The following is a 101,367-nucleotide window of genomic DNA, read 5'->3' on the forward strand; positions in this document are numbered from 1 at the left end:
TTAAAAATACAAAAAAAAAAACATCCAATCAAAAGCTATGATTTACTTCCAGCTTGGCTGTTTTAGTGAACAAACCAGCAAATCAGACATAGGTTGAGCCGACTAACCTGATTTCGTTGGAAGCAGAAGTTACATGCCCACAGCTTAGCTCTGTAGTCGATTTGGCTGTAGAAAGGAGAATAGAGTTAGGTAAATGATAGAGCACTGGTTTGTACCAAGGTTCTGTTATGTATTTGGATTTAACATTGAAGACATCCCCTTCTTTTGTTCGGGTTTACACCTTAAACATTTTCTAAAGTAAAAGGATTTCTCATTTTACAAGCATCAGCATTACTGTATATAATTGATTGTGAGCAGCTGTCTGAGGCTTGGCAAATATGTTTCTGCTGAAGTCAATAGTGACACACTGAACAGTATAGGGTTCTTGCTTTATGAGCTGACCAAGGGGTTATGAATTACCAGTTTAGTGCTATAGCAACATATTCCATATATATTGAACAAACGCCAAAGTGTATATAGTACTTATGGACATATTGTTGGACAAAATTAGAGTTGGGTCAAAAGAACAGAACTCCAATAGAGTTAACAGTTCATTTAAGTGTTATTTTAATTATTAAAGGAGTTGGAACTTTGACATAAAAACAAATATTACAGATAAAAGACAACGTTAAGTTATATGTACACACTCCTTGTGTAGTGGCTGCATTCTACAGTTGTTATTAAATTAGTAACGGTCACAATTCCTTGACATGCATATATATTATTGCATACAAAGTACCATAACCACTACATTGCACTGTAGTGCTTATGGTGCCAGGAGGTCTATGATGCTGTCTACTGTTAAAGGGACCAGTAAAAAGCACCCAGACAATTCCATCTCAATGAAGTGGCCCGAGTGCAGTGGTTCGGTCAGTTTAACCCTTCTATGTAAAACATTGCCTTTTGTACAAACGGCAATGCTTACATTGAAGGGTAAATACACCGTAAGTGGCTGTCTCCAGTGGCTGCTCATAACAGAAATTGATTGGAGGAGCAGGGCATTTGTTATCACCAATGCTTTTCTATGACAAGCATTGGATTGGATACGATCGCGGAAGAATCACCAACCATGACGTAGCAGGTGGCTGAAGTAGAGGGAACGAGGTAAGTAATGTTTATCAAGCTAAATTTTTAAAACACCAAATGGGCCGGACAAAAAAAACAGCAACAGAAGGAACTCCCTCACCCCCACCCACCACATAGCAACTGTTATTTTTGGAAACACTGGATCCCGTTAAGGTTGTTTTGAAAACAGTTGGACAATTACCCTGATCCCCTGGGTTTCAACGGTCTGGCTCCTCATTGAAGAAAATTACTTAAGCGTATGCTCCTCTACTGCATTAGCAAGATCAATCCCATCTGTGTTTGAACAGAATTCTCTCCAGACACTCTTCAGTTAATGAATTAAGTCCAAAGTCTAGATTGAGGTTGCCTGGAACCCAGGTAAGTGTCAAACTGTTAAAAAATGGATTGACCCTGAACAGCAAATGGTGTCAGCAGACTCCTGGCACCATAAGCACTACAGTGCGCTGTAGCAGTTGGAACTTACAGTTCACCATTAAACATTTGCAACTAATCTGAAATATCACAGTGGGTTGCATAAATGATTGTTTAAGAAAATCCAAACATGTTTAGAAACAAGCAAATCTTGGCAGAAGCCAATTAAAATACATCTTACCATAATGGATTAAGGACTGCTTTGCACGTTGGCCTTGTGCACAACACTGGCTCATACTGCACAGGAGGTAGGTCAGGGCGTTCTTTCAGAGGTGTAAAAAGGCAGCCTAAAGGGACAACCATTCGTGTAGCTTCCAGCCGGCTGGAAGGCCACACGTTCCAACTGAAACGCACCCCATCTCGCTCTTCATTCTGCTGTATAAATTCCAAGTAGGTAGCCATGGAAACACAGGAATGCTGGAGAGTGCAAAAAGAACAATAAAGAAATCATTAGAAATGTTAACCAATTAAACTGTTTACATAGAAGGAATACAATTGCAGAACAGCTTTATTGCTAATACTGAATGCAACGCATTACAAGCAGACATGAGATACTGTCCAATTTCTCAGAATTATTCTAAACCTATCCACGGTTTAGCAATATAAAATTGTAACGGAAGGACACCTCAACATAAAGTGTTCATAAAACTGAACGTAACATACCACTTTTAGCATGCTAGGACATGGGCCAACCTGGTAGCCAGCAAACAAATATTACAAATGCAGCCATAACAATGGGCATTCAACACAGAACACTCTAAATAAATCCCATAACTGTAACTCTGCAAGTTTGTCTCACTCTAGGTTAGGACTTGTGCTATGGAATCACTAACTCCAGGATTTATTTAAAGTGTTTTTCAAGTATGTCCCGGGACACGTAAAACCGGAACTAGAGTCCACAAAAACCAGCAGTGCCAAGACTAGCAAACTTTTGGTACTACATCTCCCATAATGCTGCCAAAATATCAAGTGAGTCCACAACATCCAGAAAGCTGAACGTTGTCTACCTCTATTCGAGAAAGTAGCATAAATCTGGCAAGGTTTTTATAATTATATTATATATACACACATATATATATATATATATATATATACATACATATACATATATACATATACATACATACATACATACACACACTATGATTTAAAGCATGGAATTATATGAATTAATGGTAATGTGCCACTTTAAAAATAAGTTTCTCTGGCTAGTCACTGTTCATTCTAGTGATAATGGAAAACCTATGAGAGTCATATCATGATGTGTGCACGGTGTCAAATATCAAAGTTCATATACACATACAAGCCTGTTTCAATACCTTCATTCAGGGAGCCTTTCAAATTTGGCAGCCCTGTAGAGGTTAACATTGACCAAGCATGGCCAAATCCTGGTAACCTGTACAAATATTTTGGCCACATAATGAGGAAGTTTTACTTGATCATTACCTTGTTGGTGGCAAAAGGATGTACTGGGGAGAGCACTAGTTTTAATCAAACCACTTGGGAAAAAAAATAAAAGCTGTAGTGGTTATGGTGCTTGGTATGAACCTTCAACCATTTCTTTCTTTCTAAGCAGTGTTTTCTAGGTCAGAGAGCCTGGAGGATTCAAGTTCTGCTTTTCAATCCAGTATAGCTGAATACCAATGTATCAATTACACTAACGAGACATTTCACATTCTAATTACATTTCCCATTTCTGAGCAATCGTGGAATGTAGGCCACAGCAACTGGAATACAAAAAAAAAAAATGTAAAAGACCAAGATAGCATCACCAGCAAACCAAGAAAAATGCGAACAAGCACATACAATCATTTTTAGTTTTCTAGCCCGGATTTTTGTAAGTAATAACCTGCAACTTTGTACATGGTGTCTTTGTTACAGTATACAGATCAGTTTTTTTTAAAGGTACTATGCATAGTTGAGCACAGCCATTTCAACCTCTTGGTGCTCAGCAACACAGTCTTACTGGCTTGATGCTATCAGAGATTTTCAACTATGGGAGCCCAACTCCATTTTCTTTTTCTCTCGGTGTGAAAAAAGATCTAGTACATAGCACAGCAAAGTGTTGCATACATTGTACGTTAGTCAACTAGCTAACATACCATTTATCATCCACAACATTCCACATGAACTGTTACTCAATTTTAAGCATCAGAATGTCTCTTGAGTTTACCTACACCAAAATACAATATTGCTGCTGGGAAAAAGGAGTGGGTACACAAGCACAGCAGAAACAGTGTTAACATGCCTAGATTAATATCGAAGCTGTAAATCCTGTACCTAAAAACCACCAATGTGCAATCATCGGGGGGGGGCTGATGCATTACATCAATATATTTATTCATTCAGATAGATAAATTGCCAATGACTGAGTCATAAACTGACAGTGACATTTTTTTTAATGTACAATATATTAACCTTTACATATATACACACACACATTTATTTTGATACTATATAAAAAATCTAAAACTATTTATATATATATATATATATATATATATATATATATATATATATATATAGTACATACATCATTTTGTGATATAGTGATAGACAAAAACAAACAAGAGAAACACTAGTCATAGGGTTTTTAAATAAAAATAAATGGTCAAATATTTGGAAACACATTTCTCCAGAGTCAGAGAGGTTTCCCAGTGACATCATTTTTGGTCTAAAATGTGAAAGCTGAATTTCCATTGGTGCCAGCTGGTACTTTACTGAATATCCCAGTGACCCTGCTCAGCTCACAGCACAGAGAGCACGGGTGGGTAACCCTGGCTAGTTCCCAGTGATGTGGACTACATTTCCCATGATGCTCAGACAAGCCAGGAGAAACCCAGCCCAGGACAGCACTATCACTAAAGCCCTGCGACCACCAGCACCCCCATTAGTATAGTGTGTATGGGCTGTGTATAGGCTGTGGGTGTTGTAATATGGCAGCTTACCCCGATCTCCTCTCTGCCAGTCTCTCTCACTCTGTGGATGCACAGGTCGATTAGCTCTGGATCCGGGTGCAGCCAAGTTCCGGTCCAGCCAAGTACAGCTCAGCAATAGGCCGAGCAGACCGGCGTACGTCAGCAAAGGGGGGCGGGCCCACGCAACCCAGCCACGTCAGGTCTCCGGGAACCAATCGGAAAACGAGTCTCTCTCGATGACGTCTACATCCGCTTAGCTCCACGCAGAGAGCCCGCCCCCTGGCAGAGGCCCTGGCTTTGGGGGACAGAAACTGGCCTGTCCTGTTTGCTCTGACGTCACCAACCCGCGTACACAGCGCTGGGCTGGGAGAGTCAACAATGTGTTGCCAATGTATACAGAGTAAAAATAAAACGGTTACCGTGAAGCAGGATAGCATGAGGGGATCCCCAGACTGTCTCCCATGGCAGGGTTATTCACCATAGTGTGAGCTGCTGGGAATTCAATATCAACTATTCACCAGTGGGACAGTGAATTGAGCAGTGAAATTGCAGGGGAATGATTTATACACTAAAACTGCTTTATTTAGCTAAAGTAATTTAGGTGACTATAGTGTTCCTTTAAAGTAATTATGTTTTATCCTGAACCAAATAAACAGGTATATTGGGTAGAATCTTCCTTTCCTGAAAGATATTTGCACAAAGTAATTAATTTAATTAAATACTTCCATTCCATCTCCATTAGTCTTATTACAAATGTAGCAAGTATGCAGATTGACACAAAGAGTGAGAACAGTCTCTGCAGGTCATTCATTGTTAAATAGTAAATAAACACTACTTGGGATTCAGTGATAAGATGACCACATTTTTCCTTTTGAAGACACAATTATAAAAAAAAAAAAAATAAAAAAAAAAAAGGAAACCGGTAGGACAGATACTTTTTAATTATTTCTAGACAAAGCTTTCTTTATACTTAAAAAGATTTTAGTATTCGTACTATGGGGCGTATGCACTTAAAGGAACACTATAGTGTCAAGAACACAACGTATTCCTGACAATAAAGGGAAGGGTATTCATGTTCTTTCCTTGGACATAGGGGGTCTTTTGAAACCCCAAATAATGGGGTTGAAGAAGGGCACATTGTATGTTGGGCACAGGGCTGGACTGGGAAAAAAAATTCAGCCTGGGCATTTTCGAATCACAGCGGCCCCCTGAGAAGGGGGCGGGGCCAGAGAGTGTGTGTTTTGAAATCACTAATGACAAGCATGTCCCCTCTCAAAGTGAGCATGTTGGTTCAATGCACAGAGCCCCGCTGAAGAGCTCTAGCATGAGAAAAAAGCCCTGGTTTTGTTCTGCGCAGCGCAAGCAAATGTAATAGCATGCTTGTGCTGTGTTTGCTTGTGACTTGTCTTTGGTGTCTCCATAAGTGGGATACCAGAGGACAAAAGGGCCAGGAAAGCATATCGTGCATGTGTTTGGAGCCTGCTTGTGGGATTGCGTGCGAGTAGAGTGAGCCGATTGTGGTGTGGTATTATGTAAATAGGTCAATTTCATTTGTGTTGTAATATGTGTGACTAGGTGCTGTAGAGTGGGTATAGGGGATGTAACGAGTGTGTGTGTATCGGTGATGTAGTGTGTTGGGGTTGTAGAGAGTGTGTGTTTAGAAAATGTAGTATGTGTTTAGGAATGTAGTGTGTGCATAAGGGATTCAGAGTTTGTATGTCAGGAATGTAGTGTGTGTAGGTGGTGCAGTGTGTGTAGGGGATCTAGTGTGTACAGGACTCAGAGTGTGTATAGGATATTGTGTGTGTGTGTGTGTGTGTGTATAGAGGATTCAGAGTGTATATAGGGATATAGTGTGTGTATGTGTGTGTGTAGATAAGATGATCCAGAGTTGGGTAAGGGATCCAGCGTGTATCTGGAGCGTAATGTGTGTAGTGGTGCAGTGTGAGGGGTGCTGTAGTATATATCAGGGCTTGACAAATTTGCTTTTAATCAAGGAGCCAGCTAAAAAAAATGTGAGCCAGTTTTTTTCAGCGTAAAAAATACAATTCTTAAGGGGACCTTCTAGTCACCAGAAACACTACAGCTTAGTTTAGTGACTCTGGTGTCTATAACCTGTCCCTGTAGGTTTTTCTATGTAAGCTCTGCTTTTTCAGAGAAAAGTCAGTGTTTACCTTGCTGCCTAGTAACACCTCTAGTGGCAGTCATTCCAACAGCCACTACAGTGTCTCTTATCTCAGTACTGCACAATATGCAGCACCTACATTCAGCATGGAGGTGGCGCTGAATGTTCCCCATAGAGAGGCATTGCTTTAATGCTTCACTATGAGGAGATGTTGATTGTTAATTGATAATCTCAGTTATAGAGGCTGGCCAGCTGCGGTGAGACTGGCACGGTGTTGGAAAACAGGTGAGTAAAAACACTATTCCCATGTGATCGGAGGGGGGCTGGTGACCTAAAAATACGCATTTACTGACAGACTAACAGACACACAGACATGCGCACACACACACACACTGATAGAGATAGACAGACACACACACACACACAGACAGACACACACACACACAGATAGAGACAGATAGGCAGGCAGGCACACACACACACACACAGATAGAGACAGACAGACAGGCACACACACACACACACACACACACAGATAGACAGACACACACACAGAGCCAGACAGACAGACAGGCACATATCCTCTCACACACCATCACAAGATAATTATTATTTGATACACACACAAAGAATCATAGATGCACACAGACAAATATACACTCACACAGACGTACATGCATGACAGATATACACACACACACACAAAAAAAAAAGTGAATGCATATTTTAGCCACTCTCCTGTTTCCTACCTTTTGGGCGCAGGACAGTGGCTTCCCTGGGGTCCAGTGGGACTGGGCACAGCAGGAGGCAGATTGGTAGGGCTGGCTGCGCCTAATGGGAGTGGGCTGCCGCTGTTCAAGACTTCTCTCCTCCACCTGTTTCGATATCATGTGCAGCTCACTGTGCACCGGGAGGAAGTAAAGGGATCTGCAATTACTACCTCCAGGCACTAAAGCCGCGCAGGGGAACGATTGTGCAGGCGGTCGGGGCTGAGAAATGTAGGTGGGCTGTCGGTCGGGTCTGTGAAATAGGGGCAGGTGGTGAACAGAGTCGATTTTGTCAGGTGTCCTGCTAGCTTTGCCAGGTGTCCTGCTAGCTTTGCCAGGTGTCCTGCTGTGCAGCCTCAGCGCCGGGAGAAAGTAATTACAGTTCACTTCTTCCCGGTACAGCACCGCACAGAGCGCTACACAGGGATTGAGATAGGAGGAAGAGGAGGGAACGAGCTGACCAATCCCAGGAGCCAGGGGAAAATTCATAGTCGCTATGGCGCCTGGGATTTGTCGAGCCCTGGTATATATATATGTTTCGAAGTATTGTATGTGTGAGGGGTGCAGTGTTTTGGGTGTTCTGTGTGTGTGAGGGGTGCTGTGTGTGTGAGGGTGTTGTGTGTGTGTGGTGTTTGTATGTGTGAAGGGTGCAGTATGTGTGTGTGTAAGAGGGGTTTTGTGTGTGTGTGTGTGTGTGTGTGTGTGCGCTGTGTAATGGTGCTGTGTGTATGTGAGGGTACTGTGTGTTTGAGGGTGTTGTGTGTGTCTGTGGGTGCTTGGTGTGTGTGTGAGGGTGCTGGGTGTGTGAGGGTGCTGTGTGTGTGAATATGTTTGGAGGGACTGTGTGTATGTTAGGGTGCTGTGTGTGAATGTTTGGAGGGCTTGTGTGTGCGTGAGGGGGGGCAAATATAGTAAATATGTATTTTTTTTTTAATAGAAAAAAACCCAACCAACTTTATTACCCCCCCCCCCCCACCTTTAGCCTGGGAGGGGGGCCGTGCTGCAGTCCCTGGTAGTCCTAGTGGTGAGTAACCGCGGCAACGCTCCGACCTTGCAAGAGGAAATTGGCGGAGCTGCAAGTAAGAGCCCCCTGTGTCCTCCTCTCCCACAGGCTGCATATCAGTGACTTTGGGTCGGTGAGGGAGATCTTTCATCTCCCCACAGGCCAATGAAGGCACACAGCAGGGCCGGCGCTCGGGTAGCGCTGGCTCAGCATGGGCCGACGGGAGATCCCGTGATCTCCCCTGCCGGAATTGGCTCATGGCCATCGCGGCCCACCAGGCATTTGCCTGGTATGCCTGATGTCCAGTCCGGGCCTGGTTGGACAATATGCATGCCTCTCAACCATCCCTATCGTCTTCCAAATTTTGTTCCCCGGTGTCCCACTTTTAGGGACATCAGGGGACTGTCCTTAAAAACTGTAGGGCATCATTAGACGCTCTTGCGCTGCACTTAAGACACTAGGACCCTGGAGAACAGTAACACAGTGCTCCCTGCAAATCCTGCCTTCACTGGGCTGGCCTGCCTGATTGGCAGGCAGCCTGGTGATCGTTCATGCCAGGCTAACCTGCCAGTAATTTTATGGCAAGACAGGAGGCTTCATATTTGCTTATCTTTCTTTACTGTAACTCCCAGCAGCAAAGAAATGGTTAACAGTTGTAAATAAAAATTCAACCAATCATAGCATATCACATAACAATATAGTGCCATCAGACTCCTCCCACTTCCTCTTTCTTTGCTGCTTGCCTCCCAGGTGAGTCTATTCCAATAACACTGCTTACTCTAATTCATTGTTTTATTATATTGTCATTTCTTTTTGACTCTAAACAAAGATTTTGTATATTAATACTTTTTCTTTTATAATGCTTGTTGCTTTAAGGGCACCTTGCTTCACCTAATTCGTTTATTTCAGATGTTTATTTTTTTTTTTTCGTCTATTTATTGTTATCTTATTGGGTTTGATAACCCTTGTATTTTATTTTAGTCTACTTTCGATCCTACACCTTTTATTTTCCGCCGGGCCGTTCTCTGTTAATTACAGGAACGGCCCGCCGGATTATTGCCTCCCCCTCTGTCTATCAGTGACGGACTCCATTTCCCAAAGGAATCCGTTAACTTGCGCCGCATTTTCGCGCCCTTTTTTCCCGCCCTTTCGGCCGGCAACACCTTCCCTCACAACGCGGCGGCCATCTTGGATCGCGGTATCGCTTTCCTTCAGACGGACCCCGCGGCTCTGACAGGGAACACGCTCTGATCGCCGGTCTCAAGGTAAGTCACAGCCACTGAGATTTAACCCTTTCCCTAAGGGTTTTTAATAATCTTGGTATCCCGGTTTGTACAGCCGATTGATTTTTTGTTTCCTTATCTAAATTGCAGGTACCTTGCTTCAAGGATTAACCTGCTCATTCCTGGGTGACCCCCTCTCTGTTTTTTTCAAAATAAATAACTTATCTCAATATAAATTTTAATATTATTATTATACTTACTCTGTTGTGGCTGACACCACACTGTTACTGTGGGTGACCCCCACCTTTATATTGTATACTTCTCTATACACACTACTGTATTTCCTTGTGGGTGACCCCCACTTTGGTCCTGTGGGTGACCCCCACTCCTTCTCACCATAACCTATTTTTTTTTCTGAAGCTGCTCAATAATAGTGGGTGACCCCATCTTTTTTACTGTATGTATACATTTATACCTGCCTCTTAAGGTCAGTGGTAGAACACCACTTATTGACTGGGTAACACCCATATATATGTTTATCACTTTTCACTTTGGTGATTAGATCCACTTAGTGGGTGAACCCCACCTTTTCTCTATATATACATAAATTTATACCCTAGCTGAGTTGCCTCATCTGCTTGTCTTCAAGACTATAAATCAATTATCATAATTAAGTCAATCTGCCAGCCCTGTAATTATTACCCATTACTATAATAACTATGTCTGACCGCCAGGACCCCGCTATCTCTGCGGAGCTTCGGGAATGGCTTTTCTCCACCATTGCGGAGTCCATTCCCAAAGCCTTAGCAGCCTATCAAGAACAGACTGCTCCAGAGGTTCGCCCCTCTACGCATCTACCCTCTGATTCAGAGGATTCCCATTTTTCCGACCAGGAAAGCGCCCCGCGCAAAAGACCCTGGAAAGGGAATAGCGCTACGGCGGGCAAAGGCAAAGCCCCTGCCAAAGTTTTAAAATATTCTCTGCCTCACACTGTGCAGGACCCTACCGATCCCCTTGAGGGCTCCACTTCACGTCTCGCTGGCCGTATTTTAAATGATTACGACCTGACGTACTCTGATGAAGACTCCATGGCGAATGTGCCCCAGGAGTCCTCAACTTCGGAGTTCGTTAAGGAGACCTTCCTTAATCCAGATATAAAAGGTGGCCCCTCATCTAAGGAGTCTGTTTCAGACGTTCTTTTGGACGCTTCAGGCCTTCCCTTGTTTGACCCAAGGACAATTCGTCATCCACGATCTGCAGAATGGGCCCCTCCTGATCATATTGCCAATTTTTGCAAAATGTGGCTTCGCAAGCCACTGGATAAAGAAATTAGGAACAAACTAAGGGCGGAATGCCCAAGACCCACTATACCAGGCAAAGTTGCCTCTACCCCTGAATTTGACCCTATGCTGGTCACTTATCTGAACAAGTCTGGCAAAGACCCTCGTAAGGGTATCGAACAAGGGTTAAAAACAACCCAAGACAAGCTGTTGGACGTGTCCGGTCCTATAGTCCAAATTTTTATTCTGGCAGATGAGGCGCTCACTAGCGGAAAACTTGACCCGCACACAGTCAGGGAGTGGGCTCAACGAGCTCTGTGCCTGTTGGGTAACGCCAATGTGGCAATGTCCGTAGAGAGACGGAAAGCAGCGCTTTATAAGATTGATGCCAAATTGGCAGATTTAAGTTCGAAAGAATTGGGGCCAGAAGCCGATGGTCTTTTGTTCGGCGACAAATTTATGCGAGACCTCTCTAAGCATGTCTCAGTTTTTACAACCCTGAATAAGGCCCAATCCTCATTACGGAGGGTTTTTAGGTCCCAATCTAGTCGTTTTTATGGGAGAGCTGGTCGCTTTCGGGGTCGAGCTACCAGTAGGGCAGCCTTCCAAGGCTACAGACCCCGCCCCACAGACTATTGGTCCTCAGGACCCACCCGACCATACCACAGACAACTCTTCAATGCAAGAGGCTCCTTCCGAGGACGTGGTTCTGCATCCCTGCGCGGACGCACTGCTTCAGGTAATGGACCTTACTTATTTCAAAAATGTACCAATTGCTGGTCGACTAACCCTTTTTTTCCAACAGTGGAAACTGCTCTCTCAGGATCACTGGATCCTTCATACAGTCAGGGGTTTCAAGTTAGATTTCCTTACACACCCCATTCAACACGGTTATCCGACACCTCTCGAGATGTCGAGAGTAGACAAACAGATTTTGACTTCAGAGTTACACAAACTTCTAGAAAAAAAGGCGATCGAGCCTTCGCCCTTCCCACAAACATTCATCAGCAATATTTTCCTAGTACAAAAAAAGACGGGAGAACACCGTCCTATTATCAACCTAAAACAATTGAACCAATTTATCGTATACCGTCATTTCAAGATGGAGGGTATCCATCTCCTCAGAGACCTACTCTGCGTGGGAGATTGGTTCTCCCGATTCGACCTCAGGGACGCTTATCTCACGGTCCCTATCGCACCGAGTCATCGTGCCTTTCTTCAATTTCTCTGGCAAGACGAAATATGGCAGTTCACCTGCCTTCCCTTCGGTCTTTGCTCGGCTCCTTGGTGTTTCACCAAGTTAATGAAACCGGTCATAGCTCTACTTCGTTCCCAAGGAGTACGCTCCATCATATATCTAGACGATATCCTGATTATGGCCCAAGACCAACATTTGCTTCGCAAACACACAGACATGACCTCTGCTCTCCTTCAAAACCTCGGTTTTGTCATAAATTTCCAGAAATCAGATCTGGAACCCTCTCAGCTGATCCAATTTCTGGGGTTTCAAATAGACTCGGTTCAGGCAACTTTGCAGCTGCCTTACCAAAAAATCAAAAACATAAAGAGAGAAATACGGAAGTTACTCTCTTCGCAATGGCCTCGGCTCCGAGACCTTGCTCACATTCTTGGACTTCTGTCCGCATCAATTCAGGCTATATTTCCCGGTCCTTTACACTACAGAGCGATGCAACGGTTGAAAACCTCCTACTTGCATCGCTCAACCTCTTACGACCAAGTCATATCCCTGACAGACGAAGTTCTCATCGAACTCCAATGGTGGCTCCGCAACATGGAAGCCTGGAATGGGAAAGCAATCTTCGGATCTCAACCATATTTTATCCTGGAATCCGATGCAAGCCTTCTGGGTTGGGGTGCCACATGCGCCCAAACCTCTACAGGGGGTCTCTGGTCCCCTTCGGAACAAGCACTCCATATAAATTGTCTCGAGCTCATTGCTGGATCCTTCGCGATCCCCAGTTTTGCCAAGAACGTGTCCAACTGTTCCCTAGTGCTTCGGATGGACAACGTCTCGGCACTGCGGTATGTGAACCGCCTCGGAGGCTCCAAATCCAAACTATTGTCCGATCTCACCAAAGATCTATACCAATTTTGCCTGGACAGGAATCTGTCCATCCGAGCGGAATATCTCCCAGGACCCAACAACCTAGTCGCAGACTGGTTTTCGCGTCACTGGAGAGATGCCAGCGATTGGCAATTGGACACTTCCCTGTTCCACCATATCCAGCTCTTACGGGGACCCCTCACACTCGATTTGTTTGCATCCCGTCTGAACCGTCAGACAGTCGATTTCTTCAGCTGGCTACCAGACCCTCTGTCTCAAACTGTCGACGCGTTTCTACAACCCTGGCCACGGAGGGGAGCCTACGCTTTCCCTCCTTTCTCGATGATCCAGCGGACCCTTCACCGGGTCAAAGCGCAAATGGCCAAGATAGTGGTAATCACTCCACTATGGAGGGCTCAGACTTGGTTCCCGACCCTCCTGGAATTATCGGCAGACTATCCAATCCTACTACCTCGCTCTTTTCGGGTTCTCAGGAACCCAACGGGCGACTACCACCCGCTCGCCCTACAGGGCCACCTCCAATTGGTAGCTTGGACAGTTTCAGGGGAGCCTGGCATGTCGCAGGACTTTCACGCACTGCTCAGACGCTCCTGTGGGATTCGTGGGCTCCAGGAACCAGACGGACATATCTCGCCGCATGGCGAGTTTGGGTCAGCTGGTGTCTGGAGAGGGACCTCGATCCCATTTCAGCACCTCTTTCACCGATTTTAAACTTTTTATCATCCCTTTTCGACCAGGGTAAATCATACCGGACGATTAATATTTTTCGTTCCGCCATTTCGGCGGCCCACGACACTGTTGATCAGTCCCTGGTTGGGAAACACCCATCCGTATGCAGACTCCTTCGGGGCATACGATTGACAAGGCCACCTGCGGCTAAATACTCCAACTTCTGGGATATTTCTAAAGTTTTCCAGCTGTTGGATTCCTGGCCGTCTAACGAGGCTCTATCCCTGCGCCAACTCTCTGCGAAATTGGCACTGCTCCTGTGCCTGGTGTCCTTCCGCAGAGTTTCGGACGTTCGGGCCTTTGACTTTCACGCTGTGACCTTCGCACCGGACGGTGTAAAATTTACGATTACTAGACGTACTAAGACTAATTCCTCCTCAGTCTTTTATCCCTACTTCCCAGACAGACCATCCCTCTGTATAGCACGGTGTACCCGCTGTTACATGGAGAGCACGGCCTCACTGCGTGCCCCTACCGGACCTCTGTTTGTCTCCTACGTAAGACCCCACAAACCGGTCTCTTCACCCACGATCGCACGCTGGATAAGATGGATACTTACCCAGGCTGGGATCGACCAAACGTTTGGTGCTCACTCCGTTAGAGGAGCAGCCGCATCCTCTGCCTTTCAGTCGGGCAGCTCGTTAGCGGATATTCTATCCGCCGCAGATTGGTCAAGAGAATCAACTTTTCGAACTTTTTATTTTAAACCTACACCACACGCGGCCTCTGCTTTCATTCAAGAGCGTTAAAACAGCAAATATGAAGCCTCCTGTCTTGCCATAAAATTAGGGATTATTCTAGCTTACAGTGAACGAATAATCTAAATTTTATTAAAGACAGGAGGCGAATATTTTCCCTCCCTTCGTTCATTATGGAACCCATCCCAGGGTAAGTTTCTTTGGGTAAGTCTTTCCTCTTACTATTACACGTATATACTCTAACTATGGTTCTTGTAAGTATAGCCTTCATGTTACTCTGGTTTGGTAATACTATACCTCACTTAATTTTGATGTTACTCTGACTGTTGTAACACTGTATCACACTTGTCATTAAGGTTTAATTTATCAAGTAACCGGAACTGCCACCTAAGTGCGTGTTTATGTTTTTCTCTATACAAGAGACCATACTTTCACGAACTTCTCTTCTTCTCTCCTAGTGTGAAGTTCACATTTGTACCCGTTGGCTAATCGTTTACATGGTTGATTACTCGTACACCAGGATTCAGGTTCCACAAGCTCAAGTTTACACGGTTGACTACTTCTATCGCTGATCGGCACCATCAAGAAAGAGGAAGTGGGAGGAGTCTGATGGCACTATATTGTTATGTGATATGCTATGATTGGTTGAATTTTTATTTACAACTGTTAACCATTTCTTTGCTGCTGGGAGTTACAGTAAAGAAAGATAAGCAAATATTCGCCTCCTGTCTTTAATAAAATTTAGATTATTCGTTCACTGTAAGCTAGAATAATCCCTAATTCGGGTAGACCTGCCCCCTTTCTGGGTAGAGGCAGTGACACAATCATTGGCCTGCTCCATTTACCGTCCTCCAACTGGCATCCCGCTTCTCAGGACACCATTTTGGGGAATAGGAGAATGTTGTCGTCTATTAGTGCAGTTTGCCAGTGCAAGTTCAGCAGAAAGAATACTCCAAGCACCAAAACAACTACTGCACTACTAGCACCCCAACCTCCATCTTCTCTCTACCCAGCTGATTGCTCTCCGTCAATGCACAAAGCCCTTTACTGCCAGGCTTAGCAATAAAGCTGTCTGCCAGCAGAGAGCCTCAGGCAAGGTAATCTATTTACAATGGAGAGGTGCCAGTGCACTCAAGGCACCTAACAACTAAACAATAATGCAGTGGTTATGGTGCTTTGAGTGCTCTTTTAAAGATATTTTTAATGCATAGCTTTTAAGGCATTAATACTTTGGGGGTGGGAGGGTTAATTTTCTAGCAGAGTACTTGTGAAAAGATACACACCCAAAGTTTTTTTTAAAATGCATTTATTTTTTTTCAATCCACAATCTTTTTGCAATGCATAGATTTTTAAGTCCCTTTAAAATGAAAATTGATCCCCCCCTAAAATTCTGTTTGGAATACTAAACGTTTGTAAAATTATATTAGTTTTCCATACTTACACATTAAAAGAAAAACAGCAAAATGAGCTCTGCTGTCTGTGGCTTAAGAACTACAAATCCCATGATGCCTCACTGAAAAGACTGCTCGTTGTCTGCAGGGGAAGCTAGAAACATGTCTGATACTACAGGAGAACCATCTCCTTTGAAGGCAGTTATAGTCCCTGGGAATGGTGGCGGAGGAAATATTGAGTCGTGTATCTGGTATGGATGGACTAAGAAAAAGCTGGACAAGGTAAACACACGGTCTATGATAAACGCGTTTCGGTAAGACAGGAAGGAGGTCAGCTTTACACTGACTGTAGCCATGACCTGTTTCCTGGAGAGAATACATGATCTCTTAAAACAGGGATAACAAAAAAACAGATCCCTGGCCATGCAGAATTAGAAATGATATGCTACTCTGAAGCCGGCAAAGATTCATGGGAGTTGTAGTTCAACAGTAGGTAATGGGATTTTATCTATTGGCGACCCCTGAGCTAATTATAGGTATTTTAGAACATGATTAATTATTACAAATCTAAAAACCCAAAGACAAACAAAGAAGATGTATAAATGATGTCATGCTTTTCAACAAGTTGCATATTTCCATTTGGGTTCTTAGGGGTATATACTAAGCAGTGAATTGTGATAATTAAAAAAAATCTTCAAAATAAGTGCAAACTAATTTGATATAATATGCTCACAGCAATCCTCTACTTGTGGGGAAAAATGTGTAGAAACTTCAAAGAATCTGTAGAAAGTAAATTGTCAAATCTTTTTTTTTTTTTTCAATCTCCTAAAGGATTTTGTCTGTACTGGAAAAGTATCTGGGCTTTGAAATTTTCTTGAAGTTGTTTTGTTTTGCTTTTTACATTTCTTTTTGTATTTATTTATTATCATTTGATTAAATGCATTATCTTTATATTATTCATTAAAATGTTGTCTCTTCACTAACAGAGTAAGTCACAAATTTAACCCCTTAAGGACACGTGACATGTCATGATTCCCTTTTATTCCAGAAGTTTGGTCCTTAAGGGGTTTAAGGGACAATATAGTTATCAGAACCATTACAGCTTGATGTAGTGGTTATGGTGTCTATAGCCATCCCTGCAAGCTTTTCAATGTAAACGCTGCCTTTTCATTGCTGTCTAGGAACACTTTTTGGGTTCACTCACTCAGACAGCCATTAAAGGTACCTACTAGAGTAGTACTGCACTGGTGTTCAGCTTCTCCACACTCGCAATGGAGGCGCTAAAAACTGTCCCCATAGAGATGCATTCAATGCATCTGTATGAAGATATGCTGATTGGCGCAGCGTTTTGCGCAATAGACTCCCAGTGCTTTCCTATAATTTTCCATCATTACACATGTTCTGATTTTTAAAAAAACGTTTTTTTTTAATTAATTCTTTAGTTTTGCGGGTGGTACATGTCACATAACGAAAACAACATGACATAGTATTTTTTGACATATGATACAGGAAGAGACTATATATCTCGATTAGTCACTCATTTTATATGTATAGTAGCTAGACTTAAAAAGACTACAACAGGGGGCGGAGCCGACTGAGCAACTGAGAGGACGCATTTCTCGGAGCTCCGTCTCTGACTTATATAAAATCAGAGATTTATGGTGGAAATCGAGCCCAAAACCTCCCCACACACAACCCAAACACGGGCTGAAAGAACATGGGCAGGAAATCTAAGAAGGCAAAAGCCGAAAAAAGCCCCCACGGGAGGGACATTGGCGAGATGCTTCGGCTCTCGCAACAGGCTGCGTGGCCCAAAATGGCGCAGCAAGATGACCTCTCCTCCTACTCATCGGAGGATTTCACCTCCGAAATCCTGGAAGGTGCATCCTACAGGCCACCACCGGACAACAGACAGGTACCCCCAAAACCCGGGGACCCAGTCACAAGATTTGGCGGCTGACATGGCCCACTATAGAAAGGCCATTGAAGGCGCCACGACAAAAATCACACAGCTAGAGGCCAGCTCAAGCACCCAAGACACGAGGCTTCATGGGCTCGAACAGACAGTCACAGACCTGGTCAAATGGCAAACCGCTACCAATGACAGGCTTGATGCCATAGAGGACCAAAGGAGACGATACAATTTAAAGCTGAGGGGGATACCGGAGTCGGTAGGCCTGGATGACTTACCCCACTACATCAGGCGCCTACTCGAAGTCCTACTACCGCCGAAGCGGGTCAAAACCATAAAAATCGATGGCATGTTTAGGCTGCCGAAATCACCCCGAGCACCGCCAGCGGCAACGCCGGACCTCATACTGCGGTTCCAAACCCTGGCTGACAAGAACTCGCTCGCGACGGCACTGCGGGGTAAAACCCCCCTTATGTTTGAAGGGGCATCTCTGACAGCATTCCCAGATCTGACCAGGAACACAATAGCCTGGCGAAAAGCCCTACAACCCCTCTTGCACCAGCTTCGGGCCAAGGACATCCCATACAGATGGGGCACTCCTCGTGCCGTATCATTCACCCTCAACGGGACCACATATAAGGCGCAAGACAAACAGGAGCTGGAAACTCACCTAAAAGCCACAGGTATTCTTCAAGCAGCACCTGCGTCCAGACGGAGCATAGCCCAACTGAACCCAGATACCATCCGGGACTTTACCCCACGGAACCCCGCCAGGGCCTCCCCAGGAGGATCCCCCACTTGATGAAACACCAACGAGCCAACCAATAGTGACTTTCCTTTGCTTTACATTCCACCATCCATGCAGACGGAACGTCTCATACAGTCAGAGACTCAATACCAGCAGAACCACCAAAACCTCTTTATAATGTTGTCTATTAATGTTTTTTTTTTTTTAATGGTTTCTTTGATAATTTCTTTAGCATTCTCTTCTGTGTTTTCTATAATGCTCACACATAGTGAACCCAATAATGCTACCTCCGTACAACCCGCAACACCTAGTGGCTGACACAATTAGACTGAGCAAACCGCCATGACATACCACGAATACTCACACAGGGCGGCAGAAGCCCGTCTAGCAACGCCATCACCAGCCCGCATTACACTACGACATCCTCACCCCCCCCCCCCTGCCGACACACTGCGGACCACTTAGAGAGCGACTATCTCGAACAAAAGCAAAGGGGGTAGCCCTCAAGGGCAGACACATAGAGGGCAACACCGCGCACACTTCACCCTCACAAAGGGCACTAATGATACCAACACAGATTTTTCTTCGTTAGAGTTAACCTTACATTATAAAACTGTGCAATGTTATAACAGCCATATATGTTATAAATGTCACTTGACACGATGAATATGGACCGTTGTGGCCAAGAATGCATCATTGTTACCTTATGCACGCAAAAAATAAAGAATTGAAAAAAAAAAAAAAAAAAGACTACAACAAATAAGCTGTGATTCCAATGGCTACTCAAACAAAATATTGATTGTGGAGACAGAAAAATCGTGGGCACTCCGCACTGTCTCGGAGTCGGCACATTTAAGCTTGGTACAGCAGCTAAAGGTTAAAGGGACACTATAGTCACCTGAACAACTTTAGCTTAATGAAGCAGTTTTGGTGTATAGAACATGCCCCTGCAGCCTCACTGCTCAATCCGCTGCCATTTGGGAGTTAAATCCCTTTGTTTATGAACCCTAGTCACACCTCCCTCCATGTGTCTTGCACAGCCTTCCATAAACACTTCCTGTAAAGAGAGCCCTATTTAGGCTTTCTTTATTGCAAGTTCTGTTTAATTAAGATGTTCTTATCCCCTGCTATGTTAATAGCTTGCTAGACCCTGCAAGAGCCTCCTGTATGTGATTAAAGTTCAATTTAGAGATTGAGACACACTTATTTAAGGTAAATTACATCTGTTTGAAAGTGAAACCAGTTTTTTATTCATGCAGGCTCTGTCAATCATAGCCAGGGGAGGTGTGGCTAGGGCTGCAAAAACAGAAACACAGTGATTTAACTCCTAAATGACAGTGAATTGAGCAGGGAAATTGCAGGGGAATGATCTATACACTAAAACGGCTTTATTTAGCTAAAGTAATTTAGGTGACTATAGTGTTCCTTTAAGTTCCCCAGCGTGGGACCGGATATCTCCCAACAGTCCAAAAGGAGGGGGGTGGGTAACTGGGCTGCACTTTGAGGTGCGATACCACAGGAGAGAGATTGGCTGCTTCCCCCATCTGGACGGTAGATTTGTGGATTGGAGTAGTTTTTGTCAGGACCATCAAAGGCCTCTTCGCCAGACTACCAGTCTGCTGCGTGATCTGGTCCACTTCTAGCTTTATAATAAGCGATGAAAGCAGATTTGTAGCTTAAATTAGCAGGAGCATCTAGCGAATACGTCCGGCCATCTTGGCAGTCATGCCCCGTCTCCCAACTGTTTACCACTTTATGGAGAAACCATTATTCTAAAAGTACAATGACTCTTTTTCCAGATCCCAAAGTTCCAGTGCCTGCTTCGAAACATGCCTGATCCATGTAAGTTGAAACATTCACTGCCAAGCAAATGGTAAAAAGCCACATACTCGTATGGTGTCTAGATTGTACAGAAAAACACTTTTAATACCTAAACAGTACTTCAACCATTATGTAAACATGAAATATATACCTTCATAAAACTGTTTGTTTACCAAATAGCTGTAGTTAAGGGCAATGTTCTTTTGTCAAAAGTACCAGCTTGTAATAATTTTAAACCAATATTTCATTATTTTTGGAATGCAGATAGAGCAAGAGAAACAATATGGCTGCCGTTCATGGAGACAGAGTTGCAGTGCGACGCACACACTATAATCATAGGACACAGCTCCGGCGCAGCTGCAGCCATGAGGTATGAATAACCTTGGCAATGTAAAAAGAAACCTTTAGTATCTCTTGATGAATATTACGTAACTTATTTTTTTCATAGCTACCCCCAATGGGGGTAGGGAATCCAGTGCATTCATTCCTTACTTAAAACAAAATTCACATGAATAAATGCTATTGCAGCGTTTTAATGGGGTGAAAAATGTTATTTACTACCTCTGCTGCACTTTCACATTTTGGGTAACGGTTGTCCCATGATGCCTTGGGCACACTAATGCATCCTTGGGTATCTGTAGAGAAATCAGAGAAATGTTGAGTGCTTGGCACTGCAGTGGTTAGACTCATTTATACATACCAGACCATGAAATTTAAAGAAAAACAAAACCAAAAACTAGTAAGAATTAAAAGGAAAGAAAAATAGGAAACCATTGGTCAAGTAAAAATATTTCTAGTGAAAGTGCCACTTCAAATGGATGCTCCATAACCACTAAGATTATTGTAGTGGATATGGTGCGAGGACTCCAAATTGACACAGGTCTCTGCTCTGTCAAACTGGCTTTTCTGAAAATGTTATCAAGAGATTCAGCAATGCCAAAAGTAAATACATAATGAAGAATGTAAAATGTCGCCCTATGATACAAGTTGAGGGTTGGCTTTGGGTGTTGGGGAATACTCTTCCTTTTCGGCTGGCTTTACCTAAAATGTAAAATTAACTTAGAATTCCAGAAAATGCACACTTTAGCGAATAATTTAGCTTAAACTGACCTCTTAAAGTCAGTGATGAGATACAAATGAATCTTGTGTGGACTAAATCCTCATGGTCAGACCTGGAAATGGGCCAATCAAAATCAATAAGCCAGGCAATTCTGAGTAGGAGCACTCATCAAAATCCTCCAATAGCTCAATCTTCTTTGATCTGGAATGGCTTTTGTAACACAGGTTTGTTTTCAGGTCCCTGTATAGTCCATTGCCCTTAGCCAGCATTTACACATGGCTGGAATCTTAAGCCAACCAATTACAAAGTCCAACTACTTGATAACAAGTTAGATATGCAGGAGTTCTGATCTCCTCTGTGTAACAACATTACTACAGCAAAACCATCCAAGCGGCTTCATGTTAGCAGATGGCCATACAACAAATAAAGGTTTCAAATTATGGAAAAGTGATGTTGTTTATTTTCTTGTTCTCATCCCTGCTAGTGTAATAACAAGCTTTCCCTGTAGGTTTGCTGAAAAGCATCAAGTTTACGCCATAGTTTTAGTCTCTGCGTACACAACTGACCTGGGAGATGAAAACGAGAAAGAAAGTGGTATGTCATTTTTTTTATTTTTGGAAACTAAAAGTTAACCTGTTATGGCAGATCGCTATAGCCTAAAACAGCTCTCAAGGCAGTAAATATAGCATCATGTATTTTGTGATCTGTTAGAACGTTTCTTACCTGCTGCCCTTCTCTCCACTGCTAGCACTTTGGCTTCAGTGTCCAATGCTCCACCTGATGGTGATAAAAAGCCTGCTGGGAGATGGCACAGTGACAATGAGCTGGAGAATCTTTGAGAGGGGGCGCTTGCTTTTCCTGTTATACAAACCTTTGCTTAGACCTGTATGCTGCTGGAACAGTTCCACAATATATATCTAATCGTGCCTGTAGCAAGAACAAAGTTGGTTAAGTCCATTGGACTTGCAATGTAGAAGAATGAGGAGAGAGGTACCAATTGGAAAAGAACTTGACGGCAAATACTAAAACCGGGGAAGAGATAAAGCAATAAGTGAAATCTTTTCTCCCACAGTTAAAGCTATAATGAGATGGAGTATTTTAAGTCCCATAGGCAAATGTAATGTGAGAGTAGGGCCCGGTCTACTTTTATTACTTATAAGATGAACAGTACGAGCACAGAATTACTGTTCTAAACTGAAATGGTTTTAAAATGTGGTATCCTGTAAGTTTGATACTAGACACCACACCATTTACATAAAATATGATATTTACCCAGGTGCATGGTGACACTTTCTATGTAACCATTTTACCACTAGTTTCTGCCGTGGCTTCTGGTTATTCTAATTTTTTAATTTAGTTTTGTGGTTTTCACGTACAGCATTGTGTTCCCATGTTTATATTGTAATCCTGTTTTGATCTAATGCAGTAAAAGGAGAAAATAATTTATCTCCTGAAGAGAGAGATTAGCCGATTATTTTGGAAGTTCCAGGACCAAAAATGTTTTACATGTTGGAGATCATTACTCTAGTGTATTCAAAATGGGGGGGGGACCCTCAATGCATCATATCTACTACAGCTCATTGCTCTGACAGGCTGCAAGTATCGGGCTACCCTTCACACTACGCTTGTAGTCCATCTTTGCTGTATAAAGGTGGATAGATAATATGGACATTTATAGTTTTCCAAAATTACAGCAGATATTCGATAAGTCATGGAGGACGTCTATAGCAGCAGGTGCCGACAAAGCCCTACGGCCAAATCATGGTCTTCATAAATTAGATAATTTTTTTAACCCCTTAATGACACATGACATGTGTGACATGTCATGATTCAATTTTATTCCAGAAGTTTGGTCCTTAAGGGGTTAAAGCAACCATGAAACACTAAATTTTAAAGGCTTAAATTACATATCAGACCATCAGTTACACACGACAGATATCCACATCATAAGATGACTGTGGGTATAGTAATCTATTACAAATAAATAATGGTGAATACCAGACAAGTTGAAGTAAATGCACAATCTAACTGCTTAAATATATTTCTTTATTTTACCAAATCTCCCCATTCTCAGGTTATTTTAGCCGTCCATGGCAGTGGGATAATATAAAATCTAACTGCCGGAATATCATTCAGTTTGGATCTACCGATGATCCTTTTTTACCGTGGAGTGAGCAGCAAGAAGTGGCAGATAACTTGGGGGCTGAACTACACAAATACACGGATCGAGGACACTTTCAGAACACAGCATTCCATGAGCTGGTGAATGCTGTGAAGGGGCTTATTACTCCAAAATAAACATTGGTCTGTACATTACTAGTGAAACTATGGGAAGATGACAAAACGTTAAGCCAAAAACAATCTCTAATTTGGTTGAGTTGGGGAAAACCCATTTCCAATTCATCTTTTCGAGCTAGATTTTTGGAACTTACCTGTGCGCATCAGCTCAGTTTTAATAAATTAACATTTCAGTTAGTTGTATTATTGTGAATTCAGCTTTTGTTATTATGCAAATTAGTCAAACATTTAAATGGAGCCTATCTACTACAAATCATAGAAATATATATTTTAACATTTGAGAAGTTGTGTAAACATTTAAATGGGAAAAAAATAAAAATATATAAAGACTTTTTCATCACCATCAAATGTTTTTGCTACATTCTCTTTGGAAATAAAAACTGCCTTTTAACAACATTGTTAATGATTTATATAGGGTAATTGGTCCACAAACAACGGTCTCTGTACCATTTGACTCCAGAAAGAGTAAACAGAAAATGGCTGCCATTTATTAGATGGATGTTTGGTTTCGTTCCTAATCGGGATAGCAAATGTTTGGCTTAGAAGCACCTGCAGCCCATATGAATGGCTAAATAATTCTTCAAAGTTTAAACCAGGGACCCTGGCGTGTGTGTGTGTGTGTGTGTGAGTGAGTATAATTCCACTCTGATAGAAATGGGCTTCTGACATGTTATGTTCCTTTGCAAACAGGAAGAGACTCTCCAATCCATAATAAGAAATTGCCCACGAAAGGACTATAGGCACTCTTATCAAATGTCATCACATCTAGCAATTTGTGTTGTTTAGGCTATTACAGGTAAAGCCATCAGTCAAATTAATAGGTTGTTTGTAATTGCCTTTCTTGTGATGTTGGTTCTAAAGAGTGTTAACACCAAATAGATGAAACATCAGTTGCATAAAACATTTGTACACCTGACAACGTTATAGGATTATGTCCAAAATAAACTAAAAAAATCTCATCAAATCAGGTTACTTCTGTATTTTAAATGTTCAATTGGGAAAAACTTTTTTCTGGAGCATGTTCTTAATATTATAGCCTCACACATTACAGTTGCATAAGAAATGTATTGTAAACTCGTTTTAATCACACAGTCATAGTCCTATAGTAAACCAATACAATCCCCAAAAGTTTGGGTAAAAATAAATAAAAGGCAAACTCCTGTTACATAAACTTTTAAAAAGTTGTCAATTTCACGCACATTACAGAAATAAAGTCCATAATATGCTAAAATAACCGCAATAAATATATTTAGTACATCTTATACAGTCTGTCATGCCGGGGCGTCCAGTGCAATTTCAGCAATTATTTATATTTCTAATCGTTCATGTTCTGAAACATGCCTAGATTTCGAAGAGCAAAAAACATGGATGTAGAATATTTGTCTTTGGTCCCACTCCTCCGATGCTTTGAGTTTGATTTCAATCTACAGATGGTCAGCGCAGGTAGGTCATTCAGTGCATCTTCCTGCTCATAGTTGGAAATGCTGACTTTTATTGCAGAATTCGGCAGAAGATTGGAGTAAAGCAGAAACTACCACTTAGAATTCCAGCCATTCAGTCATATAGACACAATTGGATGGAGAAATTTCGCCACCTTCATGACAGTCATCAAACACCTGTAAAAATAAAGATGAGATACTAAGATGAATAGTTAGATATAAAAAAAGAAAAAAAAAATGTTAATTTCTTGTGTGTAGAACACTTTCCACCACATATTTACCAGTATCTACCAGACCTCTTCTATTGATCAGCTAAAGAACAATAGAATGTTTTTTTTACCTAGTGCTACACTGTAGAGTCAATTCATTGCATGAGGCAGGTAGCTATACATGAAAATGTTAACACCATGTAGTTCTTTCCTTTATTGTACTTTGTTTCTCATGAGAGAAAGATACCAATATTCTGAAATGTATAAGGAACTCAAAAAAAAATAAAAATAAGTCCTGGTTTATTTTCTGATCACCAGACAGGTACATGATCAAATCTGTGGCTACAGGGCTTCTAAATAAAGACTTCCATGACTGGATATGGAATATGGATGAACATTTTAGACAATGGCCACATTGCTACAATACTATGAGAAGACTGTACCTCAGTGAAAACTCTGAAATCAAACACTAACCACAAAGGTGTGCTATAAAAAGCACAATTAACTTCTCTTTTACTGAGCACTTTGCAAACGAAAGAAAAAACACGAAAAGAACATTTAAAAAGTTTCCGCACATGCACAATACCAGAAGAGAAGCATCATGGAAAGTGATGTGTAAAATCTGAAATATTTTAAATATGGGATTCCTAGCTGGCACGTGAAACAAAAGGGTCACAGGCAGACTGCTGTTCAAGGACACAAGACTATTAAATCACGTGTATTTACAGTAAAATGACAATGTTATTCCATTCATTTAATGCATAATGAGAAATGTAATCTCAATGCATCGCATGGAACCAAACCTGTTCCATTTAGTATATAGAGAATTTTTGTCAGTGTAAAATCTGTAGAAGTCATCAAATACACTGCCACAAGTATTTGTAATGAATTCCACTAGCTTTGGAAGTGAAGATGCCCAATCTGTTACAACAAGGAGTATGGCAAGTATAATATGCTGATGGTACACTTAATAAATCAGTAAGGGCCGCAGACTTCTGAAATAATATATGGGGTTGCTAGTGAAAGAGTTAAAACAGATCTAACTGACATGTATATAATTAAAATCTATGCATTGATTAGGCACCGGAAAGCAGAGTTCAAGGAATACTACAGTATTAGGAATGCAAACTTATTCCTAACACGATACGGCTGGACTACATGTCTAGGTGCCAGTAAATCAGAGTGACAGCCACTAGAGATGCTACAAGGCAGCAATACAAGTACTGCCTTTTCCCTGAAAAGATAGCATTTACATTGCTGAACTTGCAGGGACAGGCTATATACATCAGAACCACTGCATTAAGTTGTACTGGTTCTGGTGAATATAGGGTCTATTTAAAGGTACACTCTAAGCACACAAAAAAAAAAAAGTGTTCAAATCCCAGCTTCTGTACAACAAGCTTAACCCCTTAAGGACACATGACATGTGTGACATGTCATGATTCCCTTTTATTCCAGAGGTTTGGTCCTTAAGGGGTTAAAGAGAAATTATGGTTTAAAAAAAAAAAATGACTCCTACATTTTTATGTACTTTATAACTAATGTATTAAAAGAGTGAGAAAAATCAAAAATCCATGACCTTCCAAATTTGTGAAGTTGCAGAGCCTACAGATGTTAAAGGAACACTATAGGGTCATATACACAAATATCTATTCCTGACCCTATAAAGTTAAAAAGACTATCTAGCACCCCCATGGCCCCTAAATATAAGAGCTTACCTTTAGTGATGTCTGCTGCTGTAGGCTCCGATTTGCTTGCCTGGCTGACATCATCAGAAGTGGTGATCTGGGCCAATCACCATGCTTTACCAAAGGATTGCCTGAGACTGTCGATAAGGCAGACGAGAGCAGAGCCAGCACAAATCTAACACAAACCTGGCCAATACAGCATCTCCTCACAGCGATGCATTGAATCAATGCATCTCTATGTGTAAAGTTCAGTGTCTGCATGCAATGGTGGAGACATTGTGCAGCCCTGCCCCAGGAAGCCCCTTTCTGTAGCCATCTGAGGAGTGGCCACTGGAGGTATCCCTAGGCCAGTGATGGCGAACCTGTGGCACGCCGTGCCCTCTCTGTGGGCATGCGGACATAGGTTCGCCATCAATGCAGAGTAGGCACCTGCCTGCCCGAAACGGCAGGCGCCTACTCTGCTTCTGTGTCGGGAGGCAGGGGGAGGGATCTGTGAAGCAGCTCCCCTGTCCTCCCGCGAGCAAGCTGTGTGGAGCGTTGCCACGCGTTACCATGGCAATGCTCCACACAGCATCGTATGTAGCATACTTTTTATTTTTAAACACCTTTACCCCCCACACAGTACCCCTAACCCCCCCCCCCCACACAGCACCCCCCCCCCCACAACACCCCTCCCCCCACAACACCCCTACAGGACCCCTACCCCCACAACAAAACAGCACCCCTACCCCCATACACACACAGCACCCTTCACACACACAGCAACCCTCAGACAGACACATACACTGCACCCCTTAATGCAGTGTGTGTGTGTATTCAGCGGACTGTGTGTGTGTGTATTCAGCAGACTGTGTGTGTGTATTCAGCAGACTGTGTGTGTGTATTCAGCAGACTGTGTGTGTGTATTCAGCAGACTGTGTGTGTGTATTCAGCAGACTGTGTGTGTGTATTCAGCAGACTGTGTGTGTGTATTCAGCAGACTGTGTGTGTGTATTCAGCAGACTGTGTGTGTGTATTCAGCAGACTGTGTGTGTGTATTCAGCAGACTGTGTGTGTGTATTCAGCAGACTGTGTGTGTGTATTCAGCAGACTGTGTGTGTGTATTCAGCAGACTGTGTGTGTGTATTCAGCAGACTGTGTGTGTGTATTCAGCAGACTGTGTGTGTGTATTCAGCAGACTGCGTGTGTGTATTCAGCAGACTGCGTGTGTGTATTCAGCAGACTGCGTGTGTGTATTCAGCAGACTGCGTGTGTGTATTCAGCAGACTGCGTGTGTGTATTCAGCAGACTGCGTGTGTGTATTCAGCAGACTGCGTGTGTGTATTCAGCAGACTGCGTGTGTGTATTCAGCAGACTGTGTGTGTGTATTCAGCAGACTGTGTGTGTGTATTCAGCAGACTGTGTGTGTGTATTCAGCAGACTGTGTGTGTGTGTATTCAGCAGACTGTGTGTGTGTGTATTCATCAGTCTCTGTATTCAGCAGTATTGTGTGTATGTATTCAGCAGTTCTTTTAAAACAAAAGTTGTTAATTAGTTCGGACAACTGTACAAGTTGTTTTTTCTAAACTTAAACCTCAGTATTCAGGTTTAATTGCCGTGTTGGCACTTTGAGGGAAAAAAAGTTGGCATGTATTGCGGTTTGAGCACTCAGTCTCAAAAAGGTTCGCCATCACTGCCCTAGGCTGTAATGTAAACACCGCATTTTCTCTGAAAAAAAACAAACACTGCAAAAAGCCTGAAGGGAATGATTATACTCACCTGAATAATTAAGTGTTCTTGCATAGCAAGACCACTTAATGTTATCTCACATATATATTATTATTATAGCCAAATTTGCCACCCTAACTCCTCCCACAGTTTTTACACTACATAGACCATGATATACCGAAACGTGCGGATTGTTCCCGATCGGATTGCTATTACTTTGTGGAACGTTTCTCCGAATGGTTCACGGAATATCGTCGTTCTTGCGGCGAAATTTGTCCCATAGGAATGAATTGCAAAATGTTCAAAGCTAGAGTGGGAGCTGGCAAAAGCTGAAAAATCAGGACATGATTTCTAAACTGCCACCACTCCCTCATTTTCAAGCCCACTTACACAAATCTTATATCAAAACGTTCAGCTATCCCTGCTGCCACTAGAAATGTCCACGGCTAAGCCATAGTCCTGATAGTTTTCACAATATGACCATTTGTTTGCAACTCACGCCGTCCATTGACATTCATTGAAACTTCACCCTATCCAGCTCAAACTTGAAGGGCAATTTCTAAACTGCGACTGTGCCTTCAATAATAATATTTCAGAGACATACTATGCATCAAAATGTAGGTCTGGGTCTTGTGATTCTCACAATATAAAGCCCTTCGCTGTAGGATTTATAGTTTTTAAAATATGACCGTTTAACGATGGCAACCGCCAAAATACTCTGACCTGTGCCAGGCTGCAGCAGCAAGTGATGTCATAGACAGGGCGTTTTGTACACCTGCTAATGTTTTTATGAATGTATGTTTTACTGTAACTGTGAAGCACTTTGGGCAACAACGTTCCAATTAAATGTGCTATAAAAATAAATAACAGTTACTCCGCCCACTCCAGTTGTAGACTACTGGTGGAGGCAAGAACACTTCACACAATTTCCCCAGAAATTTTAGCTTTTCTAGTTACATTAAGCTGCAGTTGTTCTGGTGACTATAGTGTCCCTTTAACTGTAGACAAAAACAGGCTCCACCAATCACAAGACATACATTTAGGTATATGGGTCTCATCTTATCTCATAAACCTCTGTTGAAGAAAGAGAGAGAGATCCTTCCCACTTACGTGTTTGGCATCCAGATTCTACATGCATAAGTTGGATAAAACAAGCACAGCAAAGGAGTATAAATCTCACTGTTGTTGTAAGCCACTCCTAGAGCAGAGTGAGTGTAAGGTATTATCTGCACCATAAACTATATGTAGTAATCCCAACATATTTATAAGGAGATATTGTAAACATTTTGGGGGGCGCTGGTGCCTTGTTGAGGTGTGACAGGGACACAGAATGTAGTTCCAGCTGAACCAGCTAATGTTTTAGTGATTTCAGGTAAACCCATCATGCACATAACATGCAGACAATAAGTTCACATTAGAGAAGTATTAACAAGCATCAGCAAATGTATACTTACAATGCATGCTTAGTAGGTGAGGGTTCCCTTCACCTCTTAGCACCAAGAAATGGACAGCAAGAATTGTGGGATGCCATAAGTGTACCGTTATCACAAACAAAGTGACACCAAATCATTTTGAACAACAGCACTTGTTAAGATTTATCAAGGATTAGACTTGATGGGCCCAACAGCTTCTTATAAAACGAGTATTCTAGATAGGGTTATCCAAATAACCATGTAACTGTCATTTTGTGTTATGGTGTCTAGAGTTCTTTTGTTACATAATATTTACACGGATCATACATATTTTAATTACCATCTCCACTGCCCCTTCTAATAACATAGTTTAGTGCAATCAATGACTTACCGGGCACAAGCCACAAGGTGTGCGCACTAAGCCTGCTGGCTGTATAACAGGGTTTATTCCTCTATAAAGCTTCATCTGTCCATCCACACTCCCAACCGTTCCTTCCTTTGCTGCAATTATGGTCATTTCTACTTTCCCATCATAAATTAAAGTGTTTAAGATGGTTTCAATATCCTCCATAGACAATTCAACCTTTAAAAAAGACAAAATAAAACTGAAAATGAATCTACAAATAATTCAATGTGAAACTAATAATACAAATAAAATAAAATGACTTGGAGTAAGGCACATGGTACATATGGAACAAATATTAAATTGATACTGCATGCACCAACAACCTTATCATAGAAGCCACCAAAACCACTTAATTGTATATCCACCAGAAGGTGACCTTGACAAAGACATTTTGTGGATGACTGTGCCATTTGAAAGAAACCTCCTACAAGGTCTGTTAAACCTTGCTCACCCTTTATTGTCTTACCTTACTAATTCCCAACTCACAGATGTATTTCCAAACTTCATGGGACGAAGCAAATGAACTGTTTCTCTGTATCATTGGGTTTTGTTTGCCATCCCGTGCAGCCTCTGCCTGTTGTATTTAATGAGGAAATGTTAGCCTTTAAACACAACGCATCTGGTTAATTATAAAGTTCAACTGAATAATTAAATATTAAGCATTCATTTCTCATGAATACAGTACCATGGTTTTTAGTCTGTAAGTATGGACACATCTATGTACTTGTACTACTTTAAAACTAGGAGGATAAGTCTAATGAAGTGGATTTGCACAATTTATTTTAGTATGAATTAAATGAGATCATAAAAATGGGTCATTGATATAAGTAGAAAAACGAAGAATGGATCACTAACCTAAAGTCTTCATTTACTGTGTATATATATATATATATATATATAAATAAAAATAAAAAATCCTTCAAAAACAACTGCTCTAGATTTTCAGGATATTTTAGCAATGGACATTTTTAGCCATCTAAGATAAGCTTGTGTCCACTAATTGATTTGCAAGTTTCCACTAAAGTGGGAATTGCTGGGAGTTCCAAATGAATTTCCAATATTTCCAAAATAGCCAAACCGAAACAGAATCGAATTGGAAAATGTTTCGGATTTGTCTATTTTGCTCTACATTTTGAAATCTCTTTGATGAATTTCTGGGTGTGTTACTCACATCTGTCTAGTTTTCATAAAGTATCTTACCTCTCCTGCTGTTAGGATTTAATGTATGTCTGCAGTATACAGAGAACTGCTATTCGGTTACCCGAGTTAAAGCTGCACTCTTAAACTCGGGTTTCATTGAAAACGCTAACACAATAAAAATAGGGATCACTCGGTCTCATTTTCAAATCGAATATTTTGCAAAAAAAAAAAAAAGGGCAATGTATAGGAATTCTGCTGCTCTATCCTGCCCTTTTCCATCAGCTGATGGGATCAGACACTTTCCGTTCATGAGAGAGAACTAGGGCAGGAACCATACACTCCTGTTATGTACTCTGGCATATGATCAGCATTACATGCAGCGTTAAAGTTTCTCTCTCGTGGGCACTGGAGAGCCCAACACGGCTGCTCAGCCAGATTTAAAAAAGTGAAACTTTCAAAAATAAATAAATCAATACGTATCATTTAAAAAAAAAAATAAAAAAAACCCAATTAATAATTAAATGTGTCAAAACCTTTAATTATTAAAAAAAAAAAAAAATGAGAAGTCAAAATTTAATGACAAGTGACCTTTTATGTGGTGCAGACATACCAAAGATGGTTGTAGTGCAGATGAAAATAAATATATCCAGAATTACTCTTTACAACCTGCTGCATGCACAGCAAAGCTATAAGAAATATGGATTATGCATGCAGAACACTTTCAAATGTTTTACTTGGGCTTCTTGATCACTTGTCTTTCTTTCCTATTTTAGCCAACTACTGCATGACCCAAATAGTTGAAATACCAACACAGACTGACTTTACGTACATAAATAGTGCTTTGAGCAATAAACATCAAATTCTTTGTTTGGTTTCAAGGTCAGGAATTTTTAAACACGTGAGAAGAACAGAGAATCACATAAGTTAAACTAAGATATTTTGCCTGCGTCAAAGTTCATCAAAGCAACCCCATAATTTGATTTTCTGACATAATTCTGGTGGGGAGAGGTTGAGGGGTGTGTGCGGCAACAAACACCCTTTTGTCATTTCCCCTATTGTGTCAAATTTCTTAAACAAAAAAAACATTACTTTTATTTTTAATATAATGGTTGTTAACAAACATGCTCCTAATAACAAAAGAAGCAGAACATATCAAACTAACAATTTATGATGTAAATTTTTTTTTTATGATTAAAGTTTGTCAATCCAACTTTATTTGATTTCAATCTGCAAGCTTATATATTTATAGCAACTGTTGCAAAATAGTGAGCACTGCCTGGGATAAGGGACAGTCTCACGCAGGGTGCATAAAGGTGGCCATCACAAAGGAAGAGTGGGACAGGTGGGCCAGTGATTTTCTCAAAGATCTCAATCTCATGAATAAAAATAAACATAAATGGTAAAATATCACTTAAAAATTACATTGCAATTTCTTTATGACAGTTATACTTTAAATTAAGTATAACAAAATGGGCTGTGCAGCTGTTACCTTGGTTTGTAAGAATTTAAAACATTGCTGATTTAGCACTTCTACAAATTCAGATTCAAAATCTTGGTCACTGTACCAGGCTCCCCCTGTCACAGATCGATCAGGTTGTATGTTATACAGCATGTAAACTTTCTTTTTAGAAGCCTAGAACAAGAAAAAAAAAGATCACTCATTAACATTAAAGTTACTAAACATTACTTCAGGTCAGCTCTTGCTCATATTTGTGGGATTTGATCCTCTCCGTTATTTTACTTCTATACTTTCGATAGACGCAGGTACTGTACTGTGATTACTTACATGTATATAGAGATAGTAAGATAGTTATGTAGCTACAAATTTGCATAAAAGTCACATGATAATACACGAGGCCTAAGTCACATGATAAAACCTAACATGTCCAAAAAATGCTTATCTATAATGAGCAATTCCAAGCCAAAGCTCTAAAAGTACAGCAATCTGCAAAAACATTAGTTTAGTTAGTGACAGCTCCCACTTTTAGAACTTTGTTTTACAATTCCCTTTCTAACAAAACAATACAAAAATAGGAAGTATCTTCCCCTCCGCCCATAGTAAGTCTTGCTTTGTTTGGAGAAATATATGGAAATGGTACAAACCAAACTTACCGCTACTGACTTGACAGCCTTAATTAGTTTCTTACTTTCCAGGTTCTTTAGAATTTTGTTGATCTCAGTCAGTGGTAAATTACTTTTGTATCTTATATCTCTGGTCCATATACCTAAATCAAATCATCCTGTTAGCCAGCAGCATATATACATCACACATTCACATCCACCTCTCTCACACAAATACGTGAACAAATAAACATTTTAAGAGAGAACTAGGCAAATCAAGTCTCTGTACTGACATGGAAAAGGGATCTAATAATTAGCAAGAATTTGTTCCAGTTCTGATCTTTTCTTTCCCCTAGACTGGCTCTCATAGTTTGCAAGGTTGCAAGTTCATTTGAGCACTGCCTTCTTCAAGTCTTCCACTGTCCATAATTGTACAGCGCTGTGGAATATGTTGGCGCTATGTAAATGATAATAATAATAATATCACTTGAATAGCTTACCCCAAAAATACTAAATCAAGGCCTACGTATGTTGAGATGCCTAATTAAAATGAGTCACTTCAACAAAGACGCACCCAATATATTATTTTTACAATATATTGACACTTCTAGTTGTCAAATGGTTAATTACATTTTTTGCCTGGTTCTGAAATTTTGAGTAAATTTGCCAAACCCTGTTTTAAGACATACCTTTATTGCTAGCATCTTCTATAATCTGGTAGACCAATTTCTCCTGATTGTCAGAACCCTTCATTTTACTGGGAAAGAACAAACAATAATTACTTAACATTGCTCTTCGGTAAAACATTCCTCTGAATAAAGCTCCTTAACTGAGCTCCTGGAGCAGATCACTAACTGAGGTGTGCAGGGCTAGAATGCAGAAAATCCCAAGTAAGCAGGAACTTCTTATGGAATAAATTATTAACAAAGCTTTCCCTCATTCAAGGTGGACCAGAAAAAAACTTCAGCTTACAGAACAGAACCTTTTTTGTTTTTGAAATTGTGATGTTCTGCATACATGACTGTCAACAAGTATGTAACAAAAGACTCACCCAGCTGTCTGAGTATCCTTCATTCTGTACAGAAGACCTGTGCCACTTCTCAGCAGGTCCAGTTGGCCCTTAATTTGATGAGAAAGAGAGGGTACAATAATATCTAAATGCATAGTGTAAAAACAAGGTAAATATAGTCAACATTTCCTATATAGACTTTAAAAAAGGCACTCCAAGGATGTAGACAATACAGGGAGTTAAAATGGTTATGATAACAAGATAAGCCCAAATTTATATTTAGGGGTGCGAAAAACCTCAAACAAATGGTAACATCTAGTTTCATTAAAACAGAAGCACCGAGAAACTTTTTAAGTGACTGGACACAAGAACAAAAGGGTTTTTTCTACTGTGGATCTTGTAGAGCCTGCTGTAATACCTTAAGACCAAATAATAAGAAAGTAGAAAACTTCCATTCATCAGTTACTAAAAAAGAGTATCATATTAAAACTCTAATTACTTGCCATTCTACCTATGTAATTTATCTCTTACAATGTAGTTGCGGATACCAATATGTGGGGAAAACGTCCCGCCAACTCAAAATAAGGATTAGCGAACACCTTAGAAATATTCAGAAAGGTTTTCAGAACCATAGTGTATCCAGACATTTTTCACAACACCATGGTTCGGATCCCAAGTGTCTAAGTTTTTTTGCCATTGAAAAAGTGGTAGGACACTGGAGAGGTGGGGATATATCCAAAGCTCTCAGCTTAAAAGAATCCAAGTGGATTTTCAAATTACGTTCCCTGGCCCCAAGAGGATTAAATATTGATTTTGAGATCAATAAGCTGCTATAACAGATGCTATTTGAGTTAGTCCGCACATGAGAGTATTATCATTTTTTTAATATTTTTTTTTTTTAATATTTTTTTATGATTCTTATTGCCCCTTTTTAGCCTATTTTATAGGTTTTATTTATTTATTAAACATATTTATTAATATACCTCCGATATGGAGAAGTTTTGATTCTTTGGTTTTAGCGATTGGGACAAGAAATTGCTGGACAGCTAGTTTTGTATATATAGGATTTTTAGTATTTTTGTACAGTGACCCTATATTGGGTCCATCTAGCACTTTAATTTCATGCACTTTAAAGATAATGTAGTTCACTTATTATTTATTTCAGTGATCTACATAAGAAATACATTTATTTAATTTATGATGGATGATGTAATTAGTATGTATAATTATACTTTTTTTCTTTCTATTTTGTATGCAATATTTGCTTTGCGGTATGAGTATTCATATATGGGGACTGCTCGCCCACTCTAAAGATGGCCACCTTGCCCTCAAGTTGATAATGGACACTCTTATATTCCTAGAAGAGGGAAGATCTTTCTGCCGTCTGACTTCCAGCGAAACCGGAAGTAACGTGACGGACGGACTTTGCGGTTACACACGTCACCGGAAGTGACGCGACGGACGGACGCCATTGCTGTACGCGTCACCGGAAGTGACGTGACAGAATACCGGAACGGACTTGAAACTCCCCCATCTCTATAGTCACACACGATCTTACCATATCGTGTATGTTGACTATGATGGGAGGAGGATATGAACTATCAATATTGTTGTTTTATGTTTCCTGTCATTTGGGTATTATTCTGTCTATTTTTGTATATCTCCGAACCGGATGTGCAGCCATATTGGAGGTGGCAGACCACATCCGGTCCAGACCATATAAGGTAATTTACCTGTACAAGTGTTGCAAATTGAGTAATTAAGCCTTGCAATATCACCCCCTATATAAGCTGTGGTATATTCATTGTAATTTAGAAGAGCACCTGAGGAAGACCACTAACAGTTGGTTGAAACGCGTTGTGCAATATTGCTTATCATTATTTTTTTTAAAATAAATCACTTATCCTGGTACTCCTGGCTCCTGGCTCCTGACTCCAAACTTGACGATTATTAAGACTTAAGGGGAACCTGCCTGAAGATTCAAAGAAATGTACATGTCCCATTTAAGTGACATGAAAGCTGCATAAGTCCTGAGCCTACTTCTAAACGGCTCATTAAAGTGTGAGTGATTCCATCTCAGAATTTCCCGTTGTATTGTATATAATATACAGGTTGCACTATGTCCTTCTCTGTGTTTATATTTTTTGTATAGGGATTTTCTATAAGTGAATCCATTCATTGTGTATAAGGAGGAGATACCTATTATTTGTCATATTTCAGGTAATCACTCCTCTTGGTGTGTGTGTGCGCTTTTACCTTTTTTGGTTGTTCAGTATTCTCTTTAAGTATATATAGTGGTGATATACTTGGTTTTGGCTGCACCATTCACCTATTTGACCCTTTAGCGCCACCTCTATACTGTTTTTTGTTATATGATAACAAGAGTACCTTGATGATCTTTCTTGGTAAGGGGACAAACTGGTTTACAAAGTCCCACTCTGTATCCAAGTCAAAATGAATTGCAGCTTAATGGCATCCAACTTCTGCAACGATGCAGACGCCAGATGTTGACACTTTCCTTCATTAACAGGCTGAGAGAGTTAGCCCTCTCAACCAATGTACAGAATAGGTATAGAAGTAATATTAGCAAGCCCGGAATTCTTGTCCCAGGCAGGCTAATCAAAACTGAACCAAAGTGAGCTTAGTACAATCTGGATAGAACGCCCAGACTCTACTAATCAAATGAGTGGAGCACTAAAAGGTATAAACTTACCCTAAAATGGGGTTAAATCTCAGATGAATATCAGTACATATAAAGGAAACAAAAAATAAAACACCATATAGTGTAAATCCACAGGTGATAATGTATTTTGGTGATAATTCAAGTAGTCAAACTCACATTGATCAGAGCCTTAAAGGGACAGGCTCAAATCACTTGCACAGTAGGATCGTATGGAGACACTGCACCCTTTTGCCTGGAATGGATTTCCCCCATAGTGTGGGAGAAACGCGTCTCGGGACTGGAGCTAATTACTGGGACATTCTTTATCTTATATAGAAGCAACTGGATATTTTTTATTTAATTCTATGTTTTTGTTTTTATATTTAAAGTTGCAATAAATGTATGTATTTTAAACCAAGTCCCATCAGCTTCTAACTTCATCTTGCTGCTAAAGAAGGGCAGGTGCGCAGGTCCATCATCCAGAGCCAGGTTCTCATTGGCTCAGGAAAAGGTTTTTTTACTTTGGTTGAAACGTAATACACTACGAAGTCTCCCTTTCTCTTTCCTTTGAGGAAATCCATCCCAGGCAAAAGGGTGCAGTGTCTCCATACGATACTACTGTGCAAGAGATTTGAGCCTGTCCCTTTAAGGCTCTGATCAATGTGAGTTTGACTACTTGAATTATCACCTGTGGATTTACACTATATTGTGTTTTATTTTATGTTTCCTTTATATGTACTGATATTCATCTGAGATTTAACCCCATTTTAGGGTAAGTGTATACCTTTAGCGCTCCACTCATTTGATTAGTAGAGTCTGGACGTTATATCCAGATTGTAATAAGCTCACTTTGGTTCATTACTATAATTAGTGGGGATAAGAGTATCCACGAGAGTGTGTAGCTGCTTATTTCTAACTCAATTACATTTGTAAGCGCACTATACACAGTAATCACCAATCTGTGTGTTAGGCTAATCAAAACTGTCAGTGGTGGAGTTACGTGACAGGGGCATTGCACCATGACCACTTAAAAACACTGAGGTAGTAATGGTGCTTGGAGTAACCCTTTAAACTATTTTAGCAGAAAATACATAAGGAAAACATGCAACAGCAAGACTGTTTTGTTTTGCTTTTTATATCTTCAATCAAAGTTTCAAAAGTTCAAAAATCTCTTTACAAGATCTTGTAAACATCTTTGAAAAATGATGATAAAGCAGCAAAGTAATCGTGACTGTGTGTGAATCCTTCAGTACTCCAAGGTCATTTTGCATTCTGTGCCAGTAGTAACACAGTAACATACCGTTGACAGTAGTCTGTTGATAGCCATGGCCCTCTGCTTGGGTTCAATGTGAGGCATCTCATTCTGAATAACTTGATCTGTGATTCCATGAGGAAACTGCTGACACAGCTCTATGATCCTAAACAAGAACAAAGAAATAAAATAAAAAAAAAGTATAAGTGAAATAATCCACATAAACAATGTTACTATAAAGATGACACATGCTAGTAAGTTAAAGGGGGGTCGGGGAGATGTCCATGCCCTGAGCATCAAGCCTGGCGTTTCCTTCCATCCCCCCCCCCCACCCCCTTGGTGCATGACCCTCTAACTCTCTCTCATCTCTTACTCTTCTCTTACTACCCTATCTTTCTAAAAGGACCTTTACGTCCACAGCTTGCACACTAGCGAATCTCGCATCAATAGGCACTCAACGGGCAACACTAACCCAAGACAGGGACTCTGAAACATTCCTCAGGCAAAGTATACACTAACAGCACCCCACACACTCCACATACAGCCTGTACAACCGGTAGTTGATATTTAGGTCCCATCGCAGCTTACCCCAGTATCAGATTCAACCGCGACACATCCGAATCTATAGACCCTGGGGTCCCGACAGGGAGGTCACAATTAAAACAAGATAACTGTTATAACATTACAAGAAGGAAGTTATGTATGTTACACGTCAATAGCAAAGTTACAATAATCTGTACCCACTATACTGGACGTTTGTCACGTTACTATAACGCTATAAAAAAGAAAAAACCTTGACAGACTGAGCAAGCCAGTTACCATTCTTTGATGTAAGACATGTTTTAATGGTATTTAGCTTTCTTTCTGTATCATTTATACAATACTATATATATTGTGCACAAGCCTTATATTGATGTACTGCACTCTTTGTCAATGCAAAAATAAAAAAATATATGACACATGCTACTCATCACACAAGTGGACATTACGTATATAAATCAATTCTGTGACATAATTCTAAAAATCACAGTTAGCAAGGACATTTCATAGAATTCCCAGAATTGACAAAGTCCGATTAAATAATCTAGATTAGCAAACTTCATACACGGGGCACATTGAACAAAGAAAATAATAAGCAGACATTTACTGTGATAAAACCAAACTGCTAATAGTAAATTTTGGTGTCCCAGTTGCATCTTTACAATAATATAAAAAAAAAATGTATTCATACATATTTACATTTTTTTGAGTAGAGTAGAGCTCACACAGAAGTGACGCTGCCATGGTTAGTCAGGAAAGCTATGTGTAGACAAACGTGGGTGTTTGCATCTGGTAATGTTGCCATGTTTTTTGTGAAATAGGCAGGATGTGTACTTAAACTTCCTTTAATAAATGGTCACTTTAAACGCCATAACATTGTATGCTCCTCCCCTTTTTTTGTACGTAAAAGTAAAATCTTAGAGTCACGAGACTGACCCAAATATGGAGATGTATAACGGATAGTACCGTTCTAAGTAAGTTCTTGTATTCAAAGACGTGGTATTGATTATTTGTCAGAAGAATGCACATTTGTTGTATTTAAATATATATAAATGACGGGGGCGGGGCCGGACCGCCATGCTAACCGGTCGCATGGAGGAGAGGCTCCGGAGAAACCGGGCCCTTTAAGCTACCTACAGCGGGATTTTGCACACAAAACGGGCCTACACGACACCCCATAGATGTGGGAGCGGTGGCAGACCCCGAGATCGGGAGTTCTGGTCCTCTGAAGGGGGCGCGGAGCTTCGAGGGCTGCGGCCTACCCGGAATGGGAGCGCGGTGGACGGCCGCTGCTGCGTCTTCCTCCCCGGCTGCCACAGACTGTCAGATTTGCTTGCCGGCCCTGCTTCCCCCCCCTTTGGACCGGGGGGGTCATCCCGGTCCCCGCTGAGGGGAGCCTGAGACGGGTGGGGGCTGAGGCGCACGGGACCATCGACCGGCCCCTCAAAATGGCGACGGCAGACAGCTCTTCATTATCTTCCCCTGCACCATGGAGCCCCCTTGAACCGCGGGCACAGCATCTGCCCTGCCAGAGAGCTTCAAGAAAACCGTGGAAATACTCACCGCGGTCTGGGAGAGTGAGAGACCCCCGGCCCGCACTGGTTGTTCCTTGGTGGGGCCGAGTGCAGAAGGCGCGGAATGAAAGTGTGCTGCAGCGTGTAACAGCCAAGCAGACCTACACGACTTCCAGCGCTGCACCCCCTGGACCTCAAAGCCTGACATGGGGTGACTTACCACACACAGATGAGCACCTGCAAAGCTGAACTGCCATGGTGATGGATCAGTACCCGAGTGGAGGAAGTTATACATGCCAGCATAGAGACTCTCACAACACCACAGGACACTGACTAAACAAGAGGAGCTGTAGGTTTACATCAGCTACCTAAGAGCAGCTACCTATCTACCTCTTGCCACCTAAACGGCGCCTAACATCCACCGTAGCCATACTATTACATTATTATGTCTACTGTTAATACCTAATAATACAGGAATGCACTCAGCCCCGGTGGCCGCCCGACTACCTACGACTGGCAGCGGTAATATCGAAGTTCAACTGTGTAGTACTCTTGAAAGCCCACATTTACTTAAGTTAAAAATATATATTTTATGCCGTAAGCTAGTAGACCTCATCGTGACCCATTGCATTTGATATGATAACTCAGCCTGCGCTAAACTGGACATCTGTAACCTGCATTACGCTAGTTTCTGGAGGAGCATGTAACCTAAGGCGATTAAGCTATAACTGCGTGACTGTACAATGCCCTAGCCTGTTATATTAATTTTCTGTTCTCTTGCTTACACCCACCGTAGCACATTCACAACTATGCTCATGACATAACCTTGTGTAGTCAGACTCTGGGATAGGTATGATTAGCCCAACTCTGTAATGTATAGTCCTAGCCTGACAGTTCCTATCAATGTGACTACTAGGTGGAGCCCATCTGCGAGCCAAGCTATTGTTTCTCTTTGCTTTCTATGAAACTTAAGATATAATCCTGTTCATTTTCCTGTTTCAAAAAAAATAGTGCAATGTTTTTCTATAATGCCATGTGATTAAATGTGAATACAAACTTGGTTGCACCGGCTGTTGTGGCAGTGCAAACCCACATGTTTAAACTATGCACAACAAAAATAAAGAATTTAAAAAATATATATATATATATAAATGATGAGATACTATATGACTCTTGTTTTATTTTAAAAAATACAAGTATTAATAAGGACTTCTTTTGTTCATCAAAATTGTAAGCAATTCGGTCTACATGTACTGTAAAATAAAGAATAAAAATAAATAAATAAATGAAGAGTAACTGCTCTTCGTTCCTCACCCCAGTAAACACTATTTAACATATATGTAAAAAGAAACTATAGTGCCATTAAAACAAACTTGTTTTCCTGGCACTACAGTTCCCCCCCTCCCTCGTGGTGTGGAAGGGGTTAAAAACACCTGTCACTTACCTCGGGTCCGCCTTCACTCCTCACCCACTGACATCAGCTGGCAGGGTAACCCACTGCGCACGTGTGAAAATGGCCGCACTGGCATTATACAATGCTTTCCTATGACGCTGGACGATTTCAACACTTACTGAGGTGAATAACGCAGTGTAGGTAATAAACAAAAAAAAAAAAAAACTGAAAATCATTCTTACCTCCGCTACACTTCCGTGTTGAGGCAGCTTTGCTGTACCACAATGTCTTGGGCATGTGCATGAGCACTTGGACATCTAACAGAAATGCCATAGGTGTGCATGTACATTTGACATTTTCTTCAGTAGCAGTGTATGTGTGCATGCACTGCAAGAGTTAGCCCATTTACACACCTGCATTGCATGAAAATTTAAATAAAAGGGAACTAGAAATACCTGTACTTTTTTTTTTAGCATTATCAATAGTTAACTTTCTACTAGGAAAGTTAGATTATAGGTAGAAGGCAAACATGATAGATAAAGTACTGCCAACTATGGCCTACCGTCTAAACCAGACCTGCAAAACATACGGCCAGCCAAAGGATTGGTGCAGCCCGCACACTAAGGTGGCCCGTCAGTTGGCCCATGCACATAGGGCTACCCAGAGGGCATGTGTCAGCAGGGGCCCGGACTGGCACTGTGTCCATTTTACAACGCTTCTGGGCCCTTTGCTTATTGGCAGCAAGGGAGGAAGTGAGAGCCGGCAGTGAGGAGGTTGCCAGGCCAGGAGAACAGAACAGAAGGCAGGAGAGGAGGGGGTGCAGGCTGCAAGAGCCAGACCCTAACTTCCTTCAGCCACAGCTTGAACACCAGGGTAACCACCGTCCAGCACACAAAACTTATGTCTGTCAGTGTGTGTGTCATGTATCTGTATGCCTGTCAGTGTGTGTGTGTGTGTGTGTGTGTGTATGTGTCTGTATGCCTGTCAATGTGTATGTGTCTGTATGCCTGTCAATGTGTGTGTGTGTGTGTGTGTCTGTATGCCTGTCAATGTGTGTGTGTGTGTGTCTGTATCTGTATGCCTGTCAATGTGTATGTGTCTGTATGCCTGTCAATGTGTGTGTGTCTGTATGCCTGTCAATGTGTGTGTGTGTGTGTCTGTATGCCTGTCAATGTGTGTGTGTGTGTGTCTGTATGCCTGTCAATGTGTGTGTGTGTGTGTCTGTATGCCTGTCAATGTGTGTGTGTGTGTGTGTGTCTGTATCTGTATGCCTGTCAATGTGTGTGTGTGTGTCTGTATGCCTGTCAATGTGTGTGTGTGTGTGTGTCTGTATGCCTGTCAATGTGTGTGTGTGTGTGTCTGTATGCCTGTCAATGTGTGTGTGTGTGTCTGTATGCCTGTCAATGTGTGTGTGTGTGTGTGTCTGTATGCCTGTCAATGTGTGTGTGTGTCTGTATGCCTGTCAATGTGTGTGTGTGTGTGTATGCCTGTCAATGTGTGTGTGTGTGTGTGTATGCCTGTCAATGTGTGTGTGTGTGTGTATGCCTGTCAATGTGTGTGTGTGTGTGTGTATGCCTGTCAATGTGTGTGTGTGTGTGTATGCTTGTCAATGTGTGTGTGTGTGTGTGTGTGTGTGTATGCCTGTCAATGTGTGTGTGTGTCTGTATGCCTGTCAATGTGTGTGTGTGTGTGTATGCCTGTCAATGTGTGTGTGTGTGTGTGTGTGTGTGTGTATGCCTGTCAATGTGTGTGTGTGTGTGTGTGTATGCCTGTCAATGTGTGTGTGTGTGTGTGTGTGTATGCCTGTCAATGTGTGTGTGTGTGTGTGTATCTGTATGCCTGTCAATGTGTGTGTGTGTGTATCTGTATGCCTGTCAATGTGTGTGTGTGTGTGTGTGTGTGTGTGTGTGTGTGTGTATCTGTATGCCTGTCAATGTGTGTGTGTGTGTGTGTATATCTGTATGCCTGTCAATGTGTGTGTGTGTGTGTGTGTGTGTGTATGCCTGTCAATGTGTGTGTGTGTGTGTATGCCTGTCAATGTGTGTGTGTGTGTATGCCTGTCAATGTGTGTGTGTGTGTGTGTGTGTGTGTGTATCTGTATGCCTGTCAATGTGTGTGTGTGTGTATCTGTATGCCTGTCAATGTGTGTGTGTGTGTGTGTGTGTGTGTGTGTATCTGTATGCCTGTCAATGTGTGTGTGTGTGTATCTGTATGCCTGTCAATGTGTGTGTGTGTGTGTATCTGTATGCCTGTCAATGTGTGTGTGTGTGTGTGTGTGTATCTGTATGCCTGTCAATGTGTGTGTGTATGCCTGTCAATGTGTGTGTGTATCTGTATGCCTGTCAATGTGTGTTTGTATCTGTATGCCTGTCAATGTGTGTTTGTGTGTGTGTGTGTGTATCTGTATGCCTGTCAATGTGTGTTTGTGTGTGTGTGTATGCCTGTCAATGTGTGTTTGTGTGTGTGTGTGTGTGTATCTGTATGCCTGTCAATGTGTGTGTGTGTGTGTGTATCTGTATGCCTGTCAATGTGTGTGTGTGTGTGTGTGTGTGTGTGTATCTGTATGCCTGTCAATGTGTGTGTGTGTGTGTGTATCTGTATGCCTGTCAATGTGTGTGTGTGTGTGTGTGTGTGTGTGTATCTGTATGCCTGTCAATGTGTGTGTGTGTGTATCTGTATGCCTGTCAATGTGTGTGTGTGTATCTGTATGCCTGTCAATGTGTGTGTGTGTGTATCTGTATGCCTGTCAATGTGTGTGTGTGTGTGTGTGTGTATATCTGTATGCCTGTCAATGTGTGTGTGTGTGTGTATGCCTGTCAATGTGTGTGTGTGTGTGTATGCCTGTCAATGTGTGTGTGTGTGTGTATGCCTGTCAATGTGTGTGTGTGTGTGTGTGTGTGTGTATCTGTATGCCTGTCAATGTGTGTATCTGTATGCCTGTCAATGTGTGTGTGTGTGTGTGTGTGTGTATCTGTATGCCTGTCAATGTGTGTGTGTGTGTATCTGTATGCCTGTCAATGTGTGTGTGTGTGTGTGTATCTGTATGCCTGTCAATGTGTGTGTGTGTGTATCTGTATGCCTGTCAATGTGTGTGTGTGTGTGTGTGTATCTGTATGCCTGTCAATGTGTGTGTGTGTGTGTGTGTGTATCTGTATGCCTGTCAATGTGTGTGTGTATGCCTGTCAATGTGTGTGTGTATCTGTATGCCTGTCAATGTGTGTTTGTGTGTGTGTATCTGTATGCCTGTCAATGTGTGTTTGTGTGTGTGTGTGTGTATCTGTATGCCTGTCAATGTGTGTTTGTGTGTGTGTGTGTGTATGCCTGTCAATGTGTGTTTGTGTGTGTGTGTGTGTGTATCTGTATGCCTGTCAATGTGTGTGTGTGTGTGTGTGTGTGTATCTGTATGCCTGTCAATGTGTGTGTGTGTGTGTGTGTGTGTATCTGTATGCCTGTCAATGTGTGTGTGTGTGTGTGTGTGTATCTGTATGCCTGTCAATGTGTGTGTGTGTGTATCTGTATATCTGTATGCCTGTCAATGTGTGTGTGTGTGTATCTGTATGCCTGTCAATGTGTGTGTGTGTATCTGTATGCCTGTCAATGTGTGTGTGTGTGTATCTGTATGCCTGTCAATGTGTGTGTGTGTGTGTGTGTATCTGTATGCCTGTCAATGTGTGTGTGTGTGTGTGTGTATCTGTATGCCTGTCAATGTGTGTGTGTCTGTATGCCTGTCAATGTGTGTGTGTCTGTATGCCTGTCAATGTGTGTGTGTCTGTATCTGTATGCCTGTCAATGTGTGTGTGTGTGTGTCTGTATCTGTATGCCTGTCAATGTGTGTGTGTGTGTGTGTGTCTGTATCTATATGCCTGTCAATGTGTGTGTGTGTGTGTATCTGTATGCCTGTCAATGTGTGTGTGTGTGTGTATCTGTATGCCTGTCAATGTGTGTGTGTGTGTGTGTATCTGTATGCCTGTCAATGTGTGTGTGTGTGTGTATCTGTATGCCTGTCAATGTGTGTGTGTGTGTGTGTGTGTGTATCTGTATGCCTGTCAATGTGTGTGTGTGTCTGTATCTGTATGCCCGTCAGTGTGTGTGTGTCTGTATGCCCGTCAGTGTGTGTGTGTGTGTGTGTGTGTATCTGTATGCCTGTCAATGTGTGTGTGTGTGTGTGTGTGTATCTGTATGCCTGTCAATGTGTGTGTGTGTGTGTGTGTGTGTATCTGTATGCCTGTCAATGTGTGTGTGTGTGTGTGTGTGTGTATCTGTATGCCTGTCAATGTGTGTGTGTGTGTGTGTGTGTGTATCTGTATGCCTGTCAATGTGTGTGTGTGTGTGTGTATCTGTATGCCTGTCAATGTGTGTGTGTGTGTGTGTATCTGTATGCCTGTCAATGTGTGTGTGTGTGTGTGTGTGTGTATCTGTATGCATGTCAATGTGTGTGTGTGTGTGTGTATCTGTATGCCTGTCAATGTGTGTGTGTGTATCTGTATGCCTGTCAATGTGTGTGTGTGTGTGTGTGTGTGTGTGTATCTGTATGCCTGTCAATGTGTGTGTGTGTATCTATATGCCTGTCAATGTGTGTGTGTGTGTGTGTGTGTATCTGTATGCCTGTCAATGTGTGTGTGTGTGTATCTGTATGCCTGTCAATGTGTGTGTGTGTGTGTATCTGTATGCCTGTCAATGTGTGTGTGTGTGTGTGTGTATCTGTATGCCTGTCAATGTGTGTGTGTGTGTGTGTGTATCTGTATGCCTGTCAATGTGTGTGTGTGTGTGTGTATCTGTATGCCTGTCAATGTGTGTGTGTGTGTGTGTGTGTGTATCTGTATGCCTGTCAATGTGTGTGTGTGTGTGTATCTGTATGCCTGTCAATGTGTGTGTGTGTATCTGTATGCCTGTCAATGTGTGTGTGTGTATCTGTATGCCTGTCAATGTGTGTTTGTGTGTGTGTGTGTGTGTATCTGTATGCCTGTCAATGTGTGTGTGTGTGTGTATCTGTATGCCTGTCAATGTGTGTGTGTGTGTGTGTGTATCTGTATGCCTGTCAATGTGTGTGTGTGTGTGTGTGTATCTGTATGCCTGTCAATGTGTGTGTGTGTGTGTGTATCTGTATGCCTGTCAATGTGTGTGTGTGTGTGTGTGTGTGTATCTGTATGCCTGTCAATGTGTGTGTGTGTGTGTGTGTGTGTGTGTGTGTGTGTGTATCTGTATGCCTGTCAATGTGTGTGTGTGTATCTGTATGCCTGTCAATGTGTGTGTGTGTATCTGTATGCCTGTCAATGTGTGTGTGTGTATCTGTATGCCTGTCAATGTGTGTGTGTGTGTGTGTATCTGTATGCCTGTCAATGTGTGTGTGTGTGTGTATCTGTATGCCTGTCAATGTGTGTGTGTGTATCTGTATGCCTGTCAATGTGTGTGTCTGTATCTGTATGCCTGTCAATGTGTGTGTGTGTGTGTCTGTATCTGTATGCCCGTCAGTGTGTGTGTGTGTCTGTATGCCCGTCAGTGTGTGTGTGTGTCTGTATGCCCGTCAGTGTGTGTGTCTGTATCTCTGTCAGTGTGTGTCTGTGTCTGTATGCCTGCCAATGTGTGTGTGTCTGTATCTCTGTCAGTGTGTGTCTGTGTCTGTATGCCTGCCAATGTGTGTGTGTCTGTATCTGTATGCCTGCCAATGTGTGTGTGTCTGTATCTGTATGCCTGCCAATGTGTGTGTGTCTGTATCTGTATGCCTGCCAATGTGTGTGTCTGTCAGTGTGTATGTCTGTATCTGTTTGCACGTGTGTGTGTGTGTGTGTGTGTGTGTGTGTGTGTGTGTGTGTGTGTGTGTGTGTGTGTGTGTGTGTGTGTGTGTGTGTGTGTGTGTGTGTGTGTATATTTACACGTAATTTTATACCTTTACTTGGAGAGTGAGGCACTAAAAACCTGGAGCCAGAAGAAATGTAGCCTGTTTTAATTTTGGCCCCTACCTACTGCCAAGTTGTGCAGGTCTGATCTAAACCATGATAGTAGAGATAAACACATATAGAGTTATTCACTAAAGTGTGAATTGTCATGAATTCAAAGTGAATTTCACATTTTAGGCCTGGTTAAGCAAACGGGGAAAAAACATAATAAAGTTGTATGTTTGGCAATATTGGCCTAAAAATGTAAATTGGTTTTAATTCCCGACTATTCTCATATTAGTGAAAAAGCCTGTTTGGTTGATGCTGAACCAACCTGTTCTCTATTTCCCCAGCCTCCACGTTCTCCTGCTTTACTTTCACCTCCGCCATCTCTCCTCTCTCTCCTCTCTCCCCACTCCAGCAGGGCATGCATGCAGTCAGTATACATCAGGCACTAGACGCCATTTTTGATATGGGCAAAATCCATTATCGCTAATTACGAGCTATATTCTTCCTACCGTAAAACACCGAAATAACTTTAAACCAGATATTTGGGATAGTGTGACTAATATATTCTTTTGCTTCTCTACACTTTTTATTTTTAAGAGTGTTATGCCCAAATTAAAAATGGCCACCAATGCAAAGGCGGTACGCGTTACATCATACGTCATCACGCATGCAGAGCGCGCACGCCGAGCTGAATGGGCAAGGACTGGGCGGGAACGTTTGGGGCTTGTTCGTTGCTAGGCAACCAAGCTGTAGCCATCCGCTGGTTGCGTTGCTTTGAGGGGCTGACCAGGGAAAGCGTCTGTAGTAACGTAGAGCAGGAGACAGAGGAGAGCGATCCATCCTGGGGTACCTGTCCGCGGAGCCATACTGCACTCAGGTAATGCAGAATCCCAGCACTGCTAGGGATAGCAAGCCAACACTATACCCTGGGTAAGCAACCTGGGGACTACATCTCCCATGATGCTTTGCCAGCATTATGGCTGTAAGAGCATTATGGGAGATGTAGTCCTGCTGAATGTTGCCTACCCCTGCGCTATTCTAAGGGGTGCCAAGAAGTACAGCTGTTGTAGAAGTGCAATTCCATTTCTTCTTCACTTTGATTATTTGTTCTGTAAGATTGCCTTTTACACACCCCAGGCATTATTGTGTATTATTACGTCCTCTTTCCACTAGATAGCCATTGCAGGTGTGTAAAGCCTATTCTGTAAAGGTGCCTTATCTCACATTACACCAAGCCTCCCACAATCCATATCATATACATGGCATAGGCAACCTTCGGCATTCCAGATGTTTTGGACTACATCTTCCATGAAGCTTTCCCAGCATTATGGGGGATGTAGTCCACAACATCTGCAGTGCCGAAGGTGGCCTACCACTGACATATACTATTGTTCTGGCGTGGAGGATTGTAAACTTAAAGCGGCACATTGCCGAATTCATGAAGACCCCCGACAATGACATTGCTTCTTAAGGTCCGGTGGCCGGGGAGCAGGTAAAGGTGAGATTTACTTACCTTAACCAGTCCCTCACGGGTGCGGCCATCTTGCTCAGTCTGCTCTGTTGTCACTGATGTTCTCTTTTGACTCTGACCTCTCCCTCCCCCCGTCATGTCCAGTCGATCTCCAAATCCCACACTAAGTCTTCATTGAATACTATTCTACCAATCTACTTCCCTAATAGTATTCTTCCCTTTGTGTCACTATTCCCCACTCCCTCTAGCATGTAAGCTCATTGAGCAGGGCCCTCAACCCCTCTGTTTCTGTGCGTCAAACTTGTCTGGTTACAATTACGTGTCTGTTAGTCCACCCATTGTAAAGCGCTATATAATTTGTTGGCCCTATATAAATATAATAATAATAATAATGTACTCTCACACATGCACCAGAATAGAGCATTGAGGTCTATGGAGGATCTCACAATATCCTCCACAGACACAGCCAGTTCCCTGCAGCCACCACTGGTGACAGCTGTCAGGATTGACACACTCCGCTCTGAGTCTAAAAATGTCATGCGGAGGAGAAAAACAGAGACTGAGTAGTCCATACTTCTGTATATTTCTTGACTGGGTTGGAATTTCAGTGAAATACAGCTAAGTAAATATGTAGCCTTTTTACACAGGGTTATTCACTAAAGTGAGAATTGTTCGAAATTTAAAGTGAATACCAAGTGAATTTCTAATTTAAGGCTAAAATAGCTCAATTGGAAAAAAATCTCCAAGTTACCTATGCCTCCATTTCAGCTATTTTAGTTTTAAACCTTAAATTTACACTAATTTGTACTTGCGCCAAACTTTGCTATATCTGCATCTTATTTCTGAATAACCAGGACTACTCACAAGACCACTATCCTGAGCTTTCTTCCCTCTTTGAAAGCTGTTTTAGAAGCTGGTTCTTGCTGGGGGACCTGAAGATCTAGGATTTAACCCATTAAGTTAATAGATCGCCCGGGGGCCCACTGGCACCAAAACAACTTCATTTAGATAAAATTGTTACGGTAAACAGTGTTCCTGTAAAAATAACCAATATGTCTACATCTCACATAATCAAAAAGTGAATACATTGATAGTTTAAATTATTTTTTTTTACCTGGGATGATGAGCGGGTCCAAAGTCTGCCTGTCAGGTACCAAAGCCTCAGCCCAGTGTCCAAGATGAAGTGGAGGGATGATCACTTGTCATCCATTCAAAGTGCTTTTAAAAAAAAAATTTTTTTTACCACAATAGCCAAGAGAAAATTTTAGTGGAGTATCAGAATTTGTCGAAGCCAGCTATTTTGGCCCAACATTTTAAATTTCCTTTGAATTCTTGTCAATTAACACTTTAGCAAATAATCTTTTTGCTGTCCTCTGCAGAGATTCACATTTGTCTTCCCGGTCTTCATCCTTTTACTCTGCATCTCACAAAAAATTATGCTTCATGTTTCATCATGTTTAAGTGCTTTTGAGGCCTGAATCTTTTAAGGTGGATAAGTGTTCTCGGCTGTGTGTCTTCACCATGTCTTTCTAGCCTTGGTTGTGTAGTTTGTTCATTTGAATTAAGTCATGTACTGCAGGAATCTTTATTGGAGCATGCTTATCAGTGATCAGGCAAAATTACTTTCTTTTCTTCAAACTTCATGGCTGCTTTCTAGCAACCAAGGAGAACACGGACCGAATGGAGGGCAATTGGTGGTTCTTTGTTGGCTGCAAACCAGTTGTTTGATGTAACTGTACATACTTTGTGAGTATTAAACTCTCATACAGACATTATTTATATTCTGGTGGAAATTTTGAGAATCTGCATTCCTCACAAATACCTATAAGGAGGCTATTTGGTCGTTTTTAACTCTTATTGTGTGTGACAAAAATTGCTATTTTTACCACCATGCTGAAATTTCCGACCGTGATCTGAGCTCATATCTGATATATTGCAATTAGGCCAAACCCTTCAAAGCTCAAAAACATTTTTATTCCTCCTCAGTGATTCTGAAAGGATGAATTCATGAATTAAAATGTTGTAAATATATGCATGTCCTATGTTAATGTGATTGCTATAAGCTCAATTTTTCCAATAAATGTTATGCTAATGTTTTTTACAACAAGATATGGAGTGCCTGTGACACAGTTAGCGTCACTAATGTCAAGGTGGCGTGTAATCCTGTTGCGCATGCACGCCAGGATGACAGTCTGCCTGCCAGTGAAGTCAGTCAGGCCCCACAATTCATTCCGAATTGTGCCCTATGACATCCAACACAGTGTGTTTGTAAAGTGAGTATGGGGTAGGAAAATTGGAAAAAATGGTATTGAGATCAAGTTAGCAATTAGGGATTCACACCCTGTCAAACTTACTTATTACAAAGTACTTATGATTCCAAATACTTTTTAATAATGCATGCATAATTTAGAAATATAGGATTGATGGATTAACTGTGTGATGGTGTGTGCACACTATTTTCATATTCATTGGGTAACCTTTTTTTTTTTTAATAACATGTCACTCAAAGCCACATGAGAAAGTCCAGTTAAAATGTAAACTTTATTCCAAAAATATATAATGGCAAAATGTAACTGGAGATGGCAAAAATAAAAATTTTGAAAAGTGGTGTTTTTAAATGTGGACATTATCCACCGTTATCTGGTCAATGCCAGTCAGCTGGTGCTTTGTGGCTTGTGTTCTGTGTCTCCGAACCCTTTCTTTGCACTGTTACACACTAGGTTTTGGGACAGTGTGTTGTAAATCCTACGGCTTATCCTTGGTAACCATTTCAGGACCAACAACATATTAAAATAACGAGGAGTGAAAGGATTGTGGTGTATTAGTGGCCAAGATCATATTTATCACAGAGCAATCTCTGCCTCAATATTTTAAAGATGCAGCTCTCTTTTAACTCGAATAGTATTGTTTGAGATTAATAGATTACTACTAAGGTTTATTTGTGACAGCCACAAAATTTCAGAGGCTTGTTGCACTGGATGAGTAGCGTTCTGGGAAGATTATTGGTGTAGTTGGTGTAGTCAAGGCTAGCCATGGATCCATTAGCAACAAGCATTAGCCTTGCCTGTAGAAGCAATCCTACTGTTTTTTAGGAGTAAATATTTGCTAATGCTTCCTACACATTAAGCTGTTTACTCAGTTCTCCATGGAGATTCTTATTGTTCTTCTTTTCTTTAACTCCACTGTTGCCAAAATTATGTCTGATGCTGTCCAGGACGTGGAAGTCAAAACACCAATGCCATGGGACAAGAAATGGTCTTGTCTTGTGCTGAGGACGCTGCTGCACCCCAGAGCATCGGATACCCATTAATCCAACCTCTGGGCTGTTAATGGATAGGACAAAGAAAGGCAAATCCAATCCTGATCAAACTTCAATGGGGTGAAATAGCAATAACAAGTATTCTAAACTAATAGGTTCGTCTAGATCAGCGCTTCCCAGTTGGTGTTCCGTGAGAACACAAATGGGGTTCGTCAAAAATTTTGTGAAACAAAATGGCCGCGAGCGGCGAGGGAGTTCCCCAGCCCAGCTCCCTTGCGCGTACTGCAGTGATTCCGGTGCCGGAATATGACTTCCACGATGTTGATACACACACAGATACACACTGACACACACTGGCACATACAAACAGATACACACACACCTTGACACACACCAGCACATACACATACAAACACAGATACACACACTTTGACACATAGATATATACAATGGCACAATTTTTTTTTCTTTACGGGGTGAGGGTGAGGGGAGGCACGATGTTGATACATACACTGACACACACACACTGACACACACACACACTGACACACACTGGCACAAACAAACCGAAAAACACACACACATACACACTGTGTGCCAGTGTGTGTGTATCTGTGTGTCAGATATATACATACATACACACACTGGCACATTAATTTTTCCCATGCAACCCTTTGAAAGTGTATCAACATCGTGGACCCCTCGGTACAAACATTGCGCCGATATTTGTATGTGCCGGTGTGTGTACACACCGCAATGTTTTTGGGCTCAAAAAGGTTCGCCATCACTGATCTAGACCAAGGGTTCCCTATTAATTTTTCCCATGCAACCCTTTGAAAGTGTATCAACATCGTGGACCCCTCGGTACAAACATTGCGCCGATATTTGTATGTGCCGGTGTGTGTACACACCGCAATGTTTTTGGGCTCAAAAAGGTTCGCCATCACTGATCTAGACCAAGGGTTCCCTATTAATTTTTCCCATGCAACCCTTTGAAAGTGTATCAACATCGTGGACCCCTCGGTACAAACATTGCGCCGATATTTGTATGTGCCGGTGTGTGTACACACCGGCACATACAAAAATCGGCGCAATGTTTTTACCGGGGGTCCACGATGTTGATACACTTTCAAAGGGTTGCATGGGAAAAATTAATAGGGAACCCTTGGTCTAGATCAGTGATGGCGAACCTTTTTGAGCCCAAGTGCCCAAACCGCAATACATGGCAACTTTTTTTTATTTATTTATTTATTTATTTATTAAAAATTCTTAAGAAACGCAGTCTTATTACCCATAGGGTCTCGATGCGCATACCAGCAATAAAAAACAGACAAAACAATATCCAGCAAACAACAGCATTATAATCACATGCATTTGGACCAGGTTAAAAATTTTCATGTCATCCCGTAAGCCTGAGCAAATAAAGCTGTTTTTAAGCTCCGGCGGAACTTCAGTAGATCATTCTCAAGTCTTAATGTCAGAGGCAGGGAGTTCCAAAATTGCGCTCCCTGAACTTCACTCGTTCTCCCTCCGCACTTTTTCTTTTTAAAATTTGGAATCTTCAATAAGGCTAAATCAGCCGATCTCAAGGATCGACTGGGAGCATAGCGTGTGAATTTATCCTTCAGATAGTCTGGTCCCATACCATGGACTGCCTTAAATACCAAACAACCATTTTTAAACAGAACCCGTTCACGAACGGGCAGCCAATGCAAGGCTCTTAATGATGGAGTGATATGGTCATTGCGGGCCACACCCGTAAGTAGCCTTGCAGCTGCGTTCTGTATCAACTGTAGCTTGTGTATGATGTTCTGAGGCAGTCCAAGGTACAGAGCATTGCAGTAGTCCAATCGGCTACCGATGATGGCGTTGACCACCGAGATTTGATCAGAGGAGGCAATGAATCTAAAAATAGACCTCAGAAGCCTCAGGTGGTAGTGGCAAGAGCTTACCACCTGATTAATCTGGGGCTTCATTGTCAACCTGGAGTCGAAAATGACTCCCAGATCTCTGACCTTGGTGGCAGGACTGGGAGGTGGAGAAAACGAGTCCGGCCATGAGGGAAAGATACTATTCACCTCCTGGTTACTGAAGATGATGCATTCAGTTTTGGAGCCATTAAGTTTTAGATAATTGGCTCCCATCCATGACTGGATATCCTGTAGGCAGGAAGAAAGATTGATTTGATCCTCCTTTTTCTTGGCCAGGCGAAAATACAACTGGGTATCGTCGGCATAGATATGATAGGGAAGCGTGTGGCGGCGGATGATATGGGTCAGTGGCCTCATATAGATGTTAAACAGGATTGGAGATAAGGCCGAACCCTGGGGGACTCCACATGTCAGGGAGATGTTAGAGGAGTAAAATGTCCCCAATTTTACCCTTTGAACCCTGTCGTGGAGAAACGAGGTCACCCAAGCCAGCGCCCTGTCATCCACACCAGCCACAGTAAATAGCCTCTCTGTCAATCTATCATGATCGATAGTATCGAAGGCCGCCGATAAATCCAGGAGTACCAGGGCAATTTCCTCCCCTCTGTCCAAGGCCCACAGGAGATCGTCGTGGACTTTAACCAGGGCAGTTTCTGTCCCTCTGCCAGGTCGAAATCCCGATTCGAAGTCATCCAGAATGTGATTAGACTCCAGGTGAGGCTGAATTTGCCATACCGCCGCTCTCTCGATGATCTTGGCCAGAAAAGGCAAGGTGGAAATAGGTCGATTGTTGCTCAACTCGGAGCGTGGCACAGTTGGTGTCTTCAGCAGAGGGATAACCACAGCCTGCTTCAGAATGCCAGGCACAACTCCGGTGGCAAATGACATACTAACAATGTCTGCAATATAAGGGGCCAGAACATCAGCGGCATCCTTCACCAGCTGAGCAGTGCAGGGATCCAGCGATGAGGACGATGCCCTGAGAGACTTGAGGATGATCAAAATCTCGGGTGTACTAACGGGTTTAAAATTCGAGAACATCGAGCCATCATAGGGTGTAAAAGTTTCTGCATCAGGTTCCACCACTATGTTGCTCCTAATTAGATCTATTTTTTGTTTAAAAAAGTGAGAAAGGGATTCGCAAAACTTTTTCCTTAAAGTGCCACGGCAATTGCGTGTGTGTGTGTGTGTGTGTGTGTGTGTGTGTGTGTGTGTGTGTGTGTGTGTGTGTGTGTGTGTGTGTGTGTGAAAGGGGTGCTGTATGTGTGTGTGTATGAGGAGTAATGTGTGTGTGTGTGAGAGGGTTGCTGTGTGGGGGGTAGGGGTACTGCTGTGGGGGGGGGGGGTAGGGGTGCATGTTGGTGGGTAGGGGTACTGCTGGAGGGGTAGGGGTACTGTGTGTGGGGGGTAGGGGTACTGCTGGGGGGGTAGGGGTACTGCTGGGGGGGTAGGGGTACTGCTGGGGGGGTAGGGGTACTTCTGGGGGTGGTAGGGGTACTGCTGTGGGGGAGTAGGGGTACTGTTGTGGGGGGTAGGGGTACTGCTGGGGGGAAGGGGTACTGCTGGGGGGTAGGGGTACTGTGTGTGGGGGGTAGGGGTACTGCTGTGGGGGGTAGGGGTACTGCTGTGGGGGGTAGGAGTACTGTGTGTGTGTGTGTGGGGGGAAGGGGTACTGCTGGGGGTGGTAGGGGTACTGCTGGGGGGTAGGGGTACTGCTGTGGGGGAGTAGGGGTACTGTTGTGGGGGGTAGGGGTACTGCTGGGGGGAAGGGGTACTGCTGGGGGGTAGGGGTACTGTGTGTGGGGGGTAGGGGTACTGTTGTGGGGGGAAGGGGTACTGCTGGGGGGGTAGGAGTACTGTGTGTGTGGGGGGAAGGGGTACTGCCTCGGGTGGTAGGGGTACTGGTGGGGGAGTAGGGGTACTGCTGGGGCAAGGGGTACTGCTGGGGGTGGTAGGGGTACTGCTGGGTGGATAGGGGTGCTGGGGCGGTAGGGGTACTGCTGGGAGCAAGGGGTACTGCTGGGGGTGGTAGGGGTACTGCTGGGGGTGGTAGGGGTACTGCTGGGGGGTAGGGGTACTGCTGGGGGGGATAGGGGTGCTGGGGGGGTAGGGGTACTGTTGTGGGGGAGTAGGGGTACTGCTGGGGGGATAGGGGTGTTTGGGGGGGTAGGGGTACTGTTGTGGGTGGTAGGGGTGCTGTGTGTCAGTAACCCCCCTCCTTCTTACCTTTAATTAAGTAGGGGGGAGTGGGGGGGGGGGGCGGCGGCGGCACAGCCATCCCTGGTGGTCCGGTGGTGGTAAGCACTGCAGTGGGAGGGATCTGTGAATCAGCTCCCCTGTCGTCCCGCGTGATGCTGTGTGGAGCGTGGCCATGGTAACGCTCGGCAACGCTCCACACAGCATCGCGCGGGAGGACAGGGGAGCTGCATCACAGATCCCTCCCCCTGCCTCCCGACCCGGAAGCAGAGTAGGTGCCTGCCCTTTCAGGCAGGCAGGTGCTTTCTCTGCACTGATGGTGAACCTATGGCCGCGTGCCCACAGAGAGGGCCCGGCGTGCCATAGGTTCGCCATCACTGGTCTAGATTTTAATAGGTCGGGACATGAACTATACACCAAAACTGCTACATGAAGCCTTTAGAAACCTTTAGTGTCCATTTAATGACAGTATAAGAGTTTTGTAAAACATTTTTTATTTAATCTTTATTTTATTTTTGTTTATCACATAAATAAAAAACAGTATAAGAGTAATATACATAGTTATAGAGCGTTGTATTTACAGCATTTTAATAGATAGTAACCATTTTTTTCCTCCCTAAACAGGTAGAATCTTTCCCCCAATACCAATAATTGCCTTTTTTTTTTTCTACAGACTCATACGAATAAAGAATGACAGCTGGCTCAATATCGGTTCCACAGATTATACCGCTTCGTGTTCCACCCCCTGGTAGAAGCAAATATGAGATTGACACCAACACATCAATCGAAATTAAATCAGGTATCGAATAGTAAAACTGTTGCTAACATAGCTTATTTCGGGTCTACTGTATTGCTATGGCAACATCTTACAGAGGGGATGGGGTGCATCATACAAAGATAAACAAAAGTTACCCATATTACAGTATTATATCTGGTAACAGAATACAGTATTTTACAGTATATTATAACCACAGGGTTATTAAAATGACTACTCCTGATGAAGTTCCTAAAATTTAGTAGCTAGGACGAGAAGGTATTCAAAGATGGGCTGATTTACTCGGCCCTGTGAAAGTGAAGATATTATTAGCTCTATGTAAGTAAGTTGACATACACCTTAATGGGCTGAATTAGCAGCCATATGCCTTCTTTCTATCTGTAATGAAGTAAGTCATATTTCCTACATTAAATCCCTTTTGCCTCTTTTACTGTGGCCAAGCGTCATTCCATTCTCCTTCTAAATGTCACTCGTTCCTTATTCCAGTCCACATACTTTGACACATAATTCTGAATCACGTTTTGTCATTCGTATGACTATGCATTCATCCAAAACACACTACAAGGTACTAAGAGCAATGTAAGATGCCGTGAGACCTACAGGTGAGCTGAAAAGACTTGGTAAGGCTTAGTTGCACTAATAGTTCAGTTGCATGTGTAATATGTACAGACCCTGATCTCTCCCTCGTAATAACCCTTTAGAGCACTTCACACAATGCTCATTTGTGTTCAGCCAATCCTCCATGAAACTTGGCTTTTTCTGTTACCTTTGATCTCCCCTTCCTTTTTTGTATCATGTCTCGTGTTTCTGCTCCCCTGTTAGATCACTTATTGTTTATCTGCATTTGATATTTGCTGCCTTTTCTGACCCATGAACAATATTCTTAATCTCTTTTTGATGTTCTGTTTCAATCGTCTTACCAAGACCAGAAGTTCTCTTAAAACGTTACTATATAATGTCATCCTATCCCAGGCTCTATGATGAGCTGCATCCTGCCCGGGGTCTGCTACAGGGCTTACACTCTGACAGATATTTAAAGAGACACTGCAAGCTAGAAGTGAACACCATAATGCTTTTCTAAATATTCTAAAAATAAAGAACAAATCTAATAAAAATATGTTGTAATACCTTTTTTATTGGACTAACAGATTTTTTTTTTTTTTTTTTTAAATTCTTTATTTTTGTTGTGCATTAGTTTAACAGATAAGCATATACATAACAGAAGTGCACATTTGTTTTTTTAAGTAGTATAACAGGCTGCAACAAGTTATGTCCGACAGTGAGAAGTCAACAAATGTTATCACGGCGTACTGAGTAGGCAGACATTAACATTGTCAAAAAATAACATAGAAGTGTAACTCGGTAAACTTAGGTTGGTTCTTTAGCTTAGTATCCGCTGGGCATTATTCCCAGGACTGGAGCTTGATTAGAAAGCATAGTTAAAGATATTTGGTTGAGGTATCATGCCTGCCCGAGCTAAGATTTATCCACCGTTGTGGGGGGAGGGACCATTAGTTAGGCCGATGTATTCTGGGAGATATGCCTCCTAGGGAGATATCCCGCATGGCCGATCTGGCTATTGCATCACCACGTGTTTAGGTTAGGCTCTTGTCGTGATTGTGCAATACTGGCATTTAATTTCAGCTATGGAGCACAGCTTCATAATTCAGTGTAATAAACACATTCAGGGTGGCTACACTTCCTATCATGTTAGCTGATCAGTCTTGCATTGGTTATGTATCATATTTGCCATTAAATGTTTATGTACATTAAATAAGGAAATAGCAATTTATATTAACAAAACTGGCATGCAAACACATGACCTCATCAGTAGATGCATAAGGGTATGAACATATTCGACAAAGGTTCAACAATGCTGATTATTTTGACTAGCTACGCGTGTTGGGTGCTATCAATTATTCAACTGTATTACATGCTATAAGTTGCTTGGGTAAAATTGTATAACAGGTGCAGTCTAAGTAGTTTTTACTAGCCTATAATGCTTGGGTAAAATTGTATAACAGGTGCAGTCTAAGTAGTTTTTACTAGCCTATAATGAGAGTAGATACAGGGTTATGCAAAGAGGTTCAGAAAATTATATATCCATCTACATTCGAGGCAGTGAATAGTTAAACATAGAACAAGTTAAACCTAGTCCTGAGTCGAATCAAAGCAGGTAATAACTGCTGGCTGTTTATCTCTATATCAGTCTAGTATACAAGGCAGAGATCTAGCTACCATTAGGACCTAAAAAGCATAGAGAGTGCTAAAATTAGGCTGGCATCAGTGGGCAAGGTGTGGAAGTCCCGTTAGTGACAGTCAGTACTTGCGGTTTGACCCCTTATGTTTGTGTTCAACCTATGCCCGCAGATGGGAATCGAAAGTCCTGTGCGTTGAGGGCTAGGGGTAAGTCACTTTTTCCGCTGCCATCAGCTATCTCTTTTGGGGTTCCCCAGTCAGTACAAGCTTGTGTGTAGTATAGTGCCATTACCCACTGGGCGACTGCAGGACACCAAGCGGTAGCTTTCTTTCGGCGGATCTTGTGAAGCTGGAAAAGCGGGTATAGGAAAGGCAGGATGCGTTGTGGAAGTGCATGCTTGTATGCCCGACATCGGATTGTGGAGGTGCGAGTGTAGGGCCGGAGGCGAGGTGCGGACCTCAAACGAGGCTGTCTCCTGCGTCCTCTCCGTGGAACCCTTCCTTGAGCACGTGGGGGAGGCCCACTCAGGCGGCGCGGCCCAGCACAGTGGACCCGATGTGCCTCAGGTCGGCTTATAAGCTTGGGGGTAAGTTCCCTTTCGGCAAGTTTAGCCCAGAAGGCAGCGCAGATGCGGTCGAAATTTATGAGAAGAGAGTCCGTCGGTGAAGGTGACCGCGGGAACGTGTCTCCGGCTATAGGGTTCATCTTGGTAGCCATCTTGGGAGATAGGTGTCAACCCTCGGGTTCAGCTGCAAGCTGTGTGTCAGCGTGATCCCAGCACCAGTGGGGACCGGGATAACCCCCACCGGTCCAAAGGGGGGGGAACAGGACCCTGAGCAAGCGGTTTCAATTCAAGGCTGGGGATCGGCCGTCTCCCTCACCTCTTGTGTGATTGTAGGCCGCAGGATAGTCGAGCATGGGCACAAAATCGCCTGTTATGGGTAAAGTAGTCGCGGAGATGCTCTAGGGGGACTCCTCAAGATTGCCTGCAGGATTTTCCCCTAGATATAGTGCAGTTTTCGTCGGTTTTAGCACTGAGTAGTTTAATATATTGAGGAGCTCCTGCACCATGCGACCGTCCTGATCGGCTGTCAGGCCCCGCCCCCTCTAATAAAAATATATATGTATTTGCTTTATTTATTTATTTTAAACTTTATGATTTGATTGATTTTATATTTGCAAATTGTTTCTGTAATTAACTGTATAGCGGCCAGGTAGACAGTAAAAGGGGCCAACTTTCACCATGGCCTGTATAATGCTCATAGCTTATTATGGTGTTTAGAGTCACCCTTTAAAGTTGACTTGTTGCTCTTAAATTACGTACATGTTACAAGGCCTTGCTCATTGCATATGCTTGTAGTGTGTACAAGCAAATGTGTAGTTCAAATGCACCATATTTTTCTAATGTTCTAGCGAAGTCATCAACAAAGTCATCAACTAACTGAAACAATTATTACAAAATCCAGAGTTTTAGATCTTGTAAGGCTACTTTAAATCTTAGCAAAAATATGGGGATTAATTTACACAATATGAACAAATTGTGTTAAAGGGACTCTCCAGGCACCCAGACCACTTCTGCCCATTGGAGTAGTCTGGGTGCCAATTCCCATCACCCCTAACCCTGCAAGTGTAATTATTGCAGTTTTTATAAACTGCAATAATTTCCTTACAGAGTTAAGTCCTCCTCTAGTGGCTGTATATCAGACAGCCACTAGAGGGACTTCCGTGTTCTTAGAACACGAAAAGTGTTTTAAACATGCTATGCATGAGGACTTCCAGCGTCTCCGGAATCCCCATAGGAAAGCAAAGAATAATGCTTTCCTATGGGGAGGTCTATTGCGCGCGTGGAGCATGGGCGGAGCCTGACCCAGCGCCGAGGGACACTGGAGATTCCCTTTAAGCTTATTGTTCCTTAATCCGTATTTTGTACATATTTTGGTGTTTACGGCAGCACCACTACTGAGAAATGCATGTTTTGGGCGTACCCCTTAATTCCCTTTTTTCTGAAACAATTGTTACTGTAATATTAATTCAGCCCTTAATTTAACCAGTTTAGTAGATAAAACTATATAGACCTGTTGATGTTTAGATGTATGATTTTCAGATTCCCGAGATGTCACAATATTCTATACATTGGATGGGAGCAAACCTGATTTATATAAGAAAATCGGCTTTGGAGAAAATGCTACTTTGAAGTACAAAGGGCCATTTACTTTGCCTGATGGTAAAATAACAGTGAAGGCATTAGCTGCTACTAGGTAAGTCACTATTATATTTTTTATGTAGAAGTTTTAATAAGTATGTAAAGTGTCAGCATAAGTTTGTAATTTGTATTTGATTTGAGAGTACTAAAGAATGCAGGGCATGCTATTGAAGCAAAGCCAAAGAAGCACGCTTTTTTTATTTTTATTGTAAAAAAAGTACCTGCCAGATGCACTGTCATCCATATATATATAAGCTTGTTATTCACCTCGGGCACAACTGAGTGATAGTAAACATGGGGCCAGTGAGGTCGAAATGTCCTGGTCCTACATCAGCTGCCCCTTTTTGTATTTTTGTGGATAGGAATAAATGACTATTCACTAACTTTGCTCTTGATGTCATTAATAATTTTTTTTTGTTATTTCTGTTAATAAAGAAGCAAGGGAAAAGAAACAAGTTTAGTAGTCCATTGTATTATTTTGCAACTGAATTGCAAGCCACTGTCACGTAATATTGGGTTTTAATGGGGAACTGTCACTTCTCCGGAATTAACACAATTGTATAAAACACTGAAAACCACCTCTAACTTTTTGTCATGAAATGCTCTGTTTTCTTTAAAAATGATATTATAGATTTGGCAATTGATATCATAATCCGATTCAGACTAGACAAGATCAGGATAAACATTGCAAGTGAAGAGGAAAAATAAAAATATGGTTTTAAAACTCGTTTTCTTTGTGCTGACTGCCAGGTTCAAAGAACAGGACATATAACAATAATTGGAAGGGAGTAAAGATGGATAAAGCAATGTAAATTCCTACAGAAAATGTTATTTTTAACATTTCACTAATACACATTTAATAAATATAGGAATACGTAAACATAATATAAAACATATTGGGAAATATCTGTTCCCCTTTAAGCTTCATATGTTGTGAGGGAGAGTAGCAAGAGGGATAAGGAGACCAATCCTTCCCCCATTCCCCTACAGCTATTATTTGAAAAGTTTGAGCTGGTAACTATTTATTTTTAACCTGCAGTTCTACATATGGACACAGGGATACACTGGTAAATCACTCATTTAATTTACTAGATGATTTTTGTACAGCCCTTTTTAGTGACTATTAGAGGTCTGTGTTTGCTGAGTTTATCAATGTGTGTTGGAATAGAATGTGCATTACCCATGCTCCCAGTCCGTTTTGACATTCTTATTGGCTGAATCTAGCCGTCCTTATTAAGATTTCCCCACAGCCTCATAAATGTACATGATACTTTGCAAGGGTGTTCCTGGGTGAAGATAAGCTGAAATGTGTCACTGTCCTGTTTTCCTTCCCCAGGGATGGCAGAGAAAGTGGGACTGTAACAAAAATATTCATGGTGGAGTTTGTGCCACCCATTATAGAATCATCAGATGAAGACAATGATGAAAACTTCCTGAAGGATCTCTCTAAACAGGTAGTGTAAATAGTAACATGGGTCATTGTGTCCCAATCCAAGGTATATAGCATCCAAACAATGGCCTGGATAAGCTTTTAACATGATTCCCCCCCCCCCCCCAATATATTAAAATATAAAAAAAATATTAATATTAAATCATTTTAGAAGTTTATCAAAAATTATCAAATCATTTGAAAAGCCTTGATGTATTAAAATATTAAATCAAGGACAATACTAGTTTAAATGCATCCAAACTAAGATTACTTTAAAGAAAGCAGTATAATCTGTTGATATAAGAAAAAAAGTGACATAAGAGTTTGTTTCTTACTGCTGAGGGTCTCATTGACGTAACATCATTAATAGTAGGAGCTGACTAAGTCATACATTTATGTATGTTTTTAAAGATGCCTAAATCATAGTTTTTCAAATTGTATTTTTTACAATAGTTTTCTTTTTCAACAAAGTAAAAAAAACAGTAGATGACAAAAGAACAATTACTTATTAATGTAATGGTAAACTAACAGATTTTTTTCCCCTTCACTTGTAACTGTAATTGTCTGTGAGCAATCTTGCATTCTTAGAAACACAGTATATAGTTATGATCCAACATGTCTTTGTTTTGTTTAGGATTTTGGAATAAGCTTAACTTCTACAAAAACAAAAAAGAAAACTAGACCATCCGAGAGAACGTCTGTTTGGGATGAGACTGTGCAAACTATGAAAGGTAGATTGTATCAAATCCTCACATAGGGGCATGCTTCTATACTAGTATGACGTAACATAGTATCGCTTTACATAAGCATTGTATTGCAAACTATCTAAGAAAGCTGGTTCACGCATAATACCCTCTCTGCCACTGCTATGAATTAATTAAAAAAACGTTGTGATATAAATTTCCATGCAAAGTACTCCCTTCCAATGCTTTGATACCAGTCCCTTTAAAAACTCACTAGATTTAGCACTAGTGTCAGATTAGTAATGATACCAAAATGGTAACCAGCACAGTGCCCTATGCCCTACATGAAGTGACCGCCACAAATTCCTACTTTACGATAATAATGATAACATCTGCTTTGACAGTGTGCAGGATAGTAGTAAAAGAAGTCCATTGGCTTGGAGGAAAGGGCCCAGTAGTAGGGGAGGGCTGACCTGGGCGTTTATATGCAGAGTAATGGAAGATATGCAACACCGGGTCTACACTGCTAGTGTACATCAAAGCATCACCAGTAATTAAGGCAGTTTGCTCTCAGATATTTATATTGTGAATTTGTACCCCCATTGCCCAGCTGGCCTTGGAGGGAATATGGGAATGAAATGCCTTCACAAAATGCAAAAAACTGAATTTAGAGGTACAAACAAATGATTACTATATTTTTTCTCCTCTACCTCTTATTGCAGACATATTTTATGGTATTTGCTCAAAACAGTCTGTTTGTTGTAACTTTTTTGCACATATTTTCAGATTCTGAGATAGATGGAAGAAACAGTCATAGATCTTTCAAGGAACCACGTTTCATGAATAGCCGCTTAGGAAAACCAAATCCTGGAGAAGAGCCTGTGTCCTCACTACAGACCCAGAGATCTCAGGTACCATGTAACCAAAATGCCATAGACATTTATTCGTTGGTGTAAGGGTAGAGGGAATTTATTATGCCATGGACTTGTAACAGCAAAACTGTGAAATATCATAATTTAATAAATGTACCATTATCTAAATTAAAGCAACCACATGTGTCTCAATTAAAGTCTTACTCTGAATTCCAGCTGGAATACCAAGATTAGCACAAACATAGAGAGAAGAAGGTATAAAAATAAAACAACAGTCTCTCCGGCATCAAGCGCATGGAGAGGCAGCCATGTTAGATGCAATAGTGTCTAATAGAACCAAATTCCTGTGTTTTGCATAGAATTCAGAATTATCAGAATTTTTTTACATGTCGGATTTATTTTCAAATGTCCATCCAACCTGTGGGCACATGCAAGGTGTGTTATATATTAAGGAAACAGTGCAATATTTGATACAATCTTCACAATAAAATTACAATTAAATAGGTCCAGGTACCAATATATATTCCAATTTGTGAAACAATTTATTATATGTAAAATTAAAACTCATATGGTAACATTATACATACAGTAATTGTGCTGTAAGTAAGCGCAACATGCATGTTGTGGCCCTCTGTGAAATATTTGAAAATGTATTGATACCTGGACCTATTTAATTGTCATGTTATTGTGAAGATTTTATCACATACTGCACTGTTTCCCTAAATGGAAACTATAGGCTAGGAATACAAAATTGTGTCCCTCTCGCATGTGCACCCCCTCACCCCCCTCCTCAGTGTGCTGGATAAGGCTCCGCATCTGCTCCTCCTCCAACATCGGGGACCTAGTGCTCATGTGCGGCGATCGCATTAGGAGAGCCCCATAGGAAAGCATTGCTGCAATGCTTTCCTATCAGATATTAGCTGAAGCTGGAAGTCATCATGCAGAGCGTGAGGACATCCAGCATTAGTGAGGCGACCAAAAGTTACCTAATGACCCGGAAATGCTTCAAATGGCTCCACAAGAGATGGAGCTAACCCTGCAATGTAATTATTGCCGTTTATAAAGAACTGCAAAAATTAGAATTACAGGGATACACTAGCAGGGTCAATGAGCTGAAGTGTTCTGGGTGCCTATAGTGTCTATAGTGTCCCTTTTAATAAATAGACTCCTTGTAGGTGTGGCTAGTGCTGTACAAACAGAAAGAAGTTGATTTAATTTCTGAACAGCAGTGAATTGAGCAGTGAGACTGCAGAGGCATGATCTATACACCAAACCTCCGTCACTACGCTAAAGTTGTTTTGTTGACTATAGTGTCCCTTTAAGCTAAAGTTGTGTTGGTGTTTAGAATATTCTTTTAAATTAATAGCAGTCTCACAGGAAATGGTTTGTTAATTCACAGCCGTAATCTTGTTATTTTAGATGAATGGCTTTACAGAACCTATTGTTGCAAAGAGTCTAACCAGCACCCAAGCCATGAGAATCCTGAAGGAAACCGATTTCCTCAAGTAAGTACTCTCTGTGTGTGGGGTGTTAGTTGGAAACAATGTGAGTGTATCAATGCATGTTAATTAGCCAGTTACTAGATATGCTAACAAATAAAGATATTTTCAATACAATACAGATCGTCTGTGTTCTCTGTCTTCCTGATGGTTACTTGATCCTTTTAATCATTTCCTTTTTTTCTGGCTGTATTTTCACTCTCCATGTTCTTTTCTTTTAATTAATATTTTAATTCACTAAACAAACAGTGACTTGCGATGAGTTGCAATTTACTTTAAAAAAACAGGAAAGGTACCATGCAGACATTTAGGCAGCATTAATGGATAACATAACTGTGAAAATACAGAAATAGACAATCCGGATAACATGTCAAAAATCATGAGAGGAGGAAAGGCAGTCTGAAGCTGTCAGCTGGCAATCAAAATACTTTATAGGCAAATCAACAAGGTCTTGGATAATCCGTTAAACAAATATGCAGTCAACCCAAGCACCAATACTGTAATGCTGTCTAGTAATACATAGGTAGCAGCAGCAGTAGATATAACTACGTATAAAAGCAGGGGAGGGAGCAGAAGAGAATAATCGATACAGAATGGACACTGAGAACCAGAGAAAGACTTCCCCCTGGTGGCTACAAAGTTAACTGCACAGCCAACAAGCAACCTGGACACATGTTCATTATTATTATTATCACCATTGTTGACTGGACGTCAGTGAATATTGTACATAAGGGCACTTAAGGCAGCACCCCACCTGTTTTTATGTGGGGAAAGTTTTATTTGCAATAGTTCATAAACACGAAGATTCTTTTTCTGAAGGGGAGGGTGGTAAACCACAAAATATGGGGACAAAATAGTGTCTCTAATCATGTAATAGTTTTCCGTTCTGCAAGGCTACACATTGGTAGCTTTTTGGAGAAGCTTACTTGGAGCATTTAGGCAGATCAGAAAAACAATATTGTTTGCTATATTCTTTTATTATAGATTCTTCATTATTGTTTGCTATATTCTTCAAATATCACCAGCCACCACTACTGGAATTCATAAGAATGTCTTACTTTCACGCTCCAAATATTTAATTCTAACTAAATTTTAAAGCTACTGACTGTGATAAGGACTAGCTTATTGGTTTTTATTCAGATATTCGATTTGTGTCACTCTATCTCCCCCTATAATGCAAGCTCGTTTGAGCATGGCCCTCAAGACTCTCTGTTCCTGTGTGTACAACCTGTCTTGTTGCAAATACTGTCTGTTAGTCCACCTATTCTATAGCGCTGTGGAATTTGTTGGCACTTTCTAAATAATAATAGTAATAAAGTTTTAAAAGCTAAAACAACATTATGCATGTGTAATAAACATATGACAGACTAATAAGGCTATCTACCTGGGTTGCATGAATACGTTTCTTACAGCTGAATTCATTTCAGGTGTGCTCACTGCCTAGCCTCTCGGCCTTCTGACCCATTTGCTCGCTTCTGTCAGGAATGTGGCGCTCCTGTCCCACCAGTGCCTGGACGGCGTCTGCCACCTCCCGAGGGAGCTCAGGTGAACAAACCAACTTCTGTCTTTACATTTCTTCTGTTTACATACTCAAAGATACTTTGGATGACCAGGCATTTTTCAACCTACCTGTGTGGCATTGGGGTATTTTATTATGTTGTTGCATTTGTATTTTAATGATGTTTTATTTTTTTTCCCTTTTTTTCTTTAAAGGATCATGACTGTGTCAGGAAAACAACCTCGTTTTTCTGACACTGTCATCTTTGGGGGACCCTCACCCTCAGAGTCCCCCTCCTGTGGCGCTGAAGGGGTAAAAACCCCTTTAGCAGCTTACCTTAATCCAGCGCTGGGCTCCCTCGGCGCTGGTGACCTCTCCTCCCCCGCCGACGTCAGCTCCCGAGTGGAGCGGAATGCGCATGTGCGGCAAGAGCTGTGCCCACATTCTATCAGTCCATAGGAAAGCATTTCTCAATGCTTTCCTATGGACGTTCTGTACGCTGGATGCGAATTTCGCATCCAGTGTTGCAGAAGCGCCTCTAGCGGCTGACAGGAAGACAGCCACTAGAGGTTGGATTAACCCTGCTATGTAAACATAACAGTTTCTCTGAAACTGGTAGGTTTACATGTGAAGGGTGAAACCTGAGGGACCTGGCACCCAGACCACTGAAGTGGCACCCAGAGCTGAAGTGTTCTGGGTGACTATAGTGTCCCTTTAAGAAAACCACATTCGAACAGTTTTTTATTAAAAGAGTGGAAACAAAATAATATAAAGATGCAGAATAATGGTTGACTGACCATTTCGATAGGTTACTGAGGAATTTTTATTTTTGGGAATCATTTTTACAAATCACAGTATATATTCTACTCAGAGTATGTTCTTACTAATGTCTTTGTTATGGTGTCATCTTTCCAGATGGGTTTGTGTGTGGAGTGCAGGAGTATGGTCCCAATGAACACACCTTCCTGCATTGTGTGTGAAGCACCCCTGTCTGCACAAATGCAACCACAAGCCAGTATCAATTTAAAGGTAAACCATTTACTAAGCCATGTGCTATAAAGGAAACTAAAAGATTAACTGAGCATATGAAATTATTGGATACCCTGAATAATATAACAGTAGAAAATGACCAATTATTTCACTTAAAGAGAATGTAATTCAACATAAGTTAATTTTCTATGTAAGAAAAGAACATATAGAGAAATTGAAATATCCATATTAACCATTTAGAATTTGACCACATTGTTGTGTACTTCAGGAAGTTTACTTTACTCGCAGGTCGCAGGTTGGGTGCTGCCGTTAGTCCGTTAGTTTCCTCCTTTTTGTTTGTACTTTCTTTTTTTTTTTTTCATTAATCCTCATTTTTACATTTCTATTGTGATTAGTGCAAGAATTAGTTCAAATCTGCTGCAGTGGTTATGGGGCTTGGAGTGTTCCGTTAAACTTGCTGAACATGTTGTTCACAGACAGCTGCCATACTTACGTTGCAGATAAGATTTTAGCAATAATTAAAATATTTAATAAATCATTTTACAAATGTAAAAAAGAAATTCACTGTGAACACCAATATGAATATAACCTTGCATATTTTTTTTTAAAGGACAAAGCAATTTGCCGATTTTGTGGAACTGGAAATCCTATCAATCTAAAGCACTGTGTGACATGTGAGGCTAAACTACCAGTCACTCAAACGGTACACCTTCCCCATTCTTTATTATTGCTCCTGTAACTTGGTCAAGAATAAACTTGGTTTGTTGGGAATGCATACAGACTGCAGATTGAGTTATCATATACACAGATAAGCAATTTCTTCACACCTGGTCACCTATTTTATTTGTGAAAGATCTAATGGGCACACAATCTTTAAAGAACCTAGTGTTTAAAGAAGAGACTAATGGTCACAAAGTGTGTTTCCAAATTTCTCGACAAAGAGTGGGTTAAAGTATAACAGTGTAGGAGTAGCATGTTGTCTCTTCATTTTTTATAAATTAGTAACTTTCATATCCACTGTGTTTCTAGACATCATCTAGATTTAGCTCTAAGATATAGATGTTATAAATTATCCATCACAATGTATAGCAAGATATAGTGTTGGCTGCAGGGCTGCAACTACATTGGAACAATTCATTGATATGTTGGATATCACCAATATCTTCTATTAAAAGGAACTGCTCCATTTTCTTTTAAAATGTGTATGAAAGCTTTCGGAAATGACATTACAATCCAGTTCAGTCCAGGCACATTCAAGGCACATTCAAGGCACACAATGCAAATTGAGTAGAGAACAAAAACGTGTTTCAGTTTTTTTCTCTTCCATTTAGTATGTTCAATGACAGAAAAGGTCTTCATTTATAACAGTGATTGTTAGGGAGCCAGGATGGAAGTGTCTAGTTCCAGGGCACATGTGTGGATATATATATATATATTTTTTTTTCATAATTCTTTCTTTTATTGAGGCATGTGATTTATACGGTACAGCAAATGATAAAGGTAGTATAACAAGAAAACACAGCATAAAGAGCTCAACATAAGATGGCATAGAGTAATGCACCTGCACAGATCAGCCTCTTTTTTTTGGTCATTTTTAAATTTAATTTTATTATTTAGACTTTAAAAAACATTTGCTTAAACAGAATATTAGGAATCCTTGAAATTGACAGTTCTTGTTTAATGTGCTACTCTCCTTATTTACCTAATTGGTGTGCCCGTTCTCCAAATATATAACTGCATGCAAGCCCTGCCTTCTGAGGAAATATATGACAAAGCAGTTCTGCTGACTTCTCTGGGATATGTAGACATGCTCAGCAATACTCTGCTAGTCTTCCAGTACCTACAGAGGAGAGCCTTCCAATTGTCTTTTTACACTAAATAATTATATTGTATCTGATTTACTTATGGTAGCCTATATACAGTGGGGAGTCTGCACCGCCTTTACCAAACCAGCAGGGGAAGATGCAGTCTTGTTCCAAGTGTGGCCGCGTGAATCTTTGTGATGCCCGGTTTTGTGATTGGTGTGGAGCAAAGGTACTGTAATTTCATTATGTATGAGAAAGAAGATGGAATGTAGATTGTAGAAGCCTATTGATCTAATATTTATGTTTTATGTTCTTTAGCCTGGCCTCTCTGTGCATTATCTTACTTGTTCGAAGTGCAGTGCTAGCAACCATCCCTATGCCCACTTCTGTTCCTCTTGTGGAGTTTATCTAGAACCTCCAGCAAGATATTCATCCCAGAACGGCAGGGTGCTAAGCAGCAGAGAGCTCATAGCATCATTTACTGGGGTAAGTAACTGTGTGCATGAAATTATTGATAATCAACTCTATCAATTCATAATAGAACAAAATAAATGTGCTCTACATTTAAACTCTCAAACACTCATATTGACAGTAAGCATGATACGGCCATATTATATTCTTCTAAGACAGTGGTACCCCCCTACCAGTCCAGGATTTAGGGATTACCCTGTTGTGTTTAAAGTGTTGTTTTTTTGTTTTGTTTTCTAAAGACACAACTGGGTAATCCCCTAAATCCTTGACTGTTAGGGTGTCTGTGCTTTCAACATTTCAGCCACTCGCTGCACAGTTTTACACTACACACATTTTTAGACTAACATTAGTCATTCTGTGATTTCTGGACTGGGTATATTATTGATTGGTGACATGAGTATCACAGTTGTCTGTCTTTAAAAAAACTAAAAAACTTTTTATATTAATTGGTACAAGTTTTATATTGACAGGAGGGGGGAAATCATACGTCCTGGCAACCCATCACTCTCTCATTGCCAAAGGGAAGGCTTGAATCTGAAAACATTGACAAAGGGACCCAGACAGTCGGATTATTTTACCCTTCTAGCAAACTAATAGAAAAAAAGGAAATTGAATTGTTATCAGAGAAAGAAAAAAAGGAGAAGATGAGTGATAGGAAGCCACTGGTGACAGCCATTAGTCCTGGCAGAGGTGAGGGCAAAATTAGAATATTAGAGAATCACACCCTATAGACAACTTGGAATGATATCATACAAAGTACAGTCTTCTGATATATTTAAAACAACATCGCCAGCATCTTTCAGCGAAAAACAAAAGTTCTAGCAATCCTTCATGACAAGTAAGCCCGACATTTTGTTATTCAGACTCTTCATGAAAGCATTGTTAGTACAACTGAGTGTTTTTTTGTTTTTTTTTAAATTCTTTATTTTTTGTGTGCAAGATTTCACAAAACGGGTCGTGATGCCACAATAACAGTCACAAGCACAGTGTCTACATACATTTCACATATGGCATATAGAAGATCTGCATAATTTTTATATTACATTAGAGAATTACGCATTTGGTGCTCCAGCTGTTTTCACCACTAGTATCATCAGTTTATGCAATAGGAGCATAAATACAAGCAAGACTAAGAATTACAGTTTGCTTCACTGGAGTTAGCATGACATAAAGTTAGACGTTTGCTGGCTATAATCATCTGAGTGTTTGGTCTCTGATAAGTCGTTTGGTCTAATTAGTTAAACTCTAGCTTGGTCCACCTCGGGCGCCACCATGGAGCACGTGGTGTTTCGTGGGGTTAGTTGCTGTCGCTCCCTGAGTCAGGTCTGGGGTCTACGTAGTTAATAATGGGGGTATTTGTCAGGGCTTGTGTGCGGTATCTTTGTCTGCAGTGGCATGTTTATAACAGAAGTTGTCATGTTGTGCTTTTATGGGTTGCTTCACCTACTGGTTATGCTGGCTGGATGTCAGGTAAGTCAGAGTGTGTGTGATTCATGTGTTATCGATGGTGTGAGTATTTCTAAAGGCTGTAGTGATATGTGTTGGATCATGTAAGGTGTAACAATGGCCTTAATAAAGTTGCTAAGCTCATGGTCGAAAACATTAAAACAGTGTGAAAGTAAGTAGAAGGAGACAGCAGATTAGCATTACTTAACAGACTGAGAGTTCATGTTGCGGCACGGAAAGCTGTGCTCGGGTGAAGTTCTTGGGTCTCAGTCCTCAGAGTGGTCCGTGTTCATCCGACGCCCGCTCTGTGGTGCCACTGGGGTTGCGTGTATGCCGCTCGGGCCGGGAAGCGCAAGCCCATTGTTCTTTGTGTGTCGCTTGGGGAGTGAGTCCCGGTGGCCTCCTGGCATGTGTGGGGTACCTTGTCTGCTCTGTCTCGCCAGACCCTTCTTGAAGCCCATGTGGGGTGTTTGCAGTTCCTGGTGGTCTCGCTGTGGGGCTGCGCTGTTCCCTGCTGTGGGTGCCCGTGGATTTTCTTCTGGGTGTGGTAAGTGGTCGGGATTGGGTAGGGACGGTTGGTACCTCGGTACTCTCGTGGGGTCGTCCCTGTGGCTGCAGGTGCCCGGGTTGGGCCTGTGCTAGATTTGTGTTGAGGTGTTCGCCTACCAATCCTCCGCCGTTGTTTAGTGCTATGTCCCGCCAGTGCAGCTTTCTGTTGCTGAGGGCTTTTAGGTGGGTGGCTTGAGCTGGGCGGGCGAGTGTCGCTTTGTTGTAGTAGTTTCTGTTCCCGCCTGTCTCTGTCCTTCTCCCTCTCCGTGAAGGCTGTTTGCGGGGCCATACGCTTTTCTAGTGTTGCCCAGAAGCGTTGGAAGCTCTTTTCGATCCGCGTGAGTATACACTCCAACGCTGAGCAGCAGTCTCCGCCATGTGGCGTGGGTGTAGGAGGTGGTTTAGGCCCCTCCGCCATCTTGTAATGGACTCCGCTTAAAGTGGAGGAGCTGCGCCGGGAGACCAGTGGCTTTGGAGGTGAGGTTTCGCTTATTGGGACTGGGATAACCCCCACCGGTCCTAAGGGGGGAGGGGGAGCACAATACTTCGGGTGCTGCTTGCTTTGGTGAGCTGGGAGAGTGGCCGCCTCTCCCCTGCTCTGCATTGTGTAGGCCCCAGGTCTCTGGTCCGGTGACCCAGCAGGCGATCTGGGTATGCAAGGTGTCCTCCCGTTCCCCATCGTTTGTATTGCAAGGTGAGGTAAGTTGGGGTTCAGGAATCAATAGTTTTTTGTCGAAAATTGGATCCAGGCTCAGGAGCTCACATATAGTGTGTCTGTTCAGCTCCCCGGTCAGGCCCCACCCCCCCACAACTGTGAGTGTTTTAACTCAGATTTGGTAAAATAAATAAATCTAGATCTAAATACATGTGGGATGATATGTCTCCCTACTAAGGTTTGTGCTATGTCCTCTCTTCAGATGTACTTGGACATGTCTGACACTTACTGAATACCTGTGAGAGCAAATCCTCATTAAAATCAAGTGTGGTGGAAAGTGTTAAAGGGAGACTCCAAGCACCAATACAACTTTAAACATACATATATTCCTAACAGTGTAGTGCGGAAGTGGTTAGCTGGTTAGGTTATAGGCCCCCTTTCTGTGCAGTTAAAGGTTTACTACTAACCTGACTGCAGGCAGTAATATAAACTGCAAGTACTACTAGATAAAACTTCTAATAAACAGACGTTTATTTCTTGAACATATGTATTTAGGTTAACATAGCAGATCTGGAAAAGTTCTGCATCCCAACTATAGTCACATCAGTCCTAGTTTAGCCTAAATTTTGATATTTGGTTTCAGATCACTTTAATTCATTGCTTAGTCAGTGCAAAACTCCAATGAAGACATCCAGTGAATGCGAAAATAGTGCATATGAGTGTGATATGAGATCAGTCCTTGTAGAGTTTAAATTCAGATTGTTCTAAAGATATATTCGCTGTTGTAATAAGAAATCGCTTATTTCACAGGGTATTGGAGACAGCAACTGGACCATATCTGTGCTCACCTTCGCTGCTACACACAGAATAACTCTGAATTTAAGGCTTTGATCGGACAGCCCCGGATGGGAAGGGTGAGGAAGATGGCATTGTATATATTAGGCCAATGTGCAGCCAATAGAATCTGGTGTTTCTTTAATGCTCTCTCTTGGTTGCACATATTGGTAGTTATGGCAACGTCTATTAATGGAATAACCCTGTTTCTTTGGTTATTGCTCAACTTGTAGAGCATTGTACCAGAAATGCTCTTTATTCCTAACCAACATCGTTTTAAATAAGAAAAGTAATGTAATTATAAAGACCTTTGATTTTCTAATAGCCAGTTATGAACACAAGAATAACATTACATTGTAAAAGTAAAGCTTGTCATTTAGAAATAGATGAATAGATGTAGCAGGGTTGAATCAGATACTCTTCTGCTTGTTTTCTATTGGTTTAACTCTTTGTCTTAGTATAATAAATTAGAGGAAAGAGTTTGTGAAACAAGCTCAACCAATAGCAGACGGGGTGTAATAAATGTTGGGTCTGACTTCACTTTGCAATCCTATGGGTGCCTTAGTACAAGTAAAAACATTCAGCAGCACATCAGACTTATACCCAGAATTAGAAGGCTTAACCCCTTAAGGACCAAACTTCTGGAATAAAAGGGAATCATGACATGTCACACATGTTGTGTGTCCTTAAGGGGTTAACAAAGCTTGTGATTGACTTAATATAGCACTTTATGAACACAGAATGCCTTTTTTCAGCATGATTTTTATTTTACTGCAGATTATTTCAGCTACCATGCATGAAGATGGTTATGAAGTCAGTCTGAGGTTGAATTATGTTTTGGTAACGGATAAGGTAGGTATCCTCTGCTGCAACAGAGTATTTTCCTATGTAGTTCATTCGTAAGTGTACAGTATGCTATGTGTGGATATAACTAACAAAACATGGCAAATGTTAAAATGTAATGCTGTTTATATAGCACCAAGGAGATCTTAAACTGCTGAAATGTATTTATAAATATGCAGAGCGTTCTAACTGAGTAATTTCTGACTAATACAATACCTGCTGCTTTCTGGATTTTAAGAATGTCCTTACTGGAAAGCCGATGAAGTTCTCTGGAAATCACTTCCTGAGTTCAGTCACAGAAGGGAGAGATGAAGACACCCAATCTAGCATTGGTGAGTTTTACAAAGTACCTCAAAATAATACACAAACATATGCCTGATCTACAATACAAGATGCCCTAACATTTTGTAATCTTTTTATCTTGTTTCTTTCAATATTGAATTGTCTACAATGTGAAACCAGTTGCTATGTTGTAAATGTTGTTGTCTATATAACCGTTTAATTTACAGGGTTATTCACTAAAGTGTGAGGTGTCGGGAATTCAAAGTAAATTTTAAATTCTAGGCCAAATACAAAAGCTGCGTTTTTAGATAAAAAGCAACAAGCTCGAGCCGGAGCGGTCGCCATCTCGCAACGCTCCGATCCCGAACTTGATTAAACTGCCGATTTTCGGGGGACTCACCCCATTTTCGTGCCCGAAAACACCGGCCCGACCTAAGGGGCCCGCCAAGAGGCAATCTATGCCATTCCTACACTCCGCAAAAGCAAAACGCCAAAAACGGAGATCCGGGGCCTACAGACCCCACACAGGCCTGGACCTGTCAGCACTACTCCACGGCCTTGAGCCCCTTGACGACTCCGACACAGAGGTTTACCTGCCCGACCCGCCACCTACCCAGACACCAACAATGGGGCGCCGGACGCAGAGGCTGAGTCAAGAGACACCATCGGGATCCAGAGACATTGGGACCATGCTCCAGCGGCAGCCATTAACAAAAATGGCGGCAACAGAGCCTGAGGCCGGTGCGGAGGGAAAACAGCCTGTCACCGCTCCTGTCCAGGTACTTCACCCTGCGTGTGACACGGAGGGATCAGCTGCGGTCACGCAACGCGACTTTCGCAACCTGGTCGCTGAAATAAAGGGCCTATTAGCGGCCGATGTGGCAGGGATAAAGGCCGACTTACAAGCAGTGACAGACAGGGTGGCAGTGTCAGAGGGCGACATCACCGACCTCCGTAGGGATCTGTCGGCCCTATCGGACACGGTCCTATCCATGCACACGACTCAACAAGCCCTGGCACTCCACTTCACAGCCCTAGACGACAGGTCACGGCGCAACCACCTAAAAATAAGGGGCATACCAGACCAGATCACTCCTGATGAACTCCCGCATTATCTGCGGAGGCTGGTGGCCTCGGTGCTCCCACCAAGCCAGGCAAAGAAGTTTTCCCTGGATGGAACCTACCGCTTGCCTATACCGGGTAATGCCCGGGCGTCACTGACCCGAGACGTCATCGTCCGCTGCTCCACCGCGCAAGATAAATAAACCCTGCTGACAGCACTACGGGGCAAGACCCCACTCACATTTGAAGGCGCCACACTCTCCTTCTATCAAGATCTTACCAGGTCAACTCTGCAGTGGAGAAGATCTCTGAATCCTGTTACCAGCCAGCTTCGAACGGCGGGCATTGAATATCACTGGAGATCACCTAGGTTCCTTGTTGTATCACACGATGGGACAATACATAAAATATCTACTCCCGCAGAAGCACCACAATTCCTACGGAAACTGGGCTTATTGGCTCCGAAGTCAACCCCTGCACAACGCTCAAACCTGCAGACACGGGACCCACAGAGAGATGTCCCCCCCACTACAGGGAAGCCTCAGACCCCCTCGCCGGGGACCTGAACATAGCAGACATCGCAAGTCACGAAGAAGCAGTACGAACTCTTTGTGATTAATGTAACACCGCACACAGTTTTTTCCTGTTTCCCTTGCCAGTTTGTTTCCCATAACTCGGACTATAGTAGGCCCGTAACTACCCTCCTTGCCCACACCAGACCAGTTAGCTCAAAGGAGCATGCACACCCTTAGTGAGATACTCCGGCTCTCAGATGCTAGAGTGCACACCCACGTATAGTGGAGCGCACTCCCACTCCAATAACTTCCCCGCTCCCCCCCCCGTTGCCCCCTAGGTTAGGGGTATATTTAGAAGACAGCTGAACCACTCTTAGGATCTTTCATCACAAACCCGTGGACACATATTATAATGCTGATCTCCCTCAGCTATTATTTACTCATGTTACAATGTCAATGACTGGTTGTTACTTGTTACTTTTATGACCCGATTGTCAATCCAAGACATATTTTGTCTCAAGTAATGTATTTTGCACCCTACCCTTCTTTATTTCTGTATCCAACCAAACGCTGACATAACAAAAAAAAAAACCTTCAATAAAAATTGATTGACAAAAAGCAACAAAATAAATTTGTACATAGATCTAATGATGCTTCATCCCATGTACTTTTGTTCCCACAGAACACCTCCCAAGTAGTGTTATGTCTAGACAAGCCGATTAGTATAATATACGTGGGATACAGGCGTTGAACCTAAAATATAATAAAACAGAACATAATACAGTGTAATACAGTTGATAAATATATAATACCCCTGCTAAAGATTGCACTCGCGGGATTTGAAGTTAAATACGCTCTAATGGTGCCTCCCCTGATATTTGGGGGGCTGGTATCTCCCTCTCAGGATCAGGTGTCACCCAGTTTCAGGAACCATACAGGACTCCAACAGGTGGATCAGTAGAAAAAAATATTTATTGATCACAATTTAAAAGTAGTGATTAATAAGCAATTTTGCTTTAATGGGACCTCCTCAGAGACCAATATTCAATAAAAACAATCACAATAATAATGCTCCCAAAAAAGCAGCTCTTGGCAATGTTCTCCTGGGAAACATCGGATTTAATATAATTGTATGGTCAAGTAGGATTTTGTATGTGTTAAAGCAAGGTACTACAGCTTATAGTAATTGTTCTGGTGTCTGTAGCATGTCCTGCAGGCATTTTTAATGTAAATACTGCATTTTCAAAGAAAAAAAATTATTTACATTACTGCCTAGGAACACCTCTAGTGGTAGTCACTCAGATGGCCACTAGAGGTGCTTCCTGGGCCGGTGCAGCTATAACGTTAAGCATCTCCATCTGCATTCAGAGCATCTGAGGTTATGCTGATTGGTGCATCTCACTGTTTTTTGCAGCACATGTGCGTTAGCCTCCCAATGCTTTTCTATAGGCAAGCATTGGATTGGCTATGATCATCAAAATTGATTATCTTAGCCAAGGAGGCAGAGCTTGGGCAGCTGCAAGGAGATGTGTGAAGCGCTGGAAATAAGGAAAGTAAACAACCTTTTTCACCGAGTGGAGTTTTGGGGGGGGGGGGGGAGGCAAGGGGAGCCGAACATCCAATTGGTGTTTTGCCATCTATAGTGTCATGAATACACTTTTTTTTTATTCCTGACACTATAGTATATCTTCAAAGAAAGTTTATTTCTCATTTATACCTTGGTTCAGTGTTAACATACAAATAGCACAACTAACAGAACATATTTAATAAACTATAGGAACTTGGTGATAATTGGATAAATATAGATTTGATTAAATAATATTTTGTTGACACTGGCAGCAATCAATATAAAGATTATTTGTCTTTTTACAGCAAGTGAGGATGGTCAAAGTGCCAGAAGCAGCAATGGAAAATCAAAACGCACAAAGAAAAAAAACAGAAAGCCGTTGCAGAAAGAGGACAGACTTTCCGTACGTAAAATATATTTTTTTAAAAAGTAAACATTATTTGTAGATTTGAGTAAACACGTGCTACTTAAAGGTAATAGCCGAGCTGGAAAAAAAGGATCTATTTTGGATAGAAAATTGTATTTCGGTGTCTTGACAAAGGCCGGGTTAATTATATAAATTTGCTATTTCATGATGAAAAGTCATGATTTTATAAAGACATGGCGAGTATTGCTCTACCCTTCCTTTACTGTCTACCAATAGTGGCAAATACCAATCACAAAAAAAAAGAAGCTAATAATATGACCCCAGCCAGGGGCAGAGCCTAACTGTTAAAGTGGACGGTCGCATGGCCGCCGAACTCCAGACCACAAAAGCGAAAATTAACCGCTCTCGGCGCTCGGAAATGAGCCAAATCCAACCCAGGGAGACCCCAAGACTCCCCCGGGCCCCATGGGTTGGAAAACAAAAAAACAAAAGCCTGATAAGCCCCGGCTGGGCATGAACATCGGTGAGCTATGACAGCAGGCCCACGATGCCTCTGGCTCCAAGATGGCATCCCTCCACGGTGGCTGCTCCGATTTTTATGACTGGACGTCAGATGAAGCAGAGAGGGAATTCTTACTGGGCCCGACGCTGCCACCTCCAGCCCGGATGGAGCCCTCACACCGGTGACTATGGAGGCCATAGGTGAGCTCATGGCGGATCTCCTTAAAGAATATCTCGGCCGACGTGGCCACAATCCGGGACGACCTGCGGAGCTTAACTGGCCGGCTAGGGGCTGTAGAAGGCACATTCAGCACCCACACACGCCAGATAACAGAGCTACAAAAAAGCAGTTCAAGAACTGCGGCGGCAGAATTTACTTTGTGAACAACAATTTGCCACGCAGGAAGACAAACGTCGCCAGAAGAACCTGAAAGTCATAGGTGTCGCCGAGACCATCCATATGGCTGAGTTGCCACACTTCACCAGGCTGCTCCTCACAGCATTACTAAATCCCAAAGCGGTCACACTGGATGGAATATTCCACATACCGAGACCAGCCAAGGCGCCACCCTCTGCTCCTGGGGACTTGGTTATTCAGTTCCAGAGCCAAAGAGACAAAACCGGAGTCTACGCAGCCGCCAGAGGTCAACCAACATACCAGAAATGGCCCTGACATTCTATTCGGATCTCTTAGCAGGTACACTGGCGTGCAGACAATTTACCTCTCTCCTGCAAGCGCAACACATCAGGTACCGCTGGGGCCCAGCTCACGCTTTGCTTGTCACCAAAGAAGATGCATCGCATGTCATACACAATATGCAGCAGGCCATGAAGGTTCTGAGACTGTTGGAAGCCCCCATACCCACTTGACTCATGTGTGCCATCAGCGAGGCACATGCGCAACCCTGGCTGGGTTGCACCAAGAGCTCCAGAATTCACGCCACGACAGAAAACGGCATAATCCTATGCCGCAGCCACGACCTGAACCCGGGCCGGGTTATACAGGAAGTTTGCCGGGATGCTCTCTCACTATACATAGACTATTCTATAAGTTCCGCTCGAACTTTGAGACTTTACTTTTTACTTTAAATGTTTTCTCAATAGACCAATACCACTGACGTGTACGCCCAGGCTATGGCCCAGACCTACCCAACAGTCAGCCAACCACGACCCCCCCTCTGCACCTCAGGGTAATTCAGGCGCATACCACAGGACAACAGTTTAGGTTAGCAAGGGGCAAGTAAAACCCCCTCTCATCCCTCCACTCAGAGGATGTAACTGCCATACCTCGTCTAGCTTACCCTCCCTGCTTAGCGCATTAACGGTTATTATTACTTTGTATTTTATCAGTTTAATCATTATTTTTGTTGAATCATACACAAAGGTACACGCATATAACAGATTAGGTGATCCTAGTGAAGCGTTTAACCCCAAGGCCGACGAAGCTGATCAGTCACCTTCACTATTATCACTCCACTTATTATAAAATGTACACCGAAACCCATGCCAAACAGTCTTTATATGTTTACATAGCGCTGACATCTGCTATTGTGGTATTATGAGCTGTTTTGTAAAGTATTACCTATGCGCAAATAAAATAAAGAATTTTAAAAAATTAAAATAATAATATGACCTCAGCCAATCCCCATTCAGGTCCCAGCATACCCATAAGCACCACTCCCATACCTTCCTCTTTCTTTGGCAATGAACAATAACTGCACACAACAAACAAACAAGGTAAGTATGAACAGTCAAGGACACACGGTCCAACACGAGTGGCTTCATTCAGGAAACAATCCTATCACAGGCTGTAGAAACCGGAAACATGGCCAACAAGATATAGGAAAGTCTCCAAACCTAAGCCAAATGCATCAAAACTGGACACAAGGCTGGAGCTGAGAGAAAAGCCGGGTATGACACCAACATAATCTCAGTCTTAAAGTGCGTTTGCAATTTTAAAATACCACCCCATCGGGAGTGAAGGAGTTTGGTTGACAGCTGACACAAGGAAAGATCTGGGTTAGATGGCGAAGACCCGAAAATTGAAAGCAGGCCAAATATCAATATAGCCATAGGAGTATAAACCACCCAACATCAGTGCCCAAAGGGATGGAGGGAAACAGAGTCCCCAGAGATTGTATAGGAGCTAAGAAGAACAGAAGGGGAATATGTAGTAGCAAAACAATAAAGTACAAATTGAACGTACGCAACTCCAACAGACAATTTAAGTAACTATGGCAGAGACGAGACATAGAGCTACATAGAGGTCTTGTCTGTGGAGCAGCACAGCAAGAGTAAGGTCTGGGGGTGGTACTTATGGTTAGGACCTGAATGGGGATTAGCTGGGATTACTCTATATATTTTAGTGTTGTGCACGCATTAACAACATGCTTGGATAGCCACGACGGCCCTAACAATCTCATTAGCAATAAAATATAACAACAGCATGGCATATTTAGTAACGGCACAATTTTAAAATGGTAAAACTAATTTGCATAGTATAACAACGTAGAGTTAACGGTAATATGTGAAAAGGGCGGTTTCTGATCTGGCCGTAAGATTAGTTTTAGCATAAGTGCTCGTGATCTAGAGTAAGCGTGTAAATGGAGGCATGTCGCGCGCTTGTGTGTTGCGTGTGTCGAGGTCTAGTGGGGACCATGGCCTCCAAGGGAGTGAGTCAGTATGCCTTTGTTGCGGGGGTACAGTGAAACCCTACTTATAGGCCATGTGGGTGTCTATAAGGCAATGTAGAAGGAAGGGGCTAATGTATAGCCTAGATTGCCATAGGCAATTCAAGTTAACAGAGGATACTGATGTGTAACCTGGTGTGGTATTTAAACAGCTCCTTGGTAATAGTCACGTTGTGAGGTAGTCTAAAATGGAGCTGGGGGGGGGGGGGGGGAGTGTGTAGTGAAATGAAAGGAGCCAGCGTGTCCGGGTTATGCCCGGTTTCGGCGGAAGGTGGCCACCTGGTAACGGTTCTGCTTCGTGTGTGCAGGAAACCCTGGATTATACATCATTATAGGCCTGTGTGGGTGAAATAACATGCAGCTTATATTAGTATGAATAGAAAGGAGAACATAAAAAAACTGAAAACGGCAAAGTAAAAACAGCAGTCCTGGTGGTCTTTATCCCAGGTGCGCCCCTGGAAGCTGGAATAAATGGGACAATATTGGTTGGATCCCATGTAGTAGTAGTCGAGGAGGTTAGGAGTCCCATAGCTGCCAGGACAGTGTCCATCTCCGCGATTTCTGCCGCTTTATATTCCTTGCCCTGGTATTGTATGAGGAGTATGTGCGATGGATCCCAACTGTACGCCACTCCTTTGGCTGTTAATGTCGCTGTAAGTGGTCAAAGAGACTTTCGCCAGGGTTGTGCGTGAAAGATCAGAGTAGAACGATAAGTCCATGTCTTCAAAGCGGTAGGGGTTCTTCCCCTTGATGGCTCCCGTAAAAGCAGCCTTATCTTGCTTATTTTGAAATTTGTTCAAATTTCACCTGTTGCAGAGCTTGCGAGTTGTGGTGGCTTGGGCAGACGGAATATGCCATCCAGCTGCATCCCTTTAGCTTGCTTAGTGGACAGGAGGGCCGCAAAAAGCCTTCTCAGTAGATGGGAAAGTTCAGCTGGGGATACAGTGTCTGAGAGGCCTCTTATTTTGATGTGCTTTCACCTCCTTTTGTCTTCCATAGCTGCTAGTTGGTGGGTGAGTGTAGTGTGAGCTGCTGAAAGGTCTTTGACCTGGTTCTGGAGCTCTATCATTTGTGCTGTTTGTGTCTGAGTGGTTTGCTCCACTGCCAAGAGGTGATCTGTGAACCCCCTAACATCCTCCTTTACCTGGGAGATCTCTGTGGAGAGCGACTTGCGCAGGTCGTAGAGGAGAGAAGTGAGGATCTCTATGGTGACTGGGAGGCCCGCCGTCGGTTGTGTGGGTTTGGAGGGCCCCTTGTAGCCCAGCGCCTCAGGGCAGTGAAGGGATGTGTCGTCCGAGCTATCAGAGTATTCCTCGAGGTCAGCTGCCATGTTGGGTCCCGTCGCGCCATGCGGCCTCCTCAGCAGGTCGCCTATATCTGCCGTGTACCGCAGGCAATCTGGACGCGGCTTTTTCGTTTTTCTCCCCATCAGTGGAGGGGTGTTAGCAGGCTATCTGCATGGTGATGGGGTGCCTTGTGAGGCTAAATTTTGGCCTTTTAGGGCTGTGATCGTCGGGGCGCAGTGGACATGCAATGTTTCGTGCCAAGAGCTGGCTCCGCCCTCCATTAGTTATATTTTCATATTGAAAAAAATACTTTTTAAAAGTTTATCCAACAAAATTAAAGGCTTTGAAAAGCTTAAATTAATAAAATTAAATCGAGGCCCTATTTTGAGCTTCAATTTTCGATTTGGGTTTAATTTGCTAAAATATCAGTTTAGTAAATAATCCTGAGAGACTTGTTGTGAAGGCTATATTCCTTTCTCATTGTCAGTCCACCATGCTTAAATGGGAATTTTCTATCAGTGAGGGCCCAGTTATCGGCCTATTCTGATCAAACAGATCAAATAGAACATTGCGATCAAAGTAAGTTCTACACACATCCATCAAAGTTATTCACTAAAGTGAGAATTGAAAGAGAATTTCAATTTAAGGTCAAAATATCCAGACTAGAAAAAAACTCTCTCAGCTGTGCTTTCAGTTCCGCTACTCTGGCCTTAAATTTTAAATTCACTTTGAGTTCTAACTTTAGTAACTAATTCTGTATCTGAATAAGCATAGATAAACTTGTTCATTCAGCCCTGTCCAGGTCTCATCATGGAGGAAGCCTTCTATGAGATGCATGTACACAAGGCTTAAAGAGATGCAAATCCTGACTCCCTGCATGTGTGTCCAGGCTTATTACACAATGCTGATCTCTGCATGGAGCCCTGGGATAGTCACTGTATGTTATCTCCCAGGGAGAGCCTGTCACAATCTGACTCCGGAAAGGAGAGGTGACATCCTCACTCATTATTATTATTATTATTATTATTATTATTGCCATTTATATAGCTCCAACAGATTCCGCAGCGCTTTACAATATTATGAGAGGGGGGATTTAACTATAAATAGGACAATTACAAGAAAACTTACAGGAACGATAGGTTGAAGAGGACCCTGCTCAAACGAGATTACAGTCTATAGATGCTGCAATCACCGTGCAGAATGGTCATCTAGCACTGTGATTGTGTTGGTTATTGTTCGTATACTAAAAGATTTAGATCATTTTGCAGAGCTAACAGTTAAAATGTGTGTTCTTTTCATAGCCTGAAGATCGAAAGCTCCTCAAGGAAGTTGGCCCAAAGGGAGAAGGGGACATTTCAAATGTGGAAGAGCTCTTAGATGAGGTATATCAAAATACAATTGAATGGTGTGATCAAAGAAAAGTAGCAATAATAAATGGGGTCTCAAAATAACAGTACAAGCCAGGGCTTATAGTTTCCCATTGCCTCTAGCTATTGGCGATTGAAAACTTAGCGGGTGAGTAAAAATTCAACCCCTGATGGGTATGCAATTTACTCTCCAGGCTCGTATTGGGAAGTCATTTTTAAAGCCTGGCTTGTAGCATTGGACTTGAAAGTTTAAGCCATGGTATGGGGGCTGGTTGTTTTATTGCCATTCACAGTTTTGTTGGCCTGTTTTAATATTTAGCAGCACAATATATTAATCTTGAAATAATTTACTCACAACTGAAGGTTCTACTGCGTAGTTAGAAACAACTATAGTATTGCCAGTAAATAACTTATCTGTAAGATTATCTTTTTTTTACAGGGTGCTGATCCTAATTGTACCAATAATGAGGATCGTCCTGTGCTGACAGTGGCAGTCCTCAACGATCATCACAAAGTAATACCGGTCCTTGTACAGAAAGGGGCTGACATTGACCAGCAATCTGGGCCGTAAGTACTTGCAATGCTGTGGGTAATATATTTCTTGGTGGGTTGATGATCTTATGAGCCATCTTTTCAATCAGTGGATCAGCATGGTTATTGCCTTCATATCATTATGTGCATAATGTACATTTGTCAGTCCTTTCTCTAGTTAGAGAAAAACAATTCTGAGAGGGACAGGGCAGAGTCTCCTCCCAGAAGTGACAGATTTAAAGATCCCTATGGTTAAAAATTCCAAGGAGTAGGCTGCGTAGGCATATATCGCTTCCCTGGCAAATTCCATGCGTCTTTGTATAATACTGCAATTTGACCCATTGTTTTGACTGCTGTCTACCCATTGTTGATGGACAGATTTGATCACCTAGCAGATTAGCTTTCATCACACAGATTTATTCACCAAACCTTAGATTGTAGTGGATACGAATTGCAGAATGTAGGCAAAAACAGCCAACCTCTTTCTGTAGCTGAGTTGAAGAATCTTTCCAAAGCAGATATCTTGGCCTATATTTTAATTTCAATTCATAACGATTGTGAGTTTAGTGAGTAAACCCCTTAGTCAAGATACCAGAACAAATATTCTAAATCATTTACAGGAATGTGTTTGCATTACATTCGTCCTTTGTATCAGGTGTGTGATTTTGTTTTTCCTGATTTAACCTGTTACAGACACAACAATACAGCCCTACATGAGTCGGTCATGCTTGGTTTGGTTGGGAAGAGATGTACAGAGGTTCTACTGGGGTAAGGAGAAACCTGTTTCTGTAACGTACTGTGTGTGCCATAATATGCTGTTATCTTAACAAATCCCCCTCCACTCGGGTAATTTAGGAGAATGTACATGAAGGGTTATTCACTAAACTGTGAATTGTCTTGAATTAAAAAAATAAATAAAATGTGCTAAAATAGACAAATTGAAACATTTTAGATATGTATAACTGCAGTCCAGTTATCACCACTTGATGGGATAAATCCATTTTTTCCCCCCACTAAACTGACTGCAGTGGGTTGACTTTCCAAAATGCAACAAATAATTAACCAAGTCACTGGAGGATGCAGGTGGCTGTGAATGGCGCATGTCGAATATCTTTGACCACGGTCATTTTCTCTTGACTTGTATTGCCATTTTGATATCTATTTTGTTTCTAACATTATTAATTCTCTTATTAGCTATCCAACTTGTTCATTGTTTTTTTTCACTACTTGATATTCCTGTATTCCACTTGCTTATTGCTGAAATCTGAATTTCTTGTCCAGGTGCAATGCAAGTATAAAAAAGAAAAATGACAAAGGTCTGACTGCGCACGACCTGGCTCTGAAATCTGGAAATGATGAAATTTCTTCTCTGTTCGCATCCAAACTCGGACAAGGCATGTTGGACAAGCTAATCAAGCCAAAGGGCATCAGCCTAGATGTCTTTTAATACAGAGCCATTACTTAACAATGCTTAATATGCGTGGGGTATGACAATTAAATGAGCCTTTAATTGAAAAGGAGTATGGGCTAAGCATTTTTGTGATTTTTTTTTTTTTTTCTCTCTGTCACTTGAATCAAAAAGTATAGCTAACATTAGCCACTGTATAGAAATCTTTATTTGGCAGTTCTCCGGGTAAATGACACTCCAGATCGTAGGGTTTTTAATACCATTTTGTGGTCAAGATGCAGAATGCCAGGGTTGTGTATGGGAACTTTCTCCATTATTTGCATTGCATGTCATGAATAAGATTATCTGAGTGAGAGCAGTATAAAGTGCTAAGGGGATGGAATTAACCTAGTTTTTGTTTTTTTACATTGTATAAATAGAAGATACGGAGGACACTACAGTATCCCTGCGGCCTGCAGTTAACATCACTATACACTGACAGATCTAAGCATCAAAATCACCGTTATAGCTAGTTATGGAGCTCTAGCTGTGTGTCTGATCACCTATAGTGATCAAACAGTGGTCATCATGCACCATCTCATGATCACACCTTCAGCATGATCATGGAATAGAATGATCAGGACCTCCTCAGAAGCTATGAGACTATCTATCCAATTGCTCCAGCAGTGTCAGAAGGGTACTGGGGCTATTGAATATTAGAAAGGGGCAGCAGGAATTACAAATGTTAGCCACGTTTTGTTTCATTACTGGAATGTGACAGCACTCACTTTGAGAGCTTATTGCATCTGTGTGTTGATTGGACCACCAAAGCATGGTGATTGTCAGGCACGTGCCGTCTCCTCAGTACTTTTGTATATGAGAGGTATTGGATTGTACTGATGGTCTTGCAGAAGGCACATTAGGCTGCAGAGGGTTGTCTCAGTGCTGGATTACAGAAATATTTAATAGCAAATAAAATGGAATTACTCAATTGAATTGGCTCCATTGATCCGCTACAGTGAGCTCTAACCAAACCAGGAATAATAACATCTAGCCAATCATTAATATTGACGTTTATGTAGTGCCAGGTTATTACATTACAAAGGGGTACATGTAACAATAAATGTGACCATTACAAATTGTTACAGGAGCAATAGGTTGAAGAGGACTTTTACAAACGGAATTACTTTTTTTTTACAGCATTCTAACATTGTCTGATAATCAGTCAATTTTAAAGCTAAACTGGAAACAAACACTGTTGGCAAGATGGCTACTAAAGGGCCAAACTATTGTTTTTTTGGGGGGGTTTGTATTTTTTTATGAAACGAGAGAGGGGTGCAGAAACCAATGGCATGTTCTCCACTTTTAGAATTATGTCCCAAACAATTAATTTTCTCATAATTATCTCACCAGTCTGCCAAAAACAGAAAGGCTAGGGTATACATGATTGAGATACTAGTATAAATAAAAAGGTTAAAAAAAAAAAAAAAAATTAAGAAAAAAAGGCCTAGCAGTAAATAAAAGGTTTAAATGGTGGGGCGGGGGGTGCAGAAGCAGTCAGTTTAAAATAACCTTATCAGGCAGTACAGAAAGTTTGAGACAGAACCCATTCAGATAGAGTGCCCTGATGGATAGAATAGATTAGTTGACCTTAACCCTCCAGCCAATGATCTGTAACTGCTCATTTCCTAGTTCTTCAAGAAGCAGCTCCAGTAATTGTTAGGGAACAGCCTGTTGAATGGGTGTATGAGGATTAAAACAGAAACTCTTGATCAGGTTACAGTGTGTTTAGAGGTTTGTCTTCCGTTTCAATACCACTAGCTTTTATTAGTCAATAGATTTATTATGTAATATAGATTTAGAGCTGCACTTACTTCAACCAGTGTGGCTACTTGAAATGCACAGGTTATTAAAAAAAAATGTATAGTGTATATTCTCAAATAAAAAAGGAAGAACCGAGACAGAGAAGTAGATCGTGTATACAGCATCAGGTCTGGATAGGGCATATGAGCAGTACAATCCCTGCCTGGGATGGAAGAAGGCAATCCGTATGGCATTTAGTAGTATCTTGGATAAGCTGCTTTCTTTAATCAACGAAGGACCAATTGTTATATATTGATGTGGGGCACACAAACAAAATTCTCTCCTTACACGGCAGACATCCCACCCCTTCCCTAGTTACATATATATTTTTCTATGGAGACTGTAGACCTTTTCACCCAAAATGCAGATACAAGTTTTGTAAGGCAATGTTCATTTCGTCAAGTCATATACATACAGTGGGTGGAATGATTCGGTTCAGGGTTAAATATGATGGTATTGGGGTAGATGAAGTAACTGTGGAGATAAAAGTGTACAAGCACCTAGTGCAATATTGTACTGTGTAATAATACTTCAACATACAATGTATAACTCAGTACTCACAAGGAGGGAGCCAATTGGAAATGGCTCAGTCCAGACGCCTGTGGGATAGTTAGAAGGGATCCCACTCCCTTCCAAAGTGCAGGTGATGTTCTGCAGCTCTCAAAAAGGAATGTCCACACCAATATAGAATTGGGGACTAAGTCCTTTTATTGATAAAGTTAAAAGTGGATATACAGCACAGTAAAATAAAATCAAAACAACAAACTTGATAAAATCCACTAAAATCGTACTAAAGTAAATGAGTCCACTGTGGGATAAAAAGGATTACTTGCAAAACGCGTTTCGCCCAAGTCCTGGGCTTCCTCAGTTGCTAAGAGTGTCCTTCAGATGCTTTGTTTATATACCCACTTCAGAGGGTGCTTGTTTCCGGGTTCGCGCCGGTATCTCCATTTCCGGTCGCATGTTCATGACGCACTTCCGGTCCGCGGTCCTGTTGTTGGAACGCATATGCGTTCCAAATCATCAACAACTTTATTGTTCTTTTGTAAAGTCCAATGAACATGGGGGATATCCAATTAAATATCCACTTAGTAAAATGCATAAAGGAGAAAAAGAAGGGTTAGCGATCTTCATAGATGAAGCATCTAAGTGACTAGAAGTACATAAATAAAATAATGGAAATATGTGGCAATAGGGAAAATAGTAGACCTATTGGAAAGATGATCAGCAAGTGTCATCTTTCGTAAGTAAAACATTCAAAAGAAAGAAGGTTCCCACTGAGGACAACGTCACAAGGACAACGTCGTTACACATATCGGGAACAAAATATCCAAGGACCAAGAAAGAACACTTCGAATGATGACAGAAGAAGTTATAGTTCAGTGGTCAAAAATGGAACACCATTTTGAACACCAAGGAAACCCACAGAAAATGGAGTAAATAAACCAATTGAAAATAGGAGAAATAGGGATTCAGGAATAACAAGTACCGTTGAACCACACACACAATCAAGGCCAGATTCAACTATAACAGGGACAGCATCTTCTTCCTCCTCGTTTTTTCGGAAGGACCCAATCAACAACAGACTGCAGTGGTCCCAGAAGACTCTCCCTCAAGAATCCCCCGGGAAGAGACAAAGAAGCATAGAAGAAGAAGAAGAAGAAGAAGAGCAAGAACAACATTACAGGGAGAAGAGAAACAGGAAACGGATATAAAAGGCATTTTTAATTTGACACAGAAAGATCTCACAGTTGAACAAGAACTAGTTTTAAAAAAAGGTTTAAAGTTTGCACCGACGGCAGATTTTAACTCTTTTGATTTTTTTATTGATCTTAACCATTTTATTAGGAAGTTATCCCTGAAGAAGTTCTTCTATGACAAAAAGGAAGTGCCAACTACCACACAAGATGACACCTTCGTGCACTCTGACCTCAAAAGCAAGTCTACCTTTTTTCCGAGACACATGATCTCTGATCAAATGAAGGCTTTTGAGATCATGGTTATGAAGGATATCAATAAAATTAAGAAAACTACCCCTTACCAGCAAAACATATCCCGGAAAGAACAAAAAACTATTAAAGAGATGAGTAAAAATAAGGACATCGTAATAAAACCGGCGGACAAGGGGGGAGGGATTGTCATTTTTAACAAAGAGCACTACATTAAAGAAGCGGACAAAATCCTGTTGGACCCACTGACGTATCGACAGTTACCATCAAATCCAATGAGTGAAATACAAAAAAAGTTTGAGAAATACATCCTCAAAGGAAAAGAATTAGAGATTATTAATGAAAAAGAAGTTGATTATCTGTCCATTGACTATCCCAAAGTTCCGGTGTTCTATCACCTACTGAAGGTGCATAAAGACCAGCACAATCCACCAGGCAGGCCGATAATATCGGGTATTGACTCGGTATCCACACGGGTATCTGAGTATATCGATATCATGTTACAACCCTTAGTGGTGAAAACGCCGTACTACCTGAAAGACACCATCAATATGCTACAAATATTAGAACAGACTGAGTGGCAAGAAGGGAATTTCCTAGTCACGTGCGATGTCAGCTCGTTATATAGTGCAATCCCCCATAACAAAGGACTAGAAGCAGCTAAATATTTTTTAGAAAAGTCATCTTTTAAGAAAGAACAAATAGAGTTCATTTTAGAAGGGATTTTACTTATTTTAACCAACAATTTTTTTTGGTTTCAGGATCGTTTTTATCTGCAGATCTGCGGTACAGCGATGGGCACCAAGTTCGCCCCCAGTTACGCAAATTTGTTCATGGCATACTGGGAAGAATCCTTTATTTCTAGTGGCCATGAATGGAGGGCGAACTTGGTGTCCTACCGCAGGTATATAGATGACATATTTTTTATCTGGACAGGCAGTAGCTGTGAATTAACAAGGTTTTTAGAATTTCTTAACACTAATGATTGGGGCGTTAAATTATCCAGCGATGTGAGCAACAACAACATCAATTTTTTAGATTTGAATATCTATATAAAAGAATCGCGCATTTTCACTAGAAATTACTTCAAACCGGTGGACTCTAATAGCTACATTAACAGAAATAGTTGCCACCATAAGCCCTGGCTAACTAATGCCCCCAAAGGGCAGTTTAAAAGAATCAGGAGGAACTGTAGAGAAGAAACTGAATATATCAAACAGGCCGAGTATATAAAACAACAGTTCATTGATAAAGGGTATGATGAAGACGCCCTGAGGAAAGATATGGAAGAAGTTAGACTCCTGGAAAGAAGCCAGCTTTTAAAATACAAACCTAAAACAGTGACACACAATTACGATGAAGTTCCTTTCATTAGCAAATATAATGGAAACACTAGAAAAGTACAGAAAGCCATCAACAAACACTGGCACATTCTGAAGGACGACCCCATACTTAAGGATATTTTACCTCCCAAACCAAGAATGATTTTTAGAGGCACCAACAACCTGAGAAATGCGCTGGTTAGAAGTAATTTAGAAACCACAACACCTAAGCACTTTATTAACAACTTGATAGGATTTTACGGGTGTGGAGAGTGCCTACCATGTAGAGCCACTAAAAACAGAAAAAGACACCTTATAGACATAAGTGCAATAATAGGTCGATCGTATAAAATTAAAGATCACCTCACATGCCATTCGAAGGGAATTATTTACGTCCTAAAATGCCCATGCAATCTCCTGTATATAGGAAGAACCATACGGCCCCTAAATGTACGGATTGCAGAACATGTCCGCAATATCAAAAAAGGTCTGGAAACGCATTCTGTCTCTCAACATTTTAAAACTCGACATAACCAGGACCCTATAGGACTACTCTTTTGTGCAATAAAATTAGTTAAAAAGGATTGGAGGGGAGGCAACTATATTAACAAACTGGGGAAAGAAGAGATGAGATTTATTTTTAACTTTAATACCCTCATACCCAACGGCCTCAATGCAGATTTTGAAATATGTCATTTTTTATAACATCTTTTACCCTATATTCTGCTAGCACTAGCACTAGTTGGATATATTGGGACGTTCTGCAACCTACATTTTAACTATTAATTTTTATAATATGCTAGAGATATGTTTATGCTTACATGCATCGTTAAAAATTTTAAATTATGCCTCAAATTCCGTTCAAAAATCATTTACTCTCATTTATGTTTTTATTACAAGTTTCCTACCACATTATTTATTTTTATGTATGTATCTTTAAATGCTGCATTTTTTTTTTCTTTTGAATGTTTTACTTATGAAAGATGACACTTGCTGATCATCTTTCCAATAGGTCTACTATTTTCCCTATTGCCACATAGTTCCATTACTGACTTTATTTATGTACTTCTAGTCACTTAGATGCTTCATCTATGAAGATCGCTAACCCTTCTTTTTCTCCTTTATGCATTTTACTAAGTGGATATTTAATTGGATATCCCCCATGTTCATTGGACTTTACAAAAGAACAATAAAGTTGTTGATGATTTGGAACGCATATGCGTTCCAACAACAGGACCGCGGACCGGAAGTGCGTCATGAACATGCGACCGGAAATGGAGATACTGGCGCGAACCCGGAAACAAGCACCCTCTGAAGTGGGTATATAAACAAAGCATCTGAAGGACACTCTTAGCAACTGAGGAAGCCCAGGACTTGGGCGAAACGCGTTTTGCAAGTAATCCTTTTTATCCCACAGTGGACTCATTTACTTTAGTACGATTTTAGTGGATTTTATCAAGTTTGTTGTTTTGATTTTATTTTACTGTGCTGTATATCCACTTTTAACTTTATCAATAAAAGGACTTAGTCCCCAATTCTATATTGGTGTGGACATTCCTTTTTGAGAGCTGCAGAACATCACCTGCACTTTGGAAGGGAGTGGGATCCCTTCTAACTATCCCACAGGCGTCTGGACTGAGCCATTTCCAATTGGCTCCCTCCTTGTGAGTACTGAGTTATACATTGTATGTTGAAGTATTATTACACAGTACAATATTGCACTAGGTGCTTGTACACTTTTACTTGCTGTGATTTTTAGTGTGGATAGAGAGGTTACCACACGCGTGTTTTGAGTGTTTTTGGTATCTATTTGGGTAACACGCTGTGACTCTGTACTTTTATTTGTATAATGTTCATTTTTGTTTTAGACCAGCAGGGGTACTTCTCCGTAAAATGCTGAGAAACACTGCTGTAAAGAATCAAATGTCTGTCTTGTAGTTATTCTGATATCCTGCAGAGGGCAGAAGTGTAATATTTTCTTTTCTGAATAACAAAAACACTAGGAGAACTCTGCAGTGGTACTCCACACCCAGCAACACCATTTTAAATCACGTTTTAAATTAATGAAGTTTCTATGCCACTCACAATTACAAAATTCTTTACAGAGGTTGAGATGTACATCCCTACTCAATGTTGTATTCCATAGCAAGCAGCTATCTCTGCTGCCCTTTCTCCTGCCTCACAATTTCCCCCTACTATATAAGAATTCATCATGCGAGTCTCAGGCAGGACTGAATCACATTGGGTGGGAATCAATGACATGGTTTACACTCCCTCCCAACTTTAACTTTTCTGAATTTTAATTCCATCTTCTCCACACCGGGTCTACGTCTCAAAACCTCAACCCTTCCCAGTGTCTATTTTTTTTATTTATTCCTATTTGACTTATTCTCAACTGTAAAAGAGTGATTTCCTCTGCTCTGCTGAAATTCCTGTACATTTTCAGTCCAACTATCGATTGTCACACTACAAGAACAATCCTAACCATTTTTTCCTCTACAAATCCGAATAAACATTTATGCCTATTAAAACTTCTGCACCCGGGGGGCGTGGCCGACTGCCGAGGTGGACGGACGCATGGAGTGAGAGCTCCCGGTCCGGCACAGCCTAAAGCGTGATTTACAGCAGCAATTCCACCCGACAGACACCGACACTCGGGCGAGATACCCTTACAACACCTGATATGGCCCCTGCAAAGCAAACTAAACTTACAGACCCGATCCGCCAGACTAAACGTGACCGGCCGCGACCGGCGCAAGATGGCGGAGGTGAGGAGCTGGAAACAGTGCAGGCCGCAAATATCCACACTGAAGGCGAGGAGCTGCAGTACACAGACGCTCCGGTCACTGAAAAGAAGTTATTTGCCATGCTGCAAGACTTCAGATTTTCCCTACAATCGGATTTAAAGAAAGCCACAAATGACATTAAGAAGGAGATAGCTGAGTTGGGGGAAAGAACGAACAATCTGGAAGCGCGCACTGACGATATTTGTGCTGCGCAAGATACCATGGCGGACACAGTTCAATCCCTCTTGGAAGAACACCAATTCCTTAAAAGCAAAATCGCGGACATGGAAGACCGCTCACGGCGTAACAACATACGCTTTCGCGGCGTACCAGAATCCGTCACGAGGGACCAACTATCACAATTCCTCCTGTCCCTATGTAAAGCAGTGGTGCCAAACATGGCGGATAATGAATGGCTCATGGACCGAGCACACCGGTTACCGAAACCGCAAAACCTGCGGCAAGACACGCCACGTGATGTGGTAGTGCGCTTTCATTATTATACGTCGAAAGACTCTCTATTGCAAGCGGCAAGAAAACTACCTAAACTACCGGACCCATACGCTACTGTACAGCTTTTTGCGGACCTGTCGGCCATGACGATGAGCAGGCGCAGAGAATTTATTACGGTCACAAAGACTTTGAGAAACAACGATATACAGTACCGATGGGGCTACCCAACAAAACTACTCGTATGGAGAAACGCCAAGTCACACGTTATTAACGATCCGGAAGTGGGGATGCGATTGCTGAAAGAATGGGGACTGTTCCCGCTACAAGACCGAGACGCTGCGAGCTCAAAATCGCCGAATAGACCACGTGCTGAATGGCAAATGGCGGGCTCGCCACGAAAACACGTCTGAGACCTGGTACTTGCCCCGACTGTCACGAACTTGAACTTTGTCACATATGCCAACCAAAAGACATTCTGCCTTTATAATGTCACCATGATGGGTACCATGCAATACATTGGGTTGTGAGTATGACAAATACCAAATGTGAATATTACGTGAAATCTATATGTTACACCTCAGTTACCCCAGATGAGTTCTAGGCCGTAGATAATAACCAAACCATATACGCGAAAGTACAGTACGGGGCAAAATACAGACAACATGGGTGAGAACAATACCGCTTCATGACAGGCTGTTTCTCACTCGGCCCGTCTTACCGGTGCGACCCCAGGATGAGTACTGCGAGGAGGGCCGTATGCCCCCTCGCATCTCACCCACGAAGAGCGCCGACGCTCTTAATGGCGCTTTATTTGTATTATAGTTGCACGTTATTTATACTCTTTCTCTGTTCCCCTATTTCCCCCCCAAACCTCCTATGCTCTGGACTGACCCCGCAACGCCCAACAAGAGGTGCAAGTGTTCCCTTTAAACCCCAACGCCAGTCGGCGTTCCCACAGGACTATGGGTGACTCCCTGATAATATTTAATCTAAATGTTAAAGGCCTCAATAGCCCACATAAAAGAAGAATGGCGATGGTAGAGATGTCCAAATCTAAAGCGGCCATTGTTAGCTTACAGGAAACGCATTTTTGTGTTAAAAACCCACCCAAATTTTATACTAAACACTACCCCCAGAGCTACGATGCAATGTCCCCCACTAAGGCCAAGGGTGTCTCTATATATTTTCACAAAGATTGGGTATTCACCCCTTCCCAACAATTCGCAAGTCGCGATGGGAGAATACTGATATTAGTAGGCTCTCTAAACGGCCTGTTGATGACGATAGCATCTATATATGCGCCTAACGTTAAACAACAATCCTTCCTCACTAAGGTTTTCCGCAAGATTGACAGCATGAAAATGGGTCACACAATTATATGTGGGGATTTCAACTGCGCCCCAGACCCTGAGGTCGATATCCAAAGGGAAGACAATAAATCACCCCAACTCCACTCAGTCTCCCTGGGTCAACACCTTAGGAAATTATTGAATGACCATGACTACTACGACACTTGGAGAGGCCTTAACCCGAGTGGCAGAGACTACACATACTACTCTGCAGTCCACAGGACATACACGAGGATTGACCTCTGCCTACTAGACACTAAAACAATACCCTTTGCCACCAAGGCGTCGATAGGTCCGATTACTTGGTCCGATCACGCCCCACATATAGTGACTATGCGCATACCATACCCAGCTAGAGGTAGAGGTACATGGCGACTGAACGAGGGGCTACTGGACGTGCCGGTCCACCTCCAGAGGCTTCAAACCAGAGTAGGGGAGTATTTTATGACCCATGCAAACTGCCCGTCGTCCACTACCATGCAATGGCTGGCCCATAAGGCGGTCGTGAGGGGCGAACTGATTCAAATGGGAGCTAGGGCCAAGCGAAGTCAAAAAACGCTGCTAGAAAGTACAGAGCAGGACCTGGCTAAAATAGAGACCATCCACAAAACAAACCCAAACAAATCCACACACAAGAAACTGATGATACTCCGCAGGCAACTACACAACCTCCACCTAGCCACAACCGAGCGCCACTTACGTTTTTTGAAACAATCACACTACGTATTAGGTAACAAGGCGGGTAGACTGTTGGCAAGGAAAGCGAAACAAATAAAGTTACAATCTAAAATTCCTTACATCACCTCAGATACAGGGGATAAACTGTATAACCCCCAAGATATAGTAGACGAGCTAGCAAAATATTATGCCTCTTTATACCAACTAGAGACCAACACCACTACACATCAACCTACAGATGACGAAATTTCCAGTTTTCTAGATAAAGCACCTCTACCTAGACTAACTCAGGCGCAATGCACTCAATTAGAGAGCCCCTTCACGCAAGACGAAGTAGAGACCGCGATCCTCTCCTTGCCCAAACACAAAGCCCCCGGCCCTGATGGACTATCCAACTATTATTACATAACACTAGTCAAACAGCTAACCGGTCCCCTCACATCGCTGTTTAACCATATCAAAGATGTAGGGATTATGCCCAAAGAAATGTTGGAAGCACACATTGTAACTCTCCCCAAACCCAACAAACCCCCCACACAATGCGCAAACTTACGCCCGATCTCCCTTTTAAATGCGGATACCAAACTGTACGCCAAGCTACTTGCCTCTAGGCTAAAACAGATACTTCCGGACCTGGTCTCGGAAGAACAGGCCGGCTTCGTACAAGGCCGACAAGTAGGTGACAACACCAGACACTTTTTAAACCTGGTAGACTGGGCAAATGCCTCGAAGCAAGCGGGACTTCTACTCGCGCTCGATGCAGAGAAGGCATTTGACCGTCTACATTGGAGATATATGCTACTCACACTTGCTAAACTGGGGTTCCCACCAGCCTTTCAATCTAGCATAATGGCCCTGTATCAAAACCCCTCAGCCAAGGTATTTAGCACTGGCTTTGTATCCAAAACATTTGACATCCGCAACGGGACCCGCCAGGGCTGCCCACTTTCCCCTTTAATTTTCATCTTGTGCTTGGAACCTTTAGTCAGAATCATTAAACAAGACTCGTCTATTCATGGGTTGCACACCCCAGGGGGTACCAAAAAACTTGCTCTATTTGCTGACGACATCTTGCTATTCACTACCAAACCAGAGTCTTCCCTGCCCTCCCTCTTAAACCTGTTGAAAGACTATGGTTTGGTGTCATACTACAAAAACAATATATCCAAAACGCAAGCTCTACCGATTAATTTACCAAAAGATGTAACGGACAGGCTGACGTCGCACCATTCTTTTGACTGGCGCACAAACTCTATACAATACCTGGGAGTTAAACTCACCAAATCCCCTCATAAATTAACCAAAGAAAATCATTACCCTATGCTTAAACGTATCACAACTACCCTCGCCAAATGGGTGGGAATGGAGGTATCATGGCTAGGTCGTATCAACTTGGTTAAAATGATGATCTTGCCACATATCCTGTATCTCTTCCGAACCCTGCCTATTTCCCTGCCAAGTTCATTGCTCAAACAGTTCCAAAGCACCATCAATGCACACGTATGGAAGAGAAGACCCCCAAGAGTAGCCAAAGGAAGTATGGGTCTCCCATACAACAGTGGAGGGTTAGGCGTTCCCGACATTACAGCCTACTACAAAGCGTCCTTTCTGGCACAGGGGATAAGGCTCATTAGAGAATATAACTCACCCCATGCCCCATTATGGATGTCTTTAGAAAATGCATGCCTGGACACAAAAGACATTGTTCACTATTTATGGACATGTGCAACGCCTAAGACATCAGTGGGCCCGAACCTTCACTGCTCGAGCATCTTGCTCAGGGCGTGGAGGATCTGGTGCCCTCTGGTGTTAGACCCAACACAACTTTTCAAAAAGGCTCCGCTACTAACACTGGCAGCCTACTCCCCAGACATACAGGTAGGAAAATGGATGGCTAAAGGAGCCAAGGCGGTGGGTGACCTTATGTCAGGGGGTGAGATAAAACCTTTTCCAGAACTTCAAGTCAAATTAGGACTAGACTCGAGAGACCTGTATTTGTACTTAAGAATTAAAAACATATTGCAAACCCACAGCAAACAGACACTATGCGGACAGATAGACCCTGCATTCACTCCTAGCCAAATATCGCTGTCCAAATTTGCTAAACCCCTTTCCTTATGTTACAACGCGATCACCACCAACAATATCCCTGACAAACTGCAATACATGACGAAATGGGAGAGGGAACTAGGATATCAAGTTCCCCGGGAGGGCTGGCAGGTGGCAATGAAAAACACAAAAAAAGCTTCGAGTGGCCTCTCATTGTGGGAAGCCTACTGTAAAGTGAACATGAGGTGGTACTTAGTCCCACAGAGGTTAGCGGGAATGTATACAGGTGTTACGGACAAGTACTGGAGATGTGAGGCAAGCACTGGTACCATGCTCCACACCTTCTGGTCATGCCCCTCTTTGCAAGACTTTTGGAAACAAATCCAAACCTTAATCTCTCATAAGACGGGTTTCAACGTACCCCTACGCCCAGAAAACTATCTGCTCCATACTATACCTGACCTTAGCACACACCCCCACAAAAAGGTGGTTTTAAATATACTCACGGTAGCGAAAATAGCAATAGCCGGTAACTGGAAATGCAAGCAGGCCCCTCAAATGGAAGTGGTAACAACCAAATTGGATACAATAAGTGCTTATGAGAAGATGGCATATAAACTGTCAGGGCGTTTGGAAAAATATGAACAAGAGTGGGCAAGCTGGCTGACCTCTTAAAAAACATTTGGCGAGATAAGACACGAAGTCCAGGTGGACAGGAGAGTAGTACAGTGTGTGTTCAAACTAATATGTTCTGCATAACAACCTGCTATGCTACTACACTTGTACTATTATGTATTATTGTGTAAGAGTCCAGGGCCCCCCCCCACCCCCCTCCCCTCTTTCTTCTGTACCCCATCCCCCTTCCCAGTTAGAACGAAATTCCTTACAAAGCTACACTAAAACCGTTATATGCATCACATTAAGTTTTGTATGTTGAAGACTGTAAAGGATATGTACGCGCAATGTTCTTATCTATGTATCGTACCTTACATGCTCTGATATGTGATGCAGTTTGCATAAATAAAAACGATAAATGAGAAAACTTCTGCACCCCCTGCTGTCCTTATATCTCTAACAGCTATTGAAGAGGTTATATCCCATGTGTATTCATCTTACAGCTTTTTCTCGATCACTAAATATCCACGTTTGGTGAAAAAGCAACAGGCAACAGAATATATTCAGGCTGATCCAGAAGCAACCATCATGCTTATGGTCAGTCTAAAGTTTATAGGAGTTTCACTTGCAGATAAAGAAACATTTACACCCCTGCCACGGAAGTCTACCACTCTCATCTCCCAATAGTTTGATTATTATAGGTTGTATAATACTGCCCTTTCTGTATAGGATAATTCCTATATCCCAGGTAAAGAATTAACATTTATTTTATAAACTGATCCGTGACATTTACAACATTTGTTGTATGCCTACAATGTATTTACATATAGTGTGGGTTGGAAGGTCTTTTTTGAACAGCTAAGCGAATATCGTTATACATTATAACATCACTCCCACGGTCCTTCAAGGGTACTTTAAAAGGATCACTCTAGGCAACACATTTTTATACATTAACAATATATGCAAAAACATTACAAAATAATAATAAAAACATTTGAGGTTTCTGCCTGGACCAGGAAGTGACTCTGCCAACCATTATATACTATAACTTTTATGGCATTGCTGCACATATTCTTTATTACACTGCAGAGGTTTTTGGAGTTTTATTTTTCAGTTATCTGCTTTCTACTGTAATACAGTATAATTAAAACTTCCAGATATTTTTCCTATGCCAGCTTCCAAGTACCTGTACGGGCCATAGCATCCCCGTGTGACATATTTCAGTAT

At 42.0% G+C, this 101,367-nt stretch overlaps 4 protein-coding genes across 4 annotated transcripts in view; 2 read left to right on the plus strand and 2 right to left on the minus strand.

Annotated features, from left to right (window-relative positions):
* The window catches only part of SEC23B (SEC23 homolog B, COPII coat complex component), a 12,769-nt gene extending 8,216 nt beyond the window's left edge, over positions 1-4,553 (minus strand). The window contains exons 1-3 of the mRNA XM_063443696.1: positions 4,485-4,553; positions 1,718-1,953; positions 108-165 (exon numbers count right to left, since the gene is read on the minus strand). Coding sequence (XP_063299766.1) covers positions 108-165; positions 1,718-1,938 — 279 coding nt within the window. The 5' untranslated portion in view covers positions 1,939-1,953; positions 4,485-4,553. The remainder of the gene's footprint in view (positions 1-107; positions 166-1,717; positions 1,954-4,484) is intronic.
* Positions 4,554-15,890: 11,337 nt separating this feature from the next.
* Positions 15,891-23,832, plus strand: RBBP9 (RB binding protein 9, serine hydrolase). The gene is made up of 5 exons (XM_063441383.1): positions 15,891-16,038; positions 20,216-20,258; positions 20,502-20,607; positions 21,806-21,891; positions 23,372-23,832. Exons 1-5 carry the CDS (start codon positions 15,919-15,921, stop codon positions 23,593-23,595), a joined length of 579 nt encoding a protein of 192 aa, XP_063297453.1. The 5' UTR covers positions 15,891-15,918; the 3' UTR covers positions 23,596-23,832.
* Positions 23,833-24,752: 920 nt separating this feature from the next.
* Positions 24,753-48,365, minus strand: POLR3F (RNA polymerase III subunit F). Its single transcript, XM_063441384.1, has 9 exons — positions 48,238-48,365; positions 38,629-38,746; positions 34,709-34,776; positions 34,347-34,414; positions 33,709-33,821; positions 33,086-33,229; positions 30,923-31,030; positions 30,442-30,633; positions 24,753-25,211 (listed from the first exon to the last, which is right to left on the minus strand). The coding sequence occupies exons 1-9, from the start codon at positions 48,330-48,332 to the stop codon at positions 25,134-25,136; spliced, it is 984 nt and encodes a 327-aa protein (XP_063297454.1). The 5' UTR covers positions 48,333-48,365; the 3' UTR covers positions 24,753-25,133.
* A 290-nt stretch (positions 48,366-48,655) lies between these two features.
* DZANK1 (double zinc ribbon and ankyrin repeat domains 1) lies at positions 48,656-87,459 on the plus strand. The gene is made up of 21 exons (XM_063443690.1): positions 48,656-48,789; positions 57,443-57,568; positions 61,849-62,002; positions 63,284-63,401; positions 64,011-64,107; positions 64,846-64,970; positions 66,351-66,436; positions 67,858-67,975; positions 68,844-68,957; positions 69,529-69,621; positions 70,830-70,952; positions 71,042-71,209; positions 71,665-71,884; positions 74,655-74,758; positions 75,456-75,530; positions 75,760-75,853; positions 79,253-79,350; positions 85,093-85,173; positions 85,598-85,725; positions 86,383-86,457; positions 86,971-87,459. Exons 2-21 carry the CDS (start codon positions 57,460-57,462, stop codon positions 87,134-87,136), a joined length of 2,346 nt encoding a protein of 781 aa, XP_063299760.1. The 5' UTR covers positions 48,656-48,789; positions 57,443-57,459; the 3' UTR covers positions 87,137-87,459.
* Positions 87,460-101,367: the final 13,908 nt, after the last annotated feature.

Source organism: Pelobates fuscus, chromosome 2, assembly GCF_036172605.1.
Source record: "Pelobates fuscus isolate aPelFus1 chromosome 2, aPelFus1.pri, whole genome shotgun sequence".
Taxonomy (NCBI): Eukaryota; Metazoa; Chordata; class Amphibia; order Anura; family Pelobatidae; genus Pelobates; species Pelobates fuscus.

Excerpts from the sequence above, each read along its gene's own strand:
- RBBP9 (XM_063441383.1), top strand. The coding sequence starts at position 15,919 with ATGTCTGATACTACAGGAGAACCATCTCCTTTGAAGGCAGTTATAGTC. Across the intron at positions 20,608-21,805 it reads GGCGCAGCTGCAGCCATGAG|GTTTGCTGAAAAGCATCAAG; the intron begins GTATGAATAACC and ends CTTTCCCTGTAG. Across the intron at positions 21,892-23,371 it reads TGAAAACGAGAAAGAAAGTG|GTTATTTTAGCCGTCCATGG; the intron begins GTATGTCATTTT and ends CCCCATTCTCAG.
- POLR3F (XM_063441384.1), bottom strand. The coding sequence starts at position 48,332 with ATGCCCTGCTGGAGTGGGGAGAGAGGAGAGAGAGGAGAGATGGCGGAG. Across the intron at positions 34,415-34,708 it reads AAGGATACTCAGACAGCTGG|TAAAATGAAGGGTTCTGACA; the intron begins GTGAGTCTTTTG and ends GTTCTTTCCCAG. Across the intron at positions 31,031-33,085 it reads TTAAATTCTTACAAACCAAG|GCAGAGGCTGCACGGGATGG; the intron begins GTAACAGCTGCA and ends TAAATACAACAG.
- DZANK1 (XM_063443690.1), top strand. The coding sequence starts at position 57,460 with ATGACAGCTGGCTCAATATCGGTTCCACAGATTATACCGCTTCGTGTT. Across the intron at positions 85,174-85,597 it reads TGGAAGAGCTCTTAGATGAG|GGTGCTGATCCTAATTGTAC; the intron begins GTATATCAAAAT and ends TTTTTTTTACAG. Across the intron at positions 86,458-86,970 it reads TGTACAGAGGTTCTACTGGG|GTGCAATGCAAGTATAAAAA; the intron begins GTAAGGAGAAAC and ends TTTCTTGTCCAG.